Consider the following 144,179-nt stretch of genomic DNA (forward strand, 5'->3'; position numbering starts at 1 on the left):
CCGCTGTTGACACTGCCTTTTCCCTTTCGACTGCTGCTTTTGTGGCCTTCTCTGTAGCTCAATGAAAAACAGTTGTGCCTGTAGCTGCTGTGACTACAAACTTACTGCGCATGCGCTTGAATTTATTTCACCTGGTAGCTTTTACCTCCACATTTTCGGTGGAGGTAATAAGCACCATTTCTTGCAGTTATTTTAATAGGTTTCTGGCACTTTTCACAGTCATATTAAAGCGGCAAAGCCATTGGTACTTTTATGTTGCCAGTACCCGCCCTGCTTCTTCTGAAGGTATTAACGCATTTCCAGCTGCAGATTTCGGCCGGTAATTCCGCTATGTACTAGTAATTGGGCAGATTTAAAAGCAGAGGGTAATCCCATTCTATGTCAAGACGGAGGCGAGCATTATGCTTCATCTTCTTATTTATTTGCTCTCCAGCAGTTTCAACACATCAAACAAAATGTCCATCTTTCCGATGGCCCAAACATTTTTTTTTTTTTTCAAAAACCTCATTTCCCATCAGCCTAGGCCCTGAACCCAGTGTCCTGGTCATGTGACCTAGTCCTTCCTCTTCCTGTAAAACCTCCTCTTCTTTTCCTGCTCTCCAAGAGATAAGTACCCTTCACTTAGCTGCGCATTTCTGTCAGCTTTTTTTTATGGGGTTACCGGTTGTAGTGATAATTGATAGCGTTTCTCATGACCAGTCATTAGGACAGCGCGCAGGGATCGCGCAGCGTAGGGAGGATTTGACAATCCATTACTTTAATTTGTTTTTAGCCAGAGCCCCGTGCTGCAGTATCAGCACTTCAGGGGCCGACCCGAGGCCGGGGCACCGCACTCGCGTCGACAGCGAGGGAGCGAGATCCCCACCCTCGTGAAGGAGGAGCGAGAGACAGAGTTAGCGCGCAAACGCGATCGACGCTAGGGGGAGATACGTTCTTTTCCCAGCCCCCACCCTCGCGGGGGCGGGGCTTAGCCGAAGAACTCGGCGCATAGAGCGAGGGAGCGCGAAGCCCCCCTCCCTTGGGAAGGAGGGGCTAACCGCTGCGCGGGCATTGCGACCCGATCTCCCGGCAGAGTCAGATCAATATTCTTTACCGGAGACCGCTCATACGAGCGAATTGTGGACTCAGTGCCTACACTGAGGGATAAAGAAGCTGCTTGGCAGCCAGGTGCAGCCTCAAGAAGGAGGAGTGAGAAGTGGACGTGCCCTTACACCTGTTCAGGTACTATCAGGCACCTACCAGCACATATCATGGCCGATTTTGAGTGGAGTGAGGAGGAACAAGAAGCTGATGATCTGGCTCAGAGCTTCAAAGACGTGCTGGGTAACTCACTCATAGAGGCAGTGGCTCTAGGAGTCAGACCCCTGCAGGACCGCCTGCTAACAATTGAGACTTTCCTAAGCCAAAAGGACAGAAGCACCGTACCGGCGACAAGCACGTCCACCAGGGCCACGCCAGAGAGCCCTCAGGGGTGTATGAAGGCCCGGAAGAGCGCGAACTCTTCTGACCCCCCGGGCCAATTTGAAGGGGCGAATCCAAAGGCCCCAGAGGCATCCGACGCTTTCAATAGGCTCAGAGAAGCATTTATGGCCAAGTCGGAGGTGCCGAGCCTCATGACCCCCTACCCAGGGGAAGAGAATATGGGAGACACAGGAGAGGAGGTCCCTCAAGAGGAGGAACCCGTAGAATCTCCAACATCCTCGCAGGAGGATGAGGATAAGGACGAAGACGAAGGGAGTTTACCGCCTCCGAAAAAGAGACTGAGAAAACTGAACCATTTAGAGGAGGAAACCGCAGATATGTTCCAGCCCGAGGAGATTAGGAACCCAAGATCGTCAGAATGGGTGCCTTCCCCGAGAGTGGCACGATACATGACGCAGAGGCTGCGCAAGGCCTTAGAAAAGGAAGTGAGGCAAAGAATGAGGGCGGAATGCCCCAGGCCGGAACTCCCAGGAAAGGTAGCAGAAGCGCCAGAATTGGACCCTAAAATGTTGGCGTTCGTGGCGAAATCGAATAGAGACCCTAGGAAAGGGATCGATCGCTCCTGGAGGAGTTGCCAGGAGAAGGTCCTGGATCTGGCAGGTCCCCTGGCCAAGATCATGGACCTGGCAGAACGAGCGAAAGATACAGGAGAAGAAATTGACCCGGACGTGTTAGCGAACTGGGCCCAAAGAGCCGTATGCCTGTTAGGTAACGCGAACTGCGCCATATCCTCAGAGCGCAGAAGAGGACTGCTATTGAAGATAGATCAAAAGCTAGGAGACCTGTCCTCCTACGAAGCAGGAGAGGCCGCGCAAGGATTGCTGTTCGGCGAGACTTTCGGAAAGGAGATGGGGAGGTTCGTAGGGACCTACACCTCTTTGGAGAAAGCGCAAGCCTCCATTAGGAAAATCTTCCCCGGAAGGGTTTTTGGAGGGACCGGTCGCTTCAGAGGCCGATCGACCGGTCGCTATCAGACAGCCAGAAGTCCTCAATCGAACAGAGCGCAATACTGGGAGGATAAGCGAGGCAGAGGACAGGGAAGAGGACAATACGTTCCCACAGGTGAGACCATCTGCTTATCCTGCGGTAGGGGGGAGGATGGCGATGTACTGGGAGAACTGGCGCGTGCTTTCCTGCGACGCTTGGGTGCTTCAGTCAGTCAGGGGCCTACACATACAATTTACGCAGACCCCAATCCAGTACAAAACCCCCAGGTTGATAGTAACAGCGCGAGTAGAAGCAGACTTGTTGCGAACAGAGCTGCAGAGTTTAGCGGAGAAACGGGCCATCGAGCCTTGCGTAGCTCCAAAATTTATAAGCAATATGTTCCTGGTGCACAGGAAAGAGAAAGTGAGGCCAGTGATAAATCTGAAAGGCCTGAACGAGTGGGTAGTCTACAACCACTTCAAGATGGAAGGGACTCACCAACTGAGAGATACGCTCAGGCAGGGCGACTGGCTCACAAGAATAGACCTGAAGGACGCGTATCTTACGATCCCAGTAGATCAGGAATACCGACCCTTCCTGGCTTTCAACTGGGACGGGCGATTATGACAGTTTGCCACGATGCCGTTCGGACTAGCGTCCGCTCCCTGGGCATTCACGAAGATGATGAGACCAGTAGCAGCAGCAATCAGAGAGAAAGGTATTCGGATCATCATCTACCTAGACGATATCCTAATAATGGCGAGCAGCGAAGGGGCGCTGCGATATCAGACCAGATGGGTTGCGAACCTGCTGACCTCTCTGGGATTCCTAGTGAACAAAGAGAAATCGGAAACAGTCAGGAGGATAGAATTCCTAGGTTTCATTATAGATACCAGGTCTGCGACCCTGGAGCTGCCGAACAGGAAGATCCGGGATATTCGAAGGGAAATAAGGACCTGCCTCGCCAGTCCGACCGCATCGCTGCGAACAATCGCAAGAATTGTGGGTCTGCTCGCAGCGTCAATTCAAGCGATATTCCCAGGGCCCCTACATTACCGAGCGCTCCAGAGGTTGAAAATCAGACACCTTCAGCAAGGGCTCGGCTATCACCAGCTAGTGCAGCTAGACCAAGAAGCCCGAACGGAGATAGAGTGGTGGCTCCAGAACATGGAGGCATGGAACGGCAGAGCCATTTTCGGCGACCGCCCAGAAATGGTAATAGAATCGGACGCCAGCACAGTGGGCTGGGGTGCCCGATGCGGAGAACTCCAAACGGGAGGCAGATGGAGCTCGGAGGAGCTCAAGCTACATATAAACTGCCTGGAGCTCCTGGCCGGCTCTTTTGCTATCAAGGCCTTCACCAAGGACAAAGTGAACTCATGTATACTGCTGAAGATGGACAACATCTCAGCAGTCAAATACATAAATCATTTAGGTGGGACGAAGTCCAGATTGTTAGCGGAGATAGCCAAGGACTTCTGGCACTCTTGTCTGGAGTCGGGAACAGCAGTGACGGCAGAATATCTACCAGGCGCCCAGAACGTAGTGGCAGACTGGAACTCCAGACATCTCACAGACTCCAGCGACTGGAAGCTGCACAGAGCGACCTTTCAGCGGATAGAGAAGCTCTGGGGACCGTTTCACGCAGATCTTTTTGCGTCCAGACTGAACGCTCAAATGAGCAGGTTTTTCAGTTGGAGACTGGACCCAGCAGCAGCAGGGACAGATGCTTTTCTGCAAGATTGGAGAGGTCAGACGCTATATGCTTTTCCTCCTTTTATAATGATAAGCAGAGTGCTAACGAAAGTGCGCAAGGAAGCAGTGATTCTGATCATAGTAGTGCCGATATGGAAGTCCCAAGTCTGGTTTCCAGCATTGATGGAACTGATGGCGGACTATCCACGAGTGTTGCCGCAAGAGAAAGGCCTCCTCACGGACCCAGTTGGGTCGTATCACCCTCTGAGAGTGAAGGGGACGATGCCGCTAATGGCGTGCAAGATAGGAGACGTTGGAATCTCCCGGGAATTTCGCCACAAGCTGCGAGCCTCATCGCAGAATCATGGGCTCCGTCGACTAGAAGGAGCTACGATGCAGCTTGGAACAGATGGTCTAGATGGTGCAAGACAAGAGGTTTTCATCCCGTTTCTGCCCCTCTAGTAGAGATCGTGAACTTCCTAGCGGAACTTCTGCAGGACGGTAAAGCCTACCGCACGATAGGGGTATATAGATCCGCAATATCGACAGGCCATATGGCTATTGATGGAGTACCAGTAGGTGAGAACGTGGCAGTAATTAGACTCCTGGAAGGGATAAGATGCAGGAAGCCACCGCAGCCGAGGTATAAATCTCTATGGGACGTGACAGTCGTGCTTCGACTATTAGCCGACTGGCCCAGTAATAGGTACCTATTGCTAGGAAGACTGTCGGAGAAATTAGCAATGCTTCTATGCATGATCTCATGCAGGAGAGTAGCAGACGTCAGAGCATTGGAGGTAGACAGAATGATATACGGGCCAGACGGAGTGACTTTTCATCTGGCCAGGAGAACAAAGACAGACTCCTCATCAATAACGTATCCATATATGCAAGACCATCCAAAATGGTGCGTAGCCGCATGCATTAGAGAATATATAAATAAGACGGCTGAGCTGAGACCGTCGGGGATGACGCAATTGCTGATAGCGCGCAGGAAACCGCATAAGGGCGTAGCAACAGCCACTATAGCGAGATGGGTTAGAGAAGTCATGAGCCTAGCAGGGATTGACATGGCGAGGTTTGGAGCACACTCCGTGCGAGGAGCAGGGGCATTCAAGGCACTCCGCCAGGGGGCGACATTGCAAGATATTCTGAAAGCAGCCGATTGGGCGAGTGATAGCACGTTTAGAACGTTTTATTTTAAGCCAATTAATACACTGGCAGAAGCTATGGTAAGAAGCTTTGAACAAGCATAATGCTCGCCTCCGTCTTGACATAGAATGAAGATTCCACCTGCTAATAGCGCAGGGAGCTCTTGATTCTATTAAAGACAAGGAGGCGAGCATTAATTTCCCACCCGAGATACACGAGAAAATGATAAGAGATGACGTGATAATGTGCAGATATGTACGGAGTGAATAACAAGTTCGTTCTTTCCCAAGAATAGGGTGTGTATCCGCCGCCCTAACATGTACTGTTGTTTCCGTCTTAGGAGAAGATCAGAAGAATGGCTGAGTGAGCACGAGAGAGGATCTGAGAGCATTGATCGAGATCGCAAGTTTGGATGCGAGAGATCGTTCGCACAGTTCCACGGTGCAGAGACCTCCCGGATCGAGTTGTCAGTTCAGGAGATGTTTACGATAGCAGTTGTAATGCAGTCAAAGAAGAGGAGGTTTTACAGGAAGAGGAAGGACTAGGTCACATGACCAGGACACTGTGTTCAGGGCCTAGGCTGATGGGAAATGAAGTTTTTGAAAAAAAAAAAAAAAATGTTTGGGCCATCGGAAAGATGGACATTTTGTTTGATGTGTTGAAACTGCTGGAGAGCAAATAAATAAGAAGATGAAGCATAATGCTCGCCTCCTTGTCTTTAATAGAATCAAGAGCTCCCTGCGCTATTAGCAGGGGGAATCTTCATTATCATCTGTGTTTTCATTTCCTGCCAGTTTCATACGTAAGGGTAATTTGACAATGGTGAGTGGTGGTAGTTGTCGCCGTGCTCCACGTCAGAACAGGTGTGTCATCACTGTCAGCCATTTCCTGAACTGCATAAGATCCCTGTTGTTTCCTATGTCTTGAGGCAGTGTGTTCTATAGTGTGGGGGCGATTGCTAACAACCTTCGGTGCCCTCTTGTTTGGCATCTTGTTCTTGGCACTCTGACTAGGTTCTAGTTTGTAGATGATGCCTTCCGTGCCAAGAGGCATGTATGTACTAGGTCATGCAAATACTTGGCTGCTATGCCTTGTGGGCATTTAGAAACCAGGCACAGAGCCAGTAAATCTCGCTGCAGAAGGAACACTTTTTCTGAAGGCAATCAGGTTGAACTCACCGTTCCTGTTATTTTGCTAATGAACATTACGGTGTCAACTTACCTATAATTAATGTCACTAAATATACTTCCATTCTTTAAAGCAAATAAACTGAGCAAGTAAAACGATATTTCCCCTTATCGCTCATCGAGTGTTTTCATTGTACTTTGTGTCAATATAAATAGTCCTCTGTTAATACAAGCTGCGTCATTAAATCGTTGAGCTAATATGGTCTTAACAGGGCGCAGCATCAACATTTGCCACACCATGCGTCAAAGAAATATGCACTTGGTGGGCTGTGGGTTTATACGGTACTTTGTAAATATTAAAATCTAGCTGCCAATTACATTGAAACTTGTTAAAAGATTACTTGTTTGGCTTCTGTATCATCAAGGCAATGTATGTCTATGCAGGGTCCACTGTCTGAGGGTTTGTGAGCATCTTCCGAGTAATTGCGACACTTTAGACGCCACGAGATTTGTGTTCATATTTAAAAGCAATTATGACATCGGGGGCATGTTGGTGAGGGGCCCCCGAGCTTGTTGTTCCTGGCTGCCCCAGCTTTTCCATTCAGTTCCTGACAGTATTTTGCCCTCACTGGCGCGGGGATAGGTTATTTGATGAGTGGCAGTTCCTCACGGATTTCACTTGCTTGGAACGACCAAATCTCCTTTAATGACAAGAAGGGGTGGACTGGCCTACAGGGAACTCTGGAGATTTGCCGATAGGCCTCTGCACCCTGGGCCTCTCATGTGTGTTTACCTAGTTTATTTCTAAACGTTCCCGTAGGAAAAGGGTTGGGCTTGCTCAAAATGTGTAATGTTGGGCCACTTTGAAAAACATTTCTAGGGACTCTTTTGGTTCCCAGTCCACCTCTGGTGACAAGACTGGCTATGAGTTCCCATGCAGCAACACCCACAGCTGTGGCTCCTTCTAGCATCTTCTCAGGACCAGGCATGACTGACCTGGAAGTGGAAGTGGGAGACCTCAATAGGCTAAGGTTTCCTCAGGAAAAGAGTATGGCCCTTGAGTGTGGACATTGTTCAAAAGTCTTAGCGGTAAGAGACGTCAGAGAAGCTTTTATATTTATATACAATAATATACACTTTATTATAATTAACTGAGATCAAAGTTTACATGAGTGGATTAAAGGGACATTATTCACTGTTCAACTCCTCCCTGGTTTAATCATTGAGGCCTTGTTGGTAATTGAATAGGCTGCAGGTTAGATCTAGGGCACCTTACAAGAGATTCATTTACATTGAGATTAAACTGGGTATTCCAATTATTTTACTAATTCAGTGGGAAAGAACCCTATTCAGGACCACATTTCTGATTACTTCCTGGAAAATGGTCTCACTTTCAGGGCATATTTCAATTGTTTCCAGGTCAAGGGCCACTTTTAGGTGTTTTTTTAAGGAGATTTCTTTGGCCCTATGACAAACACTAACGAGGTTTGAAGGGCAAATACACAGTTGATAAGTGGGTTCAAACTGTTCTGCTTAGAAAGAAGGGCCATCACTTTCCTTCTTCACCGCCATAAAGGCCCTAAAATTGTCCCCAAGTTATTATCTAGCTACTACCTAAAATGAAGGTAATAGCTGTCTAATGTTTCCTCAGCTTTGTATAGCCGTTGTGACAGGGACCACTCTGGGATTCAGGGGTGACTAGCTGTGTGACCCTAAAACCTCTGGGTCACCACTGCGGCACCCTCGCCTCATAGCAGAGGACACACATGGCTTACAGAATAGCAACCACTACACATAAAAGGACTACACCCTCAATTAGCCAGGCCACTCATGCATGGTTTTCCCATAGAGCTTGAAGGGAAGACCACATCCTTCATAAACCCCTGGTTTCCTGGAGAAAATAAAACAGACCATGAAACCAAATCCATTGTCAAAGGCAAGGGAGAAATGGGGAGGGAGTTTCAGCCAACCCAGAGAGGTGTTTTCCCACCCACAGGGAAGAGATCACAAGGGAACCCATATTCATTGCCTACAAGAGGGGGTAACGTGCACCCTCTCCCCATCATTAATATTGAATGGGGGGGGGACAGAAATTACAGCCTCTCTGTCACTCCAAAGAAGCTTGCAATACTAGAACTGATTCGAGTGAAACAGAAAGCCAAAGGTAACTTTAGGAGAGTTTATCATGAGATTGAAGAAAACTTTTTGTGTCAATGAAAAAATCCTCATCAGTTCTTAGTATTAGCAAAGATCACAATAAAGACACTAATCTGAGGATGTTATGCAATATAATCATTTGACTAAGGACATTATACAAGGCAATAAGAAACTACTAACACTAAGAACTGCAGTTTTGTGAAAGAAAAAAAGCTTTCTTGTTTCTTTGTCTTTTTAGATTATCATTATATTTTGAAATAACTTATTAACACGATTGCTTTCATTGGTGTAAAACGTCTCTTTTTCAATCTCATAATAAACAATTCAAATTACACATTGAGCAGATGCAGTTTACTAAAAAGACAATACATATTTTTATGGAAGGGAAGCACTCTTAGGACAATATATCACTGCACCAGAAAAACTAACTTCAGTAGAGGGAACCTTCCAGAAGTAATAGCTGCAGACTGCAGGCAGAAGGGAAGAGTCCAGGCAAACTACTAAGAACTAAGATGGCCGCCCAACCTTTTATACAGTTTCTGTCCTAATGTATCCCAGAGCAGGATACTGGAGGAGCAGTGGAAGGATTGGGAGTGGTAAGGAGGAAAAGCAGAAAAGAGGTCTAGTGGACATGGCACTATAACCTTGGAAAGTGAGCACGGCATTCTATCTATATTAGTACCGGCAGGGGGGTGTGGCAGCCTCCCAGCCAATGAGGACACTCTGAATGCAGGAATTACCACATGTTAATCCCCCCGCTCCCAGCTTCCTCATGGCTGGGGGCTGCCATCTTCCCCCGCTGGTGATTCAGTTAATTGCTCCCCTCCTCCATCCCCTCCACATATTCCCCCCACCTTTCCTTCCTCTTACCTGCTTTTCTGCTCCTCTTCGGGAGCGGATGCACTGCAAACACTTCTGTCTCCAGCATGTCCGCTCCCGATCTGTGGCAGGCTGCCATGGAAAAGAAGAAGGGACTACACGTAATCCCTTCTTCCTTTCCATGGTGGCCATTTTTGTTGTTGACTTTTTTCCTATTTTTGGAATGGCCACCATGGAAAGGGAGAAGGGACTACGTGTGGTCCCTTCTCCCTTTCGATGGTGGCGATTTTGTTTGCTTTTTAAAACTATATTCAATGGCTGCCATGGAAAGGGAAAATGAACTTCGTTTTCCCTGCCTCAGTGGCTATTTATTTCTTTTTTTTTCTTCCTTTCCGAAACATCGGAGTGTTTCTCAAAGGATGAAACAAGCTTTTAGTACCCCAGTCCAATGGGCCAGGATACTAATAGCAATAATCCCTGAGCCAGGGGGGCATTACTGAGTCATGCTTGGGCCTGTAACTATGGGCCCCCAGTGCACTACCTGACTCAGTAAAGCACCCCGGCTCGGGGATTACTGCTTAGTAGGTGGCAGGCTACCATATCCCTACAGGTGGCTGGAGGAGAGGTATTAAAGGAGGGTTGTGGGGAGTCATCAGAGGAGTTCGGGAGATCCCCAGGTAAAAGGTCATGGAGTTGTAAGCATAAAGGAGAACAATTGTGATGTTTGCAGAGGTGAGGAACATCGAGAAATAGGTTGTGAAGTTGTTGAAAGAGGAGGTATGAGGAAATGGGACTGGGAGTGGAGTTAAGGAGTTGGAGAAACAGCAAAAGATGGAGGGAGGGGGCATTAAGAGCCAGATGGTGGATGAGGTATATGTAGATGAGGTAGGAATCAAGGAGATGATTGGAGAGAGGATGGAGGTTGAGAGGAAATAAATCAATGGAGGTGGTTCCTAGAGAGTATAAAGATGAGGTAGAGAATCAGAAGGCAGAAGAGATATTTGGAGAGAAGGGTGGGACACATCAGTTTGGAGAAGAGGTGGTTGAAAGATATTTGGATGCAGGGACGAAGGAAATTGTTAAGAAGTTAAGCTAGAGAGCTGAACACAGGCGTGAGGAACAAGGTAGTAAGAAGTAGAGCAAGGAGAAGGTCCGAGAAGATCAGAGAGACAGGAAAAGTGAACAAGAATATAGAAGGAGGGTGCCACGAATCAGAGAGAGAGGGAAAGGAGAAGTTTGGAAATGTGTGGTCATGCATGAGAACAGCAGATGGACAAGAAGTGCCTGAAGGAAAGGGTGACCATGAGCGATTAACATGGCCTTAAGCATTTAATGGGGACGTAAAATAACCAACAAACACCCATAGGCTGTGTGTGTCCTCATCCCACCCCATCCCGTCCCCTTTTTATCTGTACTTCAATGCAAAAATGTCATCCTTTGATGGCGATGAAGCAACATGTAATGAAGATGTCTGAGGTAATGGCTGAGTTATGGAAAGATGAATGAGGGTGAGATCCTGGGCAGAATTTATTTTCAGGTCTAGAAGTAATCTGCAAAATGAAATGGGTCAGCATACAGCACCACCTGTAAACGTAAGGTTACTAGCTGCCGCATAGAAAACAGGACTGAAAACGAAAACACAACACAAGAAATGTTTCTTATCCCCGAGAGGTAATCTCTATTTCTATTTCATTTGAACCTCCACACGTTTAAGCCAAACCATGTTTTTACTCTAATTATTTCACCAAACTTTAAACCCCTCAGCTGTGCACCTGTCCAGAATAGTTTGCCTTTCTCAGAGTTTTACACCAGACAAAATTGGAAGACCAAGAGCTCCACAACATATACATGAAAAATTATTGAAGAGAAATCTTTAATAATGCACACAATCTAGCAATTCATTAAATCTTTTCAATAAAAAATGTGTTTCAGTATTATCCCACATGACTTTTGTTTTTGCTTTAAAACTAAGCTTGCAGGCTAGAAAAATAAAACCAAACCTAAATTAGGCACCCCCAACAAATATAAAACCAAGTGCCTCTCTTGTGTCCATGGTGCAGGATATTTCAGTCTTCTTTTGGCTTTTTGCAGACTCTTTATTTCAACCCACTCTGCTCTGGGTGGCATGGACGGGGGAGTTCCTCATAGGCCCTCTTGATGGTGAGCGAAGAAGGGAAACTTCCTCAGGGAACACTTGCATAGATTACTGGAATTTATTTTTTCATCACCTTTCTTCACTTCTGCTGACAACTGCTTGCAGGGGGTGGCTTTCAGCTGACTTCCTCCCCGCGCAGGAGAACCAACCACAGGGTGTGGGCGCTATAGAAAGATGGCAGTAGGCATCTACCTTTGTCCCACAATGGAGGGAAGCACTGTGAGAACAAGTGGCAATCCTATATCTTCTTTTATGCTTTATGCTCAGGGATCACTGGGCAGACAGTCGTTATCCTCCCTGTTTCGGGAGGATAGCTCCGGGGCAACGCGCTCACCTTGGAAGAAAGACGACGCAGAGCAACACAGCTTCCATCCCCGTGTCCGCACTTAGAAACCTCTGGGTATTAAGCACGCTATAAATAGCCAATTACAATTACAATTACCGGATGCCCTCTATTGCATGAGTTGCCCTGCGCTGGGCCACAGGTGGGCGTCCTTTGTTTATATTCTTTTTTATGCACAGTGTGTGATTCATTTTGTTTTCAATGATATAATTTCTCAGATAAACAAAGCAGTCCATACAATGATTTAAGTATTTGTATTAACATGCAATTCTAGAAATACACCAGTGTTTTTAAAAAGTCGTCATTGCATATGAGTATGTAATAAAAAGATAAGATCATTTTTGTACCATCCTTTCAAGTGTCCAACCACGTTTCTGTGAATAATGAAGTCTAAAAAGAAAAAAAGTCTGTAGTGTGTTAGTGGAAGTGTCTCTGAATGAATACAAGTCATTTCAGATTTCAGATGTAAGTCATCGTGGCATGCTTTGCAGCATTTCAAAACGAGATCAGAATTAGGTTATCTGCAAACGAGAGGGACAAGAACACAGTTTTAGTCTTTAGTCGGACAACTCTGATGGCAGGGTGTGCTACAGTTTACATTTTTTGTTGCAGCTGTAGCACATTTGTGGGTGCAGCATGATCACTATGAGCAGTTGTCCATTAAGAAGGGCTGTCTCAGAAGGGCTCCTGAAGAAGCCCTCTATTGGAAGGGTAAGACCATGGCAGTGCCACAACTGCAGGCTTTATCTATGGAAGAAAACATGTTTTTAATAACAACAGTTTGCCCCTGGACCCTCCCCTTGTCCTTCCCCATTCAGAAATTATACAGATCACTGGTGTATTACAAATTGCTTTCTATCACATATTTCTAACCAATCTCTATTTTATAAAAGCCCTATGACCATGCAGTGAATTGCCATGCTACGCAAAACCTTTATCGGTTACATTTTTTGTTGTTTCTCTGCCTAGACGTATCAACAATGAAGCAAAACCAATATTTTTTCTTTTCTCATACAAATCAGTAGCCATATAAATATGGTACACACACTCCAGCATAGACACTGAAGTCTGAGATTAGAAGAGGGATACATTTTTCAAGTGGTGTTGCAATTAGTGAGCAAAGAAACAAATTACTTTGTGTTGTGCAGTATATCACCCGTCACTGTCATTGTATATGTAACAAAATTATAGGGTAATGTTTTTCTAAACAGCTTACTCTGGCAACCAATCGCTCTTAAGGGATGACTGTTCTGAAAGATTGGGGCACTGGCTGTTTTGACAGGTTGGGGACCAAGGGAATGAATGTGTTGCACAGGAACTCACTTTGGTTATCTATCTATCTATCTATCTATCTATCTATCTATCTATCTATCTATCTATCTATCTATCTATCTATCTATCTATCTGTCTGTCTGTCTGTCTGTCTGTCTGTCTGTCTGTCTGTCTGTCTGTCTGTCTGTCTATCTATCTATCTATCTATCTATCTATCTATCTATCTATCTATCTACTATAGGTTTCACAAATAAACTACAGTACAAAAGTACCTGAATAATATTTACTTTGAGTCAGAAATATCTCACCATGTGTTTCTACTGTATTGCAGGGTTTTAAATACACTAACACACCGACTTGATTGATGAAGTGTTGAAGAACATTTGAAAGTGTACAAAAAGCAACATTTGTTTTGTGTTAAATAAGCAGAACTGAAAAGAAGCCTGCCAAAGGCCTGTGACATTTGAATTGTTCTCTTCTAGCCCAAACCCCTTCTACACAAATGGCACTGTGTGAAAAGAAAGAACAGGAACTGAGCTTACACATTAAAACAAAATGTGAGTACCTGAACCTTCTTTACAGAAGACTGCACAGTACTAAGGAAAAGACGATTTCAACATGCAGAGCTGGGATATAGGCCACAACACATTTGTTCCATAGAGGTTTCAAAGGTTGTGGAGTTGTAGGTTTGGGTCTAGTGGCCCCCTGCACACCTTATGCTTGTGGTTGAGCTTATGCCTGCTGCCTGGTACATGGTTTGTCCTGGAACCAACTCCAAGGTTCCTGAGTAATTGATGCTTAGTGGGGTGACAAACCTTGGTTAGGTGTTGGCGCTGGCAGGATCAGTGTGTCCAAAAATAGCAGTAATGCTCTCTTTTGTCATCTAATAATGGTCCAGTCTTTAGGTTTGTAGACATAGTGTTTATTTGGTGTATGCTACCAAAACCAGTCATTATGGCATTGTGAGCCAAAATAGGTGAAACAAAACAGCTGACGCACATTTCAACCGAAGTCTTTCTCAATTACGTAATTCATTTCCAGCGTGACTGCGGCTGGATTTATTCGCCGATCCCGGCTCAAGATCCGGCTATTCAGCCATCTTTTTTGGCATCCCGACGCGGGTGACCACCAAACAGCTCCAACACGAGCCTCCCGATATACCACCACTGCCTTGAGAAATACTTCGGATGAAATGCGCGTCAGCTGTTTTGTTTCACCTATTTTGGCTCACAATGCCATATTGACTGGTTTTGGTAGCATACACCAAATAAACACTATGTCTACAAACGTAAAGGCTGGACCATTATTAGACGAAAAAAGATAGCATTATTGCTATTTTTGGACACACTGATCCTGCCAGCGCCCACATTTGTTCCATAGTCTCACATTTTACAGCCTAATCACCATCACAGAGAAACATTTTATGCTGTTCATTGGCAGTGGCTGGCATCGTTTATAACCCTAATTTGAAGGAGCAGAACTCTAGGCCTACACTATTCTGATGTTATGTTCTTTCTGTTGGGGTCTGTATCTCGTAGCATCATAGGAGTTACTATCACCAAAGTATAAATACACTCAATCGGCCTCAGTGAGAGGAAAGGCTGGCTCACCTTCGCCTGAAATTGCTACTGTGATCAGTCGCATGCACACAGACCTCTGCAAAAAGTGCGTAGCAGTCAGCCATCTTATCTACAAGAGTAGCACTCTATTTTATTAATATGAATTTCAACTTAGTTTTATTCACATGGTCAATACATTCACCACATGGAGGTGAATACACTGCAACCCTTGTTCTACAGTGTACAAACGTACTGTATCTAATACAGTGAACACAGAACACAACAGAGGCTAAATGGATCAGATCACAATGTCAACAACAGCTGGTTGCAGGTTCAGAGATGGGAGCCTCAGCAGTGCACTGTACAATATCATGACATGGGTTATTATGTTTATTTGTTAAAACATGTGGGGCATTCACTTCTTTGAAACAAGTAGCAACGTGGTGGCCCCTGCCATGGTGTGGGCCCTTGGCATGTGCCCTTTTGCCTTCACACACAGATGCCACTGCCTCATCCTCACTCCACAACTCTATTGGCTGCTGGCCCACCCTGTTAAGAAATGCAATGTGCAACAGTAGGCTTGCACATGAACACATATGTCCTCTCAAAGTGTACGCCCATAGAGCTATTTTCAAAGACATCTTTTAACTTCTTTATCATTAATATGCATTAAAGGTTGTCATACTACATGGGTAATATATTTACCCAATGATATGTAAAAAGGCTACAGAAGTTTGGTTAAGTAAATGCACAAACTTTATTTTGAGCAGTGTGCACAGAGGCATTGTTGAAATAGACCTTTAATTGTGACCATAACAAATTCACAAAGAACAGCACAAGAGATGGGCATTTAAATCGGCGAATAAGTTGGACTACATCAGCAGACTTTAGAGGACGTTCTTTGAGGGCAAGGCTTTTTGGCAATAGTTCAGCACGCTATCTAAATCCGGTTTCAATGCCACAGTTCTCTATTGCCATGTCAAATAATACAAGGTCGATCATGAAATCGAAATACATTTTTTCTAAAGATTGCTCTAAGTACTGTGATGAGTTCATAGAGGACGTCACTTCTCTCCTCGGGGGAGCCCCTTCCCATGAGGCCAGGGAGGTGAGTGCACAGCGGGAGGATCTCATGGGGAGAGATTCCCCCTTTGGGGACAGGGACAGACGTCTGTGGCCTTGACACATAACTCAGTCCAACCCACTACCTCACTACCCCATCTACGTGTGCAGGGCCATCAGCTCAGCAGACACTGAGATGAAGAAGAGTCCAGACTACTACAGTGGTAGGCGGTAAGGGTTAACGGTCACCGGTAATGGTACCGGTGACCGTTAACCCTTACCACCTTACTACGAGGTCCCTACGAGGTCCCTTAGCGGGTTGGTACTTTAACGCCTACTTTTAGCAGGCGTAGGAAACCAACCCGCTAAGGGACCTTGGTGCTAATTACGGCACCGCAAATTTGCAGTACCGTAATTAGCACCTTCCCCATTCCCATTATGCCCTATGGAATGGGGAAGGGCAATGGTGGAAGGGGGAATTACCGCCCGCCAACTTTGGAATAGGGCGGTAATTCCCCTTTCCACCAAGGCGGTGCCGGTATTTTACTGACATGGACCAAGGTGCTATTAGCACCTTGGTCCACGGCCTACCGTGTAATGAGGCCAAAAGACTGAGACTTGGAGGATGCACAGAATTATGAAGATTGATAACAGGAACTTATGTGAGCATTCTAGTTCTCCACTAGAAATCAATGAACATAATGGTATAAAAAGTGAAGAAGGACAACAGGAGTGGTCAAACCATCCCTGGAGAAGCCAAAGACTGAGCCGCGATCAGCCATGGGAAGAAGTGAAGGCTGCAAACCGAGACGGAAGAAGCAGGTGTCTCTATCAGGTTTGATGTAGAAGGAGCTGTCCGGTGTCAGCAGCATGACTGAAGAAAGCAGAAGGTCCACGTGGTCCAGAGTGGGTAAGAATGCTGGAGGAAGTCATCATCTGTGGAGCCGCCGAAAGAAGGAAGAAATACGCGTAGGCAGCGCAAAGCCCAAGAACGGGTCCGAGGCCAGACCGGAGCCCGGCAAGACGTTCCCTAAAGGTACGGATGGAAACGGGCTGGCTGCTGGGATCCAAAGGGAGGGTTTGCACTGAAGGGGAAGTGTCAGAGAAGCCCACCCTAAGAATAGCGGTAGTGAAAACACCAGGAAAAAGAGAGAAATATTGTGAATGGTTATGAGGAGGAACTCCCGAAGAGGGGACAGTGCATAACCCCACAACTTAAAAGAGAAAGTCAAAAGGACTTTGTAAATCATCTTTTTCATCACAGTACTTGGCATGTTAGTAAACCAAGTCTGTACAGTGAACTAAGAGTCAGAAAAGAGAACTTTGTAAATCGTTCTTGTCATGACAGTGCCTGGCAGGATAGTGAACCAGGAATGTCCAATGAGCTGAAGAGAGAAATATGGTTCTGGGACCCGCCTTCTAAAAAGGCAAGAGAGAGCGATCCTTTCCCTATTGGCTGTCCTTGGCAAGCCAGAAGACCAAGGTGGCTATACTGGGGAAACCCAGGTCCAGGATCATACCTGTACATGAACTGTTGAGAATGAAAGAAAACAGTGAAGCAAGGATCATCAGAGGAAGTGAGTCATCTCCCCTGATTATTGCTGAGTGTAAAGTGACTGTGAAACCAAGATACCAGGAGAATGGAATAATTCTGCTGGTAGTGCTACATACACAGGGAAAAGCCCAGAAGCCTGGGGAAGGAAGTAATTTCCCTAGGTTGAAGAATTGCCACAGTCAAGAGAAGGGAGTCATTCTTCTGACCATTAAGAGAACTGAATACGGAACCTTGAGGCAAGGGGATGGTAGTCATTCCCGTGGCAGGACAAGTACTGTGTTGGGAACAAGTGATCCAGGTGGAAGGCAGTCATTCCCCCTGGAGTAAAGAAACAGTAAACTTTCTGATACAGAGTCTTATAGGATTGGCAGTCCTTTGTTTGTGAAGTATTGAGACCAGGAGAAGCAAGTCATTACCCCTGATTAAGAACTTGCAACCAGAACTGCACCACCCAGTCCAGGAGAAGGGAATCATTCTCCTGGAACAAAAACATTGACACAACCTTCAAGTTTAGTTATAAGTCTAAGGGACAACATTTGAGATTTTGACACAGGATGGTGGCCTCTTTAAGTTACAAGAATATCATGACAGACCCATTAACACTTTAGTTGAGGCAGGGAAACCCCTCATAGAAGTAGGGAAAGTTAGATTTTCTCTTTATTTTCTAGGTGAATAAACGTTTATAGCAACCACTAGCGTCTATAGCAACCACTATGCCACCTGTGTCTTAGTCTCCTCCTTCTGCATCCTAACAGTACTGTGACAAATCACAGGAATATGTCATTTCTCCCCAAGGGGCAGCCTTTCACTGTGAGGCTAGGGAGGTGAGTCCGCTCTGCATCACCCTCCATAGGGGTAGAGTCAAGCGGGACCTCACCGGGAAAGAATGCCCCTTTGGGGACAAGGACTCCTGTTCTTACAAGGAACTCCTTATATACCTCCAAAAACATCCAGTGAAGAAAGGTATGAAGAACATACCAAAATATGTTATTGTTATCAAGAAACTCTGATTATTCCTTTGAAGGAAAAATTATGTTGTACTGAGACGACGAAAAAGGTCTCTGGAGGAACACAGAGTGTAGAACAAACAAAGAGAAAGGACTGTGACACTGTGCCAGGGAAGTCCCACAGCAATGTAATAAGGCAAAGAAGCAGAGACTGGGAGAGAGAGAGAACCCGCATGTTACAAACTTGCTCGCAGGTGTATGCTGAAGGAAAGCTGGACGTGTGGCGTCCTATGCCAAAGAGAAACCTGAGTGAAACTTTAGACACGCAGTGTCGGGAATGGCAAAAGAGGAGAGAAGCAGTGGTGGATGCAAGGCATCTTTATCCCGAGCAAGAGCTAAGTGGTCATGTGACTGCAATCAAGCAGAGGTTGACCATTGGGTCCGTGAACGACGCTGCTACCACGTCCTTTGATTCAATACTGAACGTACTGGCAATCAAAAGACTGGGGAGATCATATATAAAATTACAGGAATTATGAGAGGCCAACCTGACGAGGAGAAGGTCCCAACCATTTCAGAACCCCGGTGACGTTGTCCCTGAACATTATATTTTCTGAAAGGCACAGGGAACCCCCCACTCTGGATAGGGGTATTAATATAACAATTAATCACAGAAGGTCAACCAGAGTATAAAATTTGAAAGTAGGTATCAAGGAATTTTATTAAACCTGATATAATTTAAATATATGACTCAAATCATGATTTTAATCTGCACTTAATGGCAACAATTTATATAGCAGGAAAAAACTTTACGAACAGATCTATGTAGTAATAAAATACATCCTATTCAATCGTACAATCATTCATCCACAAGAAAACATCAACCATCCCACTATTCCTACAAAACTCCAAGCGATACAAAATATTTTTAAAAATCTATAAAAACCATGACATATGATTCATCAATGAAATTGTTTATAGACAGAATGTGAAGTCATTATGCTAGGCCACAATAGATAGTAAAGGTGGTCAAGCAGTTGAGATGGGTCACAAGAATCTTCAACCACAACCTCAGCTACTGCTACCAAGAGTGAGGATCTCTAAAGTAGGTTGTGGGTGTCAACCAGGTAAAGTGCAACCATCATGAATTGGTGTTCAAGAGTACAGTGGAATCAGGTCATCAACAGAGCAAACACCAACAGTTATATGGTAGGCAAATATGGAGCCCTGAATTGGCTCCTCAATCCCATTATCCATATTAGTGCCACAGACCACAGAGAAATGGGTATCCTGTGATTACTCATAATTCGGAAATAGTAGGTTATATGTTATACATTCCTGTATGTTAGGATTTGTTAAACTAGCACAAAATGATACTGCAGACAGAAAACAACTGACCTTAACTTCGAAAGAAAGGAAAAACCCTGACCAGTAAACCTGTATTTTAGGGCATGCCCTCCACATGGGATACCACAAGCACAGTTGACCATATTCCCTGGGGCAGAGGGGCGAGGCACCCTCATACATTTTGGGCAACCTCAAGGGCGGTAGGTTCCACCCGTGAAGTATTTTAGAGTTGTGTTCCATTGCTGAAGTACATAGGTTGCCACTAAACATGAGTTTAAATGTCCTATTCCAGGTGCCGTCTGCAATTCCCCCCATCTGTTCCACCCAGAAACCCCTGAAGTTCTGTCGCCCCCTCTATGTCTGTCATGACCATCACCTTATACAACTTATAAAGCACTTCCTTTCTGGTGGCAGCTCCATTAATCACTTGTTCAAAAGGAGTAAGGGGACGCAAGACTTTGGTGGGCCATTTTGGGCCTGACAAAACCCCCTTCAAACATAGGTACTCAAACACAATCAGAGTAACATGCACCAAGAATCTCAGTCAGGGGTTCATATTCTATGAATTGAACCTCTGTGAATAGTTGCCCTGCCCTTTCCAGCCCCCCGTCAGACCACGATTGTGAATGGCGGAAACCCCTACTAACAATGTCTAGCGGGGCCCTCCACAGCAAACTCACTGGGGAGGGCCATGAAGAGAGAAGGTCATTAAATAAGCCCTTCCTCACTAGCCTCCAAAGCACTGCACGATTTTGGTGTCTCTTAACATTGTCAGTGATGGCTTTACTTGGGAACCACAGCAAATCTCAGACTTTTCTTGGGTGGGCATATAAGTCTTCGATGTATGACCAATATGTACCTAGATCATCCCGCAGGTGTTTCATCGGGACCTGCATCTGGGCTGCCTTGTGCTATAACTGAAAGTCAGGGAGTCCGATGCCCCCAAACTCTCTGGGTGGGGTTAGGGTGGATCTTTTAATTCTGGTTTTCTTCCCTTTCCAGATAAATGTATTTATCATCACATTCAAATTTGGTGAAAAAAGGTTCTGGGAGAGCAGTAGGGAGAGCTGGTGGATAGGTTAAGTAACCGGGGCAAAATATTCGTTTTCACTGACACCATGAGGGTGTTAAGGAGGCCCATCTTAAGAGGTCTGCTCCCTCTCAGCCGATCTTCTGGTGGCCCTCAACGCCTGCGCTCGCGGCTGCTCGCAGTTGCTCCTGTGCCAGTCCGTCTCATGGAACCTGGTCGGGGGCACCAGGCAGTCTCCCAAGCTGTCTCCAAGGGTGGAGCGAAACCCACCCCCGACCAAGCTTCCACGCTTCTTCTGTGGAACTGCTTACATTTCCCACCCGCCGATATCACTGTCACTCCCTGAGGGGCAGCAAGTTGCTGCCTCGATCCCGCTGCCCTGGGCCAGCCTCCCGCCACACTGAGGCAGCGTGACGCCCCTCTCCTCTCTTGCTCCACTCGGGTCACCCAAAGACTGTTCCGGCTAGGAGGTAGATGTACTTTAATTATCTAACACATTGCCATAGACTTGTGGGGATGGGGGAGGGTCATGAGCTGAGAGCTGGTACCTCAGCTCAGGGAGCTTTTGCTGATGTTTGCTTTAGGGAGCAGGTGACTCCCTGCCTGACTAGAGTCCTTTGAGCCTCAGGGGTGTCAAGTTTGATTGAGAACTGGATATTGAATAACTATCTGGCGTTGAATAGGGCCAAGACTGAGCTAATGATTGTAGGTTCACCACACTCACTGAAGGTTTTAAATCATGCCTATAGCTCTTTCACGCTGGGGGACGATATTATATGCCCACTCCCAAAAACGAAAATTCTGGGCATTACCCTCGACCAGTCTCTTAATATGAAAGCACACGTAGCCTCGGTCGTGTCTTCATCCGTATACTATGTCAAACTATTGTCGACTTGAGGCCCCTTATTTCTCAAAAAAGCGCCGAAACTATAGCAAGAGCGATAATAGGGGCCAAACTGGACTATTGTTGCAGCCTATTACTAGGTATCGGCAAGTTGGCCCTACAGAAACTACAACAGGCTCAGAATTGGGTGGTGAGAGTGGTAGTGGGGCTTTCCAGGTGCAAACATGTCTCTGCTGCCAGGAGGGGGCTTCATTGGCTTCCAGTGGAGGCAATAATTACATTTCGAACACTGGTTATCACATTTAAATGTAGATCGCAAATGATGCCTCCATATCTTCAGTGCTATATCAATGATAAAGTAAACACCAGAGAGTTAAGATCCGGGGCTCAGAATCTTCTGGAGCAACTTAGACCTAAGACCTCTAAAGCGGAGAATAGGGCTTTTGCTTTTAAAGCTCCCATACTATGGAATTTACTTCCAGATTACCTGCGTGAACCTAAAATCCTGGCCGTCTTCAAGAAAGAATTTAAAACCTTTCTCTTCTCTTAGGCAGGACTGCGGGGTAGCACCTTCTAGGAATTACATTGCCAGTAGCTTGCCCATTGTGACCATCCTAGATAGGATTGATTTAGACTAGTATCTGTGCCCTCTTCTTTGTTTTTATGTCTTGTATCTTTTTGTCAGCGCCTTTATGCCTATGGGCCCATAGTTTGCGCTTTATAAATATAATGAAAGAAAGAAAAAGTGGACATACAGAATATTTGCATGTAGATTAATGTGTACCGAAGTTGGTACCCATTTATCTACCTCTGAAGGATGAAAGGCTGAGATCTTCGCGGGATGAGAACCTGCGACCTGCACACACAGAAGCAAGCGCTCAAACCACTGAGCTATTTTGCCAGCTATGCTACAGAATACAGTAGAAGACAGATGACCGCGCCTGCAGCCTCTCCACCTATGTTCCACCGCCAGGGCACTAGAAAGACAAGCACCTGGGGCAGGTTCAGTGCAATTGTGAGCAGGGGGCGTCCAGGCGACTAGCACTGTATGTTTTCCGTTGGGTGCGTGCATTTGCTTGTGAAGAGAAAGACGCCGAGGCCAGTAGAGTTGGGATCTCTTCCTGCACACGTTTCAATGTGTTGTACCCCATCCTAAAGCCCCCTCAATATCGCCCCTTCTTCGGCAGTCCTGTGAACGCAGAATTATTTTGCGCGTCACTGAAGATCAATGTGCAAAATGTGAAATGAAAATGTAAATTGATGAAAATAATTGGGCTGGGTGCATATCTTTGGACAACGTTTTTCGAATTCAAAACATCGGGTTGAACAACATGCTGCAAGAGGAGCGGGGGTGTTATTAATTTGACCAAATGGGAGTATTTTGGCTCTTAAAATCAGATGGCGCACAGGCGAAATGACTTTAATTAGTAGCATGCACATCTGGAACTGTTTCAAAGGCATGTTCAAATATTCAAAACTTAAATGACTTGTAAGATTTCATTTGGCAACGTGTTGTGTTACATTTCTTAACGTGTTGCTGTCTGTTGTCTTTTGGACACAACCGTAACTTTTGGCAGGATCGGATTCTACGCAGCTACCGGGTTACGCAATTTTTTGGCACTCGTTGTTGATGTTCTAAGAAGCATTAACTCGCTGACAAACTGTTTTAAACATATTTTGTGCCATGTTTTCCCGAGACTTATCTGTTTGTCTTCGAGCTGCAGAATATACACAAGTAATTCTGATGTACGTTTGGAAGTCTTATGCTGGCATGACGGCAGGCGTAAGGCACGCTCGTTTGACGGCCCATACGTGAAGACAAGTCACGCACCTTATCATCGCTTTAATAATGGCTCTCTTTCTTCGGTGGCTCCCTTTGCCAACTGCTGAAGGATATTTGGCTGAATCTGCTCAACCGCTGGTCAAAACCTTCACTTGCAGCTGGGTTATAGTCCGATCTGTGCAACAGTCACTCAACCCACCGAGCTATCTGCCTGATTTAGAAACTGGGATTATGACTTCCCCTCGGTCACACAGCGTGATTATGGGGTAGGTCACAGAAGCTCGTTGTTGCGGAAGGATGTCAATGTGACCGTATTCCCTATGTAAAAATAGCCAAGGGTGGAAAGCAGAGTTGTACTGTCGGCTATGAGAATGGAGCAAGTGGGCTACTGAACTGAGAAAGGAAATTAAAACATCCAAACTTCACAAACAATCTTGTAAAGTAGAAGATTTTTTAAAAAAAAATAAAGGTGTGTATAGATCCTCCCAGGTCTAATACTGAGCTTCAGTGCAAACACATCTGCAGCTCCCATTAACTCCTTGAAATAGATGTCTCATCTGTACGTGGTACTCCATACCCCATACTGTAACCTACACGCTTCTACTTTACCCTTCAGTAGCATATGCGCCACTGTAACCTGCCACATGATTCCTCAGCACCCCTTCCCTGCTACACTATAGAATAACGAGGGAGATCTTCTTATGATGCAAGAGACTGAGGTTTATTTGCATAGAACACTGCCACCACCAGTAGCCAGTTATTAGCACCAGGACAGCACATGCAGATGTCTCGCAGCAAGACTCGTTGGGCAATGGGTTTGCGTCAGCCTCTCTCAATCACGGGCAAAAGCACAACTACCTGCTGCAAGCAGTACCCATCTGACTGTGAGAGTGCATCCTTTGGCAGTGCCATGCAGTCTTGGGTTAAGTTCTGCTCTTGGTGGAGTGGTGCACACTCCCGTACACATCATTGTGCAGGGACTCTGTACAGAATGAAGCTGTGTGTCCCAGACATGTGCACCACTGAAGCTCTTTACACACAGTTACAATGGACGTGAGACAACATTGAATCATGTCAAGTGAGGAAGGACATATGCAGTTACACCTGGAAGAAGAAGAAGACAGTACGGTGGGATCACCCCGGCATCACCCCCTGCAAGGTGGAAGACTGTGGGACTGGTCTAAGGTATCTCCCCCGCGAGGGCCACAAGCTGCCACCATTGATACACCAAGGGTGACTCTGGGGCTGGGTGATGTTCAAGAAGGGATCATTTGGTTGGGTTGTGAGATAGGGGTTAATGTAAGACTCTAAAAAACACTGCAAATGGGGAAAAGGAGGCAACCTAGAAAGCAAGTTGCAAGCAAATGCACAGGGAAAATGGCGTATACGTATAAAGGACTTGAAAGGGGTCCAGGACGGGCACGCAGTGCTCAAGGTTTATTTTGGAATACATTATGAGATATTAGGAATCCTCCCACAGTTCTTACCTCAGGTTGTTACATGGACCGGAACCGGAGGGGCAGTTCCTGAGTGTATCATCAGATCTCTGGTCTGAGCCTGGGAGGTTATGCTTGGTGGGTATAAGGGCAAATGGAGAGGGTAACGTTTTTGGTAGGAGGGTGGGGCGTGGGGGGAGCTTGCCAGTTTTGAGTTCATGGGGGACCATGGGGGAAGGAGGGGGATGGGAGATGTGGGAGGAGGGAGGGAAGTGACAAGAGCAGAAGATATGCAACTGTAGATGGAAAATGTACTAAGGTGGGCATGATGAGATATTATGTTTTTAACAGTAACATTCAAGATCTTAACAAATAACATTAGGGGAATTAATACCCCTATTAAATGCAGGAAACATGAGGCTCACAATAAGAGGGGACATAATACCGTTTCAGGAAACGTATATACAGAAGAAAGGGAAAACTAATGTAAGAACTAAGCAATTCTCACAGGTTTATCAGGCTAAGGATCAAGGTAAGACATCAGGGATAATTATTGCATTCAAGGATTCTCTCAATGTTCATATCACACATCCTCAGGTTGATCTGGATGGTCGCTACCTATTTCTTTGGGCAATAATCGATCAACAATGAGTTACGTTGGCTACGATATATACACTTAACACAGGACAGTAGGGTTTCCTTCGTAGTATGGCAGCCATGCTGGAACTGTTTGCAGATGGAGAAATCATATTAACTGGGGATTTCAACCTGGCATGGGTCCCTCAAGTGGATAGGAGCTTGGAGATACAACGGGGACTACCGGTCCATTTGCGCTCCTTGCTAAATAGCTTTGAAAACATGTCCCTATGAGATGAATGGGGGGTCATGAGAGGTGAGGAGAGAGGGTATACCTGCTTCTCCCACATTCAGCACTCACTGTCAAGGATTGACTACGTGTGGGTATTGGCTAGGGGGATGGGCGAGCTTGCTGTGGGATCCATATCACTCTCTGGTCATGCCCCATGTATTGGTTGAAATTCACACTCCTATGACGTCTAGGGGACTGTGGTGATGGAAATTCCCAGCAGAAGTATTGAAAGATAATGTGTTAACTGAGGCAATAGGTGATAAAATAGATCAGTATTTTGATACCAATGATACCCCGGAGGTTATCCTAGACGTTTTGTGTATCGGTTAAGGTTGTGCTTAGGGGAGACTTGATTGGATTAAAGCTCCAGAGGGAGAAACAATGGGGGAAATTAGAGAGGGAGTTGGAGATTCATCTTGGTGAGGTCATGCTGGCCATAGCTGACAAAAAGACGAGGGCTCTACAAAAGACACTAAAACATATTTGAAGGCAATTACATCTACTGCCCACAAGTAAAGCTGAAATGTCCTTACTACATATAGGACAGAGATACTATGTTAGAGCAAACAAGGCAGACCGCCTGTTAGCGAGACAGTTAAAAGCATTCACTGCCGCTCAAATTATCCTTAGGCTCATTACTAAAGAAGGGAAGATAGTCACTGACATTGCACCATCACTGACACCTTTGCAGATTTTTACGAAAACTCACACTCCCATTCCAGCCCTGAACACAGTGCGGTAACAGCCTACATAAATTCGACACCCCAACCGAAATTAACCCCTACGGAAAGCGAAAAGTTACAAGCGAACACACGGAAGAGGAAGTTGAGCCAGCAATTAAATCCTTGCCCCTGAATAAGGCCCCGGGGCCCGACGGCTTTCCAGCCCTGTTCTATTGGAAATACAAAACGAAGTTGGTCTCGAGACTCATTAAATTATTCAATTCCATAGCATCAAATGAAATGATTATACAGTCAATGTCGGATGCTAAGGTGGTGGTTTTTCAAAAGACCAATAAAGACCAAACAAATTGTGAGTCTTATAGACCCATTGTGTTATTTACATGAAGATCTATACATAAATTTGATAATACTAGGCAGATATGCCATTCAATTGAAAAAGTATCGATTAGACAGATCCCATCTATTATGATTTCATTAGATGACAAAAGGCGTTTAATCAAGTCGAATGGCCCTTTCTTTTTTACACTCTAGAGTACATGGACTTCGGCACTAGATCTTTGCAGATGATAAGAGCAAACCTTAGGAACCCCATGATACAGTTATCAGTCAACACCTAACTATCCAGATGCATCACCATTCTTAGGGGGAACAAGGCAGGGGTGTCCATTATCCCCATTACTTCATGCCCTATACTTGGAGCCTCATCTCCCCAAAATCAGGCATAATACAGTTATAAATGGAATTCAATTTGGTAGAGAGGAGCATAAGATTGTTGCCTTCGCAGATGACATGTTAGTGTTAGTTAGTGCTAAATAACAGCCCTGATAATTAAGCTTCGACATATTGAATGTGTGGCCGGGCTCAAGATTAATATGCAAAAATCTGGAATTCTAGATTTGTCTCTCACCATGGACCAAACCAATAGTTCAGCCCAACACTTCCCCTTTAGCTGGGCCATCAAGGGCATGAAATATTTAGGGGTAATCATCGCCAAAAGTATACCTCAGATGTATGATCGAAACTACCCAGGAATCCTACAACAGGTTACGGCAGATCTGTGGAGGTGGAATCGGTTGTCAATATCTTGATTAGGATGAATAACGACGATTAAGACGATCACCCTTTAGCGACTTTTATATTATTTTCAGGCCTTACCCAGCCACGTCCCAAAATCCTTCTTTTCATCACTGAACAAAATACTGTCGGCTTTTAAATGGCAGGATAAACACCCCCGAATTGGGCTGAGGACTCTGATGGCTATCTACTAGAGACAGGGGAGGTCTCGTAATTCCAAACTTTTTCAAATATTATCAGGCGACACAATTGTGGGTAGTAAGGGAAGGTTCTCTGGAGATAGGTAAACACCATTGGTGAAAATAGGCAGGGCAGGATGAGAAGCCTCTATAGGGAATCCTATGCCTATGAAGATCTGATAGGCCCCCGAACTCTCGAATAAATCATATTATATCAATTGTTTGTGAGATCTGGGTTCAGGTCTAGGACCAGGAGGCACTTTCCTCAAACCCTTCCCCGTCACACCAATTTGTCAGAACCTGCAATTCTCTCCTGCTGAAGGGGGCCCCTAAGGGACCCTCGGATGTGGTAACAAGGCACAATCACCACACACAAACTGATACGCCAGACACAAGGTTGTATTATCAAAATCTAGGGTTAATTGCAAAAACAAATAGTCTCAGTTGGCCAAATGGTCCCACGCCCCACGACATGTGTCTAACAGACCTCGGGGGACGCAAGAGAGCAAAAATTGTACATCAGTTACATATATACAAAATGAGCATTTTACAATCAGTAATGACACATTTGACACATTCGATGCCGCCCCTAATTCATTCCCTTTGAAGTGGAGGCGAAGATTGACCATGGTGACGAATATGACACTTTATATCACCATATTTAGTAACAGTTTGCAATCTCGAATTTACAGACACTATTCTTTATTTGTGAGAACACATCACTTCTGTTTTCATGGACAAGCTGCGCGTAGGGGGACTGGCACATTCCAGGCCTTACTATCTCCTGGTTTCGATTCACGCTCTAGAGGTCAGCTTTCTCTACGGGGGCTCACAGCGCTCAGAAGGGGGGAACATAATTCAAACCCTTTAATATTAGTTTCGTACATTGCTATTCTTTTAAGGAGACTCACTGGCATCCGTGTACTGATAAGAATGCCTTACTCCCCGCATCCAAGGATATGTGAAGGAGGGAAACGGGCTTTTCTGTCTGGCACCCCCCGCAATGTTTCAACATGTCATTAATTACCTTGGACCATTGAACGAAATAATATCTACAGCAAATCAGTTTTACATGAGGCAAAAGTGGCGATGTTAAAGAGAAACATAGGGAAATTAAAATTGGCGATTACGGTTACCTTTTAATGGCTGCACTCTAGTTAAACTAATAGCTACATAATGAGTGATGAGCATATAGTCTTTATACTTTAAATGAGGCGGTTGGTTTTAGGCCAACTAATTATCCTGCATAAGCCTTCTGTTGGAGGGTTGTCTACTTTTCTAGACTGACACTGCGATGGACTTCGTGCCTTCACGCAATGGCAGAATGTCGGCAGTTTGAAAATTGAGTACATGATGCAGGGGACTGAACTAGTGTCCATTGACACATGCAAGCACCATATAGGGCTCACAGAGAGGAATACAATGAGAAATTACCAGCTGAGGCACTGGATGTCGGATGCTTCCATTAAGAAAGCTACATGTAGGGACTTGACATTGTTTGAGAAGTTTATAACCACACATACGGGATCTAAGAGTTTGGTTTCCATACTAGTTAAGATCTTACTAGACTCCATGGCGAGACAACACTGGTCATAGATGAAGAAGTGGGAAAATACGCAAGCTACTGACATCCCTGTGGAACATTGGGAAAATATGTGGAGGAACGTGCCAAAGCTGATACAGTCAATACAACTAAGGTAAACCTGGTACAAAATCATGATGCAATGACATTCCAAACAGACAACATTGCAAAACATGAACTCCAAAGTCTTGTCGGAGTGTTGGAGAGAATGCCAGGGAAAAGGGGAGTAGGCCCACTTATGGTGGGAATGCCCAGTAATAACACCATTTTGGGTGGATGTTACCTCCCAGATAAAAGCGATGTTAATTTTCTATACAGCCCTGAGTGTACAAGAGCGGATGTGTGGATTGTTTGATCCTGACGTTAGTTTATCCACAAAAGCTCACAAAGGATTTATGATGTTGCTGATAGCAGCCTGGCTGGTACTTGTTTGAAATGGAATGGGTCACATATAGAATTGAAGGGCATAGTGTGCGATTTAAGGAAGACTGAGGGATTGTTCTGACCTATCTCCAAAGTGACTATAAGAAACAATGATGTCTGAACAACCTGCAAATATTGGATATCATGTAAAAGGGGAAGGGAATATACTAATGGAATGAGTGACAGGAAAATAATGCAATATGCTGTTGTCACTGGGGGGAAGAGGAGTGAGATGTTCTGTTTGTTGCTTGTTTAATGTACAAAATGCAAATACAAATATTTTTAAAAAATATATTTATAACCGCTTGTTCCGGCAGCAAACCAAATTTAAACATTTTAAAATATGTATTTCAATAGATGATCCAGTTTTTAGGAAATAATCAGCAGTAAATTCATCCCCAATCAAGCCCCCTTAGCACGACCTGTTTTGCCGGGTACAGCTGGGGTAAAACAAAGTCTGGTAAACTGATATGTGTGGGGAAGTCAAGGAGCAGGCTTCTTAAAGTAACAATATAATATTGAGAAATTAATACCATTCAGGGCCATTTAGTTTAGAATCAAACACAGCAATATTCCAGGACATCAAAGATCATGACTTTGTACGGGAGTCAGACTGATAGTTCCCATTTGAATTACACAGATGAGCAACCGTGTCATTGCCATCCACTGTCTCCTGGTTATTTTTACCTTTGTCCATATAAAGAACTACTTCTTGTCCAATAGTTACTAGGTGATCATTATTATCATTACCATACTTCTTCTCCTCTCCCACATCCAATTTTTATCCTGTGCCCTAACCGATCCAGAACTATTATGTACCAAATAGGTATCCCAAATTAAGTAGGTGCCAACAAAGCACCAGAAGGTGTCCTATCCCCAATGCTAACATATTCACTGTACACTATTTTATAGTTGCAGTGGTCCCTGTCGAGATAAAGTGGAATTGGTGAGCAAATCAATCAAATCAAATAAGATTATTTCCATCAATGAAAATCGAAATTAGGTGTGCTTTTTAATCTGTGCATCCTCCATGTTGTGCTGTGTTTAGTGCTTTTTGGGAAATTCAAATGCAGGTGTGCTTTTTAAATCTGGGCATCCTCCATTTTGTGCTGTGTTTAGTGCTTTTTGGGAAATTCGAATTTAGGTGTGCTTTTAAATCTGTGCACTGATTGTCTTCCATTGCACACCTGCCTGGATGCTAGACCACTTGGCGAGTTCCCGTGCACTGTGTAGCTCCCCTATTTTATCTCTCTCTCTCTCTCTCTCTCTCTCTCTCCTCCGCTACTCCCATTGCACTCTCTATCCCTCCTATCTGTTCTAATCGCTATTCTATCACTGATCCTTCCTCTCTCACAAAGTCTGGAAGAAAAAGCTGAAAAAACCCTCTCCTGGACTCTAATTCAGGCCTACCTTTTGTTGACACGTACGTCAATGGCACTTCCTGGCAGACTTTTACAGACATCCTCTTCTCTGTCCCCTCTCGTGACTATTGGACCTCTCACTTGGTCTCCACTCTTTCCTCTTTCTCCTCCTCAATAAGTGCAAAGTATTCCTAGCATGCTTCTCATCTTCTAGGTGTCTATCCTTCATGAATGTCTATCACAAAGGCACTATCTTGGACCAAGATTCCCAACCTACTTGTTTTTCCTTCTCGACCGGTGCCTGCCCTCTCTTATAAACTTCCTGCCTTCTCCTGCCACTCCTTCTTCCACTCCTCTCACCTCTCCAACACCACCTTTGGGCGCACCACTCCCCTATGCCTCCACCCTCAGAAAAAAACTTCAAAGGTGGTAACCAGTTTCACTTAGCTACTCTGAATGCTTGCACTGCTGTCAAACAGTTCTCTGACATCTGTCTCCATCTTGAAGACTTTGACATTGACGTCCTCGCTCTTACTGAGACGTGGTTTAATGCCAGCTCTGTCACTGCTCTTGACACTCTCCTTCTTGAAGGCTACACCATTCTTTCCAAACCCAGACCCAATAGGCCTGCAGGTGGAGTGACCCTAATCAACCCTGAGTTGGTCCCAGCCTCCATCATATCTACTCACTCCTACTCCTCTTTTGAATGCCTTGTTTGCAAGCTTGGAGTCTCACCCACTCTCTCTCTCTCACCATTGCCACTATCTACAGCCCCCTGGCCCTACCTCTATCTTCCTCTCTGAATGGGCCGACCTCGCCTCCTGCCACTCAAACTCTTCTTCCAAACTCCTCCTCGTTGGTGACTTCAACATCCACCTTCATTCCCTTGAATCTTCCACTAGTTCCGTGTCCTCTGTGACTCCCTCTCTCTCTCTGTTCTCACTTCTGGCCTGACTCACCCTGCTGGTCACACCATCGATGCCATCATTTCTGGTGACATCCCTATCTCTAATCCGGTCACCACCCCCCTCTCTTGGTCTGACCGGTCTCTCCTCTCCTCCCACCTGGATCCCCTTGGCCCTCTATCAAAGCCACCCCCAGCACTGCCAGCCTCCTTTGCTGTCATCCGACCTGTGAAGCGGGTGTCAGTCCCTGCCTCCGCCACCACCTTCATCCCATCGCCACCACTGACTCTCCCTCTGACTCTGTTCTTGCTAAGCTGCTCCTCTTCATCTCTCACACCCTTGACATCCTTGCCCCTGTCATGAGGATCCACCTAAAACCTGCCTCCAAGGACAACAGCTGGTACGACTCCGTTCTAGCATCTCTGAAACGCAAGTGCAGAGTTGCTGAATGGAAGTGGCAGACCTTGGGTTTACTCTCTGACAAACTGGCCTGCTGCCTGCTCCAAAGGCAATATCGCCTCTCTATCCACACCAGGAAGCAGGCCCACATCCAAGACTGCATCTCTGGAGCCACTAATAACACAGCCGAACTTCTCAAAATCTGCAAGGAACTGGCCAATCCAGTTGCAGTCTCCACCTCTTTCGTCCATTCCCAGGCTCTCTGCACCACTCTGGCATCCCAGTTCACATAGAAAACGCAGGACATCTTGTCCTTACTCTGTTCCACTCCCATCTCCACTCCCATGCCTACTCCCCTGCCTCCCTTGGCTCCCCTCCCTTTATCTGCCTCACTCTCCTCCCTCCTGCCCATAGCACCAAATGAGGTTTCTAAAGTGGTCCATTCTCTGAAGGCCTCTGCCAAAGAGGTGCTTCCCTGCTCCTCCGGAACCATTAAGGACAACATCTTCTCTATCACCTAGACTCTTGCTGACTTATGTAACCACTCCTTCACCACTGGCTCTTTCCCACTTTCCCTCAGGTACTTTCTTGTGCACCATCTCTTAAAAAATCCATCTGCTGACCGCTCTTGGCCAGATATCTACCGCCCTATTTCCACTACCGCCTTCCTGGGTAAACTCTTGGAGAAGCTGGTCTTCCCCCAACTGACATTCCACACTAATCTTGTTGGTTGTCTTCATGATCATCAATTGGATTCCAGGCATTCAGAGGCATGGAAACTGCTCTCCTGAACACCTGTGAAACTATACTTGCAAATCTTGACTGCAACTCTCCTGCTGTTCTCATTCTCCTTGATCTCACCTCTGTCTTTGGTACGGTTAACCATTCCATCCTCATAAAACAACTCAGTTACACTCTCGGAATCACTCACCGGGCACTGGATTGGCTGACCACTTTTCTCACTAACTGTCCTTCCCAGTTGTAATTGGGCCCTTTTTCCTCCACCGCCTCACTCTCTACCTGTGGTGTCCCCCAGTGTTCTATCCTATCGCCATGGCTCTTCAATATCTATCTTGCCCCTCTTACTCATCTGATGTCCTCCTTCTCTCCACATTTCCATTGTTATGCCGATGGCACACAGCTTTCTGTCAAACTTCCCATGACTATCTCCTCCTCCTCTTTGATCCCTGACTGTCTGTCCGCCATTCAGGCATGGTCTGCAGCTAATGGTCTCTCCCTCAATTCCAGTAAGACAGAGATCCTTCTGATTGTAACACCTACGCCCACTTTTCCTCCTACCCTCTGGCCACCCTCTATGGGCCCTCTACCCCCACCATCATGTGAGGCAGAAAACCTTGTGGTCATCTTCGATTCTACCCCCTCCTTCATCCCTCACATCATGGGTCTTACTAAGACGTCCCATTTCCAGCTTCATCTCCTCAGAGGAACTCTTCCCTTCCCCCAGAATCTTAATGTCTCCAGAGCTATGGTCCTCTCCAGGCTGGACTACTGCAACAACCTCTTTCTCAACCTCCCTCTTTCCTCCCTATGCCCCCTCCAGCTAATCCACAATAGGGCTGCAAAACCTATCCTTGGCCTCAAGCGCAGGGACCGTATCTCTCCAGACCTAAAATCTCTGCACTGGCTCCCGGTGACCGCAAGGATCAAATTCAAGACCCTCTTCATCATCCTTCTGTGTTCTGAGACCACGCTACCTCCAACTTTCCCTCCCTAAATACTCTCCTGCTGAGCCCTTCACTTCTTTAACTCCAACTCCTTGATTGTCAAATGCTTCTCTAAGCAGCGAGTGGGGGGAAGCTCCCTCTCATCGGCTGGTGCCTCCCTTTGGAACAGCCTCCTTGCCCCTCTCAGGCTTGAGCCAGAACTCATCAAGTTCCAGAAACTGCTTAGAACGCTGCTGTTCTCTACTTCTTTCCCTCTTTCCCTACCCTGCTAAACACCACACTGCCACTGAAACTGGTAAATCAAAGGATTCCAGGCCCTTCTTCTCAGACGATACCAGCAGCCCCCCACTGCACTGCCCTTGTGGGCCCCTGCTTGGGGCTCTGCATCCCACCCTTGGAAACACTCTGCACTAGCACTTAGCCTGAGGTTCTCCTCCTTGGCTCCCCTTAGCACTTCCCTCTCTGGCCCTCCACCAGCACTTACCCACTCCTCTGATCCCCTCCCCCTATCTTCAGCACTTCTCCTCACTGCACTTGCATGGCCAAATGCCACAAGGCCTAGTAGGACCATGGCTGTATTGTACTGTTTTTTTGCTTTTGCTATTTCTTTCCCTGATCCCTTCCCATTTAGCCTTCAGCGCTTTGAAACACTATTCAGTAGTATACACACCTAACAAATGCTCAATACAAAAAATAAATAAATTAGTAACACATCGACTTTCAGAAGTATTTGCGTTGTCATTGCAAGGTATTTTAATGTTCACATGAAAGAGTTCCTCTGAGATTAAAGGATAGTTCCGGGACTTTTTTTTTATTGTCCCTACGGTTCGGCCATGTGTTTTTAAGCATAACTCGGTAGATCGTAGAAAACTTTCCTATGGACCTTACCCGACTTTTCGTCCATTAACGCACTCGAAATCAGCCGCCATTTTCTGATAATCCTATCATTTCCCCCCATCGCCCTGGCTCACCTGCTTTTGCGGCACTAAATCAAATCCCCCGCCCCTGAAACAGACTTTATCAAAACATTCATATTCCCCGCCTCTATCCGTGACGTGACTGTGCTGCGTGGGCAAACGCGCCCAGGCGTCTTCTACGCGACTCCACACAGAACCCGGAAACCAACACAGATCAGCTCACAACACAGCGCGCCACAATTCGCAATATGAAACTGTACTTTTAAATCAAACCGCAAGATTGTAAATTTGGTAAAGTACATTTATTTGACATCAAATGTTTAGAGAATATTCAGCGATTTGCATTTTTATTTGCTCAGGTTCAAAAAAGTTCGTTTTGAGGCACGCGATGTTCCTTTGCTGTACACAGGGTCTTAGATCATCTCACAATACAGCGCCACAATTCGGAATATGAAGCTGTGGTTTAAAAGCAAACTGCAAGATTGTACATTTGGCAAAGTACATTTATTGGACATCAAATGTTTAGAGAATATTCAGCGATTTTCATTTTTCTTTGCTCTCGATCCAAAATAGTTCGTCTTGAGGCAAGCGATGTTCGTGTGCAGTACACAGGGTGTTGGTTTACAATAACATAAGCTCTTCGGTCGCACTGATAATCGCATGGCTGTTCCAACAACGAGGCACTAGGCCACCACAGCGGTCTGTATGTTGCATCTAGCCGTTAGTACCGCGTAAGGGCATACTTGTACTTGGCGATCGTCCCATAAAATGGTCAGGGTGGTAACGTTGTTCACGCGGAGAAGCAACTGGCGGTTATAAAAGCCATCCGCCGGTGTCTGGTACTCGTGCCACAGACAATAATGGGTGAAGTACCTGTTTGAAAAACATAAAAAATGAAATTAGTCTCACCATCAGATCTTTATTAAAATTATTCATTTTATATATTCGGTCGGTAAATTATTTCATAGCTAGGACAGTGCAACTGGGTTTTAAACGTCAAGGGGGGTTCTCCGTCAAGGAGACGGTTCTCCCCAAGATAGTGCGCGGTACAAAACAATATGCCACATAGAACGAACAAGTCCAACTTAACCCGTCTTTAAAGCTACTGTATAGTAATTAAATTGCGGTATAAACTCATCTAAAGAGTTACTTACATTATATTTGCATTTTCCATTGTGTCTGTGCGTAGGGCAGCCCCGAAATACCACTCCTTCTATGCCGACGTTATTTCTTCTAATGAACGAACATGAAATGGCTTTCGTTCCTGAAATTATATTCATTATCGTTTCTCACGTGGTCCCGGCCTGTCAAGGTCAAATAACAATAGAACCTTATACTGAGTCGTGGGCCATTCTGGCACCCGAGAAAAAATCAAAGCAGCTGACCTTCACTTTGAACGAGCACACATTCCTAGTTAGCTACATTCAGTGTAAGGCCATCTCACAGGACTTGAAATTTACACTCCATCTTTGCATTTTGTCTGCGTGCTTTGCAGCCCCACAGAACCATAAATACGGAGACATTCTATATTTTTTGAAAAATGATTTATATTACTGTTTGGTTTAATTTAATGCACAAATGAACAAGGGTGGAGAGACACATTGCATGTACACTGAGCAATCACTTTTATTTACACAATACATAGCTACACATATTCAATGGGCCTGCGACATGAGGAGACTCCAGAGCAAAGTCACAGGTGACACCCGGGTGGTTCGCACTACTGCACGGTGAAGGGAGGGGCAAGGGTGGAGAGACACATTGCATGTACACTGAGCAATCACTTTTATTTACACAATACATAGCTACACATATTCAATGGGCCTGCGACATGAGGAGACTCGAGAGAACAGACAATCAAATTACAATCATTTAAACCGTGATGTGTATTTCTCAATGAGTTCTTCTTTAGGTGGACATGGAACAGAGGCAATGTTGGGTGGCAATGCAGTTGTCCCCTGCACAGGTTCGTTCACAACTCCATTTATGTGCCTATCTAGGACGTCAACAATAAGTTTCTCAATAAACTCATATTGCATATCCTCAAACACTGGTTTGATCACCCATTGTTTACTTCTTTTAGTGAAGGCCTTATTGTAGCGAAGCGTCCCTAAAGTTCCGGTCGTCCTACTTTGTTGACGGCCAACATTATGGTTATGTGCCAAGACCGCTAAAAGAGTCCGATTTATCATGCCCTCCATGCCAAAATGCAATCGTTTTGGCCTGTACTTTAGGCACATATTGTGGAACACCTCCAAATCTCCTGTGTGGCAGAATTCCGTGAGTCCCCTCAAAGCTTTTGTTATAGTTTTATCAAATACAATCTTTTCAATGGCTTTGTGAGTGGGTGATGAAGGAATCAACCACTTCTTCTTCCGTGCCTCCTCTGTGGACAAATGGCCATGTTCACAATTGTGGAAATGTTGGTTCGTGTTCCATCGGTGAACGTTCGTACAGTGTGGCATTACTGACCACCATTTTTCCAGTAGAATTTCCAACGACCCTCCACATGTTTTTGAGCTCCACCAAAGATGGTTGCTGATTGACTTGGACCACTGTGAAATACCTTGCAATTCTTTTTTTTTACCTGCAGCCGACAATTTTTTATTGATTGATTTTGCAAGATGCCAAACGTCAAATTGGTGATTTATATTTTTGTACTGTTCTCTCATTGTCTTGGCAATTGAAACGTGTCTGTCCGTGGCTATCAGGTCGATCACCATTCCCCGCGATTGTAGTTCTTGCAATGATGCTACAAAGCCAACTTTCTCCATGGCCACTGAGGATGTACTTTGTGACACCTGCACGACCACCAAACTCACAATTTTCTTACTTTCCATGTCCTGAAAGTGGTAGGTGCAGTACTTGGCTGAAAATCCTGGGCTGTCGCACTGTCCATCACCGGCTAGCCTGAACCGTTTGCCCGCGAATGTACAATCAATAGACATTTTTTCCATTCTCCAAGCTTCGCTAATGGCTGGAAATAGATAATCGGTTTGGTATTTGTAGAACTGAGTTTTCGCAATGAAATGGATTCCCACAAACTGAAAGAAAGACTCTAACTTTTTAAAACTTGAACCACTAAAAAGTGCAGCCGCTGCACAAAGTAGATTGCCTGCTGGCAGTTGCCCCAGCATGGGTTGTGCAGACCATGAGAAAGGATGATATTTTGTACAGGTGGCATGTATTTTAAGGTTAGTGCCTCGAATTGCACGAGTCACATTAATCAATGGCTCCCCACATACTTCCCCACCAACCGAATGCCCACATTTCATCCGAATAATAATATCAATCAAACAACTATCGAATACAATGAATTTGGCCTCTTTTCTTATACTGTCACTCTGCATCCCAGCTGGTTCGGCCTGTAACGTTGAGGACATGTCACTCACATGAAAGGTAGAATCTCTGATATCGTCTTCCGCTATGTTCAGTGATATTGATGGTGTTTCATTGTCGTCCACTTCATTCTCTTCCATTGCAACATCTGTTCCTTCTCCGGCGATGGGTGAATAAAACAATTTCTTCAACTTTCTCGCGGTCTTAGTTTTTGCGGGTGTGGATTCTGTGAATTGATCTCCGACTGCATCCGAACTACCAGGAGGACATTCACTATCAATGGCTGGATGTGGTATAGCTCCGTTGTCAATCACTTCATATTCTTCCCATTGGCACGATGCATCTCCAGTCTCAAGTCCCTGCCAAAAGGTTTGACAAGCAACATCTCTCGTTCGCTTCACTGTCTGTGTAGATCTAGTTCGTACACCCACTCGCAACTAGAGGACAGATTGGAAAAGGGATTTCAGTTTAAACACAACTTACAGTATTGAACTATTAACAGTGAAAAACAACATAATATAGTGACCAGGACACTAACATTCTTTTGCTTTCTTTTCTTTGAAACTTTCTTGCCTCGAACTTCAACATCAGGACGCTGTTGCTCCGACTCGTGTGTGCATGTCTCCACTTCCTCTTGCGCTGCAACGACTATATTTTCATGATAAGCACATCCATCACGCACTGACGCTCCATCGACTCCCTGAAACATAGAACTTTCATTAGTATGTATAATAATATCGAAAACACAAAATGTACTTGGGGACCAATACCCACGTACATCTCAATAGCAAAACACGAATGAACGCTTTGTGTAGAACATTCAAACGACAATTATTCACGCATTGTTGATCTAGTTAGATGGAACTGTCAAGATCCATACCTCGGGCTCCTCATAGACTTCCATTGATGATATTATTGAAGATGATGCTTCAGTAACTCCCTGAAACACAGAAATTGCATTAGTATGATTTTCTATTTTGTTAAAAAGAATATAAACTTTGTGCAGGCGTCAACGGCTCATCTAAATAGACCTGCACAAATGATCAGTTGTCTAAAATAAATAATGGATATGTAAATAGGATTCGATTTGATCGATCGTTGGAAGTGTCACAACCCAGAGATCTGCATCAACTACTAGGGGTGATGTTCTTGTAGAAGAAGCTCCGTCATCTCCCTGAAACATAGTACTTGCGTTAATAAAGAAGGAAGTATAGCGGATGTAATCACGTCATATGATTTCGCTTGATCGAACTGTCAGTATCCATACCTCGAAATGCATAAGAACATCAAGTGACGATGTAACTGCGGTGCACACTTCTGCAAGCTGTTGCGCCGACCCGTAACTGCATGCTCCCCCTTCTTCTTGGACTAATGCTCCATCGACTCCCTGAAACATAGGACTTTCATTAGTAATGAACACAATATTGAAAAAAGAAGACACATAGGAGGGCGACGACAGAAGGACATATCAATGGCTAAAAACGAAAGAAACATTGTGTGTAACAATCACGCTACAAGAATGCAAGATCTGATGATCTCCATCGATGGAACTGTCCGGAAACGTACCTCGAGCATCTGAGTGACATCAACGGTTGTCGTCAATACGTTGGACTCCTCAGCATCACCCTGAAAGACAGTACTTGCATTATTTTGGATAACAATAATTATAACTGAAAACAACGACTAGAGGATGAGTACAAGGGTGTACCATTAGGTAAAATAATTACACGATCAATTAAAACTATTGATTTACATGCCTAAAACAAGTCAGTGGCAGAATAGCCAAGTAAGATTACCCGATAGGCGCTTGAAGTGGCTGATGACTGCAATAACGACACGGATGGAGAATCTTCCGCCTTCATATTGAGTGGATACATAAATGGGGAAATTATTGTTAGCTAATGATACACACTTCCGCAAGGCCGAGAGATAAATACGTAAACTTGACTCACCAGTGGAGGGATGTGGACGAATAGAGTGGGAATAGCGGTTGAGAGCAATTTTCGCCTCGCTCGCGGTGTGTTCTTCTTTATTAGCATTGATGTGGAGTACATGTCTGAGCTAAAGTGCCTGCTGCAGATGCGGTATCGATCACCCCTCTTGTCCGCAAAGACTTCTAGGACTCTACTTTCAAGCTCAAACGGTGGATATCCGCAATATCGGACCCATTCTCTTATCTGATCTATTGTCTTAGGGAAAACATGCATTATAGTACCTTCAGATTTATTATGGGTCTTCGAAGGGCAACCGCCAATGGAACAGGCAGGCATTGTGGAAAGTTCTGAAAAGTAAAGATCAACAATTCTCTATGAATACCAATGTGTTAAAAAATTAAATGACACATAAAAGGTTCAATGCAAGGTTCGTTTTGGTTCTTGGAACTATACACGTTATTCACATGCGGATAAGTATTTGAATAACTTTAAAAAAAATAGAAAAATAATTTGACTAAACTCAGAACATGTAACTAGTTCCTTGCATGTACTGTCTTGAACGAAAAGAAATTGGACGCAAAATGAGTATGGTACATGGCCTTACCTTGACGAGCAAACAGTTAGATGCAGGGATCAGAGTAGTTTCTTGTCGTAGAACAGGGAGCAGTTCACAGGTTGCAAACTGACGAGTTTCCTCGAAGTGGTCACGGAAGTTCACAGAGACGAAGAGCAGATAACCAGCACCTTCACGGGTTGACTAGCAAAGCGCAAAGAAGTTCTCATTAGAAATATGAAGTGGGTTATAAAGAATTCGAAACAGGGGTGTGTTTGTGAATGAATGACGTGTATATGCCGTGGCATTATGCGGTTTGCAGGGGGCCGTCCAGCGTGAGGGGGGATGCTTGGCAGGAGACACGGGGTCTGGCGGTAGACATGGGAACAACAACCCATGCTCTATAGACCACTTTGAAGTGTACATGGTCTTTGGCACCTCTTGGCCTTTATCGCTCCCTGACAGCTCCACTTGGCAGTACAAGTACCCCGGTGCGAACTGCCTTTGATAGGGCGGGGGGTGGATTGGGGCGCTGGTCGTGCAGACAAGACACAGGAAGACTCGTGAATGGAGACACACTTATGTGGATTGCAGGGGGCCGTCCAGCGTGAGGGGGGATGCTTGGCAGGAGACACAGGGTCTGGCGGTAGACATGGGAACAACAACCCATGCTCTATAGACCACTTTGAAGTGTACATGGTCTTTGGCACCTCTTGGCCTTTATCGCTCCCTGACAGCTCCACTTGGCAGCACAAGTACCCGGTGCAAACTGCCTTTGATAGGGCGGGGGGGGTGTGGATTAGGGCGCTGGTCGTGCAGACAAGACTCGTTTGCCGCAGGGCCTCACCAAGGAGAGGCCATCTAACTGCATGTAAGAGGCAGGCTGCAGGATCTAGTACATGGAAGGCAGGGGGGTGAGTTTATAAATACCTCACCCTCCCAGGAGAATATATGGGTGCAGTTCACCCTGGAGACCCTGGATGCCTAGGCAGTTAGTCAGCAGCAGGCTGGCCTGTGGTGGCAAGGCGGCACGGGCCAGAGGGGGTCATCTCAGTACCCGGTGCCCAAAATGATTATTTATTATGATCAACCATATTGATTATTTACCTATAACCATGTTTTGTATCAATAAAATCCAACGGCCTTCCTTTTATTGCCAACGCTTGAACAAAGTGGTGTGGTAAGTATTTTTGGGGTCGGAGGCAAGGCCGGGAGGCTTGATGCCAACCCGCAAAATAACATATGTATGTCTGCTGCATATGGGTTCAACGGTTATGTGGATTGAAGGTGGGCGGCCAGCGTGAGGGAGGATGCTGGCCGGAGACATGTGGTGTGACAAGACAAGGCACAGGAAGACTATTCAATGGAGACACACTAGATTCATTTAAAAAATCAAAACAACCATTGTTAAAATATATGTTGGGTTTTATTTTAGATCTTAATTTCAATTGAACATAAATAATAAACATTACACATTGTAAAGTTGCGGTTGCAGCACATCCAGGGAAAATCCGCGGTATTGTCCACTGTCGCTGGGGAAATGTTGTCTAATGGCAAGTACCGCACAGGCAGGTATTACTCTCCGAACGCGGTGTCCGAGCCTCCCGTGAAGCCACCAAGTGAAGCAACGATAGGCCACCAGCCTGTACCACCTGTGAAAATGAAAGATGCAAACTGTATTAAAATGACAACTTTCTTATCACTGTCGATTCAGGTAAAAAATGTCATTCTGCTTTGAAAAAAAATATATCTAGAAAATGCACAACATGGAACCAATTTACATGCATTCGAATGATGAGAGGACCATGAAATAGTAGTGGCATCACTGACATCACAACCAGAGTATACTTACTCGTTACTCGGATTACGCGGACGAACAGTCCCGCAAAGTTCGTGCATAAGCACCATCATCATCCTCAACACGGTCCGTGAGAGGCAGGCTTCCCTGAACTCTGGCAGCTTGGTGATGCATTGCGGACTTGGCTCGCCTTCCGAAATGTAGGCCAAGCACCCGGAATTTTCACGGCAGCAGCAGTTCTCCTCCTCAGTTGGCATTAGCTCGCACCGATTGCACGTGCACCAGGTGGAGACGCCGTCCATGCGACATGGTCCAGGCCCTTCATCCGTTGACTGGTCCTCCCAACTGCCGTCCGAATCCCCATCGTTTTCGCGTGCTTGCCTTTCCAGTAGTTCTTCCTCGGTGTACTCGGGCTCGTACATATACGGCATTATTGTAGCCATTGTGTGGTAAAGAAAGTAAAATAATTTACAGAGATGGTACAGGTGTTCACAAGGCCTAGAAGCGGCGAAGGTAGCTGACCAGAGCACAGAAACGAGTCACAGAATACTCAAAGTAACACAGAGAGAGGAATGGAATCGAAAATCTGCTGCTGTGTGTTGTGAAACGGTGTGTTTATACTTATTGAGGAAAGAGGCGTCCTGCCATTTCCATGGCGACACGTCATTAGCTGAGGCGCAGCGATTGTTGACACGAAACGTGCTTTGGCGTTGGGAAATGGGCTGTACGCGTCTGCTGATGTCAGGCTCAGGGGCGGGGGATTTGATTTAGTGCCGCAAAAGCAGGTGAGCCAGGGCGATGGGGGGAAATGATAGGATTATCAGAAAATGGCGGCTGATTTCGAGTGCGTTAATGGACGAAAAGTCGGGTAAGGTCCATAGGAAAGTTTTCTACGATCTACCGAGTTATGCTTAAAAACACATGGCCGAACCGTAGGGACAATAAAAAAAAAGTCCCGGAACTATCCTTTAAATCAATGATTTCGATAATGGGAGAGTCCAGAATTCAATCGACAGAAGCATTTCCACCAACAAACACCTCTGCTTCAAGACAAACATATCTAAGAAAACTCAGACAGCTTGGTTTCAGTACTCCTTCCTCCGAAATGACAAGCCCTTCCTCCCTCCGGACAGCTTTAGATCCACCATTCAAGCACTGGTCATATCCCACCTGGATGGGGACAATGCACTCCTCGAAGGCCTCCTGTCATCCTACCATGCGCCCCTGAGAAGTGTCCTATACGCAGCGGCACACCTCATCAAGGGTCTACGCACATACAACCACATCACCCCGGCCATCATCGGCCTTCACTGGCTTCCACTGCACGCATACATCATCTTCAAATCTTGCTCTATCATCTGTAAGGCAGTCACGCTCAAGTCACCCAGCTACCTTGCAGAGAAACTCGGCATCGCTTGTGGACAGCAGTGGCATAACACAACATTTGGGGGCCCCATGTGAGCCATGCTGAAGGGGGCCCCCAAACTCAGCAACAAATCATGGGTCGCGCCACACTTTGGGCCAGCCTAAATTACCACACTTGCGCAATACGCATAAACGTGCTGCTGTTAGGGTATTCCGCGCACTGTACTAGGAGAAAGATATACATATGTGTTTTAATGCATTATAGAGCATACTTTCTGAGAAAAATTGGCTAAAAGACCAGAGTGTTTGCAGTTGTTTTGTAGGGTAGCACAAATCCAAAAATCCAATACATGCAAGTCACCAAAAGTGCACAGGAACATTCATGCTTTAATTAATGTAATGCTTTACCATTAAAATGCCATGCCACAATGAAAACATGTCCAACTGGCTGCACAATGTAGACCAGTCTAGACACGTAATAACATATTACAGTAAAGCATGGCAGGCCACATTTAGACATACCTAGACTGGTTGCACCAAAATGCCAGTCGAAGCAATAACACTTATCATGGTTATTTTATCACAGATGACCAGAAAAATATACAATGCTGAAGTAAGAAATGGCTAGACTGGCAGCACCCAAATGCCAATCTAGCCAGGTAATTACACTTAGCAGGACTGCTTTATCAGAGATGCCCAGTTAAAAAAAAAAGTCAACCCAAACTAAGAAATGACTAGACTGGCTGCATCAAAATGCCTCTCTAGCCACTAATACCACATATCATACCTGCTTATCCTGGACATGGATGACCATTATGATTTATCTCACAATCACTGTCCCACCACCCCCCCCACAAATCCCCTTTCTCTCCCACCCTCGCCCCAACGCCCAAAATCAGCTTCTCAGCCCAGAATTACCTCCACATCCCTTTTCCTTGTCCCATTGCTTACGTATGAGGCTCCTTACCCCATAAGTGTGCACCCTTTCACCATACACTCGACACGCACACCCAGGCAGCCACCCATACATTTAAGTGTGCATGCTTTCACCATACACTCACACACGTAAGCGTCATGGGGATGAGGGGAGCTCTATTACTTCAAAAAGTATGAAGGCAGAGTGTCTTGAAAAAGAAACACTTTCTTTTTGAAGTCCTAGAGCTCCCCCATCCCATGACATGGAGTCCTCCTACCTAGAGGCTTCCATGTGAAGGGGTAAGAGAAGCCCTCAGACTTCAAAAATAAATAGTTTGTTTTTGTAGTCACTCTGCCTTCATAAAGAAATTATTTCTGTTACACTGTAACAGAAATAATTTCTTATGATTGTACTAAAAAAACAAAAAACTTCCATTTATCAACCATCCATTATTTCTGTTATGCTGTGACAGAAATAATGTCTCTATGAAGGCAGAGTGACATAAAATAAAATAATAATATATATATTTTTTTTTAGTCCACGGTGGCCCCTTCCCAGAACATGTGGTGGCGGGGCCCCCGTTAGTCAAGTGGTGGACAGCGCACCACCAGAAGCCAGGGCACGTGCAGACTTAAAATCCGGCTCTGCAAAAAGGAAAGGACCAGAAAACAAGCCTTCTCTGCCAACGCCCCAAGGCTATGATACCTTCTCCCAGTCAGCATCAGACTCGCCCCCACACTCCTACAATTCAGAAAATAACTCAAAATCCACTTCTTCACCTCTTCAAGGAGTCTCTCCCCCTCAACACCTAGGCCATCACTTCGCCCCTCGCGCCACCAACCTCGTTAGACGCCGCACACCCCTCTCCTTCATGCCACCCAGTACAGCTGTACCCCTCCTTTTTCTCCCTCTGTGTCCTGCCCCCGCTGTATATCTGTTCTGTTAGCACTGAAAAGTGCTCTGTTATGCATCTGTAATGTTGTACACCTCTATAAAGTGCTCTGTTAAGTATTTGTATTGGTGTATACCTCTGTAAAGCACTGTGTTGCTTCTCGAAGCTAGGTCCACACTCAATAGATACCAGATTAATACTAATACCATAATAATAACTCTCTATCTGTTAGGACAATGTTTATGCAGCCTAATTAATCTATAGCCTTTGAGGACAATCTATGCCTTGAGACAATATCATTATATACCACCTCTACACAACCCTTGACATGCCTCTAACAATTAACTTCTTCATTCCTTAATGAATTCGTCATTTGTCAATCTTTGAACACTGCACATGAAAATTGATCTTAACCTTGTACAGCTTGGATGCAAGGCTTCTACTCTGTTTCACTTCCTAACATGTTACCAGGGTTACACGATTAGGTAATGTTATGTCTGGGAGGGACCACGTCTCCCAAAGGAAGCTGATATAAGCAGTTAGTATTGTGTCTAGGACGAGCCAGCTCAATGAAGGGGGTTCTTGCAGAGAAAGACCTAACTGAAGGGGTGGTTCACAAACATTACAAGAACCCTTAAGTAAATCATCCACATCCTCTGTTGTTTCTTCTGGTTGGCTCACTTTCTATTGGCTACGTCCTGTTCACCAGTAATTACTCCTTTGATTGCTCGCCTTGCTACCAATCATTTCAATCAGTAAATCACACAAATCCTTATATTTTGCATACAAAATCTCCTTAGCTAAATTGCGAAAGGCTGTATTACAGGATAGGCAACATTATTTAGCTACCATGGTATTAATCCCATTAATTGATGCACTCGAGTCACAGGGCATCTGCCCCTCAAGCGTATGGGATTTGCTGGTAATATTCACAGTGTTAACCAGAACTAATGCTTTAGGTGGCGCCAATTCCATTCCACCTCCTCAGACACTACAGGAGAAAATGTGGGCGTAGCATGTTAAACCTCTCCTAAATCTACTCCAGAATGAAGTGCAATAGAGATTATATAATTACGGCGTGCATACTACATCAAGCTTGGCTAAGGGGCCCTTTTCCTCGACATGATTTTTTATAGTCTCTAGTTTAAAACCAGTGTTGGGCTTGGCAGACATTTGGTCATCTCCAATCACCTTAACTGGTGAATTAATAATGGCATCAACTACACTAGAGTACATTGAGTTAGGCCGCTCTCTAGGTATCACTATAACCTGAGATCTATAAGCAGTGTTATGTTTATCAGTCAACAATGACAAGGACGCATTATCAGGGTGAGATAACCAAGACTCAGTTTCTCCTATCAAGTCATGGGCTTGCTTAGTTCAAGATCCCTTACATGAAGGTTTCTTAAGTTGGTGTATTGATGATAAGGAGAGTTTTGCCTAATGTTTAGCCATAGGAGCCCTAATCCCTTTGGCCCAGGACAAGGTCAAGCAGAGTTAGTTGGAAGTATACATGAAATAATAAACAGCACATAACATTCTTATGAATAGATTACCCTAGAGAATAAATATCTTAAAAGACTCAATATAAAAACCAACAATAAAAACATAAAAAATCAAATGCAGTAAAGACCAAGCACTTTAAAACTCAAGTACTATAAAAGCTCCTTCGTGCATACTGTAATGGGAATAATGGACTGGTTTACAGGGCACCCATAGTCTGACTCCCTGCCCCATAGAAGGTTGCAAAGAGTTAAAGTCCACACTGCCTCATAAGTAGTTAGTTAGTAATCCACCACACTGGGTCAGAATGTTGCTCTCTGGTTGGGATTCATTCAAAGTCAACACAAATGCAGCTGATAAACAATTGAAATCCATGTGTACTTGTAATTTCCAAAATACAGACTCCAAATTAACGTTAATATATTCTAGGCAGAATAATGCCCCCCATGGAGGTAACAAAAGATCTGCAAACACATGTATAAACCGAGGCCAATTTCCCTGCTTTCTAGTAAGAGGCCAAGTAGGTACCTTCTGACTTCTTATTTGTTGTTGACCAAAAGTCAGAAGCCAAGCAGCCTAAAGAGCACAGATAGGGGCAAGCTTTGGCACAGGTCCTAGTGTGCCATACTCCTTTAAACACTCGGGCAGCAGAGGTTAAGCAGGGATTCGTGTCCAGCATCCAGCTTCCAGCACTGAAGAACACAACATAAACAATGCGGCTTGGGCATGGGCTTTGACATGGGCCAAAAGAATAGGGCTCACTGCAGCGTTGAGGAGCAGAAGTTTGCAAGCTTCTTTAGGAATGCATCAAAATATATATATGATTACATATTTTACAAAATCTCTAAAAATCTTAACAATCAGCCACAAATGAGCACTACAAAACCAGTCTGTGACTTACAGTAGCCGCCGGGTAATTCGGTAGCTGGGTGAAGGTCAAATGTATCTGACTTGAGATGGCATTGCCCCTAACTAGGAGCAACCACCACTCACTACACTCACCAACCTCCAGGCTCTTGCTCCTCTAACCACGAGGTTCTCCTGCTCACCAAGCTCCAGGCTCTCCCAACTCACCCTGCTCACCCACAGTGGAGAGAGAAAAGGAAAGATTCATGGAACCATGGTTCCACAGTGCCAGCTTGCCAGCCCTGGGTACTCTGAGAGAGGCTTAGTGTATTTCGAGCATATGCAGCAACCACAACGGTGTGAGCCTTTGGATTCCAAAAAGAGAACTCAGCGCTGTCAAGCTGCACCATGCCAGAATGTACAGCCGCTTTCAACAAATGTATGTGCATAAGTAGTAGCAGAGCTGGAAGTTGCCAATAATATTAGACAGTATGCCTCATGACATATCACATCCATGCATATGACACCAGAATAGCTTCTCCTTTTGCAATTTAATGCTTGTACATATTGTTGACTCTACAGCAATCAGTTATCCATTCTTAATGGCCATTTTCCTAATTATGGTAATTGTCACACTTGCACTCACTTGTTTTGTGTTAAAACATATGGTATCATTCATATGCTTTGGATAAAGATTGTTATAACGGCCGTGCTATTTGATATTTTATATACGTGAGAATTGTTCAAAGTTAGAACAAACGACGCATGCAGGAATCACTGGATGCACTTTGGTTCCAAGTCTGCCATGAATCCACCAAGTAAATGCTTTGTACGTCGCAAAAACGGTACTGTCTGATGAGCAGCTATACTATGGGCCTCATTACGAGTTTGGAGGTCCAAACTCCAAACTCGGGTCCGGGTCCGTGGTCCCTGAATGGGGAAATACCGGGCCATTCCGACTTTGGAGGGCCCGGTATTTCCCCATTCAGGGAACCCGGACCCGGACCATCCCCATTCCCATTTGAGCCCCACAAAGAACGTCAGATCTTACCAGATGTCCAGAGCGGGTCCCCTGGGGGAACCTCGTAATGAGGCGGTACAGTGTTAACGGCCCCGACACCTTTACCGGCGCCGTTAACCCCTTACCGCCTCACTTGTAATGAGGCCCTATGTTTATTTGATTACAGAGATATAAAATGGAAAGAGCTCTATGCAATTTATTTTCTAAAGTCTCACTTGTAAAACATTTTTACTGTCCATGCCAGACATTCCCTCATTCTGCACTGTTAAAGCCTGACTGCAGATCACAAGGGGAGATTAGGCTGTTGCAGGCACCTAAGGCAATAACATCTATAACGTAAGAGCAGAGCCAACATGCTAGGTGAGTCTGTTTTGTTGGTCAAAGGGTGCCATTTTGATGAGTTACTTCACTGTGCAACCACAAACGCTGACCATTTTACATGAAGAAATAAATATAAATTGACATTGCATGAAGAATTTGTACCCAACACATCCGTATTGACCAGTAAAGAAAATGTTTCTTTCAAAAGGAATGAATGATGTTATATTTGTCAGTGTGTACGTGTGCCACTATTTCATTGTATTCTGAGCAGATTGGAACCTCACATTCAAATCTTCAAGGACAACCACAAACAAATAGACATTGACAGGTAGACTTGCTTAATACACATGCATTCATATTACAGATGAGGATGAATGGATGGGTGGATGAAAGGATGTCAAGTGCCCAATATGTATGATGCTATGAGTTATTAATATAAAACAAACATTCTCCCATGGAAAAGAATACAGGCAGCCAGGTTAGTGAAAGTACAATAATATTAATAAGATATTTGTATTAATGCAACACTATACTCACACATCAGTAGGGACCTGCGATGAACCGTGCTGTGTAGTTCATGCATCAACATCCTCAGCATGTGGCGAGTGAAATGGGTGAGACATGCTGCCAGAAATTCCTTCAGCAAAGTAATGTACCAATGTGGGGATCTTCTTCAGATAGGTAGACCCTACAAGTGGAATTCACCTATCAACAGGTGGTTTCTGGTAATGTGGGCATCAGTTCACACTACTGGCATTGACACTAAGTGTATATATCGTCTATATATATTGGCTCAGGTTAAAGACATTCATCTTCAGTGTCACTGCCTTGCACTGGTAGTGGTAGACTTTGGGCTTGATTATGAGTGTGGCGGTCCGGAAATAAGGGTGCAGGTAGCAAAGTACCAGCACCCTTTCCGGACCGCCACACTCCGACTCTGCGGGTCGGGGCCGTTACGCCCGGCAGGTCTGAGTTGTCACAAAAGCAAAAGTGTTGGTGCTTCTATGAACCCATTCCTGTGGTGACCTACGGGACTCCACGGGAATGGGGACTTACGAAATACCAATGGGAATGAGGATTTACCAATGCCCCGCCACCTGACTTCCCACTCTTGTAATGTCCCGGTGGCACCGGGCAGTCACCAGGAAGTCAGGTGGCAGATTCGGTGTTACGAGGATGGCGGCAACCCACTGCTAGCATCGGCGGATTACTGCAGTCCTCATAATGAGGCCCTTTTTCTCATCATTGCACTCAGGTTCGAACATAAATGAATGCAAACCATGCATGGTAAATTTTGAAGAAAATGGGTAAAATAAAAATATAACAGTATTGGTGATCAACCTATGAGGAAAAGTATAGACAAAACATCTATTAGCGACAATTATTATAAATGATGAAACAATGGTATTTACACTGTTTCTGAAAGATGCATTAGTAGAGAAAATGCTTAACATGATTATTTTGAAATACACTACACGTGCCAATAAACTTTGGGCAACAGCATATGTAAAAAACAAAACAATTTTTCAGAGAATGTTTAGTGAAATACAGACTCAACAGCGGCAGATCTTTTTTGCAGTTGAAAACATTTAAAATAGAAATCTATTGAAGGGTACACGCATTTATACGCAATTATATGCTGCATCAGTAGCATATATAAGGTTAAGCATTTATTTTGAATGATGTAGAGGATGGCTGAGTATCTTGCAGTTTCACCAAGATGTAGAAACTGATTTGGTAAAGCAAAAATGTAGTTTCAAACACTAAACAAAGAGACACATGTATGGCAGGCGAAATGATCTTCATCATTTCCATGGTGACACATGGTTATGTAACTGCATTGAGACTGCAGTGTGGTGTGGTGACCACAGGCATCACCAGAAGGGGTGTAGGCCGCAGTTTATGCCTCCAGCGCATTCAAACATATCTAGCCATGCGTGGCTCTACAATACTACAAGTTGGCTGTGGTGAACAAGGGTGTGTCGCAGTGACTAGTGCATCAAAATGTAAGTGCTGCGCCATAGAAAACCCATTTATAATACATTGCTATGATGTGCAGAGCGAGGTGGTGGAGCTGGAGAAAAGCAGTTTGAGCCAGAGGGTTTCATTAAGGAAACTCCAAGATGGATGCCAAGGCAGTGAAAAGAGTAAACTGGTCCAAGTTACCAGAGTTTGAAGCCTCGCATGACTTGGAGACAGCCATCCTGGGTGAAGGAATGCTGCCTCAAATAGGGAGACCTACTGTCACAAACTCAGTTGCTGAGCAGGGAGGAAGAGGGAGGTGGATTGGTACAAAACCTCTGAGAGATAGCGCAACAGAGGAGCTTAGTCCCTATCATCAGTGTAAAGCAAAAAACAGGCAAGCAGAAACCTCAGATAAATTCGCTGTCCCTTACATTGATAACAATGTAGAAAAAATAATATGAAAGAAAAGAGTGAGAGACACAGGATTACAGAAAACGAGAGCAAACTCTTCCTTCTTCAAGAACTGCTTACGGGTGAACACATCTCATAGAGAAAGACAGCAAAAGGAACACTGCAAAGCATTGAATACCTTCAAATTCTGTAGGGCAGGCAGTAACCTTTCACAAAGGGGAAGTGGTCCATAAACGACTGCCTCCGCTTTCATTTTTTTCTGTGGTTTCACACATGTAACGTGGTGCAATTCGACATTTGTGCCACAGGAGTGGGTAGCAGCATAATGCTGGATATTTGGGGATATTTGTATCTTTCCCACATCCCCATCACACCCCAAACCAATGTCTGAACAGAATAAAATGCGTATAATTACATTCGTTTTTATTATTTCATACAGTGCATCCTTACTGGGCACAGTAAGGGATAGGAAAAAGAACGTAACGCATGATCCGCTGACTGAGTCGTGCTTAGGAAATCTGTTGCAGTGCAGTGCAATGCAATCATTGAAATGAGTGCTGCTAGAACATGGCCATCCACATCTTCCGCGATTGCTAGGCCTTTCACTAGACATGGCCCGCCATGTCCTGAGCAGTTATTCAGTTGTTACACAGTTTCAAATTGGTGTTTTAGCATGAGTCATTAACAGAAGACTAATAACAACACAGCTCATTTGTTGAGTGTACGTGCATTTTATTTAGTTTTCTTATTTTTTCCTTTCTTTATTCAAGAATGCTACAGGCTGGAGAAGAACTTACATACTCTTAGTAATCCTTTATTTGTACAAAGAACACACTATATAAAAGGTATTCAGGATCCTGGGAGAAAGAATCCTTTTAGGTGCAGAAGGGATAGCCAGATGTCTGTTCAGATAGCCTTTTAGGTCGTTCTACAATTATGAGAGCTATAATCAGGATTTTGATTTAGCTCATCACTTCTTTGTTATACTTTATTTCAATTGAAATCATTAAAGCAAATGCAAAATTAACAACATGCATTCCATATAATATTAAACCACAAATTATTAATCAAATTAGAATCATATAGGAGGGCTGATGAGAGAGCAAAAAGGTAATCTTTCCTATACCAGTTAAACAAGAGTATATCTCATTTTGATAACTTCTGCCTATGCAACCAAACCTTAGATTTAAAAAAATCAGATACTGCAAAGGCAACCAAAGGTAAGTTAGTCAATTTATGAAAAAAACACTCTGCTTCAAAATGTTTTGAATATTATATTGCATTCAACAGAATCTTTTGTTCCTATGAAAAATCCTCTCATAATAAGGGAAGAGCAATACGAAGTGTTGCAATGTATACAACAATGTCAGTGATCACCTAATCATGGAATCCAAGACATTTTAGACACAGCTAATGGTAAACAAAGGCATAGCTCATTTTAATATTTAAACTGCACATTGATACTGGGTGAATGTCATCAAGATAGATATCTGTGACTAGACATGACAATCATACGTGTTCCAATTAAATGACTATGATGATTCTTTCTCAGGGCCCATTCAGTAAAGACTCTTTTTGGCCACTTCCATTGTGAAGAAAATGTGCACTTAGATGCATACTACAGATCTGGGAGAGCAATTTTATCAAACAAGTTTATGTAAACCATGGGAAGGTCCAACCACCAGTATTATTTGAAACACCCAGTAGGGCCTCTCTAAAATTCAAAAATTAAATGTGGTTAGGACCAGATATGTATCAATGTTTGTCAAGGTTGAAAATCAGCTCTCTGCTCTACTTTCAGCTCCAAATACAATGCAGAGTTTGGAGATTTTTTCGGGAGTCATTTCTGTGACAGTCAAACAATCCATACTTTCATGTCTGCAGATTTCAGAACCCTAAAGTTCTGATGAAGTTCCTGAGCATTGTAAATTTCAAGGGTTGATTTAATATCTCTGTTTCTGAATGAGCATGAAACTTTGTTGTTGTGGAGCTAGGCTGTGCTAATTTTAAATTACACTTAATGATTTGGTTTCCCATTTATCATTTTGTATTAATATGTATACCAAGATAACTGCAATCCAAACTTATTCTAACACTTCACCCTTTGCAACAGTACAAGCTTCCTTAAGATTATGTTAGCTGTAGTGCATATCATCCTCTTTGTCTTATTTACGAACATTTCCAACCCTTTTACATTGCAGATTTCTTTAAACGTATTCAATTGCTTTGTCAGGTGTCAGGGGGATTTTGACAGGAGAACTGCATGCTATTGCCACTGGGAAAGAAGCGGTCTTCTCACCCCCTGTACCTCATCTAATAACAGCCGAATTTCCATTGTATAAATCCCTGACTGCTCTTAGAGGTGAAGGCTGAATATCATAGACTAAAAGGGTTCGCCCTAATCGGACTTGAGGGACACCTTTGAAAGCTGCCTTCAAGTCAATGAAAAGTTAATAAATATGAATGGCTTTTTAACATAACATTTCTGGAGAAGAAAAAAAGCTGGTAAGCTCGGTCCACTTGTTTACTCCTCGGTGGAAACTCACTTGACAGTGACTCAAGATTGAAGTGTCCTACTTACACAGTTTCAATCTTTCCAACAGAATGAATGTTCCTGTATATTTTGCTAGTAGACGCTCATAGTGAGATCAATCAATAGCCGCATGGATCATTTCTGTTCCTCTTTTTATATATTTGTATGATCTTCAATCCACTCCTTGAAAGAAGGGCCTTCTGTAAAATATTGATGGTCGAATAGACATATAACACCCACATAAAAGACTCCTGTTTAAATACAAAAGCATAAATCATGCCTTTCTTTCTGTAAGTGAAGGCTAAAGTGGTTTCCATAAAAGTAATCTCATTATCCAAACCCAAGTGTATCAGCAGATTGTTACCTACTATATATTCTTCCTTATTTCCTTTATATGACATTGAAAAATTAGTATATCATTTGTTTCATGATATTGCAATCTCAAGCAAGTTTCTCATCAGCCCATTTGTACTGAAACTATACACTAAAATGTGTATGTATTTTTCTTTTGATAGCAGTATTTAATAAGGCTAATTTCTCTTCAGCATTTCTTTATCACCATTAAATATTTATCATAAAGGTAAGCTTGAGCTATGTTTTGCTGATTGTGCCGGTATCACTCCATTATTTCGAGGGCAAAAGTTTTGAACTGGGTATTTCAATGCATTTATATGTGTGGGGTGGGTTAGGGGAAAACATATTATAAGAGTAGTATGGGGAAGCTGCAGGGGTTTCCTCCGGCATATAAGTGCGTTGAAATGTGCAAACAAATCACATAGATCCATTGCAGCCTATTCTGCTTTTAACTAAGGTAAGGAGTCTGCAGTTGGCCTCCCTACACTCTGCAACAAAACAAGATGCCTCTTTGAAGTCTAATTGTCTCCAAATTTAGCTTGTATTAGTAGTCAAGAGCCAACAGTGTTATATAGTTTTCCATAGAAATGGTATATGGAAGCAGGAGCAAATGATGGAATATCAGGTTTTTGTTAAAAAATGGGCAAGACCTTAACGTAGATTCCTTGAGCAAATGTAATGCTTAACAATGTATCTTAGATAATTTGCTTAAGGGAATTTGATAGAGCTAGGTACAACATAACGTATTTGTAGTTTTGCACGAACTGTATCTAGATTCATATCAAGTTGGAAATGATCGCTCTCTGAATTTATAATAATGGTTAGTGTTCATACACAAGCTCCAGATTGCATGCACAAAAACCTGCTTTAACGAACACCTGGGCATTCTCGTAGGCAAAATTATACTGCTGTTTAGATTTCTTTGTTGATGCTTAAAAGCTACTCCAAGAATAACTTCTTTGTCAGTAAAGCCTTCCAACAAATGGAAGGGTTCAAGCTGAATGTTAAGGTCAGCAGCCAATATTTTAATTAGTCTAGGGATAGATTGAAGGTTTGATGAACACATTTCAAATACAAATTCCAACTTACTTAGGAATTATGGGGCCTTTTTGCCGTATGGTCAGCTATAAATATTGACCACCAGGATAGAGGTTGTGTTAAAGATTTCTAAAATCACAGCTTGGATGTCACTCTGACCTGTTTCAAGGGGAATGAATCTGGCATTTAGAGACACACTTATCCAGATTGCAAGTCGCTCACTAGCTCTCCCTTAAGAGCTTTAAAGGGCTGGAATAAAATAAATTATGTAACCTTCAACAACCACTTCCTCCAGGTTTCTTTAAAACATACTATAACATCAGTTCTAATAAATGATTGCCAATCTATACCGTCTGTGTATTTACTTAATCCTCAGATATGCCCTGTCAATACTTTTAAAGACACAAGGATACCCTCCCTGAGGTGGTTTTCCAAACATTGATTTTCTAAACAATAAGCAGGATGATTTGTCAGTCTATACTGTCCCTAACTATTAAATCATTAGCCACTGTCATAGACGTGGTCTCTGTCAGTGGTTTGAAATATTTTCTTATGATTGGTAGTTGAGGATTACTATGTGAAGTACTCTTAAACAAAGTGCTACTGTGCACCCAAAATGAGACTAGTGTGCACTAAAGGCAAGTTTGTTAATTATGAGGGACTTGTGGTGGACTTAGTGAATTGAGGACCAGAACCGCTTTCAATTGAATAGATGAATCTCTAGGAGGGAAACATCTTTATTTGATTGATAAAAGTCCATTCACTCAATGTTCATTATTTAACTTAATTCAAATGTTATTCCAAGCATATTCTGGACAATAGTTGAATCTGTTAACTGCCACTATGTATAACATGCCATAATGTAAAACGACAACACTTAAAAAACAAACACAATTAAACCAATGTGTGTGGGTCCTAATCATGTGATACAAACAAATCCTTCACGTGATTCTTCACACTGGGGACCTTTTTTCCTTTCCAATTAGGTTTGTTAGATTTTTCCTATTATACTATACAACCCTTATACAACCCTTGGGGTGTTGTCATTTTACATTATGTTTTATGTAATGTGATCATTTTATGATTGTTCAAGCAAATGTTTGATTAATAAAATGTATATTATTATGTATGAGGAGACTTTTCATATAATTACCCCCCCTTTTTTTGGATACCCATGATATAGGCACTATGATACAGTTATTAAGAACTGCGCCATGACAAATTCAATCCTGAACCGGCCAACGTAGTGCCGATTTATAAAAAGGGTCAAAAAGATAACCCAAAGAGTTATCGTCCAATTGGCCTGCTGGACGTCATCGGAAAACTCTTTGGGCCACTAGTACTGAAGAAATTTCAATCTTGGGCCTACACCGCAGCCTGCTCGTACCCTTATCAAACAGGTTTCATGAAGAACTCAGGAACAACGTTGAACACCATGTTCCTGAGAACGTTAAAAGCTAAAATAATTGAAGGAAGTTCAAGAGTGTTCCTGGCCTTTGTTGACCTGGTCCAGGTGTTTGACCAGGTCAACTGGGAAAAACTGTGGTGGAAATTGACCACATGGCAATGTCCCACCTCGATTATGGATCCTATAAAACAGATGTACTCTAACACAACAATGAGAGTAAGACTCAGCAGAGAAGGACAACTCTCAGATGGAATTGTGACCGCAAGAGGGGTGAAACACGGCTGCCCCTTGGGCCCCTGTATAATGCCTATATGGGTGATTTTAAGGATCAAGAAGGGACGACGAGATAATTTCCATCAACTATAGGCAACGAGAAAGTGAGCCGTATATTATATGCTGATGACATCATACAGCTGGATCAGATGGCTATCGGGCTCCAGGGCCAACTAAATGGCCTGCTTGCATATCTAAAAGAAAACGACTTGGAATTTAATACAGAAAAAACAAAGATCATAAATTTGAAAAAACCAAAAAAGAAACAAAAAGTTCCATTGGCAGGTGCACAGTTGGAGAAAGTAACATCTTTCAAATATCTAGGCATCACATTTAATGGAAGTCCATGGGAGACAGCTATGCAGACTGCACTTTACGCGAACATCAAGACCTTGGCTTCCCAAACAAAGGTCATGGACAAAAAATGGGGGCGTTTTTCTACGAAGCCAGCAATTGACTTTTATAAATCCAGAGCAACACCTGCCATCACTTATGGAGCAGAAGCGATGCCCTACATACCGGAAAATATCTGGCCAAAACTAGAAGATTTCTATTGGCGTGCGGTGCTCAATCTTCCAGCCTCTACACCAATAGCCTCGATTAGAAGGGAGCTAAGCTTAGTTCAAGGGAGGAAGGGTCATTTTGCCTCCTTGTACATTCAGCACGAAAGAGACCTAATGCTCCTGCAATAGTGGGGAGACGTCCTCCTTTCTCTGCCCTGCCAACAGTGGAAGAGGGGTGGGCTGCTGCTGGGCACATCTGTACTCCTTTTTGTGCACCTCCAGACTCCATTTTTGGACTAGGCCACATCCTGATAACTGAGAAGCCTCCTCTCCCCTTTGCAGTGCCGCGCACAGCGAACACTGACAGCCACCTTCTCCGCCCATGTCTGCGCCGCCCAAGCTCGATTCTCATGGATGTCTTGGCGCAAATTGTTACAAGTAAGAAATGTATTATTTTCCTTCCTCTGAGATCAATGCCCTGTGTGGTCCATCCGTCTCCACAAACCTGCTCCTGTGCCTCTCGCCCCCACCTTTGGAAGTTAGTGCCTGTACAACCTTTTACCCCTCCATTCTTCCTTTGATGTAACAGAAGTGTGAACGTGCCCAACTGACCACCCAAGAGTGCCCCCATATAACTAGCTTCATGTCATCATATAGCCCGCCTTAAATTAACACCTATGATTCCATTATCCCAAACTCTGGGCCACCATGGCAAATAAATTCTAGATCAAGCCCTTTGATAAAGCACCTGGAGGGCAAGACCCTCATACCCTTTAGTTATACAGAGGGCGGAGGCTGGAATGTGTAAATAAATGTCTACAATTTATAGGTTTCCTCAAATTCTAGTATATGGTTTATGTTGCGCATTATTCACTACGTGTCAGGAGATATGGTGCAGTTTAGTTTAGACAGAACATTCTCCTCTCCTGGACCCAGCCCAAGCTTCACCTTGCACGGATGAGCCCAGATGATCCACGTGATGCCTAATCAGACCTCCAAGCTGCCAGCCAATCCAGTGGAGTCGGTCCCTACACTACTATAATGTGTCCATGTCTTTCACCAATCCCAATGTAACTTGATATACCTATAGGGAGACGTCACTTGTGACGTTTCTTAAGCTTATAATGTACTGTTTCTGTACTGTTTGGCAGAGCGCTCTCAAGGCAGCAGAGTCCTCTGCATCCATAATTCTTTATAAACCTTTGTTTTACTCACAACCTTTCTCTTGGTCTCATTCCCTACTGCGGTGTGTCCTTATACTATGAGTATATACTTGTGTTTTTGGGGAATGACCGCCTTCATTTGGTGACCCCGGCTACGTGATTGCGGGAGCTCCGAGAAAGGCCGCCATGCTGTGCAGCAAGATTAAATGCGGCAGTAATAGCATTACTGCCACATTTAAGGATTACCACCAAACTCGTGATGAGGCAGTAAGTGCGCATGGGATTGTAGGAGTATTGACTAGTGTGCTTTTCTTCTTCTATTCTTCATATGGCCATTGGGTATTTTCAGAGGTAATTGAATAAAAGGAGGATACAGTAACCTAGCACAGAAAGGGGGTGGAAGGCGGAGACGGGTAGTACTGTCTTGACCAGTGCAGGAATATAAGTGGAAGTAAAAAAGGATATACGTAGGAGTGTTGTATATTGAATAGTCCCAGGAGATATTTGCAAATTCTTTTCCTTGTGTGAAGAACTCTTTTAGAGGTCGACCCAGAAGAGGCCCAGGGAGAGGTGACTGAGCAGAACAAATGCAGGGGAAGAGTCCAACAGTCTTATAAGGGGGAAGGGCGAAAATCAAAGTGGTACAAATATCTGTTTTATGTTCATTGTTGTTAGTGAAGTACGTCAGTTCGTCCCGGTATGTCCATTAAAGGGCTTTATGTTTCATTGGTTTGATTATGTTTATGAAAACGTTCAGGATCTGACAAGGTTGTTAAGTATTTCAATCAGGCGATACACCCTGGTCTCAGCCTAGTATGGAGCGCACAGGTGAAATGCTTATTTTATTATGTCTATAGGTTCAATATTCTGAGTGATATACCACTCATATCACACCCCTTCTCAAAATACTCCAGGTCACAATGGACCAGGAATCAGGCTGGTTGGTAAAGGTATTATTTATTTATTTATTTATTTAAAATTCAAATCAAACATATACTTTGTGATAGGGAGAAGCAATCACCAATGTGGTGACAATAACAAATAGAAAGGCATGTAAGGCACTTAAATTCACTCTTTAGCAACACCAGAGAAACAGAACACTTTTGGCTTCTTTAGAAAGATAGCACTTTTGTTAGGATCTCCCCCTGCAATATTCCTCAACCCACAAATAAGCAATTCTTAACGGATGTGAGTACTAAGCAGGTATTCAGGAATAAAACACAGGAAACAGAATTGAAATGCAACCTTCTCTCCCCAAACTAGAGAGAAAAACAGGTTGGAAATCTTACACTTTTAAAAATGACATTCAAAAATGGCTTAACAAAACAATGAAAAGTGTGTAAAAATCCTTAAATCAATAGAAATTTCTATGGGAGCAACATTGGAAAGATGCTAACAATCATGAGCGATAGTTTGAGCAAGATTAAACACTGTGAACCTTAATGGAAGTTTGAAAATAGTTTAAAACAAAAATCACACATGCAAAACTTTGCAGAAATGCAGATTCCCGCCTACATTTAACCAAACAGTCTTTAAGAAAAACGGGTGAAATACACTCATTTTGAGTTTAGGTTGGGATGTAGCTACAGGTTTTAGGTATAATCCAGAGTTGAAATGAAGTCTCTAGCTATTACATTGAGTGAGTTACGTAATGTTGAATGAGAGGCGTTTTTGGAAAATAATGGCGTGAACAAGAAAACAGAAATCAATTTTTACAAGGATAGTTATCTCTACACTAGGGCATTCAGGCTAGGTTACTAGATTGAAACACAGTAAGCTCTAGAGTTGATCTGCGGAACACCAACCCCAGCACCTCTGTGCCCGCCCTGGTGGACCCAATCCGATTACCTGAAGGAGGATTTAGGTTTTAGGATTTCACAAGACACAATTATTTAAAGAAGTTATCAGTAGCACAAAGAATCAAAGACAAGGTTTCAAAACTTCTTGTGACAATATAACCAGTTCTTAAGGTAAGGATAGGATGACTTAGAGATTGGGATGGAACAAAACAAGGCAAGGTATGCTGTGATTTTCTATGCTTCCTATTAATACTTACAGTCCACTTAATTTAGGATTTTGGACCGTCAAGGGTTCTTGTCATCACATGACTGGGTCTAACCAAGGACAGCAGGGCACATCTGGTGAGATAGGGTCAGCTGGGCGGCTCTGGTCACCTGGATGGCACTGGACTGCACTGGTTACTGGAGACTGGAGATCATTGGGATGGCGAGTCTGCAGCAGGCATGCATTTAGTAGTAGCAAGCCAGCTGGGTCAGGATGCTTCCCTGGGGTTTTGGGATTGCTTCAGAGTTTGGGGCCTAGCTGAAAAAGGAGTTCAGCAATGAGGAGGCCTTAGCTTTGTAAGGAAAATCAGTAATTAGGAACAAGGATGGAGAAATCAGGAACAGGGTGCCATGCAGAAAATCAGGAAGAAGTCAGGAATCAGTGTCCGTGTGCTGTGAGGTTCCCTTATTTATCATGCCAAATGACATCACTAAAGTATATGGCAGGGGCAGGCTTAATGTCCACACCCCTAATGCTAGGATTGGGCTAGGATTGGGCAAGAGCACAGTTTCCGCGTTGCTCTCCGCTGATTGGATGGCAGAAAAGGATGTCATGTTTATGGGATGATTTTATAATGTCTAGAAACCTCCCCTAGCTGTGGGGACCAAAATCTAACTTTACCACAAATACATATTTATGTAGTTATGACCTCTAAGAAAATCAGATGCAGAGGTTACATATTTTGTGGGTCACATTTCAATCCAAAGCCCAAGTCTGTGGGACCTGGTTTAGTCTTCCTGCTACATTTTGGCAATTTACCCATGAAAGATTTGGCCTAACATTTCCCAATTTTGTACATAGATGCACATTTACCCTAGTATATGTGTATAAAATGTTATATTCGCCACATTAATACTTTTCGCGCAATCGGTCATTCTTTAGAACTTCTGTTCCTTATGCAGTAGTAAGTCCTACTAAGTCTTCAAATGAATAGCATAAAATTAGATTTGGAATTATGCACTTTTCACATTGTTTTTCTCATTCTTGCTGCCAAGTTAAATGTCTTGAAAGTTCAGTTGCATTTCTTTTTTCTGTTTCCCAAGTGTAAGCACGTGTCAATCCCTTTGAAGTAGAATGAGGGGCCTCTCCCTTGAGAGTGAAGCTTCCTGCCCCTCCTACTGGAAGGGTGAGTGTCTTAGCCTGAGGCAAAGACGAATGTCTGATGCCGACTGGGAAGCCCCATTGTCCTGGGTATTCAAGGCCTCCAGCTAGCAATTAGCCTTTTCCTGTTCCTGTTTATGAGGTGTCACCCTTCCTCAGGGCTTGCACAGGCATAGCAGTTTTTTTTAATATAGTTTACTAACTCAGACTGGGTTTAGCTTTCAGTTTCACCTTTTAAATCTTTACTTTAAACCTATGGAATTAAAACAGTTCATAGGTGGATATTTAACAGAAGCAAATCATTTTACATTCTTAAATAATCAAGCCTTTACACAATAATATACTTTTAAAAATAGGCGATTTTGCCCTTCATTCAGGAAAAAGCACATTAAACGTATTTCTTTAAATTTGGTTTTCATCTGTAGCAAATACACATTTTAGTCAGCTCTAGTCCTTCCCTTGAGTGCTGGAATTGTTTGCAGCATGGATAAATGTATCAAGCATTTGTTTAGAGTCTTTCTCTGGACAGCTAATTCTTTAGATACTGTTGCAAAAAAATAGCTGTGTTTCCCATGGAAAATGAAAAACAAATTCCCTGGGTTGCTTTTTGAAAGATACTTTTGGTATGAGCTGTCATTCAAATGAGGCCCGGTTCCTCTGAGACTCAAGACTGATCATGGGCATTGCAGGGCCCTTTAATCACAGTGGTTCAGTAGAAATGATGGATTTAGCACCAAAACAGCACTTATTAAGGTTGAAAAGCTGACATTTTAAAGAGGCCTTTTGGGTTTACAGCAAAGTAATGCTGCTTCTTTCCTTTGCTCCATGTAAAATGTTGCAGAGCACACTGGCACATTCCTGCAGTGAGTACTTTGTTTTACCCCACCTGAAATGGGGTTGTTAGGGTAGTGCAGCCATTTTCTGGTTTTGACCAAACGCAGTTTCGAGATCTTGGTGCGCACAGGGGTCAGCATGGCCATTTTGTGCTGTTTCTGGCATCAAAGCAGCAAAGTGGTGTAACATAGCTCAGCTGAGTGGGTCAAAATATCCCACAAGGTGTAAGTGAAATGTTTTGAGAAGCGGTCATACAAGTTTTATGCTAAGTGATATAAGGTTGGCCAACATACTTTTGGTGTTATTACCACACGCATACACACCCGCACACAAGCTAGTAACAGAGTAGAATCATGGGAGGAGATACATGACCAGTCGCTCACTGAGATTAAGAGGGAGGGGTCGTCCCAGGTATGGCCAGAAGGGGGATCATTGGATAAAAGGATATTAGATCTTGTGACAACATATTTAATGGCCAAGTACAGGGGGAAACAACTCCAAAATAGATGGGAGGTCCTGGATCTCTGGAGGATGTTTGGCCATGTTTGAAGAAACACCTACTGCAAATAGTACGGAAAAAGAAGAGCCACCTGAGGCAGTACCAACCCCAGCAGTAGGGGGGGAGTGAAGGAGACGAGCCCAAAAACCTGTACCCACAATTAACCAGACCTGCTGAAGGATATAGTAACCCATCGTATTTGTCCCAGCCAAGCGGGCCCTCCACTCCCGCAGCAGCACCCCCACCCCCTTACGATCCCAGAGGTTTGTACAGTCCCACATGCGCACCACCATTATACATTGCACATCTAACAAGAGATTCTGAAGCACAATTGACCACCACACAAGCAGAATTAACACGGCTCAGAACATTATGTGATAAGAGCCAAATGTTGCCAGGGGGGTGGGCAGACACCATCGCTGTCTCCATCAAACAACCCCTCCACTTTAACAGAGGATGAGTGGAAGTCTGGAGAGTTTTTCTTCTACCTTAATAACACCCCAATAAAAGTATTACGAGTAGAGCAAGGGAGCGACCAAGCGAGTGATGAACAAGGCAGTGTAGCATCTGACAGGGAAATAGAAGAATGTTGGAGCGATTTGGATGAATATGAGGAAGGAGCGGCTGCAGCGGGGCTACTGCTGCCGCTGCGAAGGGAGCCAGAAGAAGGGGAGCCGAGGGAAAGATGACAGGGAAGACTCAGGAGTAGAGTAGGGAACATGGTACTGACAAAAAAAGAAAGGAGTAAAGTTAAGTAAGACAAAGGGAAAGCCAAAGTTACAGATGCCCCTCATTCACAAAGGAGCGGGAAAGTCTCACTATGTACCTTGGGTGCTGATGGACAAAACTAATTTGTTGAAGGCATTGCCTCCACTCTCGGGACGGGTAGGGAAGTGGATATATGCCTTTGAGAAGAACAATGTAGGGGTCCCACCAGCCATAGGGGATGTTAAAAGCATGCTGGTGTCTGCCGTGTGTGACCAAGCAGATGGGGTGTGGGTGAATGCAGGATTCCCGGGAGTGACAATTGATTGTGACCGCCATGATGGGTCACCATTTAATAACGTGAGGGCCCAGGTATGGGATGCACTGCAGAGGACCTTTCCGTACACCCCAGATTTACACTCCATGATGCAATGCACAATGGGGAACGAGGAAGATGCTGCTCAGTACATTCTTCAGGTGCAGGACATGTGGAGGGCAGAGACAGGCACCGCTTGGGATCAGTCAACCTCACTTTTTTACTTCATTATCAAAAGAGGCCTCCCGAAGGAGGTACAGAAGGCCCTAGATAAAATTGCCGGAATAGATGCCAAGGGCTGGCCCGAAATACAGAGTATCATAGTACACCACTGTAGGAGGATCAAAGAAAGGGAAAAATAAATTGCACAGAGAAGGTTGGCGGATGAAGCGAAGCTTCTGCAAAATAAGCTGGTGAAGGTCACAGTGGTAACAGCCGCCCTACCCTCTGAAAGGCAGGGGGCGGAGAGGAGGGGTCAGTAGCTTTACAGGCAGCAACATGGGCAGCAAACGGGCCAGAGCAATGGGCTGGAGAGGAACGGTACGAGGGTCCCCAAAGGCCGGGAAGGCCTGGAAGAGAAAGAGGTGGGTACAGGGGACAAAGAGGAGGATATGGAGGGCAAGGTCCTCGAGGAAGGGGACAAAACACCTGTTGGACCTGTGGGAGGTGGGGCCACTTCTCAAGGGAAAGTCCCACTCGACCCATGGGGTACTACCAAAATTCACAACGTATTAGCAATGAGTAGCAGTTCGGTCACCCACATCCAGGCAGGTATGGATTGCCAATGGGAGATTACGGACCGCAGGAGCAGTATGACAATAACTATCAACAAGGGCCTCAACCACCACAGCAAGGACCGCAGGCACTACAACCAGGTATGCAACAGCAGTTAAGACGCCAAAACATAATGGGGAATACACACACAAACCCTTTCACTACTGCAGCGAATGGCACACCTGCACTGTTTCACGGAACAGCCATGGTCGGGGAGAGTGTTTTCACCTTTCCAGGCACAAACACCCATTCAGATTAGGACAGCCCACAGAGAGTACTTGCATGTCCAGTCCTATCAACTACCCTACATCCAGACGAGGAACCACTGGTGGGGCGGAGATAGGAAACAAGCAGTTCATCTTTATGGTGGACTCAGGGGTGAAAAAATCGTGCCTCATGGAAGTACGGTTTCCGCTGTCAGGCAAAAGTTTGGAAATGCAGGGATTCTCTGGGGCAATTTTAAAGTATCCCTACACGAAAGATTTTGATGTAACAGTAGGAGGAAAAACAGTGTGAGCACCCCTACTATATCACGAAGACTCACCGATAAATCTGCTAGGGAGGGACCTCCTTAGTAAGCTCAATATGAGCATTTCTTTTACTGAAAGGGGCGTGGTATGCTCAACTCCAGGGGTATGCCCACTTAGGGCAATGCTAATGAGTAACATGATAACTAATGAAGCAGCGGTGAGGGGGTGCCCACGAATGCAGACATTTTTGTCTATGGAATACAGGTTTTAGCTAGAGTGGTGCCAGAGATAACACGGAAAGATTGGAGAATACCCTCTGATTTTGTTTTCCGCCCAGTTGCGGCCCCAGAGATTGTACCAGGTACTGTCCTCTCTTTAGCCCTACAGGGGTGCAAGCATCAGCTGAACGCATTGTGGTGATAGTACTGGACATGCATGGATGTGAATGGAGAACAGTGTTATGGCCGCCATCCTCCTCCTTGCCAAGAAGGCAACCACATGACATCCAGGAGAGCCCCCATTGGCCAACTGCAACTACAGAAGGCCAAACAGGCGCTAGCAGGCAAACGCCGGCCCCCTCATCCAAAGGATCCTTATCACAAGGAACTTTTCCTGTCTGGAGCCTGTCTGGAGGCACCTGAGGGCTGGGCTAAGGACTATGCCCATTTTCTGGTAAGCCTGCCCTGACCCTGCAGCTTGCCCACACCTCCCCAGAACCTAACCTTTCCACCTAATCCCTTCATGCAGTACACCTCATGGGTGCCTCTGCTTTTCACTGACTTTGGACAATTGCTTGCTATCACCTGGTCTATTGTTGATATATAATATCTCACTATACTATTTAGTGCCAGTATTGCTTATCCACTTGTACTGTATCCTCTTGTGCAGCCAACTGCTACCCATTATGCCCTGCCACCATTTATCCTCTGCCTGCCCCACTTAGAAAATAGAATTTAGGCATTGTATTTTGCTGAACTGCTACCTATTATGCCCTGCCACAATTTAGCCTCTGCCTGCCCCACTTAGAAAATCGAATTTAGGCATTGTATTTTGTTGAACTGCTACCTAATATGCCCTGCCACCATTTAGCCACTGCCTGCCCCACTTAGAAAATCGAATTTAGGCATTGTATTTTGTTGAACTGCTACCTATTATGCCCTGCCACCATTTAGCCTCTGCCTGCCCCACTTAGAAAATCGAATTTAGGCATTGTATTTTGATGAACTGCTACCTATTATGCCCTGCCTCTGAACTACCTAACACTAGTCGCACGTTCCCCCTGTCATTTCTGTCACATACCAGCAGCACACACCAGCTGCACACACACACATACACACAGCCACTCTCCACGATCATGATGTCCAAGAATGCACCTCCCAATCATAGCATAGTTTCACTCTCCCGCACACTCCCTGCCACACTCCGCTCAGCCAGCCTAACAGCCATCCTTATAGCCCTCACTAAAATGGCCTCTACTCTTCCCCACATATTCCCAGCACACCTCACCCAGCACCTGGCACTAAATGCACATGCCGCAGCACCAGACTACAACATCACACAGTCTCGCCCACCTAGCCTAGCCACCAGACTCCGCAATCTCAGAAATCGATCACTTCCTAGGTATTTACTCTGCTCACCCACACCCATCACGACTAGAAACACCAGATTAGGCACCCGCACTGCACCACTACCCCATACTAAGATGAGTTTAGGCACTGCCCCTCTCCCCCCACCACCCCAACATACCTCTACACTACTTCACATTAAGCTCCTCACTACCACACACCACAACAAGCACACTTCACCCCATACTAGTACAAACAAAAACATCAAAGGCACACAACACCCACCTCTTAAATGTGCACTACTGAACGTACGCTCCCTACCTGCACCTGCCCTAGAGATAAATGATCTACTATCCACACTTAATCTGGACTTACTTTGCATCACCAAATCCTGGCTCAATGATGCCTCCTGCCCAGCCATCGCTCTAGCCTTACCCACAGGCTACACCATCCTTAGGCAAGATAGATGTGATAAGATTGGAGGGGGAGTCGCCCTTATTCACAAAGACTCACTATCCATCAGATTAGCAGACAATAGTACATGGGGTGGTACTGCTGATATCCTATCAGCCAAGTTTCGGCTCTCCCCCAATAATCTAATCAACATCCACATCCTATACAGCCCTCCCGGACTTCCAGCTGACTTCCAAGAGCACCTCTCCCATCGACTCAGCAACAACATTAAAAAGTCCTCCAAAATCCTTCTATTAGGAGATTTAAATGTAGGATACAATGATCCTAAGGATAAATCCGCCGCAACCCTAGCTAAAGAACTCGCAGACTTAGGTTTCTCCCAAGGAGTCCTCATCCCCCACTCACTCCAAAGGCCGCACCCTTGACTGGGTCATGGATCACAACTGTGCATACAACATTACCTCAAACACCGCCCTGCCTTGGATGGACCGCACATGCATTGAATTGCTCATCCCCACCAACCGTAAACCTAAGACTCTCACCCACACACCACCTGCCACAATAAGAAGTTCTAAAAAAACTCAACGCAGACAACTGGCGTCCCCACCTTAAAAGCCCCTGCCTAGCACCACCTTTCTCTCAGGACCCAAATATACTATCAGCTATCTTCAATGATTCTCTCACCAATGCAATAGACTCTATAGCCCCACTTGAAAGCAAGAAGGAAAAAAAATTATTTCACTGCAACTCTTGGTTCTCGGGAAGAACTCCAAACCCTCCGAGCTCAAAAGTGCCAGTCGCTTAAAAACTGGCAAACGGGTCCGAGTGATCTAAATAAGAGCCTCTTCAAACAAATAGCCCTCCAATATAAAAAAGCCATTTTAGCAGCAAAATCCAACTCCTTAAATGATAGGATCTCAAAGGCCAACTCCCAAGCTAAAGAACTAGTCACAATCTTTAATGAATTAGTCACTCCTCCGACTACCGCTGACGAGATAACTAAAGACAAAACGTGGTGTGCCAGCATTCAGTCCGCCATGCTCAACAAAATAAAACTCCTCCAGAACAAAATCCAAACCCACTGCAAAGCCCTCCCAAACCAAAAAACCAACCGACATATACAAGACAAGCGTAGTAATCTCAATCACGCTCAATTCTCTTCAGAATTGTCACTGAACCTGAGGTCCTTAATCTCATCAAAAACCTCAAACCATCCCTCTGCAAAGCAGACATTTGCCCTCCCAAAATCATCAAGGAATGCGCCAATGACCTAGCACCCCTGATTACTGCCTTCATTAACGCATCTTTCCAAACAGGAACTGTCCCAAACAATCTCAAGGAAGCCTGGGTGCGTTCACTTCTAAAAAAGGCCACACTTGACCCAGCGCAACCCAACAACTACAGACCGATAACGACAGTCCCGTTCCTCCTAAAAATCCTGGACAGCTCACATCCATATCCAATCATACATAGAAACTAACTCCATACTAGGCAAAAGACAATCTAGCTTCCGTGTCGGGCATGGAACAGAATCCGCATTATTAGACCTAAAAAATCAAATCTCACAGATCATGGACAAAGGCAAACCTGCCTTGCTCCTCCTCCTCGATCTATCAGCTGCTTTTGACCTGGTAGATCACCAAACACTCACCACCCATCTCACCCATGCAGCCCATTTCTCTAATCAAGCAGCATCCTGGATCACTTCCTTCCTTGAAGGAAGAGCCATGAAGGTCTACTCTGACACAGCTAGTGCAGATCCTACCACTATAAACTGCGGTGTCCCCCAAGGATCTTGTACAGCCCCCACCCTCTATAACCTCTTCACAAAGCCCCTCTTCAACCTACTTGACTCCATGGGTGTTGCATATACAAACTATGCAGATGACACTCAAGTACTTTTACCCCTATCTGGACTCTATCACCAAGACGCCATGGCCCTTCACAACATCTATGCCACTATCCAAGCTTGGATGTCAATCAATGGCCTCTCGCTTAACGGGGAGAAGACTGAAATTCTCATTGTGGGCCAGACAAACACATTATCGAAACTAAGCCCCCAATACAACAACTTCAACATAGACAACTCAACCATCTCCGTATCATCCTCTGTCAAGACTCTAGGTGTTCACATTGATGCAAATCTATCGATGAACAAACAAGTAAGCGCCATAGCCTCTGCATCAGCGTTCAGCACCAAACTCATCAATGCCATTAAAACCTACTTATCCACCCCCAACCGCTTGGCCATAGCTAGAGCAACTATAGGAGCCAAACTCGATTATTGCAACGCCATTCTAGCTGGCACCTCCGCCATAAACATTCACAGATTGCAAACCACACAATACAATGCCCTCAGAGCCGCCATGAGCATTCCTAGAAGTGACCATATATCCCACGCCAGACGTGAAGCACGGTGGCTCCAGGTCAAAGACTGTATTACTCTGAAAATCCTCACCATCACTCACAGGTGCATCAACAAAACCGCTCCAGCATACCTATCTGAAGCAATATCAAGGACCACATCCACCCGCCCCACCAGAGCTCAGTACACCAACCAGCTACACATACCACGCATAAAGAGAACCACATCGGGAGGTCTAGGCTTCTCCTATATTTCACTGAAACTCTGGAACTCACTCCCTGCCACCCTTAGAGCTGAAACTTCCATCTCTGTCTTCCGCAACAACCTCAAGGCCACTCTCCTCAACTTGCAAGTGGAGGACTGCCTCCTCCACTTCTGCCATGTATATTGTAATATAACACAAATGTAATATAACTATATTGTAACCTGTATATATACTGCTAAGACTATGTAACTATATTGCAACCTGTATATATATTTCTAATGACCATGTAACTAAGTAACTAAGCTTTGTACTGTAACAAGTGCCACGATGTCCTCGGCTGTTGTGCGCTACATAAATATGAATAAAACAAACAAAACAAATAGACCCAAATATATCACTGCGCAATGTAACTGACGAGGAGCTGTTCACTGGCAATGACAATGATGGGGAACTAATAATGGAAATCTGTATAACATGTGACATAATGATTCAACACAGAGGCATGACTAACCCCCTCATGGCCATTGTCGGTGCACCACCATCAATTTTTGATGAGGATATGCAACAGGTACCCGTAAGCTTGTGGACCACAGGGCCCCACAATGTAGGGCTCTTGCAGGAAGTAATGCCAGTAAAGATAAAACTCAAGCCAGGTGCAGTACTGCCCCGGGTCAAATAATACCCCCTGTCAAGGGAAGCAGAGGAAGGAATAAAAGAAACTATACATGCACTACTGCAGCAAAGCATCATTGTACCATCAAACTCACCTTGTAATACAGCAATTTATCCCATTAAAACGTGAGGGGCGGGGCTTGGAGGATGATACAGGACTTGCGCCCACTTAATGATGTCATACAGCAGGAGTTCCCCCTCGTCCCAAACCCCACAACCATCTTGTGCAATATTCCAAACACAACAACATGCTTCACAGTAGTGGATTTGAAAAATGCTTATTTCTCGGTACCACTTGACCCCAGTTCACAATATCTGACAGCATTCACCCTAGTGGGGAAAAGATACAAACATTGCAATTTGCCCCAAGGATATTGTGAAAGCCCAAGTATTTTCAACAGGATCTTGCATGAAGATTTTGGCAACATCGCTGTCAAAAGCACAATACTTGAATATGTAGACGACTTTCTGATTTGTGGTGAAAGTGAAGAACAGTGTAGAACAGACTCTATAACACTGTTGAATTTACTGGCACAGAAAGGATACAAGGTGGACAAGGGAAAGTTGCAGTACTGCATAGCAGAAGTGCTGTACCTAAGGCAGTTAATATCTTGCAACAAAGATGCCCAAAACAGTAAAGGATATACAGAAATTCCTTGGCATATGTAGTTATTGTCGAGCATGGATACTCGATTAAGCGGCCTACACACGCCCCTACTTCAAGCACTCAAGGAAGCACAAAAGGAAAGCACAGCAATAATATGGACACAAGAGATGATCACAGCATTTTACAAAATAAAAGACATTATGTCAACAGCACCCGTCCTTGCAACCCCAAATTATGAATTTTACCTCTTTTCGAACTGTAATGGCACACTCATGACGGCGGTACCAACACAGAAAACATCATTAGGTCACAAGCCATTGGCCTATTACAGCGGCACCCTTGACTGTGTAATGCAAGGGCACTTTGGGCCTCATCACGAGTTGGGCGCAAACCCGGTGGAATTACCGCCGGGGCTATTAGCCCTACTGCCAAACCCCCTGGTGCTATTAGCGCTGGATCACTGGTTTGTTGGAACGGTAAGTCCCCATTCCCCATTGGGCCCATTCAGGAATTTCCCATTCCCCATTGGGCCCAATGGGGAATGTTCGGCGCTATTACCACCGCCGGTATTACCGCTGGCAGTAATAGTGCCGTAAATTGCCAAAATCATGGCGAATTTGCCCCAAGCTCAGATCTGGGGGTAAATCCCCCAAACCCGTGATTTGGTGGACCCTTAAATGCAGCGGTAATAGCGATACCGCTACATTTAAGGGTTACTGCCAAACTCGTGATGAGGCAGTTTGCGTGTGAATAGGCTCTTGCAGCAGCCGCCTTTGCAATTGAGAAAAGCACCACCATAGTGATGGGGTGCTCGGTGACACTATTTGTTGAACACTCTTTATTTGCAATACTCGAGTGATCCACACTGACTACACAGCGAGCTACTGCATATGAAATAATAATTTCAAGCCCAAACATACACGTAGTTTGTTGCAAGACTGTAAACCCAGCTACCTTTATCACCGAGCCATGCACAGTGGAAGACATGCAAACACACGATTGTGCCGCTTATGAGGGGGAAGGTGACGACATTCCCAAGGCAAGTGAGAACGCTTCAGGGGAAGGTGAGGTGTACTTTGTGGATGGGTCCGCATCCATTGACCCAGAGAAAGGTGAGAAGCATGTAGGTGCAGCTGTAGTGAGATTGGAAGGGGAACAGTATGAGATCTTAGTACAAACAAGACTCCCCTCGTATTATTCAGCCCAAGCAGCAGAATTTATAGCACTAATAGAAGCTTTGCACAAAGCAAAAGTATGTGCGGTAACAATATACTCAGACTCAGCGTACGTGATGACCACGGTCCATGCCGGGTTATCACGATGGCGGAGGAGAGGTTTCAGGAGGGTGGATGGATCCCCAGTACAACATGCCCAATTATTAAATGACCTGATAGAATCATTAGCTGAGCCCTCAGTGATTGCTTTGGTAAAATACCAGGCCCACACCCACAACAATGACATCATCTCATTAGGAAATGCAGCAGCTGATGCAGCCGCAAAACAGGCGGCATACTTTCACATGCCTCAAGCAGTAGAATGCATACTTAAAAATAACATGCAGGAAAACAAGGAGGAGGGATACAACTTAGTGCCCAGTGCACAAATAATTGAGCTACAAAAACGTGCACCAGATGAGGAGCAAGAAATATGGGCAAAAAGAAGTTGCAAACAATCACCAGCGGATCTCCTCTGGCGTCAAGAGATAACAGGGAAAGTAGTAATGCCTGTGGAATTATTACACATAGAATTCCAGCAACTCCATTTCCCGGCACACACTTCAAAACAACACATAGAAACAGATATTCAAGAGGAATGGTGTGTCCCAAACCTCCAGGAACACCTAACAAAAATGACAATAGAGTGTACCACTTGCCAAACATAAAACTCTGGGATGACGCTCAGAACCGTGCGAGGAACACACCCGCGCCCCGTCGGACCTTTTCGAGAACTACACATAGATTACGCAAACATGGGAGAAAGGTGAAACGGGGCAAGGTACCTCATAGTGATAGTTTGTTCATTTTCCTGCTGGGTGGAGGTAGGTCGTTGTGAACACCCAGATGCAAAATGTGCTGCAAAGGTTTTGGTGAGATAGGTGTTACCACGATGGGGCATTTGTGATGTCATGCGGTCGGATAATGGGACGCATTTTGTAAATTACCATTTCAAAGGAGTAACATTCCTGTTAGGAATAAAACACAAACTATGTTCAATTTACCACCTGCAAGCGAACGGAATGGGTCGAGAAAATAAACTGCCTCCTGAAAAGTAAACTGTCCAAACTATGTCACACCCTAAAAAAGAATTGAGTGTATTGCCTGCCACTAGCACTGTTCCAACTGAGGACACAGCCAAGCAAGGACCACCATTTGTCCCTGCATGAAATCATAACAGGGAGACATATGCAAACATCACTGTCTGCAATGAGGAGAGCATCTGATGCTCACAGAGCTGCCACAGTGCTGGGGGATGAGTTCAAGGAATATCTGACACAACTCACAAGAGCAGTGAGAATTATAGCTAAACAGATAGCCCCTCAATTCACACAGGAAGAGGAAACAGACACTAACACCCCAGCAAAAGACAGTCCCACTGCTCAGTTAATGCCCGGGGAATTTGTGTACGTGCGCAGCTTTGTGCAGAGATGGAACTCTCCAAGATTTCATAGCCCTTATGAAGTGATATACTGCACACCTTCGGCAGTAAAAGTGAAGGGCCTGAAATATTGGATACACCTTTCTGATGTCAGGAAAGCACACAGCAGCACAATGCCTGAAAATGAACAGCCACAAGAGCAAAACATGGCCGTACCATAATGAGAAAATGCAAACAGAATAAGCATATATGTAAATACACGTAATGGAGGAAAAACTGTAACTATGATTGCAATGTTAAATGATGGTCAGTCATAATTTCAAAAAAAAAAATTGAAAGACAATAATGTCGAAACAATAATATCGAGAAAAAAAATATCATTTTTTTTTAAAATTATATATTTATTTTAGGGTCCGGGAATAAAAAAAATGGGTAAAACAAAACATTTTTTGAAGAAGGGGGGTTGGGGGAGAAAGCCCCCCAGTTCAGATAAAAAACGTAATTTAAAAAAAATGCAACTTTTTTTTTCGATATTTTTTTCTCGATATTTTGACTTTCGAAATTTTTGTTTTCGAAATTATCACTATAAACCATGTTAAATACGTGAAGTTTCTCTCTCTCTCTCTCTCTCTCTCTCTCTCTCTCTCTCTCTCTCTCTTTCTCTCTCCCTATCTCTCTCCCTCTCTCTCTCTCTCTCTCTCTCCTCCTCTCTCAGGCCCAACTACTGTTAACTATGCAGCTTATAAAGAAAAGTATAAAGGTTTTTTATGATTGTATGTGTACTTAGCCCAATGTATTGCCCTCTTCAGGTTCAAATATGATGGAAAGGAGGGCCCTCAATGACAACGCCACAGACGTAGATAGTGATAGGGGAAATGTTAGTGCGACTAGAGCGTATTCTTATTACTGCAGGCTTTATTTTGTTGTACTAGTGTTTTCTATAACGTTTTTTTGTCTAGGCATGTACTGGAGCCTGCCTTTTATTGTGGGGGACATAAGAGAAGGAGGAATGGGGTAACACTGGTAGAGGAGGGAACTAGCCTCAACTGGAATGGGTTTAAAGCGATTCGGGCCCATAATGCCACCACATATTTTAATCTCACCTCTCTATACAAAAATCGTACTATCAAAGCCCCACTATTTACATATTCTGCAACGAATTATGATGACAATGTCTTGAATGATTACAATGCTGACTATTCAATTTTTGATGTATCAGTACCGCCATATTTGCACACGCAAGTAACCGACGAACCTACCTCAAATGGCGAGTACACACACTTTATGTCCCAAACCCCAACCCCACAAAGTATTCTGTTCCACGGCCATGGCAAAGCACAATTTAACATAATGACGGAACCTGGTAAGGCATTTTTCCAATACGATATCAAAGGTTAAAAAAGCTACACGATAATCTGGGGGGAAACAGAAGGCGTAAAAGGAGGGCGGGCCATAAACAATATGATGCTTATAATGGCCTGGGATTAGATGCAATAGAAGACCCCTGCCAACCTGATCAATCCAATAAATGGTACTCTGACATGAGTGCCATGGCTAAACAGGCAACAAACGAAAGTTGGTATGTCTGTTCGTTAATACCCCACGCATCTGGAACGCCCAAGGTCCTCATACCCAAGGAAACGCCTTTGGCGGACGCCGAGTATCTCGTTCATCTAGCACTTTGTAGAATTCAAAGTTCTTTCCAGGCACACACCGTATTGATTCAGTTGCTGCAGAATGAGATAACCTGTCATAGTAAGCCTCAAGGAGTACTCTGCATGAAGGTGCTATTTTTTGTTATAAAAGGGACACTGTTGGCAGAGAACCGGTGGCAAGAGGAAACAGTGAGGTGGAAAGCAGAACAACTGCAAGGACTGTCAGAGGAAAAATGTCAATGGGTCGAGAAAACAACCTGACTTCTTTAGGGGCTACTTTTTTGTATGTGGCATGCTCTTTTATTGCTCAGACCCTTACTTATCTTTTACGTTGTCTATGTCTCACCACGTTTGTACCAATGTGTGAATCACATATCTTTCATGCCTTTGTTTTTCCCCTTGTTGTTTCCTTGGAGTGTACTGCCCTTGCGGCGCTTTGCAACTGACTTTCCTGTTTTTCACAGGGCTCTGATCATTGCCTGGAGATTATGGCCCTGGGTGGTTGGAGTCTGTTTCTGTCTACCAACATTCGTCGTCCTCCTCGTCTTCTGATGTTGCATCACTGAGTTGTTTGTAACTGTCACTACGGTCCTGACTACCGGCGGTGGGTTTAGATTTTAGTTTAACAGGCATGTTTATGTGCATTACATCCATCACCGAGTCCAATGAGTAGGTAGAGAGATGTATTAACTCTTCAATCTCTTCTTCTTCTCTTCGTTGCTTAGTGGATCTAACATCTTTGTTGACCACAATGCCCTGGTGAGTTACACTTTTCATCGGATGGACCTCCTCCTCTCCCCTCACATAGACTCTTGGTCAACTTACTTTTTCTGTGGTTGGCAGGGTTCTTACTTTCCTCCCCCTCTCCTGCCATACTTTTCACAATTTCAATTTATCTTAAATCAGAAGCTTTTAGTTTCCTAGTAAGTGATTTAGACCCCCTCCTAGGGTCCATTAATTCCTTACTTGCTCCACAGGATTTTTCCAAAAATAATAATTTCAAAGCTTCCGTTTTGCTCAGTGGAGCCAAGCCCACATTACCAATTTCTTATCCTTTTTAGGTAATTTTTCAAATTGATCTTCTTCGGTTTTGAGGAGGTCAGCAGATTCGTGATCTGCACCACCTCTACAGAATTAGAAGGGTCACTACTTTCATTCCCACCTCCACGGAATTAGAAGGGTCACTACTTTAATTCCCCTTCTCGAGGGCATTTTCCGACCCCGTTACCAGATTTACCACAGGCATCATGTCATCCACAGGGACACTTAATGGGCTATTTGTAGTTAGTGGATTCGGCCCTTTGACTGTGCCTCTGATGTTTTTTTCCGGTAAGATTTGTTGGTCATTGGAGCTGTCATTACTTCCTTGGTCGTCCTCGTCCCTTACTTGGGCTATGTTGCCTGTCACCCCTTCATAGGACGATGCTTTCTGCTGACTTATTAGTACTGACCTTCTTCGATCTTTGTCCCTAATAATTGGATTGATAATACTTCTTAGAATATTGGTAATTTGCTCAACGTTTTTGTCCATATTCCCTTGTAAAGCTGAAACAAACCGCTCCACAAAAAACAATTTTGAATGGAGCATCGCGATGATGGTAGTTTGATGTTTTAATTGTTCAGCTATATTTTCATAAAGCTTCATTAATGGAGCCATGGTAATTGCTATCAAATTGGAGCCTAGCCCCAGATGGTACGGGCATCTAGTTTCCCTGATCTTCCATTCGAGAAGCTGCCAGGTATAATAATAAATCTTCATCTGACAGCGTTTTCTCACTATGGGTGTGTCAGTGGTCTGCTTCGGTTTCAAGTCTATGCCATTTCCGTACAGAGTCAGATTTAGTATAATTTCTTTGTGCCTCTAGATTTGAAGGGGGACATTCTGTCCCCTCAGCATCCTCTTCCAGAAACATAAGCCTTGGTGTTACCAGTTGTCTGACTATTGTAAGGTCTTGTCCACCAAAGATGTCAGCTGGGAGCTTTATTGTCCTGTGTACAGTGCCGCCTTTGGATAACCCGTCCTTACATGCGAGAGTTGATAAAACACCTAATTTTCTTCAGGGACAAAAGCTGGTAATAACTGTTTGTCCTTTGACGTATTTTCTTTAAGCGTATGATCCTGTCCAGCCTTATTGGGTTCCAAAGGGTTAGGTACATGATTGTAGAAGAAGCGTTGTTAAGCTTGCAGGGTAAGTGGTGTCAAGCCCCTGGGCTTCCACGCAGTTTGCTCTCTTATTTGTCCCTACTATTAAGATTAGTCCTTGTCCTTTGGTCCTTTAAGCCAAAAGTATAAATTTGAGGCTCCTCTCCGAGGGTCTCACCTTCCGGAGCCACCTCCTTCGTTAGCTCGTAGCGACTCTTGTTGTTTGCGTGTGGCAGACTTCCCCTGACACTAGTGACATCTCATCTCCAGGACCAATACACTGTTGATCCAAAGGCTCATTTGGAGTTTCTTCCGCAAGAAGCTTGTCACTCACCAGAGGCTTAACTCTGGTCTCCAAAATGTTACACAGTGAATTCGTTTTTGCTACGATTTCAACCAGTACGTCGATAGGGCTGTGTGCGGGCGCTGCCATGTCTGTAAGTGAGGTGTACATGTTTAATAGATTATACATAACCACTTATCCTTCTCTTTTTCCAAATGAAATGCAACAGGGGTACAACTTGTTGATGTCACAAGTGTGAATAGTAAAAGCAGCTCAGCTGTATTTGTGGATCAAAGGGCCTCCGCTTCGCCCTGCAGTCTCCATAGATAGTTCCCACTGATGCTTACTTAATATTGCCAGTACAATTGCAAATAGCGGGAGAGGCACTGCCGTCTTCGTGGATCAAAGGGCCCAACTCACCATGCCTTGCAGACTCCATGAATAATTCCGAGCTGAATGGTTTATTTGTATTGTTATACATTTCAACCCAGTAATAAGTATTGTTTTGAAAGAAGCGTTGACATTTTGTGGAATGATCGAACTCGCTCCCCCTACACGCTCTTCCAATGCTCCCTCAGTGATACTGTAATATAGCACTTACAAAATGAGTATGCGAATGGTCGCCCCATCCACTCTCCCCGCACAAAAAAAGGGGTCAGGCTGTCAGTACCAAGTTCCTGTGTCCCGAATGTAGGGTGTGAAATGCATTCGCTGCTAAGAATGGGACTATAGCCAAGCCAATCCAAGTCTACTCTGAAAAGGCTTGTGAGTTTCGAGTTACTGGGGGTTAGTGGGAGTGAATGCGGCCGCTCTGTTACCTGGACCACACAGCTGACAGCAGAGCTGGTTCTCTGGATATCAGGGCGGTGATCACGGTCAGTCTCTTGTGGGCCGCTCCTCTGATTCAGAAGTACAATAGCACGGCTCAGCAGTGTGAGCGTCCCAGTATGATTTCTCCTTGCTCCTGCTTTCAAAAACGCTAGAGGAAAGCACCTATTGCCGTCAAGCCGCACCACAAGAGCAGCCGCTTCCGACAGCACTTCTTTTTGCCCACTGGATGTGTCATTCTATTGAAGCATCTGTGACCAGAGGTATACTGGCTGCGAATAACTTATCCCTTGAAGAGTTCTATGAGGAGTAAGGATCTGTTCCTTTACTCCTCGCTCTCTGCTGATGACGTTACCTACTACTTCTCCTCCAAGATCTCCAAGATATGCATCACACAGAGTGTTGGAAACCAGTGTAGGCCCTACAATTGAGTTGTGACACTCCCCACACTTCTATGGATGCTATGGGCCTGCGTGTGGATGCATGTGTTTGTGTGTTGGGAGTGGATGGTGGGGGGAAGAGTAACACTGATTACTATCCATTTTCAAGCTATTACTGGCAAAGATAGGTTGTGTGAGCAGCCTTCAACCACGCAGGTGCTTTTACAGTGACCGTTGCTTGCAAACAGAGATTGTAGCAGCTTAATGAAAATTGTGTAAACTGTTTTTGTGTAGTGTACTGTTGGTGACTTGGCATTTTTTTGATTTTTTCATGTGTTACACGAAATAATCAACTGTAAATTGTATAGCTTTTTACTTCTTTCTTTCTCAAATTATGCAGCAAAATGCATTATTACAACAGATTATTTTAATGAAATGTTTCTCTGGGGTTAACCCTCCTCTCAAATCCTCCTTAATTATTATTCATTTCATTTTGCTTTCTCGTGCAAATTTGAGGATATATTTGGGGCCCTCCACTGAAAAGATTCACTGAATCATGAAATGTGTTTTCCTAGAAAACCAACTGTAAATTGTGCAGCTTTTCCACCCCATTTCACTCAAGCACTGCTGCAAAATACATCTTTTCAGCACATTATTAAAAAAGAATTTGCAAGGGGGAACCCCCAGAATTCCTTTCAATTATTTTAAGCTCCCTTGCTGCGCCTGATCACTCGTGCCACTTTGAAGAATTATAAAGGCTCCTCACTTGAAAACATTCACCACCCAGTGAGGACTCACCCACGAAAATCCTCATGCCCCCTGAGGAGATATTCACCCCCTCCCACTTGCACTAAAGGCTGCCTCTGCCACTGCCTTGAAGGGCACACACACACCTCACTGGGGATTCAGGGTGGATCAAGGTGTGTGTCCCTTGGAACCCTCGCCATGATATTGTTAATCTTCATCAAGAGTCCACAAACATGAGTAAATATTTAATCCTATCTCTAGTTTAGATTAAACACCTTCATTTCATCAGTCTTCAAACTTGAAACGATGCTTTAGTTTGTTTAAAACACCATATTTTCTTTATGTTTACATTCTATTTATCTTGGCAGGTGTCAAAGTTAAACTCAGTGATCGTCATCTCTGGTTTCCTGGCAGGAGTTTTTTAAATATAAGTACAGCAATTTGCAAATATTTGTCAAGATTAATGCCATGGCAATTGTGTCCAAACCTGAGGTTTGTGTGAAACAGAACTTCCGTTGTCCTTTCTCCCTCTCTCTGCCTCTCTCTCTCTCTCTCCCTCTCTCTCTCTCTCTCTCTTTTGCTGGTTTAGGCTGATCGGAGTTTGAGTCCAAAACATCTTGCAAATCGACGTTGCAAATCGATGTTGCAACACCAAGACATTACTGGTATTGAGCGTCGCAGGTGCCTCATATCCTGTGCATGGTCTCCCTCTTTTCTACTATGTAAGGCACTGCTATCAATCATGCTGGAATAAGCCAGGCCCCTTTTTCATGTATTGGCATGCCCATGCCCTGTTGGCAAGGGAGACTAGCTAATAGCTCTCATTTTCCCACCTGGGAAGATAAAAGATGCCAGAGTGGATCTCTGTAACAGTGCTCCCAAAGCAACTGGAGAGTATTTAGCTTTAGTCTTCTGCAAGAAATGGGAAATCAGACTTTTCGAAAGCATCAACACAACCCAATTAATTAAAGGTTTGGTCACACCGGAAAAGTTTCTACCGTGACGTGCATACTCAGCACCTGCCTTTACAAGAATCAGATTGAGGGCACACAGAGATTGGCTCCAAGACAAAGAAGTTGGCCTATGAGAGGCAAGGAGTTGGGGGGAGGCAAATACTGGAGAATAATTCTGAAACATTCAAGTTTATTTTCCGTTCACATGGAATTTCACTGAGTCTGGCCTTGTTAACCTTCATGTTTTTGACGTGGCCCAGATTGACAACATCATCACTGTGATCAAAATGTTAGTGTGGAGCACTGTGGGCAACATGCCTTCAGTCTGAAACTGGACTGCCAACATCAGGGTGGTACTGTGACCTGGGATGTGGGGTCAGAGTTTCAGATGGCATGGCAGAAGTTGACGTCTGAACGGCGACTTGATTCTAGGCATTCAAGCATGGAAATTTGTTTTTACTCTGACAGTCATTCAGTATTTAAGTACATAGCAATAATAATAATAATAAAATAAACATCACAATCAATTAAACATATAGGATCTACATTTTTAAAATGTATATATATTATAATAATGATGGTATTTTGCACCAAAATAGACCCCCCCCCCCTAAGTTGGGTGGTGGTCTAGAACGGAGTTTTCTTACCTCTCTGAATGCCTCCATAATTCCTCCTAAACACAAACTTCGCTTTGAACTTTGCTTGATTAGGCTTCAACCTTCCCCCCACTTGTCTGTTTATATTTTGCAGGTTTATCGCCGTTCCCTCTCATTTCTTGGTGAATTTTGCTACTGAATTTGCTCAACTTGCCGCAGATTTGATACTGACCTATCCGAAATCTTTTCGTATGGGAGACTTTAATGTGTCTCCTAATAATCCAGCAGATTTATACACCAAGAAGCTTTTGGCTCTTTTGGCTAACATCGCGCTCTGTCTGTGTAATTGCCTCCCAACTCATCATCTGGGAAATACACTAGATTTAATTTTTTTCTGAAATAGGCCTGGCAGTCACGGTTAAGCCTCTCACTGTCCTATTGTCTGACCACTATTTACTTCCGCTCACAATCTCTGTTGAAACACTGCCTCCTGTGAGGCAGCAATCTTCTCAACTGCAACATAACTGGAGCAGGATCAGCTCTGCCTCTATTGCTGACCAGTGCTGCTCCAAACACATCATGGGATTGTAGTTGATACATTTGACCCCTCTTCTGCACTGGTTAATGCAATGGTCAGCACTGCTGATGCCTTGGCTCCTGTTAAACTCTCAGTGTGTCGTTCAATCCCTTTGGCTCCCTGGTTTTCCCCTGAGCTCAGGGTTCGAAAACCAGGGTGTCATTGAGCTGAGCACAAATAGCATTTGGAGTATGCTCCAGACGGTAAGTTGATTTATAAACACGCTGCCTGGACTATCAGGCTGCCATTAAAGCAGCCAAAGCACAATTTTATGCTGATCGCATCACAACAGCTTCCTGCTCGGCTTGCAAATTATTCTGCGTAGCTAAGAAGCTCTCTGCTCCTACACGTCTGCTACTTGATGCACTACGTACCCAGTCTCATTGTAATGGCATCAGCTCTTTTTTTTGTTGATAAGATCTCTAAGATTCTCCTCTCTATTAGATCTGGAATTTGCTCCTCATCTACTCCTTTGCAATACTTGCCCAAGGGAAACGCTACAAGTTTGCTTCAATTTCAACCTCTTACCATTGAGATGACCCAGACTGCTCTTTTTGAACTTAGGTCTGCATCCCTGCTGACCCGGTTTCTTTGCAGGTCTTCGAGATGCTCCCTTTGCAAACCATTCCTTTTTGTCCGGGATGATCGCCCAGTCCTCCAAGCATGCATTGGTGTCTCCGCTGCTGAAGAAGGCCCATCTTCACCCCTCTATGGTGGAGAAATACCACCCCATCTCTCTTTTACCAGTTCTCATGAAGTTGATGGAGTCCATTGTTTCCCCCCAAATGTCACAATTTCTTGAATCTTACTGTCTCCTGCACCCATTCCAGAACGGCTTCAAAACTCTTCTGGGTACTAAGTCATTGTTAATTTCCATTCTTGATGACTTTGCCCTGCTTCAGGTCTGCAGGGAGGTCGGAGTGTTGCTTCTTCTGGACCTCTCTACAGCCTTTGATACTTATGATCATGGGATTCTGCTACAGCGGCTGGAAGGGGCAGGCATTTCAGTCTATGACATGCAGTGTCCCTAGGGGCTCTTCTCGCTCTCCTCTTTTGTTTCAATTATACCTGTGTCTGCTAGCAGATCTCATTGTTAGATATGAGGTGCAATTTTATATGTATGCAGACAACACACAGATGTTCTTCTGCCTTAATTCTGTGGTGTCACACCCCCTTCCAAAACTTCGAAATTGCTTGTCTATCGGGAATGGACGTCTTCCAATTTGTTAAAACTAAATGGAGAAAAAATTGAGGGTTTGGTGATTGGCTCTCCCTCCTTTTGTCTCTCTTGTGGTGTGGAGTATTTGCTACCCTCCCTTGGGCCCTGTGCATTGCCCGCCAGTTCAGTTCAAAACCTTGGTGTTCAACTTCTGTCCAGTGGCTCTAAAGAAGCCCAGATCTCCTCTGTCTGTCGGTCTGGTTTTGGCAAACTGAGAGTTTTGATGAAGATTTTAGCTTTCGTCCCCCTTGATTCTCATGCCAAGGTGGTGACCTCTTCCATCATGGGTTCAGTAGATTACTGCAATGGAAGATTACATGTGATTTTAAAGATTCAAAATAAACAAACCCCATTACAACTAATCCCATAATAATGAATTCCAAAATCACCAATTCATTTTTTTTTGTTTGTTTTTGGAGGGGTTCCACCCCCAAACCTCTAATACTTTTCCCCCACCCCCAAAACCACTATTCCCATTTCCTACCCAGGCACCGACAGGGGCACAGGCAATGGAGGGACAGCAGGTACCTATGAGCAGTGAAGGTGCCGTATGCCCCTGGGGATCGTCATCAGCTCGTAGGACGTACCAACGTGGCAGGCACTGGGGCAGCAGGTGGCAATGAGGAGGATGGTTCTCTTGCCAAAGGTGCTTTACATTATCCAATCTATTCCTTTGAAATTCACTAAGAAGATCATTGGTAGTATTGATAAAGTCTTTCAGGAGTTCCTTTGGGGGGTGGGCAACAGACCTAAGATTCCTAGGTACAGTTTGATGCGGTCTGTGAAGAAAGTGCTTTGGCTATCCACATTTAATGAATTATTGTGCTGGGTTTGTTCTAAAGAAGTCAGCGTTCTATTTTTCTGATGTGGGCAGTTATGTGCCCTATTGGCAAATTGTTGAGAATGCAAACTTTTCGCCTTATGCTTTACATGACATGTACTTGATGTCTAAGTTGCCGAATTCTACAGTGAAATTTCCTACTTTGGGTGCTGCTAGGAGGGCCTTAGAAACTTTTATGACTACTAGAGGGGAAAACATCTGGGTACATTACAATGCGTCCCTATGGCATAATGAGGGGTTACAAATAGCAAATAAGACTCTGTGTTGGCAAAGCTTGATCAATAAGAGCATTTTTAGAATATGTGATGTAGGGTGATCATATGATATCCTTTGAACGCCTTACAGAATCCTTCAGGCTTGGGGGTAGGGAACGTGCACGTTATAGAGACCTGACTTTCCTTTTAACTGAACGGCAGAGAATGTTAGGGAAACCAATGAGGGAGAGACCTGCGGTTTGTGATGTCATCTGTTCTCTTCAATGTACAGTGTCAACATACATGAAACTTATGCCGATGGATAACTTGCATGTAGAGTCATGGGAAAAATTGCGCCGGGTTTGGGTAGAGGAACTTGGAATGGATATTCCTACGGGGGAATGGGAAAGTCTGCTTGGTATAGGGGTGCAGTCAAAAATGGATTTAGGGTTGAGGTATATTAGACAGAACATTGTATGTAGATTATATTGGATCCCTGTTCGAATGGTCAAGCTAGGATTGTTGGATAATGATATCTGTTGGGGTTGTGGTCTTAATGGGGGCACCCTGCTTCATATGCTATGATCATTCTCAAGGGTATCTACCTTTTGGAGGGATGTCTTGAACAGTTTGGATATTTTGCTAGGGAACTCACTACCGCGAACACCTTACTCAACAATTTTATTATCGAGCAGAGAGAGAGGGGACATGGTTAGTGTGAGAACAGGATGGATAAACAGGGTATTAGTGGTAGCGGCTAAACAAAGATTTTTTTTTTTAAAACATTTTTTATTGAGTTTTACAACAAGCACCATGAACATAGGTAATCAACCAAAAGTTATGGCAGTGATGATAATAAGAGGCAGAAGGATCTTGGGGTACATTGGGTATATCCGGAGAGCACAGGGGCTGGCAGTTCTGAGTCTATCAGGGGAGGAGAAGAAGGGACGGGGAAGGGGTTAAACAAGGAGACATTTCTCAGTGTATATCTAGCCTTTTCCCCCAAATATTCTCAAATTTCGGGGGGCATCCTCTCGCATTGTAGATGCGTTGTTCCATAGATGCACATCTGCGTACTTCATTGATCCATCGGCTCAGGTGTGGTGGTTCCGTTGAACCCCACGTTGCGGCGATCAGCCATTTCCCTGCTCTCAGTGCCACTGTTAGGAACGATTTTTCATGTTTGGTGAGGTCCATCTCTCCTCGGATTCCCAAGAGTATCATTTTGGGGTCTTTCGGGATTGTTGCTCCCATTATGTTGGTGAGCTCATTAATGCACTCGTCCCAGAAGGACTGTAATACGTCGCAGTCCCAGATCATATGGAAGAAGGTGCCTATTCCATGTTTACATCAGAGACAAGTCCACTCCCCTGTCCCTGCCCATTTGGCCAGGGCTGTTCGAGGGTAGTAGGAGCAGTGAAGTATTCTAAGTTGTATCAGCCTCAGTTTAGCCTCAATCCCTATCTCTTGGGGGAACATCAATGCCTCTACCCAATCTTCCGGTTCCAGCTCCCCCAAGTCCCTTTCCCACTTATTCTTCAATTTGGTGAGTTCTTGGGTTCTGAAGGAGTTAAGGGCCTGGTAAAGTGTGGAGGTGAGTTTGAAAGCAATACGTTGCAGGAGAATGTTGGTCTCCAGGGGGGAGCACTGGGGTATAGTAGTTGTGTCAGGGAATTGAGTATGTTTGCCATGGGCCAGTTGTGCATGTCTAAACCGGTCCATAGGAGCCAAGCCAAATTTGTTGTTGAGGGGTTCGAACTCTAATAGGCGTCCTTCTTGGATCACATGTGCCAGGGTGGATATCCCTCACTTTTCCCAGTTCTCAAAGTAGCCCATTTTTAGTATTTCTGGGAGATGTGTGTTGTGCCATAAGGCTTGAGCTAGTGTCAGTTTTGCTCCCCATCCAATGTGTTTATATGTCTCTCTCCAGGTCCGCCGGATTTGCAGTGACATTCTTGGTATTTTTGCTACTTGTCCGTTATCCGCATATAGAACCTGGAGGGGAGATATGGGGTGCCTAGCTGCTGTCTCCATGCGGATGTGTGGTAGTGTAGCATCACCATGTACTTCATGTGTTCATTTACTACCCCTGTTTGTGCCGCTAGATAGTATGTGCGAATGCAAGGTAGCCCAATGCCACCCTTCCATACTGAGCGTTGCGGTGTTGTTAGAGTGATCCTGGATTGTTTCCCCCCCCAAAGCAGTGCACGTACGTTTATGTCTATTAGTGTAAAGGTTTCGAGGGGGATGGGTAGTGGGGCATTTTGTAAAACGTACAAGAGTCTCGGGAGTGTCATCATCTTAAACAGTGCTGCCCTGCCCATAGTGGGAGTGATTGCCATTGGGAGAAGTCCCTGCTCAATCTGTCTAGTACGGGCTGTAGGTTAAGATGGAGGAACCCGTCTAATGTTGGACCGATGCGAATACCTAGGTAAGTAAAGTCTTGTATGGAGACATGGTAGGGACATATTTCGGGGATTGCGGCGTCACCACCCTGAATCGGAAGTACATGGTTTTTTGATTGTTAACCCTTAGGCCGGCAAAGTTTTGGTACTCCCTAAGAGTGTGTGTCACAACTGGGCAGGAGTTCACAGGGTTGCTGAGCTATATAAGGAGGTTGTCTGCATATAATGAGAGTCGGTCCTCTTCTCTCCCCGGCCAGGTGACTCCAGACCAGTTTTTGTCTGTGCGAAGTTTAATTGCTAGTGGTTCGATAGCTAATAGGAATAGGAGGGGGAGAAAGGGCAGTCCTGCCTGGTTCCGCGGCCCAATGGGAACAGTCTGGACGACTTGCCGTTCATCCTCACAGATGCTTCCGGGGATGCATAGAGAAGCTTAACCCAGGAGATGAAGCCCTGCCCGAAGTTCATTCACCCCATGATTTCCCATAGAGCCTCCCAAGCAACCGAGTCGAATGCCTTCTCCAAATCGACCGCCAGCAAGGCTAGTGGGTGCGGTATCTCTTGGGCCCTGTCGAGGGCGAGATGGACTCTGCGTAGGTTCATGCAGGTGGACTTGTTGGGCATGAACCCACATTGGTCAGGGTGAACGAGGGATTCTATCACTCCGAGTAGCCTGTTGGTGAGTACCCGTGCTAGGATTTTAGCCTCCCCGTTGATCAGCGAAATGGGCCGATAAGAGGCACAGTCTTCTAGGGGCTTCCCGGGTTTAGGAATGACCACTATGCATGTTCTTCTAGGATCCAGTGGGAGTACGCCCTATTCTTTGCTTCGGAGAAACATGCGGTGGATGTGCCCTGTTAGTGCGTTGCCTAAGCGTTTCCAAGTCTCACTGGGAAGCCGTTGGGCCCCGGGGTCTTCCTGGTTTGGAGCTCTGCTAGTGCTTCTTGTACTTCATTTTCGGTGATCTCGATGTCCAGGAGCTCTGCCTGTTGAGTGGAGAGCCTCGGGATCTCTATTTGGTCAAGGAAGCTAGGTTGAGTGGATGAGGGATCCATCACGGGAGGGGAATAGAGTTTTTCATAGTAGGTGGCAAAGGCCTCCGCTATGTCAGAGTCTGATGTCAATGCTCCCCAGTGGGCGATCGGATGGCCCGTACCTGACCCTTACTTTGCTTGCGTCTTTCTAGCCAGGCTGGGGTCCTGCTTGCCTTATCCCATCTCTCGTAGATTTGGCTCGGTACCAGCCAGTGAGCAGTCCGGGCGTTGTCTAAGGCTATGTTGCAAAGGGCCTCTTGGGCTGTTATCAGGGCCTCTTGTGAGGCCTCGGTTCCATGCATCAGGATTTGTTCCTCCCTCTCAGTCACCAGTCTCTCCGCGTCTACAATCTTCTGAGTGTGTTGCTTACCGTGGGCTGAAACCAGGGAGATGGCTTCCCCGCGGAGAACTGTTTTATATGCCTCCCATATCGTGATCGGGCAGTCCACAGAGCCTTCGTTTGTTTCAAAGTATTCCGTGGTCTTGTCCTCTAGTCCCTCGGCAATCTCGGGCATCCGCACGTAGTAGGTATTTAGACGCTAGGTGGTGTCTGGTCGATGGTGTGGGCTTTTCAGGGTTATTAGTAGGGGAGAATGATCCGAAATACCCCTGGCAAAGAATTCAGCGGATTTGAGCCTATGGGTCATATTGCGGGGGATAAAAACATAATCAATTCTCGAGAATGTTTTATGTGCATTGGAGTAGAACGAGAACCCACTTTCGGTGTTGTGTAGTGTTCTCCAAGTGTCGGACAATCCTAGTGTTTTGGCAAAGGTGTATAGGGCTGTCGGGGCACGCCGAGTCTGGGTCCCCTGTACGATCTATTGACAGCCACCTCCATAACTTCATTAAAGTCCCCGCCCAGAGCCCATTGGTCTGCCTGTTCTTCTATTAATATATTTTGTAGTTCACCCAGGAGTTCCTTCGTGAGCGTGGGGGGGCATAGGCCGCAATAAGGCCCCATCGTTCAACCCATAGGTCACAGAGTACTACTGGGAATCGGCCACGGGCGTCGGCCTGCACTTTGTTAACCCGCAGCGGTACTCGTTTGTGGATAAGTATCATTGTACCCCTGGCGCCTCTTGAGAACCCAGCTTGGTATGTGTGTGGGTAATTGGATTTTTTGAAAAAACCATTGCCGGTTCCAATCAAATGGGTTTCTGTGAGGAGGGCAATATCAGGTGAGTATCTGTTTAGGTATTGGAGCACTAATCTATGTTTAATACTGGAACCAAGGCCATTGACGTTCCAGGTCAGTAAAGACAGTTTAGCAGTGTGCGTTCTATTTGCGTGTGCAGCGTATTAGGGTGTTAAGAAGGATCTTCTGCCTTGGTGGCCCCCCGCCCGTGTATGTGTCTCCTCCCCTCCTCTGTATCTGTGCTCCTTGCCCGTTGTTCCCGCCGTTGTCAAGCCAGTATGTGGGATGAACTCTGTGTATGCGAGTGTGACATTCCTGAAGGCCCTTTTAGGGGTTGTCATATAGATGTGTGATTTAACCCAGGATATTGTGGGTGCCTCAATCCCACCGGATGATGCATCTGCGCTACTTGCGCAAATTATAGCGAGTGTCTTGGCCGTTCTTTCTGTAAATCTTGGTAACCAACACCCATGAACTCCCCCCACCCTGTACTTCCCCCCCACCGGAAGCACCTGTCGCCCAAACATGTAACCATAAACAATAAGAACTTATTTGGGGAACTCCTGAGGGGCTAAGCGTACTGTAGTAAGAGTGCCTTACGAGTGCCCGGCGAGTTGTCTTCTGTGCTATCCATGCTTGGTATGGGTGTTTGCCCCCGGGTCGGGGTGCTGTGGCCATTCTCTTTCCCCGGTGTGTGAATTTTAGAACTTGGCGAGGATAAAAATTCAGTCTCGAGCCAATCCCATGCCTCTTTTGGGTTCTGAAACACTTGGACTGTGTTACTGTGATGCAGTTTCAGAATAGCAGGGAAGAAAAGTGCGTATTTGATGCTCAGGGATGCCAGCTTTCATTTGACGGAGTCATAGGACTGGCGGGCCTTTTGGACTTCCCGCGTGTAGTCAGGGAAGAACCCTATCCGGCTCTCGTTGTAGGTTATTGGGCCTTTTGATCGTGCCATATGGAGAATTGTATCCTGGTCTCGATAGTTCATGAGCTTGGCAATCACCGTGCATGGGGGGGCTCCGGGCACCGGTCTGCCCGTTGGGACCCTATGTGCCCTTTCGATGGAGAAAAACTTAGAAAGCTTTTGGGGAGCCATAAGGTCTGCAAGCCAGTCTTCTAAGAAGAGTTCCATGGATGGCCCTTCCTCCCGCTCCAGGAGCCCGAGTATGCAGAGGTTATTGCGGCGAGATCGGCCATCACTGTCATCAGCCCTGGCCTCTAGGGTAGTGAGTTTCTTCTCCACATTCGCTAGGCGTTCCTCCATTTTCTTGGTCGCATCTTCGGTATCAGAGGTTCTCTGTTATGTTTCCCCTACACGAGATGTCAGGTTCCGCAGGTCTTGGCGTAGGAAAGAAACTTCTGAGGTGAAGCAGTCGATTTTCGTCTCCACAGAGGTCCTGGAGTCACCGATGGCGGCCATTATATCCGTGAGGGACAGCGACTGCCCTATCTTGCTACATTGGGTATCTTTTCCTGTTTGGTCAGCGGTGTTGGGGGCCTTCACCGGGACAGACCTAGTGTATTTGTCTATTCTGTTTTGTGCGGGTGTCTTGCGGGGTATGTGTCGCCCCCATTGGGGTTGGTCCATGGGGGGGTGGTTGTGACTCGCTTGTCCGAGGTCTGGTGCACCGCATAGGCACTGGCACATGTCAGGGATCTCAGGTAGCGCGGGTGGGGTGAGCGGAGTCTTGGATCCCTTGCTGGCTGTTGCTCCTGTCAAGTTCTGACCCACTAGGGGGTGGGAGTAGTGCTGTATGCCCTGTGACCTCTGCATGGTTCTGGGTCTGGGTTTGAGTGTGCTTCAGTCAGTTCTGTGCAGCGCTTTCCATCCACCCAACAACCATGCCGGTGGTAAGCACCCTCATTCCTCGAGTGCGTTCCGTGTAGATATTGGTAGTGCGGCTCTCTTCACCCCCAATCTGGTGACCCGTGGGGCGGTTTGGGTGAGGCGTGGGTTTTAGTGCAGGGCCGTTGGTTGCGCAGGGTCTCTGGACAGTTATGCTACGTGGCCAAGATGGGTAGCACTGTTTCCTACCCCCAGAGCCGTGATTTGTCCAAGCCAATGTAGCCCCCCCTCTATCTCAGGAGCCCCCACTCACTTGAATGGGATGATCCAGGGGTCCGTAGTTTTCTTGGTGGTATACCCGCCAGGGGCCCGCGTGTCTCTGAAATGCACACAAAGTTTGTCCCGGAGAGGGTGTCTCCTCACAGCGCCTCCGTAGCTCCGGGTGGTCCACTGCTCCGTGTAAGGCCATTTATGCACCTTGAGGCAAGTTCGGGGCCCACACTGCGGGGTTGGCCTAGTTGGGCGCAGTCTACACTCTGGCCGTGCTCCGCCCCCATGGAGACAGCCCGGCAGGGAGATGATGCCCAGGGGAGGTCGTGGCGGCCCAGATCGGTGGACCCCGGGTCTGATGTGGGACGTTGGGGTCTGGCTACACTGAGGTCGCGGCAGGCACCCACGCAGGGGCGGAGTGCCTCTCGTGGCTGCCCGGTCTCCCTCGTTTCGTGGTTCCCTGGGTCTGATGTGGGCCGTTGGGGTCCGGCTACACTGAGGTCGCGGCAGGCACCCACGCAGGGGCGGAGTGCCTCTCATGGCTGCCCGGTCTCCCTCGTTTCGTGATTCCCTCCCTCTGGGGCCGCCTTCTTCTCAGCCGCGCCTCACTCCGCTGAGGTAGCTTGGCAGGCTCCGGGGGATGGTGCTTGGGGTGGGGGTCTTTTCAGCCTGGATTGGCAGCCCAGGATCTGGTGGTGGTTATTGGGGCTTCACCTGGGTCTGCCTGGATCTGCCCAGTCCTCCCCTATGTCGCGCCTCAGTCGCGCAGAGTCACCCAGGCAGTCCCCAGCAGGAAGATGATGCCTGGGGTGGGGGGGGTCGTGGCAGCCCGGTTCGTCAGCCCCAGGGTCTATTGTGGGCAGTTGGGATTCAGCCACGCAGAGGCCGCGGCAGGCTCCTGCGCAGGGCGAAGTGTGGCACCTGGCCTCCCTCTTTTTGCGGTTCCCGTCTTCCTCTCGGCTGCTCCTACCTCCGCTGAGGTGGCCTGGTAGGTTTAGAGGGGGATGGTGCTTGGGGAGTGTCTTTTCAGCCCGGATCGGCTGCCCGGGATCTGGTGGTGGTTATTGGGGCTCCACCTGGGTCTGCCTGGATCTGCCCAGTCCTCCCCTGTGGCACGCCTCAGTCCCGCAGAGCCACCTAGGCATTTCCCGGTGTGTTGGTGGGGGGGGGCTTGGGTCGGAACGCTGGACCATTCAAGTAAGTCACTTTCAGGATCCTGCGTAGGACCGAGTGTCTCTTGTGGCCGCCCAGTCTCCTCCGTATCACGCCTCTCTCCCCCTGAGGTCTCAGCCGCTTGGCTGCCCCGTGCTTGGTCCGCTGAGGTCCGGGGAGGGAGGGGGAGTTCTTCACTGTTTCTCCACAGCTTGGTAGAGGGTGGCGATGCTGCTCCACTGGGGAGCCCCTTTCTGCCCAGACGGCTGAGTTTTCTTCGGCGGTGGTGTCTGGCCTCCTTCCCGCGCTGTGCCGTTGCGGCCGTTGGTTGGTGTTTCTGCTGCAGGGCAGCTCCGATTTTTGCACAGATTTCGGCCGTATGTTGTCAAATCTCACGGCTCCCGGAAAATGGTATCTTTCAAAGTTAATATTGGATTAAAGTCAGGATATTCGCAGGATTACGTGCAGCCCAGACGGAGCAGCAGGGAACTACGTCTGCATCCATCGGCTGCTCACCCCGGATAAACAAATATTGAAAGTTTGGAAGTCAAGAAAAAAGCTGGTTGTGGATGAATGGCTGAGTGATGTCCGTACTTTGATTACGAGAAAATAATGCTAACGAAGCAAAAGAGCGAGGAGCATTACCTTAGAACTTGCGGTTCTTTCAATGAATTATATAGTTGATGTTCATTGACTGCGTGCATTATTTTTTATGGGATTGATGGGGGGTTGTTTTAATCATATTTGATGTTGTGTGTCGTGTTTGTTGGTGTTGTATTGTCTGTTGTTTTGGGATGTTTGATTTTCTACTGTAGAATAGGGATTTGTGTTAAGGTTTTGAATTTGTAAATTCAAGTTTTGTTAGATTTGGTTATTTAGTTATTATATGTATTACACAATATGAATGCATATCTCTGGTGTAATGGAAATGTACATGTTACCTTTTTCTTGTATGTTTTACTTTCAAAATGATAAATAAAGTGATTTAAAAAAAATCCAAAATAACTAATCCCATTACAACTAATACCATAATAATGAATTCCAAAATCACAAATTCATTTTTTGTTGTTTTTGGAGGGGTTCCACCCCCAAACCCCTAATACTTTTCCCCCACCCCCAAAACCACTAATCCCACTGCCTACCCAGGCACCGAAAGGGGCACAGGCAATGGAGGGACAGCAGGTACATATGAGCGGTGATAGTGCCATATGCTATCCTTTAGACCACTTGCAGGGGGGCGCGAGTGAAAGCGACAGAGGCCTGCGTGAGGGGGGATGTGGCATTGGACCCAGCCCTGGTGGAAAGAATGTGGGAGATCGGAGAGGAGGACTTACCTGTTGCCTTTGTACATAGTTATTTAGGTGTAGTTTCCTTTTTTATTTATTATTTTCACCGGACTTTGCAGAATTTCCTTCCCAGTTTTTCATGGATATAGTTATTTAGGCGTAAGGTTTTAATTTAATTTCTTATTTTCCCCTGCACTGCTTTGACCTTCATTCCCTGTTTTAATTGAACATATTTATATTCAATACATCTTTCATTTTGTTGCATTACATGCTTCATGCAGTTCATTTGTGTATCAGCAACTTTGATAGTTCACTTTTCTGCAAGTGCATCTCTCCATTGCAAGTCATGTGTCTTCTGGCATGTATGCATGTGTGTTGTTGTTGCTGTGATGGTTGCGGCTGGAAGAATGCACATGTGCTTGCCATGTGGGGGTGGGTCCATCAGATGACTGGGTCTGCACTGTATGTTTTCATTTGCATTTAGCTGTGCAGCATCACTGTGTGTTTGCCATCAGTGTGGTTGCTGTGAAGGGAGATGGGCTTACTGTGGAGGTGTTCCATGGTCCCGTTAATGGCACTTTTGTTTGTCATTGCTGTGTTAAACCCATGTCATGCCGACACGCCTACCAGCATGTGCAGTCACACACTGCCTTCTCTCATGTGTTGCTCCACATCAGACACTGGAATGCAGTAGTGAGCCATGTTTGCTCTTTCAGAGTGGCAGCACAATTCTCCGGTCTATGTGACTCATGCACTCTCTAACTGCCCTCCCATCATCCATGCATGGCCCTGTCATGTTATTTTTCCCTGACAGGTTATTTGACAACCCTTCCACCCAAATCACTGATGCTCAGGTGGTGACGCACTTAGTCATTGTTTGTGGATATTTGAAATTGATCATGTTTGCAGAGGACATATTGGTGTTCCACTTCATTGTGCTGGCAGACCACGAAGGTTTACGTGAGCTAGAGACATGCATTGCACTGGTATTGTGGGTGACTGTCAGGGGGCTGCCTGGGGGGGTCACAGGTGAGGGGGCTGGAGGTGGTGTCCAGACTGGAGGGGGCTGAGGGTGGTGTCCAGACTGGAGGGGGCTGCCTAGGGTTGTGTGTCACCGGTGAGGGGGTTGGGGCTGGTGTCCAGACTGGAGGGGCGGTCTGGGGGGGTGTCACAGGTGAGGGGGGCTGAGAGGCGGTGTCCAGACTGGAGGGGCTGCCTGGGGGGTGTCACAGGTGAGGGGAACTGGGGGTGGTGTCCAGACTGGAGGGGGCTATCTGGGGATCACATGTGAGAGGGACTGGGGGTGGTTTCCAGACTAGAAGGGGCTGCCTGGGGTGGGTGTCACAGGTGAGGGAGGCTGGTGGGTGGTGTCCAGACTGGAGGGGACTGCCTGAGAGGGTGTCACAGGTGAGGGGAACTGGGGGTGGTGTCCAGACTGGAGGGGGATATCTGGGGGGTCACATGTGAGAGGGACTGGGGGTGGTTTTCAGACTAGAACGGGCTGCCTGGGGTGGGTGTCACAGGTGAGGGAGGCTGGTGGGTGGTGTCCAGACTGGAGGGGGCTGCCTGGGAGGGTGTCACAGGCAGGGGGCTCGGGGTGGTGTCCAGACTGGAGGGGGCTGCCTGGGGGGGGAGTCACAGGTGAGGGGGTTAAGGGGGTGGTGTCCAGACTGGAGGGTGCTGCCTCAGGGGGTATCACAGGTGAGGGGGGCTGGTGTACAGACAGGAGGGGGCTGCCTGGGGGATGTCACGGGTGAGGGAGCTAGTGGGTGGTGTCCAGACTCGAGGGGGCTCCCTGGGGGGTGTCACATGTGAGGGGTTTGGGGGTGGTGTCCAGACTGGAGGGGGCTGCCTCTGGGGATATCACAGGCAAGGGGGTTGAGGGATGGTGTCCAGATGATTGGGCTGGGGGGCGGTGTCCAGACTGGAGGATGCTGCCTCAGGGGGTGTCACAGGTGAGAGGGCAGGCGGTGGTGTTCAGACTGGGGGGCTGCCTGGGGGGGGGGCTTCACAGGTGAGGGGAACTGGGGGTGGTGTCCAGACTGGAGGGGGCTATCTGGTAGGTCACATGTGAGAGGGACTGGGGGTGGTTTCCAGACTAGAAGGGGCTGCCTGGGGTGGGTGTCACAGGTGAGGGAGGCTGGTGAGTGGTGTCCAGACTGGAGGGGGCTGCCTGGTAGGGTGTCACAGACAGGGGCGTTGGGGGTGGTGTCCAGACTGGAGGGGGCTGCCTGGGGGGGAGTCACAGGTGAGGGGGTTTGGGGGTGGTGTCCAGACTGGAGGGTGCTGCCTCAGGGGGTATCACAGGTGAGGGGGGCTGGTGGTGGTGTACAGACAGGAGGGGGCTGCCTGGGGGATGTCACAGGTGAGGGAGCTAGTGGGTGGTGTCCAGACTCGAGGGGGCTGCCTGGGGGGTGTCACATGTGAGGGGGTTGGGGGTGGTGTCCAGACTGGAGGGGGCTGCCTCTGGGGATAGCACAGGCAAGGGGGTTGGGGGATGGTGTCCAGATGAGGGGGCTGGGGGTGGTGTTCAGACTGGAGGGGGGCTGGGGATGATGTCAAGACTGGAGGGAGCTGCATCGGGGGTGTCACAGGTGAGGGGGGCTGCGGTATGGTGTCCAGACTGGAGGGGGCTGGGGTTGGGTCCAGACTGGAGGGGGCTGCTGCTTGGGGGCTGTCACAGGTGAAGGGGGCTTGGGGTGGTATCCTAACTGGAGGGGGCTGCTTGAGGGGGTGTTACACGTGAGGGGGGCTGGGGATGGCGTCCAGACTGGAGCAGGCTTCCTGCGGTGGTGTCACAGGTGAGGGGGGATGGGAGTGGTGTCCAGACTGGGGGGCTGGGAGTGGTGTCCAGACTGGAGGGGGCTTCCTGGGGGTGTCACAGGTGAGGGGGGCTGAGGGGTGTGGTGTCCAGACTGGAGGGCGATGCATGGGGGATGGTGTCCAGACTGGAGGGGGATGCCTGGGGGGGGGGGTGTCACAGGTGACGTAGGCTGGGGGGTTGAGTCCAGACTGGAGGGAGCTGCCTAAGGATTGTCACAGGTGCGGGGAGACTGGTGGGTGGTGTCCAGACTGGAGGGGGCTGCCTGGGGGTGGTGTCACAGGTGAGGGGGTTGAGAGGTGTTGTCCAGCCTGGGCTTGCAAGGGAGGGCTTGCATTTTCGTAGGGGTGCAGCCTGGGCTTGTGAGGTGGGGTGTGCGATTTTGCTGGGGTGCAGTCGGCCTTTGTGAGGGAGGGCTCGCGTTTATGTAGCGGTGGACCGTGGGCTTGCAAGGTGAGGCGTGCGATTTCGCAGGTGTGCAGCCTGGGCTTGCGAGGTGAGGCCCATGGTTACGCAGTGGTGCAGCCTAGGCTTGCGAGGTGAGGCACGCGATTTCGCCGGGGTGCAGTCTGGCTTTGCAAGAGAGGGCCTGCGTTTTCGCAGGGGTGCAGCCTGGGCTTGTGAGGTGAGGCACTCGATTTCACAGGGGTGCAGCCTGGGCTTGCGAGGTGAAGCGTGCGATTTCGCTGGGGTGCAGTCTCGCTTTGCGAGGGAGGGCCCGCATTTTCTCAGGGGTGCAGCCTGGTCTTGCGAGGTGAGGCACGCGATTTAGCTGGGGTCCAGCCTGGGCTTGTGGAGGAGGGTGCGCCTTCTCACAGGGGTACTGGATGGTGGATCAGTGGTGGACGTGGAGGCTTGCGCTTGGTTTGGACCTTAGCTTGCTTTTTGGTGTGCCTGGGAGCGTTTTGTGGGCGTTCCTAACGCAGCTTGTTTTTACTTGCTCATAGGCTAGTAATGCTCCTTTGAATCCATGAATACGGAGGGAAGGCAAATTAGTTGTTTGCACCACGGATCGCACAGCGTCCTTCTCGGCGCGTGGTACTTGCGCCATTTCTGCACCCGATTACATGAATCAGGCCCTAAATGTTCGAAGGAAATGTCATTTTGTACTTGATTTGGGATGTTTTTCATATGCTGCTCAAGAAATAATGAGTAGAGTTGAGCATAATCCTTCACCTGTGTGTTTTTAATAGAATCATGACTTTCTATCATGTTAGTATTGAAAATCTGTATTGCTTCTGGGCCAAGATGCCGGTTTGGACTCAGGCATTTCTCTACTGAGGAAATGCTCCTGGCTGGGTACGTTCAACAGTGTCATTTTGTTTGTAAACAAATGTATTCAAATGCACAGCTGTGACTGACGGGTCCTTAACTGTTGTCACTTGTCTGCATTTAGGAAAAACAAAAGCAGCGCAAAGAGCAACGAAAGTGGGGAACTTTTACTTTTTTTCCTAACGAGAAGCAGAGACCTGTGTTTTAGCCAGACATGCAACACAGGGGTGAATAACATGTCTATTTAGCCAAATAAGACGCTAATAGACACATATTAGAACTTCTCTTGTAGAACCAATCGGGTTTCTGAATTAATAGTACTGCTAACTGGGAATATAGAATAAGGGAAGGTATTTTCCTACTAACTTTATATCTATTAATTGAAAATATGCAGTAGAATATTGATTTTCGTGTTTGTGCTTTTACCGTAGAATGTTGGATGAAGTTTCGCAGCAGATTTCCAGAGCGGAATCATGTATTTTGTTAACACATGGGTGCTACACTAATCATCGAACAATTAACTCTGTCCTAATGAAGCCTGCCACATTGAGCAATGCACGAATAAGCTCAAAAGAATTCTGACACATAGGGTTGATTCTTCTTTGTTTTCTTTGAATGCAGTAAACCACTCTGTGCACACAATAGATTGTGTTTGTGAATTTAGAACAAAAATACGTTTGTGAACATAGAATGATTGGACAAAAAAATACATTTGCGGGTAAGCCCCAATATACATAATGCCCTTCTGTGTCAATGGACAATAGTAAACAAGCAGTTCATCAATTGGCAATGTGTAATCTTATAATATTTAATTGTCATCCAATGGTTACGAAATGCATATTATCTGTAATGGTTGTACTGAAATTTGTATGAATATGTACGGGTATCAAAATGTACATTAGTTGCAATTGTTGTAATGTAATGGTAATGAAATTGTTTGGTCTTGGTAGCCCTGAAGAGGACCCAGGAGTAGGGTCGAAACACGTGTTGGCCCATGACCATTTGGTGACAATTAAATATTAAAAGATTACAAATTGGCAATTGATGAACTGCTTGTTTACTATTGTCCATTGACACAGAAGGGTATTATGTATATTGGGGCTTACGTGCAGGCGGCAGGAGGACACCAACGTACTTTTTTGTGTATTCGTGCCTGAGGGCTACGGTCACGTTCCTTTGACTGTTGCAGATGCTCTACAGGTTTAGGTGTCAGCTTGGTGGGGGTGAGCCCAGTTTATATAACAAGCAAATATAGAATGATTAGACCACAGGAGTGATTGAGGTACCACTGTGATGAAAATGGTATTCTGTTACTAAGACCTTTTGATGTATTTAGATCATTCCCATGTGTGCTTTTTTTGGTAAAATGGCTTTTAGAATTTTGTATATGAATAAAGACCTTGTTATATAGGTGAAATTATATATACCCTAATGAATTATTTAATCTATGAAATCATTTTGTGGTTAACTCACTGTAAATGTTTTGAAGGTAATTTTGTTCTCTATTGAAATGATCCAGCCTGTGACAAACACTGTTTCTTTTGATTTGTATTTATGGTCCCTGTTAAGTCAAGGGTGAGTACCCGGTCACTCATTTAGATATTATTCTTTCTGGTCATCCCCGTGTCTGTGTCATCCAAAGGCCTTCAAATAGACCAGGAGTGTGTCACATCAAAGTTCCCAGGGTACACCTGGCTGCCCTCGAGTGGGAAGAAAATGGGTTGTATGTTCTGCATGACACTACCAGCAGTGGTCGAAATGAGCGGGAGCTGTCGAGAGCAGAGTACCACTACTTTTATTTCTTACTGTTAAAAGTTCCACTCGTTTTTAGAACCATGTTGACCTTTCTGAATTGGTTACTTTTTTAAGTTAAAACAATCTTCTTCATTTTACCACCCTAGAGCAGTTACAGCGGAACTGGAATCGGTTTCTTCGCATATTTGCAAAGCCTGAATGACATCTCAGCCTGGATGAACTCTATCTGGCTTCATTTTAACTAATGGAAGCTGGGGGAGGTTCTGCTATCACTAAGAAATTATCTCTCACAATGCACCTTCTCCTCCTGATTTTTTGAAAACTTGTCATGTTGCTATTTCAGGTTAAATGTGTACAGTTGATAAAGGAGCAGGCCATTTGCACGGGATGTTATTTTAACATTAGGTGGCTACACAGGATTTTCCCATCCATGCCACTGGACAAATGTGCAGTTATAGAAGGAGCATTAGCTAGTCCCTTGGACTACTGTAATGTGCTCTTGTTGGATACTTCAGGACCACAGAATATTCATCCCTCAGACGCTTATCAGCAGATAAGAGATAACATATTTTCAGTCTTGTGATCCATGATTTGTAATAAATTAGCACATTCTGTTCATGACAGCACACATTTGTCTAGTGGCAGGCCCCAGTTGAAGCAGCTGCATTTCAGGTTTGTGTTAAATGAGGGTTCCAGCAGAGCTAAGATCAACAAGTAGAGGCGACTGATTTCACTGATTTTGCAAGCACAGACCGGCCCACCCCATCCCCCACCAGGATCACAGTTCCCCTACTTCATTTGGCACACTACCTGTGACTACCAGCCACGGGATATTTGCCACGTACTGAATGGGTCACTTCTGTCAGCAATGGGTGTGGAGGAATTATCTGTGGTTGTGCATCACAGTTTGCAATTATAGCATCCCTTTGCCATTTTAGATGGAGGTACTTGACACAATCTATGTATAGCCTGTCAGCTGGCGAACATGCAGAGAATAGTCACAGGTGGAATCAGAGTTGACAGAAAGTGTTAGAAATAGCACAACAGGGTCAATGTAGCACAAGAAAACAATAAAGCACAAAAGACACTGCATGCAGAATTATGTGTTGAGCTCCTTGCCAATAACTCCTGCTACACTCTTGCATGATTTTTGCCAGCTTGGGTCCCGTATGCTCCACCTTCCTGAGAAATATGTCTGTTTGCTTATATGCATAGGTAGTGTTACCAAGCAATGGCAGCAGCACACAACAGTCTACTGTACAGTAGACATGTGCAGGCACGCACATCACTCTGTACATCCACTGGATAAAGTATTCTAATGGCCTGAATCGCTGGCACCGATGCCTTGGGGATGATGATGCAGAAGACTACTCTGTTGGATGTGACGCAATACGCAGTGACTGATCCAATGTGTCTGGTGCCTCCACTATGGCCATTTCCAGTAGGCTCTGTTCGGTGTGCACTAGGTATGATATTTTATTATGATATGATATGGCATTTATAAAGCGCCTTTACACAAGTGTTGCAAGGTGCGACGAGGCAAGGGGGGAACAGAGGGAGGACAAAGGCAATGTTCTTACTAGACCTAGTGACACTGAGATCGCACAAGTGCAGGGGAGAGGAGAGGGGAAAAGTGCCGGGTGAAGGGGAGGATGGGCACGTGCCAGACATGGGATCAAAAACAAGTAGTGCGGCCAGCAGGTGGCAAGTGCGAGTGTTAAAAGTTCAGACAATATATGTCTAATAAGTGCAGGTAAGGGGACTGTAGGGTTGCAGATACAGACCACAAGTGCAAGAGTTTCCAGGAGACAGTGCAGGTGTGAAACTGAGCGAGCAGGGACCTGGGCCAGAGTTCAGATGGTATCCAGGTGACCAGTTCAGTATCAGACAGGAGATCAACAGGGGAGAGGAAGGGAGAAGGCAGAACCAAAGAGGAAGGTCTTGAGGTGCTTCCGGAAACTGAGATGGTGCTGCTCAAGTTTCAGAGAGGCAGGGAGGCTGTTCCAGAGGGTGGCACCAGCCGAAGAAAGAGACCTGCCTCCAACTCGTTGCTTGGAGAAGCGACTGACCCTCAAGGAGTTGAGGTGGTGGAGCAAAGAGCTTGAGTAGGAAGATATTTTTTCGAAGAGAGAGTTGGAGGTATTTCGGTCCTAGACCCCAGAAGGCCTTATGGACAATGCAGAGGGTCTTGAACTTGATCCTTGCAGCTACTGGGAGCCAATGGAAAGGTTTCAGGGCAGGAGAGATACGATCCCTGTGCTTGAGGTCAAGGACAAGTCTTGCAGTCCTGTTCTGGATGAGTTGTAAAGGACAGAGAGTAGAGGGCATGCAGATTTAAAAAGATACTGTTGCAGTAGTCCAGCCTAGAGAGAACCAGAGCGAGCTCTGGAGACTGCGAGCTTCTGGGGGAAGGTGAGGGAAGGAAGAATACCTCTGAGGAGGTGCAGCTGGTAGTATGACCTCTTAGAGACGTCAGAGATGTAAGGAGAGAAGGAGAGTGCGGAGTCGAACATGACCCTGAGGTTCTTAGCCTCACAGGTGGGAGCAGGAAGAGGGCCAAGAGTGGCCGGCCAGAGAGAGACAGGAAAGGAAGGTGCAGGTGTTCTGATGAGGAGGATCTCCATCTTACTGGCATTAAGGCAGAGATCATTGGCAGCACACCATTCCTGGATTGCAGACAGACAATGCGGGATGAGAGAGGGAGAAGAGGCGGCAGGGGGAAGCGTGAAAGTGAACTGAGTGGTGTCCACATAGCACTGAAAGTGGGAGCAGCAATGCGTTGGGCAAGAGGTGCCAGGCATTGGCTGAGCAGCCAGGGAGAAAGGTTAGACCCCTGTGGAACACCACAGGTAGAGCGTGAGATTGAGGAGAGGAAAGACCCACGTTGGACCTGGGAGGGTCGGCCTGAGAGGAAAGAGGTCAGCCAGACAAGGGCCTGATCTGTGATTCCCAGGTTATCACAGAGCCAATTGAGCAGGATGGCATGGTTGACTGTGTCAAAAGCAGAAGACAGATCGAGTAAGATGAGGACAGAGGGGTGATTAGCATCAAGGTTAGAGAACAGGTCTTCACGGATGGTCAGAAGAGCAGTTTTCGTGCTTCTGGCTGCTCTGAACCCAGACTGATGGTCATGGAGAAAACCAACAGATTTAGTGTGAAGATTAAGCTGGGAGATGGCCAGATTTTCCAAGCGTTTGCCCAGGAAAGGAATAATGGAGACCGGTGATAGTTAGTCGGACAGGAGCGGTCGGTTGAGGATTTCTTGAGAAGGGGGTGCACAAGAGTGTGCTTCAGGGGGTAAGGAAGGTTCCAGTGGTGAAAGAGGGATTTCAGAAGTCAGCCAAGGCTGGAGTGAGGGTGTCAACGTGGTCCTTGATGGTTTTGGAAGAACAGGGAAGAACCTGTTTGGACGAGACTTTCATAAATCGGCCCTGTCTAGAAAGCTTGTCAGAGGTGAACAGAGAAAAGGCAGAGAAGGGCAGAGGAGAGGTGGGCACAGGGAGGCCGGAGATAGAGGAGAAGGTAGAGGGAGAAGGAGGAGAGGGTGGACACGATGTCCTAGGTTTTAGAGATGAAATGAGAGGCCAGGGCTGTGCAGAGTGCCTGGGAGGAGACAGGAGAGGTAGAGACTGCTGCATCAGAGATAGAAGTGTGGAGCTTGGAAAGGGCTGTGTCAGGATGCGAGTCAACAAGGATATAAACAAAGGTGAGACTGATTAGCCCTCTTTACGCCACCTAACCATTAGAAAGATGCTTGCACATTCAACACAAGTGGATATAGTAACCCATATTCCACACAAGAAATGTGGTAGAGTACACACTATACTTATATGAAAAACATGGTTTATTCAATTCTCATCACATTACATATAAAGACTTCATTAGGATGTTAGTCAACCAGAGGTGCAGGAGGGGGGGTGAAAGTGGCGTCGAAATCCTCAACTGACACAGGCTTCATGGGTCGGATCACCGAGAAGGTGGGTGGCAGCGTGGGGGTTGGCTTCGGCCAGAGGGGTAGAGAGAAAGAGAGGGAGAGGGAGAGAGAGAGAGAGACAGAGAGAGAGAGAGGAGAAGAGAGGAGAAGAGAGGAAAGGAGAGGAGAGGAGAAAGTGGTCATTCCAGCAGAGAGGAGTGGTGAGAGGTTTAGAGAGGGGGAGGTCTAAGGAAATCAGATCATCCAGAGAGTGCCCTGCAGAGTGAGTTGGGCCAGAGGGAAGAACAGAGAGAGAGAGAGAGAGAGAAAGAGAGAGAGAGAGAGAGAGAGAGAGAGAGAGAGAGATAGAGAGAGAGAGAGAGTCACAGAGGTCGCAAATGAGTCCAGAGGAGGGACAGGAAGCATCCAGGTGGGTGTTTAGGTCTCCAAGGAGGAGGAGTTGAGTGGAGGTTGTCTGACCAGATGGCTGGTAGATAGTAGTCACAGTGAGAGAGCGGCTAGGAGAGAGAAAGCCTGCAGACAAGGCATTCAAAGGAGGAGTAGGCCTGCATAAGAATGAAAGAGGCAGCAATCCACTCCGGGAAGATCAAGGCTACACCCCCTGTGGAACGGTTGGATCTGGGCACAGAGAGCATCTTGTAGCCATCAAGGAGGAGAGTGTCAAAACTTGTGACAGAACTGGCCATGAACCATGTCTCTGTGAGACAGAAAACATCTAGGTCGAATTCTTCCAGGAGACGGCAGATGTCAGAGGAGTGTTTGACAGCTGAGGGAGAGTTGAGAGTGGCAATGTGGAGAAGGTTGCCACCCTTGAAAGACTTTCGGGGAGGGGTACAAATTAGAGGTATTCCCTGCTGAAGTGTAGAAGGAGACCGAGGGAAGTTAGAAGAGAAAGGAGGAGAGGGCAAGGTAGCCAAGGAGGAGGATGAGGGTGCCAAAGAGGTGGCAGAGGAAGGAGGCAAGGAAGCCAAATAAGGGGGAGAAGGGACAGCAGGAGAGGAAAGGAAATTGATAAGGCGCAGGAATACTGCAGCACTTGTACTCTGTTGTGCTCAGCAGGAGAAACGCTTTCGCTTCTTGCGTGAGAACTCAGCATTGCGAGCCGTGAGGAGGCTCTTGCTGGTGCCTGTGCTTCCTGGAGGAGGCGGGCTTCTGCAAGTCACGTGACGTATCACGTGACCTCTTCGCCTACAAAACGCTGAGCCATCCGCCCGAGGGGCGAATACTGCAGCACTTGTACTCTGTTGTGCTCAGCAGGAGAAACGCTTTCGCTTCTTGCGTGAGAACTCAGCATTGCGAGCCGTGAGGAGGCTCTTGCTGGTGCCTGTGCTTCCTGGAGGAGGCGGGCTTCTGCAAGTCACGTGACGTATCACGTGACCTCTTCGCCTACAAAACGCCGAGCCATCCGCCCGAGGGGCGAATACTGCAGCACTTGTACTCTGTTGTGCTCAGCAGGAGAAACGCTTTCGCTTCTTGCGTGAGAACTCAGCATTGCGAGCCGTGAGGAGGCTCTTGCTGGTGCCTGTGCTTCCTGGAGGAGGCGGGCTTCTGCAAGTCACGTGACGTATCACGTGACCTCTTCGCCTACAAAACGCCGAGCCATCCGCCCGAGGGGCGAATACTGCAGCACTTGTACTCTGTTGTGCTCAGCAGGAGAAACGCTTTCGCTTCTTGCGTGAGAACTCAGCATTGCGAGCCGTGAGGAGGCTCTTGCTGGTGCCTGTGCTTCCTGGAGGAGGCGGGCTTCTGCAAGTCACGTGACGTATCACGTGACCTCTTCGCCTACAAAACGCCGAGCCATCCGCCCGAGGGGCGAATACTGCAGCACTTGTACTCTGTTGTGCTCAGCAGGAGAAACGCTTTCGCTTCTTGCGTGAGAACTCAGCATTGCGAGCCGTGAGGAGGCTCTTGCTGGTGCCTGTGCTTCCTGGAGGAGGCGGGCTTCTGCAAGCCACGTGACGTATCACGTGACCTCTTCGCCTACAAAACGCCGAGCCATCCACCCTCGCGGCGTTAAGCCCGTAGGAGACAAGCCCTTTGGCTGTTGTGCGGCTGTTTGGCGGTCTGAGGTGCACCCAAACAGGTATTTAACTAGCGCGCTTCCCACGCACCTATACCAGCAAGCAACAAGTATAACAACCGTAATGAGACTGCGCAGCTCGCCTCTCGAAGAAGACATGGAAGTACAAGAGGGGTCCTATATAGAAGCAGAGTGCGCGCCAGGGAGGGGGGTATCCACAGTCCCTGAAGTAGACTCAGTAGACACACAGGAGACGCAAACCCTTACTGATGCACAACAAACTCCAGCGGAAAGGTTCCCAAATCTCAACATTCAAAAAATATGGAAAAGAGGGTTAGAGTACACTCTGACAACTGAAAAAATCCAGACAAGAATTAATGATCACTTCCCTAGGAAAAGGAACAAGAGCACCAATGACCTAGAGGGCTTTACTGACACTACCTGGCATCTACCATCACATAAATCCAATACCCAGGCCACAAGCACACCAATGGAGGTCTCAGAAGCAAATACCACCCCAACAAACAAAACTCAAGGTTCCAGGGCAATCTTACTGAGAAACCGCAGCCAAAAAGAAGAGCCTTTGGCCATCTCACCGGAAGGCCCTCCATTGGCACCAGAAAACACATTGGCAGCCCTGAGCTATGTTTTAAACTCTCTGGTCTCAGTGTTCGAACTATTGAAAACAGAGGTGCAAATACAAGCAGGACATCTCTTGGAAATGTCGCAAGAAATTGCGAAAAATGAATCATCTATGGTCGCTTTAAACAATATCTTGAATAGTATCCTGATTCCAACTCTAAAGGAAACACAAACAGAGGGCATCAAACAGGGGCTAGACATCGCCCAAATTCAAAGCTTACTGAAGGAGGGGGCAAAAAATAACTCAACCACTCATAATCTCATAAAGGCAATCCCCTCGGAAATTCAAAAACTGCAAATACAGAACAAGACTCTAAACGAAGAAGGGTCAAAAGATCCCTTCGATGATACACCACTCTCAAATTCAATCTTGGAAGAATTTAGAAGGTTGGCAAATGTGGATATTGACTATATAGAAGTTCTTAACAACAGCCCTCATAAAACCCAAGAGGAGGAAGGAAAGAAAACCGATAGTACAAATCAAAATATCGAGGCCCCACAGATAACGAGAAGGAGGAAATGTCACAAAAGGGGAAAACAAAGAGAGACCACCTCTTCCCAACCTTCAGGGGAAACAAGGAAGAAACCCAAAAACCAGAAAAATAAGGCAAAAAAGAAAGCAGGGGTAAATTTATTCCTGAAAAACCTCTCTACTCCCACAGCTGAAAAGACAACTGATCCCATTGTCACTGCATCTCCAGCTACTAACCTTTTACAATCATCAAAAACACAGGAGGCCCTCGCAAGCAAGAGCGCCCCTGAGACAACCCAGGGCAAAAAGACGTGCTCAACGGGCAGAGAGAGTCCTAGCAAAACCAAGGTCCAAACATCAAACGCTGGGATGCAAACGGATCTCATATTTCCATTATCTGTAGCTCCCGTTAACCAAAAAAGCATACTGGCTTCTACAAACATCAAGATGGCTCCAATATTTCTAAAACAAAATTTAAATAAAGAACCAAGAAAGGAACCCGGTGGGGAGCCCAAACAAGCATTGAGAAAAATGGCCCCTATTTTTCTGAAGCCGTCAGATAAAAAAGCTCCTGCATTACAAGAAAGAAACACACTTCCCGGGCCAGCCAGCAAAGAAGTGACATCACCAAGCCCCTTACTCAACGAAGGAATTTGCTGGAACGGGTCCGGGAAATTTATAAACCTGGAAAGGTATCCTCAAAACGGAGAAAGAGAGGGAAACGAACAAAAACAACAAATCCCCATAGCAAGAAACGAGGAATTAGCGGCATCGAACTTTACAATCCCAAGGTTGTGGCTTAGACTAGAGAATCAGAGTACAAGGATATCACTATGCAGATCCGTCCTACTGTCAGAAATCCAAAAGAACTATAATCTCTATCTTTTTGATTCAGAGGACATTGAATACTTAGCCTTCCCATTCAGGGAGGATAAATTCTTTGTGGAGATAGCTCTCACCTCAAGAAAGGCACAACAGGCGCTCATTAATAATAAAGACGACCTGGCTAAAGAAGGGCTTTGGGTATATGAATCAGAGGAAGAAGGAATGTATGGAAGTTACCGGTGGCATAACCAGACCGCAGAAGAACCTGCATCCACTGCTGAGGGCACTGCCGGAACTTATGGAGAGCCCCAAAGCAGTGCAACAAGCAGCCGCAGTTTAAAAGAAGACCTGATAACTAAACTCCCAGAAATCATCTCGCAAATCCTCCAGAAACTGGGCGAGGAACAGAACAGTCTTTAGTCAGAGAGGCCTTAGATTAGTCTCATGGAACACCAGAGGCCCAAGCTTTTTGAAGAAAAAGCAACTCAAAAACGACCTCTTAGAACGTAATGACATTTTATTATTTCAGGAAACATGGTTAGCTAATCCTATCGAGATAGAGGGCTTCACAGTGCAAAACCTCAGGGCCTCTCAAAAAGCCAAAGGTAGACCAGCAGGAGGAATGCTAATAGCAACTAAAAATTCCGCCATTAAAAACGTGGTCACGCTATGCAATAATCCAGTGGGCATTCAGGCCACTAAAGCAGAGATAAGACAGAATGACTGTCAGGCAAATCTCATTTTGGTAAATATCTACTGGAACCCAGCCATTTCCAAACTCCGAGACTTCATAGGAACTCTAAATGAGCTCTTCTCTAGGGTTAAGATGATCCACAAAGGAGCACAGATCATTGTAGCAGGAGACCTAAACACAGATCTCATCAGTGTGGGGAACAGGAAAAATAGCTCACCTAAATACAGTACTACACAGAAAGGCAAACAATGGCGGGACTTCTTCCAATCATGGGATCTGGACATGCTACCTATAGACGGCAGCAGTAAGGACAAAATCGGACCAACATGGCGGCAAGGAAGTTTGCAATCAACAATAGACTATATCTTCACCTCTTCTTCACTTTCCCTGCACCAACATCATCTCAACTTAGATTGGGAAGGGGGAAGTGACCATGCGAGGATGGAACTCTACTTTCCTGAAATTCAGAGTCCAGCAAACCCACGCTTTAGACAGGAACTGGAGGGCTTTAAAGGGAAATTGAAAGCACTCAAGTACAAACATGGGGGGGTAAACTTGAATGATCAGCTAGCAACCATTCATCCCTCAATAGTGGCCGAAAAGTGTCATCCAGAAAAATTCGGAAAATTCATATGGTCCACCTGCCGACCAAGCGAAGTACAAACAGTGGGGAAACAGACACATCTCCACCACTTCGACGAGGAAACCTTCAAAAGGAAAAGATGCCTGCGACAAACACTGCGAAGTATAAAACAGACCAGAGCAGAAGATCCCGTTGGCTGCATTCAAAAACTCAAAAAAACCAAACAAATCTATAGAAACTGGTCTAAGAATCACAAACATTTAAAAATACAAGAGGATGGGGAGAGAATGCTTTCGCTTCTTAGCACAAATAACTGCAGAAATTTTTGGGCAGTCCTAAATCAACTTGAAACTGGCCAAAACAGTGCTCTTTGCAACTTAGTGTCGGAATGCAAGTGGGTTGAACACCTGGCCAAGAACTTCGGAGCAACAGGCTCAAGAGACATTAATATCAGCAACATCACCTGGTCTCTGGATTTTACCGTAGAAGACATTGAAGAATTAATTACATCATCCTCTACCTCGAAAGCCGCAGGGCCGAATGGCCTCACATACCAGGTGTTAAAAAATCAGCCAAAACTTTGGTCAAAACTGCTATACTATCTCTTTCAAGGAATAATGAGGGAAAAAACTTTTCCTCCATCGTGGAAGAATGCAGTGATGATCCCATTCTTCAAAGGGGGTGACAGGCTAAGTCCAAAATGCTATAGACCCATAGCTCTCTTGGATATAGACAGCAAAATATTCATGAGAATATTGATGAGGGAACTTTCCCTTTGGGTAGAATCAAACGAAATTCTCCCCCCGCACCAAACAGGTTTCAGGAAGGGTCTTTCTACCAGCCTTAATGGCCTTACACTGAACCTGTTAAGCGAAAGCTCGAATGAGAAAGAAGGCTCGCCGTTGTATGGGGCATGGGTAGATCTGTCCAGGGCATTTGACATGGTGGACAGATCACTCCTATGGCAGAAAATGAGCAAACGGGGAATTCCAGCTCCCCTGCTGGCTATGCTCGTTGAACTACATAAAAACACTACGATCAGAGTGAGGCTGGATGACGCCGGCAACCTCTCAGAAGCAATCCAGGTTCTAAAAGGGGTACGACAAGGTTGCTTGGGTGCACCTTTGCTTTTCAATCTTTTCCTCTCAGACATAGGAGACTTCTTGGCCTCGGCGTCGCTGATCTGTCCCAGGATCAACAGCAGAAGAATTCACTGGCTGGCCTATGCGGACGATCTCGTTCTCTTGGATGGATCACCATTAGGACTGCAACATCTCTTATCTAAACTCAATGAATACACCAAGTTAAATGGCCTTAAAATAAACCCACTAAAATCTAAGGTCCTGGTTTTCAAACATCCAAGGAAAAAGGTAACATCAAGGATCTGGGTTTTGGATAATGAGGAAATTCCCAGAGTAGATGAGCTAACATACCTGGGATACGAAGTCTTAGCCCATCCAACTGTAAACAAGGCGAATTCATCCATTCACAACAAGACCTCGAAAATCATTGCGCAAATGAAAAACCTAAATGGAAAATTTTGTAAATTTTCACTGTTACCACTCAAGAAATTCTATGTAGGCAAAGTAGTTCCTGTCCTCCTCTACGGATTGGAGGCAAAACCTCTGCTGTGGAACTATGATTGGTACAAAATTGAGGGCCTTATTTGGAAATCCTCCATCAGGCTTCCAATGTGTACAGCGTCAGCTAGTCTGAGGTTCGAATTAGGCTTGACCTCACTGAGCTGCTACGCAGAGTGGAAACTCCTCTCACTATACCGTAATATAATCACAGCCAGTGAGGCCACCCTCTTTTTCGACATAAATCAACATCTAAAGAAAGCAAAATCAAAACAGCTATCGAGCCTAGAAAAGAAGATCGGACAGATTCTGCATAAGCTTGATTTAACAACAGAAACCCTGCTACAAAACCCTTTGAAAGTAAAAAAAAACCTAAAAATGGCTGACTGGATCGACACAATCACAAGAGTCAGAAACTTAAAACCACTGAACTATTTCCTGATAGTAGACAGGAAACTGGGAACCATGCCACGCTATCTGGAAAAATTCCCAGATCGTGAAACAAGAAACAGTTTTCTCAGACTACGTCTGAATTTAGCCCACACAGGAGAAATACTGGCTCAAAGAAACCAGGGAGAGAAGGCAATAAAATTCTGTGAAATCTGCAAAACTCCGAACCTCCAAACCTTGAAACACTTGCTATTGGAATGCGAAGGCACATGGGCCATAAGAGTGACTTTCCTGAGGAGATTCGTCAGCAGAGAAGAGAGCTTAATCCAAGATGCATTCTGGAACAGACTGATCTCCGGCCAGGAAATTATGCTCACTGCCGCGATAGTAAAAGTATCAGAGGAACTCACCATTTTAACAAAGCATCAAAAGATGACACAGTCTAATGAGCTGCCTGGTGGTCACTCATTGGCCCATCAGGATTTTTTAGCTACTCCCTGGCTTCCGAGAACCGTTAGTAATTTTATCTAAGGAAATGCACTATGCTTTTGTAAAGGTTTTCTTGTAAAACCAAAAACAAATAAATAAAAAAAAAAAAAAGATAAGGCGCAGGAAGCGTCTATCAAAGAGAATGAGGTTGGCCTGAGGGCCTTGGACCAAGGCAGCGCCATTCAGGTAAACATTAATGATGATCTTAGAGGAGTGGAATGGGGCCAGGAGGGCCTCCCATCGGGTGCTACCATTAATGGAGAGAGGAAGAGAAAGGAGAGAGCACAGAGACCATATGAGGAGTTCATAGGTCTGACAGAGAAACAACAAACAGGATGTCGGTGAGGGTCTGTCTGGAGGTAATGCTGGTATCGGTGTCAGCGATAGGGAGGCCTGGGTTGGAGACAAGGATATCCTTTTTGAACTTCTTCCTACCAGACCTAGTGAGAAGAGCAGGATAGTCAATAGAGAAGCATTTAGAGAAGATAAGAGAGACAGAAAGCACCATAGAGGATGCAGACTTGGGGGGGGAGAGAGGAAGAGGGGGAAGGTGAGGAGTGGGAGAAAGGTAAGTGGGGAGACACTGGGGGCAGACACAAGAGGGGGTGGGTGGTGCAAGCAGACGAGACCTAACAAGACAAGAACAGGTTAGTAAATAAATGAACTAATTTAACGAAGGGCTCGAAGGGACAAAGAGAAGAGTAATCAAGTAGAGGTGAAACAAAACCAGTTAACAGAGTAAGACTGAGGAGACCTGAAAGGAAAAGGACACTGTAGGGGAACAACCAGGCAGAGCAGGGGCTGGAAAAGAACAAAGGCCAAGGGAACCTAAGGAGAAGCATGAAACAACGTACATAAGTAGACAAAACTGTATATGGCAAGAACAAGGGAACCTGAAAGAAAATGACATACCAGGGAAACAACCAGGCAGAGCTAGGACTAGATAATGAGCAGTGATCAAAGGGAACCTACGGAGAAGAATGAGAAAAACAAATGGAGGTAGGCAGTACACATAACAATAGTCAAGAAAGCAAAAACAAAAACACGAACAGGGAAATAAGTGAAGGGGCCCAGAAGAAGAAACACAGAGCAACACAGCGTAGCAACAGGGTCTAGGAGGGAAAAGGTCGGTGGAGAAGGCTTGCAGGAGGGCAAGGAAGTGCAGAGGGCGCGTGGGTGCTAGCGAGCCAAAAATAGAAGGGCACAAAGCACACGCGATCAAGGATTGCGAGGGAGCCACACGGGCGAGGGCTGTGAATGCGCGAGCGTAGCCACAGATAGAAGGGGCGCGGAAGCACATGAGATCAAGGATTGCGAGGGACCACGTGGCCTGAGGACACACAGGAGCGAGCATAGCAAGGATAGAAGGGGTGTGGAAGCACATGCAATCAAGGATTGCGAGGTATCACGCGGACTAAGGATGCACGGGCGCGAGCTAGCCAAGGATGGAAGGGCACGGAAGCGCACGCAATCAAGGAATGCGAAGGACCATACGGGCCTAGGACGCGCAGGTGCAAGCTTAGCCAAGGATGAAGGGACGCAGAAGCACACGCGATCAAGGAATGCAAGGGACCATGTGGCGTAGTGCACGCAACGCGAACAGGCAAGGATGGAAGCGGCGCAGCGCGCCCGCAATCAGGGATTGCGGGGTAGCATGCAGGCTGAGGAGCTCAGGCGCGAACGTATCCAAGGATGAAAGGGCGCAGAAACACATGCGATCAAGGATTGCGATGGACCATGCAGGCTGAGGATGCGCAGGCGCGAGCGCAGCCAAGAATGGAAGGGCACAGAAGCACAAGCGATCAAGGATTGTGAAGGACCACATGGGCTGAGGTGAGCTCAAGGAGGGGTAGGAGAGGACAAAGTAGGTAGGAAACAAAGGGAAGAGGCGCACCAGGCCAAGGGGCAAGGGCGGATGGGCAGGTCGCAGGGGTAGGGAGGTAGCCTGACTTATACACCAGCGGCCTGCACCCACTTGCACCCAACTCTAATTGCCTGCTGACAGCCTCCAGAGCAAAGCTGATGTTTGCCCAAATGGACCATGACTGTGCCAGCTCTTGTCCTTCATCTGTGCTGTCACACATGCTGCACAGTGATGCCGTAGGCAATTCCACAGCGTACTAATCCACATTGGAGGCTCCTACCTTCTATGCTGAAACCTCAGGTTAGCTCCTGCCTAATAAAACCTGCCACGGATGTGTTTTCCCACTCACCATGTTGCCATTGTCACATTATTCATGGGAATTAGGAATTGGACTGGGGCGAGGGAGGTTGGTTGGGCGTGACCAGGGTATGGTTGTTGTTGGCTGGCAGGGTCGGACTGGGACATACAATCAGTCCGGGCACCAATGAAAAAAATGGCCCACAATCACACATTACAATTAATTGCTTTTCAGAACAGACTGAATTCTGCCCATGGGGCTGGTTTTGGTCAAATATGTTGCGAATAACGCATCTGAAAGAATATTTGCTTAGTAACATTCGTTTAAAACTGGTGTCCTAACCTATGAAACTGGCCCACTCTGGCAAAAAATGTATGCCATTCTGGCCAAAAGAACTGGCCGATACTAGAATCATGGGCTAGCACTTCAGGGATTGACCTATAGGCCCGTCCGAGCCTGTTGACTCGGGTTCGGTCGAAGGCAGTAGGTGTTTTGTTTGTATGGTTTTGACTTGCAGAAGGCTAGTGTGGGCTGTCGCTGTTAAAGACAACTGTTTTTATTTGTGCCAACACTGCAGAGTCTACATATTAACTGACACTTGTGGAGCTCGTTTAGGCAACAGATTTTCAGTTCTAGAATTAGAAAGTTAGACTAGACAGATAAAGGTAAAATGGGGGAAGGAGATGATGTGCCCTGAGTCCTAACACCTCTCACCTGCCTTATGCTCCGAAATGGGTTCTTCTTCTTCTTCTTAATTATCGGGCGCGTGGGCGGACCCACGCGTAACTGAATGGTCGTGTTTCAAACTACCCAATGAATATTTAAAATATATAACTAGCATAACATTTCCAACGAACTGTATGTGCCACAAAAGCCTGCCTTTTCTATCTTTTCTTCGCAGCTTTTCTGTCGCACGTCCTAATCTCCTCCTATCATCATCTCCCCACCGTGTGCACCCCATCAAGTTCTGCCTTTCAGTAAACTCTGCTGTAATCCGTTCTCTAAACATCAGCTGGTTTGAAAAACAGGGGTGTAACGCCAAGAAATGATTGTCATAATTCATTTGCGAGATTACTACGTGACGCACGTCATGCCAATTTCACAGAGGTCACACACAATGCTGTGTTGTAATCACGGATGACCTCATTTGACTCTTCTGTTTTGACAACAAATATGAAAAGAATGATCTGCCACTTTACCTTCGCTCACAGTCGGTGTAACACCAGCAACACAAAACACACTCACTATTAAAAATCATGAACGCAAAACACACTGTTTACAAACGCAAGATTATAGAATTGTGAAAGGAGAACAGATATATGCGAGAGTTTCCATTTGTCAGAAGGTACATAAGCAAGCCGCTGCGTAGTTTTTCCATAGGGATCAGATTTCCAGAACGAAAATCTATGACAGTTTTGGTGAGTAATAATCACCGGAAAAAAAGCCAACAGCCTGAGCAGGGATAGAACACCCCTATCAATAGACTCATGCGAACTGTTGATCGGGGATTTTCTTTTTTAATGTCACCTCGATTTGGAGTAGCTCCATTTGAAGTGCCTTTGAACATTTTAACATTTTCTCTGCTTCTTTGATTTTTTGCAACCATTTGAGGTGTAATTTATGTAGCTTCCATTTAGTTATGGAGTTTTCAGATTTTTTCCCAGGATTTGACCGGGTTAGTAGTCCTTCACAATCCCAATGTGCAATATGGGCCTCGAAACACAACTATGTGACTCGAAACACAATGGTTGCTGCATAGTGCCCATTACAAATGAACAATAAATAAATAAATATGTGGAAGAACTCATTAAGTTTTTTTATTATTTTTTTAAAAAGGGATTCCCCGTACCAGGGTTTACCCTGACAATCGCTCCATCTATCCCCTTGCACCCCATACTGACCTAATGCTTGCCCCTGTGCCCCCTGTTGTATGGGAGCACTGTTGTGATTTTTGGATGAATGTTCATTTACGTGATTCTATTATGAATATGCAGATTTACGATTCTGCATGGCAACGAACACTCCAAATCTCTTTTCTCCACAGGCTATTCGGGTGCACTTAAACCTTGCCTGTGCCTTCTATGTGGATGATTTGCAGATCTTCTTCTCCTTTTTCTCCTTTTCTGACTCGCTCCATTCTACAGTCTCCTCTTGTCTGCAGTCTATCCAAGCAGGCATATCCTCTCATTTCCTTCACTTGAACCCCACTAGTAGTAAGGTGGGATCCTTTTCATCAAGCGTTTCAGTTGACAAGTGGTCCAGCCCCTTTCCCACGCTACTGAACCCCTATAAATTTGACTGAACCCCAAAAAATGTAATTGACCCCACATTCTTTTATGTACATTTGATATAAAATTGATAAGAACCCCGATGTAGGGAATTCATAAAGATGTATTTGAACCCCAATCCATTTAATAGAACCGCTATGAATTTGATTGCTCCCCAACAAATGTTTTTTTAATTTCATATTAATTTTAAGTAAACTTGATAAGAATATCAATGCGTTTGATATAAATAGGTATACACCTACGGACTTTTGTAAGTCTATGACGCTGTAGGGGAGGCCCTCACATCACGGATATATAGCTGTTATTGTAGGTCTTGAAAGCATGTGTGCTCTTCAGACTTTTTGGGGCTCTTCAGCGTGGTGTCAAGGACACTGTAATTATGAACAGCTACAGTTATGACAAGGAGAAAACAGCCCCGGCAGCTCTGGCGATTCCATTGATAGTTATACACCTTGCTATCATATGGGAGGATGCAGCAGTCTTGATGCAATGGAGGACTCTCAGTATTTGATGGCGGACTGCGAAGCTGGGGAGCTCAGTGAGAACATGGCTACATTTTCTGGTACTGGGACCCATCGCCACTGTCATAGGTCAGACCGTTGGAGATTGTATTCAAAACAATCTGATGGATACACCTATAGCCATGGTTAATTTGGCAAAGGCTACCTGGGGTGACATTGTGGTACTCAAGCAGCCCCTGTAGGTAGAGCCAGTTCGATCATGTTAATGCAAAATGGAGCCTGACAACAGCGGATACAAGTCCATGGTTATGTGACAGAGAGTGACCCCGACCCCCTGTGCCTAAGAGAAAAATGAGGGTTCATTGAGCCTGGATATCGGACGGCGTGTCAACCGGTGGGTATATTTTTAAAGCAAACATTTTTATTTTGTAGGAGTTTGAGAACTAGTCGGAGTTGTGAGAAACACAAGGGCGTTCTTATATCTACTCCCCTTGGATCCTCTATACAGGTGGCCAGGGAAAGGCCATTGCTTTTGGATCCTGCCCCTGCGGGTGGATAAGCGATGGAGGACCACCTGGATGGAGGGTCCTTGGGGATTGCAAGTGGGATGCCGTTATGTAAGATATGGTATTCCACACCCTCCTTTCAGGGGAGAAACCCTATCCCAGAAGTGGTTATGGGGTATTGTTCACCATGTTCCCTTGTCTCTCAGAAGAACAGGAGATATTATCACTCCAGACCTGCTAGAAAGAGGAGGAGAAGGATTGGAGATGAGGTACCTTGGGACAAAACACAGTATCCCCTTTATCCTTGTGACAACCAGCCTAACTCCCCCGACCTTTATGGGTCATTGTAGAGCAGTTACCCTTTATTCCCTACTTGGGGTACTTGACAGTACTGAGATGAGGAAGAACCAACGGAGAGTAATACGCATGATATACTTTCCCCACTCTAGTACTGAGACAAGGAAGAAGCAACTGTGAGTAATGCACACCACTTACTCTCACTGCTCTGGTACTGGGACGAAAAGGATGCATGAAGGTCAGGCATGTCCTTTTAATCAGAGTCAGGCAGCATTAATTGATGGAATACACCTGCAGCCCATTGAAGGACCACCAGGGTATAAAAGGTGGAATGCAAAAGTACATAAAAGCAGCAGCAGGGGATGAGGCAACAGTAGAGGAAGGAGGAGAGAACTGAGAAACTGTAATACCCAGGGCCGTGCAGGAGAGGGAGGAGGCGAGACACAGGGACGCAGACAAAGATCCCAGGAGTCCTGCCAGTGGGACTTTGCAGGACAGGGAACCCTCGTAAAGGTAGGTAGGCAGCAAGCGCTGCCGTGGAGTTGAGGCAGAGCTGAGCACGGAGGCCGGCGTGTGTTGAACGGAGCGCCCGGCATGCAGGCTTTCCCACTTGGGAAGAAGCCGTTAAGAGGAGCTGCCGATTGCTGGAAAGTATCAGGAACACTGGAACCACCTGTAAGCAAAGTTGCATTTATTGAAAACCAAACTGAATGAAACACGCAAAGTTGCATTTATTGAATACTGAATTGAATGAAACAAGCAAAGTTGCATTTATTGAATACCAAATTGAATGAAACAAAGCGGTATTTATTTGAATACTGAATTGAATGAAACAAGCAAAGCTGCATTTATTGAATATTGAACAAGGTGAAACAAGCAAGGTTGCATTTATTGAATAACGAACTGAAGGAAATAAGCTAAACTGCATTTATTGAATACCAAATTGAAAGAAAAGGCAAGACTATTTTTTTTTAAATTGCGTGATCTAGCACAACTGTTAACCTTGAATACCAAGTTGAATGCAAATAACAAACCTGCTAATATTGAACTTTGAACTGAAACAAAATAGGAAACTAAGTTGGATGAAGCACTCTGAGTTCAGAATTGAAGTCAATGTTGAGAAAGTGCTTGTTGTGGAGCTGCATTTGAGAGACCACTTGTTTGGCTGAGTATTGAACTATTCAAAGAGAACTGGAAGTTTCTGGTTGCGTGACCTGTAATGGGTGAATCGTGCAATCCAACAACTGCCACCAGACCAGAGAACTACTACCTGTTGAATAAAGAACTGTTGGAAACGAATGCAAGGTTCCTGGTTGCGTGACCTGTAATGGGTGGACCGTTTGGTCTAACAACTCCGTCAAGACTAGAGAACTACTATATGCTAATAAGGAAGCTTGTTATTGTGTCAAATAGGAGAACTGCCATTGATGCTTATAAGACTTGGGGAAGGGAACCCAGAGCTGTAAAGGATTGTTGAAACACAGTTTAAAGACAAAGCTTCAATATACTTCTTTTTTTTAAACATATTTTGATATTGAACTTGGGGAAGGCAACCCTGAGACATGCTGCCCTGGAACTATATTGAACTTATGAAAGGGCATCCTGATATTTACAAAAGTGTGGAACTTTATTACTTGAAGTCCAAATGAAAAAGGTCAATTGAACATTTTGGTGAACTTGTTGACATTTGCCTCATCTGCAAAGCTATCTGGGGCCTGGGTTTAATCTACATCCAGCTTTATCTCTCTAAATACCTCCCTACTAGAGTTATTTGCTCCTCTTGCTCCAACTCTCTGCAGGTCTGATGCTTCTCCAAGCAGACAGCGGGAGGTAGATCCCTTTCCTCGGCAAGAGCCTCTCTTTGGAATGGCCTGCCTGCCCCCCTGAGACTTGTGCAGGATTTTCCTAAGTTCCGGAAACTTCTCAAGACTTTCCTTTTCTCCTCCTGTTTCCTTCTCTCCCTCCCATGCCAATGTCCCTCTGCTTCTGCAACTGGTGCCTGGTCCCTTATGAGTCTTACAGGGGTAAGGCCCTCTTTGACTAGTCCCCCCACCAGCATCTCTACTAGCAGTTGTCCTCGGGCACGCTTCCTGAACTAGACTGATTCTGGTCCAGCCCATCCATCGCACTTTTCCCTTTCCCACTTGCCTTGTACTTGTCCTTCATGGCTCCCCTCAGCACTTCCTAAGCCCCCCACTCCTGCACTTCACCCCCACCAACCCCCACGTTCCCTCCACAGCCCTGAACCCTACTTCCACACTCCCTTGCACTTTTCGTCTCTGCACTTACACAGTAAGAATGTCACAAGGCCTAGTACAAATGTTACTGTTGGTTTTTCCCTATGTCCTTCCTCCACCCTTTTTTGCCTTGTGGTGCCTGGAAACACTTGTGTTTAGGCACCATACCAATGACCAATAAATAAATAAATAAACAAATAAACAAACAAATCGAGAAAATAAGCTGAACAGTAAGCCCGAGCTGGAACATAGCTTAGAATTTTAGTTTTGGAAACTGTTTAGTTTATGGCTGACATCCATACACCACATTGTTTTGTTTTAGTTGTGAGGGCAAGCATAGACTTTGGACACAGGCAGACTTTTCTGTTGAACGTACTGACACAGCCTATCCTTAGTTTCTTTAGCTAGGGAAATCCCACCCTAGCATAGGGCAAGTTAGGGCTTACACCATGCTGACATTTTCTTTAATAAAAAACCTTTTGTTAAACATTGAATCTGTTGTCTGTGTCTCCTTCCATGATGCCAAACTCACAAAGTTAAAACCATGCATTTCTGTTTTTGTCTACAGCATCTAACTGATGAAAACGACAGCAAGCTATAGCAGACACGGTCAATATTTATGGTGTTTGCTGTTCAAATCACATTGCAAAACCAGGGAATCGTGATAATAGCCTACGTAAGGAATGTATTTCACTAATGGACACAGATAGTGTTAATTACGATGCAGATGGGCTTCTCTATATGGTTTTCAATTAACGATCTGCAGCAGGAGGCTCATGAATATTTGGTAAAATCCTACTGATAAATCATTACGTAAAATATGTTACATGTTGAGCCCCGAACCTCTTATAAAAATTATACATCTAATGCAGCTGTCTAACACAGCTAATGGTGGGGAAAGGGCAGAACAATGTGTGTCTAAATCAGTGTGGGCTATACAAGTGTCGGATAAGTCCCAAGTGAAAACTAAGCAGTTTAGATGGGGGTGCCCGATGTGTGTTAAAAGTATATTTGAAAAAATGGTTCGGAAGTGGAGGGATAAAGTATATCTAAGCCAGTACAGGAGAGCAATTTGCCTGGTGCCCCATAAATTGACCTATGACGATTGAGAATGTTGATAATTGACATGTATTTACACTTATTTGCAGGAAATTAAAAAATGAACACCTGTTGGAGAGCTTTCATTTTATTGTTAAACCCGCCAGTGGATGTGTACAGCGATTATTGTTGGCTTTACTTAAAGAGCATCTAGGTCTGTATATCTCCAAGGATGTTGTGTTATCTGGAAATACTGCTGCAGGTTTACAGACATGAATGTAACAATGCTCTATATATTGCAAACATATGTTCCTCCAGATGCTACCCTACAATCAACCTCTACTGGGAAAATTGCTACAAAGGGGGTTTTAATGATTTAAGGCCACCTGCGGGACATTCATTGAGACTGAAGGTGTACGACATGCAACATCATTTCCTAGTAGTTAAAGGACAATGGTTGTTTGATAGGGAGCTTTATGAATTGCTAATAGCCACTTCTATTCTGTGCATGTTTGCCTATCGATGTAGTGACCAACATCAAGTAATTGCCCATACTCCAGAATTTGTAGCCTGATTCATAACTGTATAGCAGCTGATAACCCTAGCTATTCAATGTGAATACAAATCTGATGGTGTAAATGTTAATACAAATCTGATGTTATAAATATTAAAATCAAATCTGTTGTTTGTAAAACATAATTGTGTCTTTATGTCTAACGGCTATGGGGTGAACATGTTCTGCATAAAGCTGCCCAAAATATATTACGATGAAGGGGGTGTTGGTAGTTATGAAAGTGTTAAAGGCTTGTATCGTAAGCTGAGAGCTGATTGTGAGACTGTGTCAAGGAGCACTGTCAAGACGTGGCTTTCGGATTATGAGTCCTATGCACTACACAAGCCAGTGCAAAAACATTTTAAACAACGAATGACCGTGGGATCTGATATCGATCAACAATTGCAGGCAGGTCTTATGGATATAAGTCAAATTTAGTGGATCGTGACATACAAAGGGGTATGAGCTAAACTAAAACGATGAGATCTTTATCATAGATGGAGTGGCTCTCTGGGAAGGTCTTTATGTATACAGATTAATCGATTACTTAGGGGAAGTTATTACAGGTGTTTTTTATAGAGAGGAGATCCAGAAAGTCAGCAAAGATCAACACAGACTTTATAGAATAGAAAAGTTATAACTAGTAAAGGTTGTAGAGCAAAGCAGCAATATCTAGTGAAATTGTTTGGGTGGTCTGTGAAAGTGAACAGTGAGTTGATGGCAGTTCTCTAGAGGCTACAGGTGTATAGCGGGAATGTCATGCAGTCTACACATGTTTACATTATGCTGCCCAGCAACGCCTCCGTAGATACATTTCCATAGAACAAAATATCCAACTTCACTGTGAAGCTCGCAAAACCCATACATTTGGAAGGACAGCAGACTGTGGCGTTCACAGAAGTTCAGTATGTCAGTTTGTGGGATACTTTAGGCAGCAGAGAAGCCATGTACAAATCCACTGAAGCTTTCACCGGAATAGTTCGCTTAGGGATATGACCCAAATATACAGGATTTTGTCAGAGTCCTGAACAAAAGGATATCAACCATACCAGATTATGGTGATACAGTGCTACATCTAGACCCGCACCAGCGGAAAGGTTTTCTCCAGGGACCGGATGCAACTGTCAGGTTTTCAACAACAGGGAGACTGCGTAACATATTGTGAATCGTGCAACAAGTTGGAGGTGTAGAACCGAGGGACAATACCTGAGCTGATATTAAAGGGTAACTTTGCGCATGTGGCAATTTTGATAAACTGTCACAGTGTTTTATTGACCAGTTGATGCTGGGACATTACACATTTTCAATTGTATTTGTACATCAAAAAGGATGCAGTTGACAGCTATTAAAAGGAATTAGGTGCATTTGAGAACAAAACAGCCAACACGTGTTTTGACCAAAGGAAGGATCTTTATAAATGCTGTGATCATGAAAGAGGCCAGTTTAAAACAAATGGGTATTGCCAATAACACTAAAGATGTATCCCAGTGGGCAGGCATAGAATACCAGTGATGCAAGTGCATTAATCAGACTACCAACTCACCTGTATATGTCTTCTGGGGGGCCTAGGTACTTCAGAGGTGTACATGGGAGCAGGGACATCATTTCCCCAAAATGCCAAGGGTAGCGTAAGTAGCATCACATGACCTTTTACCTCTGATGACATTACAGGAAGTGATGTCATTTGCCCCACCCTGAAGTGACATCACGGATGCGATGGAACACAACCTTTCACCCCTTGAAAAAACCAGAAGTCACATCACATAGCATTGTTCCTAAATACACTACAGAAAATATGGTTACGATATCACTGTAATGTGATAGACATTTCATACAAGAATGGATCACCATATGTATTGTTAATATCAGTGTGTATAGGGCCATATTACCAAATTACTGTGAACGCAAGCAGACGTCCAAGGCCAAATGATAATGTGATTTTATATAGCACTTATGCTGAAGCGCTTTATTTAGAACAAATATGCATACAATATCACCAAATCTGTGTTGGTACTCATTTATCAACGTCAGAAGGGTGAAAGGCAGGATTCAAACCTGCAACCTGAATATCACACACACATCTCAGCAGTGAGCGCTCAACCCACTAAGCTATTTTACCGGTTATAGCTATCTTACCGGCTGTAGTAAAATAAGCAATTACAAGTCTGAATGTTCTCAAAGTCAGAAAGCAAATTACTCTGTAGGGGATACCATTAAACTGCTAACAGCAGGCCAGTTCATCTGCAGGTCTGATGTAAAGTTGGCCACATGTCAAGCCTGTGTGGATCTTCTTTTCAGGTTTTAGAGGTTGGCAAAATACATACCATTGGGTATCATAAATGTGTATTAAAGAATTTAGAGTAGCGCAGGGAAAGCAGCGCACTCACTCGGCATCCCGTACTCTGGGCACTCATTACCTCATACATCAAACAAACATCAGCATGCCATGGAGATAGGAAATATGGAACAAAGCATTAATTGTGGCACAATGAAATCAAGGGCCACTTTATGTGCTATGGTCAAACATGTCTACACTGTACACAAGCTTTTAGGACACTGAGATGAAATGTCTTGTGAAGACTGTAACAGCGACAACAGCAGAAAAAAACATGGTATAACTGCAACTTGCGAAAAGCAAAATACATAGGGCCTCATTGCGAACCTGGAGGTAACCATGCCGCTTTTTGCGGCATGGCTACCCCCATTCCGGGTACCGGGTCCAGGTTCCCTGAATGGGGAAATACCGGGCCATTTCGACCTTGGAGGGCCCGGTATTTCCACATTCAGGGGACCTGGTACATCCCATTCCCATTTCAGCCCCCATAAGGGTCAATGGGAATGGGGATGATGCTAACAACGGGCCCGTTAATGATGGGCCCTGTGTTAGAATCCTGGTCTGCTCGCGGGACCCGCTAAGGACGCCTCGTAATGAGGCGGTAGGGGGTTAACGGGGCCGGCAGCTCTACCGGCCCCGTTAACCCCCTACCGCCTGGGTCGTAAAGAGGTCCATAGTCTGATATGGATGCTTATTCTACTCTAAATGCTTTTTAGAAGTTTTTGTCTGCATTGTGCATTTGAGGGGCTTAAGAACAGACCAAATCAGTAACTCACCCCCTGATGTGTGCCTAAAATAAACCTTTAATAAGTCTAGCAATTATTTTATAGAATTCCAGAAAGACAAATGATTTGTTATTCCTATTCTTTCTTATTTACGGTCACTGCTCAAAGTGTTACACTTGTGGAACCCCTTGTTTTTTTAAGAGGCCTGCACAAGAAAGCCAGCCACTCCAGAAACAAAAATCCACATGGTGCTGGCCACAGCCCAGGAGCTTCAATGTCACCCCTGGATGGGAGGGTCATCATAGTAGCGTGATGCAGTGGGTAAAGAGTCTTTGAAGCCCCAGGTAGTCTATCTTGCTTCAGGACTGGGCGATCAGGATCTATTTATAGGAATGGCTGCCCTGAGTGTATTTATAGGACTGTTGGTGTTGTGAGGTAGCAGGGTCAACAGTTTTTAGCCTCTGGAGAAGGCATTGTTGGGTAACATTACCTACAACGGCGGCCTGGATATTGAAATTGGCAACCGCCTGTATAAACTCATTCCTGCCGCTGGGGGTATTTATTTTATAGAAGTTGGCTGTTGACTTGTAATATCCCGCACTAGATTGTTTAGGTTCGAGCCCCTTCTGACCCAACCTCTATGTATGAATTCTCCCCTATCGGTCCATGTCCTCAGACCCTTTCAAGCTCCATTTTATGTAGTAATAGTTCTGCATTAGGTTTATAGGGCTGGCTAAGTGTATGCATGACGTCCGCCACAACATGGTCTACTGCTTGTGCAACCTTCACAAGGTGGCACGTCTAATGTTAGTTTGTTCTTTTCTGCATCGCCATGCTTAGCGTGATTTAACTATTTATGCAGAATATCTGCGTATAAGGCCGTTTTATCATGAGCCATTAAATCAGACCTGTTTAAAATGTCCTTCATTTCCGAGTCAAGCCACATGGTGCCAACCTTCCGTACATACCAATCATCTGGGGCTGTGGATGCCAGGCTTGCTAACTGATGCCTGTCCATCAAATACATATTGTGAGCATGCTCCATCTATGACCCCAGAGGAATCTGGTGATTAATGGCAGGGCTATGCCTATGAGAGATCTTATGAATCCCCCAACCTGCAAGACCACTTTTCTTTTAGCCAATATCGTTATCTGCTTATTAACCAGTTTCTTGATAACGCCCTTCTTCTTTTACAACATACTTACTTGATGTTGTGCTACGAGGACGTTCCCTTTAAAGTGTTGGCCAATCTTCAAACTAGCGGCCACCAGATAATCAGAGGCCGTAGCTAGAATGGCCTTGCGCTGGGGGGTGGTGGTGTACACAAGCTTTTTGGGCAGCGCAGAGTTTCTCTAGATGCGTGCCAACATGTTGAAAGCTCCAACAGCTACTGATGCGATACTGTGGTTCAGGGTGTTTTCTAGATGTTTTAGATGCCTTTTTAGGGATGTAGACAGAGGGTAGACTGGGTGGGAATATATCGGTGCACAATCTATAATGCTCTAGAGTGGTTGTTTTTAAATCAACCAACAGATATCTGTAGGGTTTATTGGTCGTATCTTCAAAGGCCTCAATGAAGAATTGTAATTTGGATGGATACATCTATCGAGCTATGGTTGCTACTCATTTATCAACGTCAGAAGGGCAGGATTCAAACCTGCAACCTGAACATCACACACACATCGCAGCAGTGAACGCTCAACCCACTAAGCTATCTTACCGGTTATAGCTATCTTAAAGGCTACAGTAAAATAAGCAATTACAAGTCTGAATGTTCTCAAAGTCAGAAAGCAAATTACTCTGTAGGGGATACCATTAAACTGCTAACAGCAGGCCAGTTCATCTGCAGGTCTGATGCAAAGTTGGCCACATGTCAAGCCTGTGTGGATCTTCTTTTCAGGTTTTAGAGGTTGGCAAAATACATACCATTGGGTATTATAAATGTGTATTAAAGAATTTAGAGTAGCGCAGGGAAAGCAGCGCACTCACTCGGCATCCCGTACTCTGGGCACTCATCACCAAATACATCAAACAAACATCAGCATGCCATGGAGATAGGAAAGATGGAACAAAGCATTAATTGTGGCACAATGAAATCAAGGGCCACTTTATGTGCTATGGTCAAACATGTCTACACTGTACACAAGCTTTTAGAACACTGAGATGAAATGTCTTGTGAAGACTGTAACAGCGACAACAGCAGAAAAAAACATGGTATAACTGCAACTTGCGAAAAGCAAAATACATAGGGCCTCATTGCGAACCTGGAGGTAACCATGCCGCTTTTTGCGGCATGGCTACCCCCATTCCGGGAACCAGGTCCAGGTTCCCTGAATGGGGAAATACCGGGCCATTTCGACCTTGGAGGGCCCCGTATTTCCACATTCAGGGGACCTGGTACATCCCCATTCCCATTTCAGCCCCCATAGGGCTCAATGGGAATGGGGATAATGCTAACAACGGGCCCGTTAATGATGGGCCCTGTGTTAGAATCCTGGTCTGCTCGCGGGACCTGCTAAGCACGCCTCGTAATGAGGCGGTAGGGGGTTAATGGGGCCGGCAGCTCTACCGGCCCCGTTAACCCCCTACCGCCTGGGTCGTAATGAGGTCCATAGTCTGATATGGATGCTTATTCTACTCTAAATGCTTTTTAGAAGTTTTTGTCTGCATTGTGCATTTGAGGGGCTTAAGAACAGACCAAATCAGTAACTCACCCCCTGATGTGTGCCTAAAATAAACCTTTAATAAGTCTAGCAATTATTTTATAGAATTCCAGAAAGACAAATGATTTGTTATTCCTATTCTTTCTTATTTACGGTCACTGCTCAAAGTGTTACACTTGTGGAACCCCTTGTTTTTTTAAGAGGCCTGCACAAGAAAGCCAGCCACTCCAGAAACAAAAATCCACATGGTGCTGGCCACAGCCCAGGAGCTTCAATGTCACCCCTGGATGGGAGGGTCATCATAGTAGCGTGATGCAGTGGGTAAAGAGTCTTTGAAGCCCCAGGTAGTCTATCTTGCTTCAGGACTGGGCGATCAGGATCTATTCATAGGAATGGCTGGCCTGAGTGCATTTATAGGACTGTTGTTGTTGTGAGGTAGCAGGGTCAACAGTTTTTAGCCTCTGGAGAAGGCATTGTTGGGTAACATTACCTACAACGGCTGCCTGGATATTGAAATTGGCAACCGCCTGTTTAAACTCATTCCTGCCGCTGGGGGCATTTATTTTATAGAAGTTGGCTGTTGACTTGTAATATCCCACACTAGATTGTTTAGGTTCGAGCCCCTTCTGACCCAACCTCTATGTATGAATTCTCCCCTATCGGTCCATGTCCTCAGACCCTTTCAAGCTCCATTTTATGTAGTTATAGTTCTGCATTAGGTTTATAGGGCTGGCTAAGTGTATGCATGACGTCCGCCACAACATGGTCTACTGCTTGTGCAACCTTCACACGGTGGCACGTCTAATGTTAGTTTGTTCTTTTCTGCATCGCCATGCTTAGCGTGATTTAACTATTTATGCAGAATATCTGCGTATAGGGGCGCATTATCATGAGCCATTAAATCAGACCTGTTTAAAACGTCCTTCATTTCCGAGTCAAGCCACATGGTGCCAACCTTCCGTATATACCAATCATCTGGGGCTGTGAGTGCCAGGCTTGCTAACTGATGCCTGTCCATCAAATACATATTGTGAGCATGCTCCATCTATGACCCCAGAGGAATCTGGTGATTAATGGCAGGGCTATGCCTATGAGAGATCTTATGAATCCCCCAACCTGCGAGACCACTTTTCTTTTAGCCAATATCGTTATCCGCTTATTAATCAGTTTCTTGATAACGCCCTTCTTCTTTTACAACATACTTACTTGATGTTGGGCTACGAGGACGTTCCTTTTAAAGTGTTGGCCAATCTCCAAAATAGCAGCCACCAGATAATCAGAGGCCGTAGCTAGAATGGCCTTGCGCTGGGGGGTGGTGGTGTACACAAGCATTTTGGGCAGCGTAGAGTTTCTCTAGATGCGTGCCAACATGTTGAAAGCTCCAACAGCTACTGATGCGATACTGTGGTTCAGGGTGTTTTCTAGATGTTTTAGATGCCTTTTTAGGGATGTAGACAGAGGGTAGACTGGGTGGGAATATATCGGTGCACAATCTATAATGCTTTAGAGTGGTTGTTTTTAAATCAACCAACAGATATATGTAGGGTTTACTGGTCGTATCTTCAAAGGCCTCAATGAAGAATTGTATTTTGGATGGATACATCTATCGAGCTATGGTTGCTACTCATTTATCAACGTCAGAAGGGTGAAAGGCAGGATTCAAACCTGCAACCTGAACATCACACTCACATCGCAGCAGTGACCGCTCAACCCACTAAGCTATCTTACCGGTTATAGCTATCTTACCGGCTATAGTAAAATAAGCAATTACAAGTCTGAATGTTCTCAAAGTCAGAAAGCAAATTACTCTGTAGGGGATACCATTAAACTGCTAACAGCAGGCCAGTTCATCTGCAGGTCTGATGCAAAGTTGGCCACATGTCAAGCCTGTGTGGATCTTCTTTTCAGGTTTTAGAGGTTGTCAAAATACATACCATTGGGTATCATAAATGTGTATTAAGGAATTTAGAGTAGCGCAGGGAAAGCAGCGCACTCACTCGGCATCCCATACTCTGGGCACTCATTACCTCATACATCAAACAAACATCAGCATGCCATGGAGATAGGAAAGATGGAACAAAGCATTAATTGTGGCACAATGAAATCAAGGGCCACTTTGTGTGCTATGGTCAAACATGTCTACACTGTACACAAGCTTTTAGGACACTGAGATGAAATGTCTTGTGAAGACTGTAACAGCGACAACAGCAGAAACAAACATGGTATAACTGCAACTTGCGAAAAGCAAAATACATAGGGCCTCATTGCGAACCTGGAGGTAACCATGCCGCTTTTTGCGGGATGGCTACCCCCATTCCAGGTATCGGGTCCAGGTTCCCTGAATGGGGAAATACCGGGCCATTTCGACCTTGGAGGGTCTGGTATTTCCACATTCAGGGGACCTGGTACATCCCCATTCCCATTTCAACCCCCGTAGGGCTCAATGGGAATGGGGATGATGCTAACAATGGGCCCGTTAATGATGGGCCCTGTGTTAGAATCCTGGTCTGCTCGCGGGACCCGCTAAGGACGCCTCGTAATGAGGCGGTAGGAGGTTAACGGGGCCGGCAGCTCTACCGGCCCCGTTAACCCCCTACCGCCTGGGTCGTAATGAGGTCCATAGTCTGATATGGATGCTTATTCTACTCTAAATGCTTTTTCGAAGTTTTTGTCTGCATTGTGCATTTGAGGGGCTTAAGAACAGACCAAATCAGTAACTCACCCCCTGATGTGTGCCTAAAATAAACCTTTAATAAGTCTAGCAATTATTTTATAGAATTCCAGAAAGACAAATGATTTGTTATTCCTATTCTTTCTTATTTACGGTCACTGCTCAAAGTGTTACACTTGTGGAACTCCTTGTTTTTTTAAGAGGCCTGCACAGGAAAGCCAGCCACTCCAGAAACAAAAATCCACATGGTGCTGGCCACAGCCCAGGAGCTTCAATGACACCCCTGGATGGGAGGGTCATCATCGTAGCGTGATGCAGTGGGTAAAGAGTCTTTGAAGCCCCCGGTAGTCTATCTTGCTTCAGGACTGGGCGATCAGGATCTATTTATAGGAATGGCTGCCCTGAGTGTATTTATAGGACTGTTGGTGTTGTGAGGTAGCAGGGTCAACAGTTTTTAGCCTCTGGAGAAGGCATTGTTGGGTAACATTACCTACAACGGCTGCCTGGATATTGCAATTGGCAACCGCCTGTATAAACTCATTCCTGCCGCTGGGGGCATTTATTTTATAGACGTTGGCTGTTGACTTGTAATATCCCGCACTAGATTGTTTAGGTTCGAGCCCCTTCTGACCCAACCTCTATGTATGAATTCTCCCCTATCGGTCCATGTTCTCAGACCCTTTCAAGCTCCATTTTATGTAGTAATAGTTCTGCATTAGGTTTATAGGGCTGGCTAAGTGTATGCATGACGTCCGCCACAACATGGTCTACTGCTTGTGCAACCTTCACAAGGTGGCACGTCTAATGTTAGTTTGTTCTTTTCTGCATCGCCATGCTTAGCGTGATTTAACTATTTATGCAGAATATCTGCGTATAGGGCCGTTTTATCATGAGCCATTAAATCAGACCTGTTTAAAACGTCCTTCATTTCCGAGTCAAGCCACATGGTGCCAACCTTCCGTATATACCAATCATCTGGGGCTGTGGGTGCCAGGCTTGCTAACTGATGCCTGTCCATCAAATACATATTGTGAGCATGCTCCATCTATGACCCCAGAGGAATCTGGTGATTAATGGCAGGGCTATGCCTATGAGAGATCTTATGAATCCCCCAACCTGCAAGACCACTTTTCTTTTAGCCAATATCGTTATCCGCTTATTAACCAGTTTCTTGATAACGCCCTTCTTCTTTTACAACATACTTACTTGATGTTGTGCTACGAGGACGTTCCCTGTAAAGTGTTGGCCAATCTTCAAAATAGCGGCCACCAGATAATCAGAGGCCGTAGCTATAATGACCTTGCGCTGGGGGGTGGTGGTGTACACAAGCATTTTGGGCAGCGCAGAGTTTCTCTAGATGTGTGCCAACATGGTGAAAGCTCCAACAGCTACTGATGCGATACTGTGGTTCAGGGTGTTTTCTAGATGTTTTAGATGCCTTTTTAGGGATGTAGACAGAGGGTAGACTGGCTGGGAATATATCGGTGCACAATCTACAATGCTCTAGAGTGGTTGTTTTTAAATCAACCAACAGATATATGTAGGGTTTACTGGTCGTATCTTCAAAGGCCTTAATGAAGAATTGTATTTTGGATGGATACATCTATCGAGCTATCATGGCTAGTTGTTGCTTATCACTGGGTTTTTTAAATAACACTATATAACTAGCGTTTAGTGTTATAGATCTGTTGCTCCTACCCTTGTTGAACAAGTTCTACATGATGTAGCACATGCTTAGATGGCAGTGTTGCAAATAATGAATAAAGACTGTTTCTAGTTCGGCGCTCTGACCACCCTCTGTCATTAAATCATCGATGATGACCATATTCACCATGCTCGTTGGTAGTAAGTGATAATCGTTGAGACTGTCCGGCATACCTTCTACAAATTGGAGGTGTTTAAACTGGTTCTGTAAAGTTGTACAGAGAGGCTGCCACAGCTGTTTAGACAAACACTATTCGTGGGTACATGAGTAAGCACTTTGTGTGCATTTTCTATAGGTTTTCTGACAAAATAACTCTTGCCACAGCAGGAGGGCCCAGCTAGCACACACGCAAACAACTAATTTATGCCTCCAGACGTTTTCTCTCCACTGACAGCTGCCTCACCATTGCCAGAGCACTTAGAGGCTCCAGGCTGGACTATTGCAATGCCTTATTTGCAGCCACCACTGTCCAAATATTAATAAATTGCAGGTCAGACAGAATAATGCACTAAGGGCCTCTCTATACATTGCAAAAAAATACCATATCTCCTAAGCAAGAAGAAACGCGCATTGACTACCAATTTGGGAGCGCATTTTATTCAAAAGTGTATCTCGAATGCTATCACAAGATACCTTGCGCTTAAGTTCAACAAAGCACTGTCTACCAGACTCACCCAGTCCTCTCACACGCACCGTGTTACCACCCCAAGATTTAGGATATACAGATCAGGTGGTGTGAGCTTCCTGATTATTGCCCCAAGAATTGGAATGCCCTCCCATTGAACCGAAGATCGGAGCAATCCTACTGGGCTTTCCGCAAGCATCTCAAAACGCTTCTATTCTCCCATGAGTTGTAGAGGAGGTGCATCCTTCAAGAATGTTTCATACAGACATGCAACTTGCATTTTTATGCCTGGGTCTCTTTGTGTTGAATGTAATGTCGTAACTGGTGTGTTGTCATTAAGAACTTATCACAGTGACACATAACCTGTATTTAGTTTTCCCCTTGACAACCCAATGTTTGTAATGTCTGTAACCAGTGCGTTGATGCTCCAGAGTTTAGTGCACTTTATAAATGATAAAATAAATAAATTAATAACTGTTGTAGTATGGTATCCAAAACACCTGATATTCTATAGCCATAGGGATGTGTCAAACCCCCTGGTGCTGGTGTTGAGGTGGTTGAGGAGGGTCCCTTTTATTGTGAGGGATTCATGTTGTGCACACCATACTGATGGCAGGAGGGGATGAATGCAAAACTGGGATAGTGTTGCAAATCCATATGAATCACGTAGGAAGATGCAATATTAAAACTGCAAATGCAACACAAGCACAGACTCATACAGGGGGGTGCTTTTTTACACAGGCATTTTAAGTGGTAAAGACATTCTTGATGGGAAAGAGAATTATTTACTTAGTAATAAGGTCGTACAAACAGGGCAAGGTTCCCAGTCCTTGCAACGGAACAGATGTTATCTGGCCCTTTGTATTAAAATATTTAGATGGTTTAGTCATTTGGTCATTTGGTCGGTGGTAGTAAACCTGATGCCCAAGGGCAGGGTCTGACGGTGAAGTATTTTCCAGGTCATCGGAGGGTGCATGTGGCCGCATAAATTAGATTAAGGCCCCAGGAGACTGTGGAATGGAAATGGTTATCTGTGGTGCAAATAAAAATCCTGTTTAAGCAGACCTGTCTATATTTGCCAAAATACTTCAGTAGACCGATGTGCAATCATACTTAAAGTTATAGATCTTAGGCCAGTTATTGATATCAATGAATTATGTTTTCAATACTAATGTTTTACCATGTACTGATGTCAGGACCTACTACAATGAATCAGAAGAAGAGGTGTGTTTTGAATATGATCTGAAGATAATAATGAAGATAAGCCTGAGCAATGCACATGGAAGTATTGGGGAAAGATGGGATTTCTTTGAAGAGGTTTTGTCCAATCATATTTGGGGGTGGAGGGTAGTACATGTATCTGGGAGTGTTTTGCATTGTTGCAAAAAGTATATAAAGTGCCAACTGATGTTTGTTGAGACCTGGGTTAATTTGGTCCTGCAACACCATCTAACCGCTCCCCAGAGCTTTTCTACAATAAACTTGTTTTATGTACAATTGTGTACTGGCTTCTTAAGTGGTAGGCCTGTTTTGGGTTAAGGTGATTAAAGGTCCACCCCTACAATTTGATGGGCCAGGTAGGAACTCAGGCGTTCAAAGACATTAGGGGTCTTCTGTCCACACCTCTCAGCTACGGCACCTCACGACAGGAACCATTCTTCTGTGCACAGTGAAAAAATGTTCTGCGGATGACATATTTTTTAAAGGTCTGACTGCTCCTCGGATACGTGGTGCCACGGCTTAGTTGTGCGGAATGGTTTGATGAAGCACCACATCGGAGCACCTCGGTTTCACGTGAGTAGACAGTTTGGAGTATAAAGCAAGAGGGGAAATTGGGGTAGAAAAGGGGTTCATCCTAGATTTATGGGGTTGGTTTTGCTTTTGTTTTTTTGGTGGTAAGGGTTGACTTGGAGTGTGTTAGTGAAGTTAGTTGAGGTTGCAGGGTTTGGGAAAGTGAATGTTTTTATAGTGATTAAACTGTTTTGTGTTGTAAGTCCTTTGTATATATTTTTTACCAAGTTTGTTATTTTAGAGGTTTTAGGGGGTTTCTTACCCTGCACGCTCAGTGTGAAGCCTGTCCTGATATCCTTAGTTTGCTTGTCTGGTTGGCTGGAGCCCTCATTTGAAGGTGGGGTGGTATCCTAGTGTAAATCCACCGATAGATACCTTTCTGAAGAAGGCCTTGACATTCTTTTGTATTTGCTGTGCAGGCTGAGCCTGTGGCCTCGATTTTCTTAGTTAGTCGAAGTAGTGAAGAGAAACTCCCTGTAGTCAGGAAAAGACGGTCTTGTAGTGTAGAAGGACATATTAATGAAAGAAGAGAGAGCGTGAGCAGTGGTGCTGTAGTGAAAAGCATTGTGCCCCTCCTATGCTCAAGTGGTGGGGATATCTCTGAAATATTGGCTGGCGAGTTGTTTTGATAAGATGCTGTCTTCTGTGTATGAGTGAAAAGTAGAATTGAATTAAATAGTGAAGTGTGGTCATTGTGGTATATGCGAATATGGCGAATGAATGTGAAGTATGACTAGGAATTGAGTAAGGCTAAAAAGGGTGTTCTTGGGTGAACATATTTTTCGTGCCCCAGGTTCGGCTTAGTATCAGAGTTTTTGTGAAACTATTTTTTTTATAAATTGGATTGGAGTATGGAGACTTTGTTGAATCATTCGTGCCATGTGCTGCCCATCTATAAGGCGAACATTTTAAAATATCTTAGGGAATGATGGCGAGAGAGACAGGGGAAAATGATACATTCTTGGCCTACTGAGGGATCTTACGATGCAGGGTTATTGGAGAACCTGCATACCTTTTTAACTACAAAGCACAAAGGTTCGAATTTAGAAAAGTGGGTAAACATCTTCAATTATAGAGGATGTATGAAAAAAGCGGGAAGTACCATAAAGTTGAAATTGTGGGGGAAGGGCCGAAAAAGATGGGTGCAAGAATTTCTTCAACACTCCCTCGCCCCCCCATATAGGGTACACAGACCCTGAGTTTGAACCACAATTTCCCCAGCAGGTACTCCAGTGGTTGCAAGATGGACACAGGTAACGCCTCAATCAGCTACGATTTGTAAGAGCCGGGATTCTGAGGAAAGTGGAAGGGTAACTCCTTCAATGCTTAGGGCTGCAGAGAAGTTAAAAACAGAGAGCGGGAAGGGGATATCTCCTCCAACTGATAGGTTAGTGGATAGATTAAGGTTGGAGGAGCAAGAAAGAGTAAGACCCATAGTTAGAAGAGCAGAGGAAGGTTTGGAAATGAGAGAGAAAGAGGAGGTGAGGCCTCTTCCGATGTGCAAGAACGGGAAAAAGATGAACGAAGCACTACAGTTAGCAGAGGAAGAGGTAATGCTGTTACAATGGCAGGCTTCGGAATGAGGTAGGTACCACCCACTGGTCATATACAGATATGGATCTCCATATCAACAAACCGTCTTGGATTCTGAACATTTTGGAAAACTTCATCAACACCAAGAGATCCTCTTTCCTGATAAAATTGGATTCTCTCACAGGAAAATTCACGGGATCCTCAATATCTTGATAAAATTTCCCAACAATTGGGTCCTCTTTTTGTGCAGTAATCAGATCTGCATTTGGGGTTGTTTTACTCCACTGGGCACTTGAAAGATCATTATTGGCATGGGTTTAGGAGCTTGGGACAGCAGTGATCTGGATTTCCCCCAACAGGGATTCAGTTTCTATGAGATCCCCGTGAATGTCTCGAGTTTTCACCAACTGGTCAGCTAAGTCAGTTCCAGTTTTGTCTGGTCCCTCTATTTTGGAGTGACCGCTGATCTTTTTCCAATAGATGGTCATCTCATTAGAGGTCACTAGATCATCAATTGATTGGATTAATTTCCCATGCTGGAGCAGTTTGTTATTTGCACACAGCATGCCTCCATTTTTCCAATTAATCGAGTGTTCCACAAACCCAATCCTGACATAATGTGAATCAGTGATTATGACCAGTTCTTTGAGTTAGTGTTGTACGACAGTGAGGATGGCTCGATAAACAGCCATCAACTCCACCCCCTTTCTGTTAAGCGACTTCAATTCAGCACTCCAACTAAGTCAATGCCGAGTCTGGGATACCCAAGGGAAGCCCTTATTTATATATTTTTATGACACGTTCATAGATCTGGATGATAAACCCTTGTATAACGCCCCTCTCTTGGAATCCCCCTGACTTTACTGAGCCAAGAAGTAGGTTTGTTTTGCAAATTAAAAGATTTATTGGAAAAATTACACAAGATATATATATCACACTTTTATAACTAAATTCATATTTGATAGCACACCTATGAATATGACAGTGATCAACAATGGATAGTATTACACTAGCACACTTTTTTAATTACTTAGGAGTTGGTATAGAGAGGATAAAGTAGCTGAGAATGCTTTTATGGGTTCAAGGAAATGCAATGATGGAAAAGAATGCAGCACAGAAATAACTGAGATGGTTTCCACAAGAGATAATATGATCAATTTTTCTTTTGACAATTCACTCCCCCCTATGCAATATAAGGAGATGTAAGGGAAGCACACAATTTTCAGGAATACAATCAAATGCAATACCAATTCAGTTCCCCCCTAGCAAGCTTAGAGCAACAGGGATGATTTTAAAACACAGGCAAAAATACTTTAAATGCGATTTGCAAAGAAGTGAAAATATACTAAAAATGATTTTAATTCCTTATAGGAGATTCAGGGTAGGTGATAGCTACTTAAGATTGGTTCAGGTCAACCCTATCAGTGATTCATGAGGGATTATCAGGTTGAAAACGGATTTCAGCAATGGAAGCAAAAGACAGCTATATTTGAGAGGTGAGGAAGTTTGAGTCAAATTTGCAATTCGCGGCACTTTTTCCGAGTGCGTAAAGCGCGATTACGGAAAAACTATAAGGAGTAGAAAGTTAAATCTCGTTCCTAGCATGTATGGTTCAAAAGATACGGACGATTTTGTGGAGGTAGATTTTCAGAAATGAAATAATGATTCAGAATGGCAAATAACACTTTCACAGCTTTAAAGTCACAGAATGAACACACGATTTCTAATGCAGTTCTAGGCAGGTTGAATTGGATGGCATAATCTTATTTTAAACTAATAGATGACTATGCACAGTTCTGACTGGGTACTCACACTATAAATCTGAAATAGGCCGTCAAGATCCGGTCAGGTTGGCTGCAGTTCTCTCGCCACAGGATGTTCTCTGGCACTCGTTCTGCTCACAGCGATCTGGTCTGGTCTCGGTTCTGGATCTCTGGTTCCGGTCTCGGCACTGCACAGCGGTCTGGTCTGGTCTGATCTCGGTTCTGCATACAGCTCTGCTTTCTGGGTGTTTCTGGCACAGGGTTCTAGGCCAGAATCAAACAGCTCGCCCGGCTGTTGAATAGTTTGGTTAGGTTGCTGGATTCTGAGGCCTCTGAAGGATTCAGCAAGTGGACTAGGCCTCTCTGCTTCAAGTTCTAGCTTGGTTCTGGATCTGGAGTCGTCCGTCAAAGTGCTTCGCAAGAAATCAGTTTGAAGTGGAAAGTGAATGCCCTTACCTGGGTCTCAATGACTCCTTTTATGTCTTTAGAAAGTGGGTAGGAAGGCTAAATTTCTATGCCCAACCCTCTGAGGATCCTGATAGGCTATGGGATTTTATGTGCTCTCACTGGAGAACAGAGTTGTGAGTCATCCAGTGCTACCATTTTACAATCTATTGAAGAAACGCCCCATTGCTTTTACTGAGAAAATCAATTTTACCCAAACACATATTTCCCAGATACACGAGTTGTTGAAAATACATGTACACATGATGGATGAATTAAGACAGGTCTCTGATCAAGCCCCATGTTCCTGCGAGCTTGGGTTCAGAAATGACAACATTTTGTGCTTTTTTAGTCGCTTTTGCAACATTGGTTTTTCCTCAAAATTTACACAGAGGTACACCCCCTCCCTGAGCACATTACAATAAGTTTTCAATTCTCTAGTGTAAGCACAGTGTCTGCGATATTAATAAATAGCGGGGTTCGGTCTTAGAGCGTCACACAGAGTGGAGTTTAGTCTCAAATTGTAGGTACATTTTTCATATTACGAATCTCTAAATTGTACATTTCTATCAGCTTAATACAATATTTTATAAGCAATTTGATAAAACATACATTTGGTGCAATATGAAATCCACAACCCAGTCTGGCCCGCCTCTAGCTGGCTGAGTCAGATGTCACATGCTTTCCTACCAGAGCAACTGTTAACAATTACACCTCAAATCAGCATCTCCTGTTGAATTGAAAGAGGCTATTGTTCCTTTCTTCCAGGCTGCATGAAGCTCTCCTCCCCTCCTAATTTACATGTCAAGGCGATATCCTGTACTGTTGGTGGTAAGAGCAGGTGTGAAGACTTCCCATGAACAGAGGCCTCTTGAACTGTTAATTGAATCAGACTGCCTTCTAGTATAGGGCCTGGGAATAGTAGGTGTTGAGAATTCTCATTAATCACCAAGCCTTTGAAGTTCCAGCTAGCTCAGGATGCTGTTTAGCTTCTGAAATACAGTCCCCAGTCAGAGTTTAGACCGCTAGCGCCAGTTAGTGTCGAGCGCCGGTACTGCACCCATTTTTGGGAGCTGTCTTGAATTAATCCATTTCAAAAAGGGGATTTTACTTGATAGTATATGATCCTTGCTTAACATGACATTGATGTGTATTTGCAGTACAGTAAAGTAGAACACTCAACCAGAGTTGGATTTTTGTTTGGTGGTTTCGTGCCCATGATCTTAGCAATTTTTGACATTAATAATAACAGATTTTGAACAGAACCATCTCTCGATGGCAAAGTTCAGCATCTTTTCCTCCATCAGGGTTGATCGATCAGTTCTCCTTGCCGGTCCTGAAGGGAGTATTGGGCGACCCCAGGCCCCTCGGATTTTTGCTCTCGGTCCCCGGGTCGTCCTCCTTGGTCAGTCTCCATGGTTTCATCTCTCCTAGGATGACAAAGCAAAGCGGCAGCAACATATTTGTAGACATTTCCCCACCACTATTAATGGTGGGGCGAACATATACATTTTATAAATCAAGAGACATTTACATTCAAGAATCATGGAATTTTATAGGCTATATGTGGGATATTTTAGGGTTGGACTTGTCTTTAATCTGGAGCCGCCCCCTCTGGGATTGCAGAGGACTCCTCCAATTGCTGCAGAGTGTGCCTTAGATGGCAACTTTTTAGCTGATTTATATGGACCCACTTGTCTTCCCCTTCCGCCAAACTACCCTTGGGGATGCGCAACTGAGGAGATCTTGTCTACAATTTCAAAAGGTCCCTTCAATGTAGGCAGACATTTTCGCTGTTTGGCCTGGTTCCTTTGGAAATTCTATAGATAGACCCGGTCTCCCACATTATACTCTTTGCTAGTAGTCTTCAAATCATAGTGAGTCTTCATACTCTCGGCTGATCTTTCTAGGTTTCGCTGAGCATAGGCAAAAGCATGTTTAAGGTGTTTCCTCAAATTCTCCACATACTCATGAGTTGTGGAGGCATTGATTAATGTCTGCTCTTGGGTCCTGTAGAGCAAATGCTGGGGAAGCACCATCTTGCATCCAGTCATCAGCTCAAATGGTGACATTCTAGTTGCAGATGAAGGGGTGGATCTGATGGCCATTAGGACAAGAGGTAATCGGATATCCCAATTTGGCCCAGAATCTGCCACAAACTTTTTTAAGAGGCTCACAATGGTTCTGTTGTATCTCTCCACTGCACTAGAAGAGGCTGGCCGGTAAGCAATATGTAGCTTCCTTTTAACCCCCAGTATCTCCCACATCTTTGTCATTACTTCGCTGATGAAATGGCTACCTCTGTCTGACTCAATCCTTTGGGGTAGACCAAAACGTGGAAAGATGTGGTGGATCATCAGGGCAGCTACTGTTTCTGCCTTGCAGTTTGGGGCCGGGAGACATTCCACCCATTTAGTAAATAAGCATGTCACCGTCAACATGTACTTATTCCCCCTAGAGGAGCGAATCACGGGCCCCATGTAGTCGACTTGCAAATCTGACCATGGGAGTGTCACCCCCTTCTTTTGGAGAGGCGCACGGTGTGTGAGGGATGTTGGCTGAAATTGTGCACACACAAGACACCCCTTTAAGTATTGGTCGAGGTCCTGCCCCATGTGTGGCCAGTATGCAACCTCTCTTAAGATCTCAAGTGTTGCATGAAACCCCCTATGACCGGCGGTGGCCGCATCATGGGCGTGACTTAACATCAGGCTTCGGAATGAGGTAGGGACCACACACTGATCATGGCCAGCTTGGGATTTCCTTACCAACAAACCGTCTTGGATTCGGAACATTTTTGGACATTTCATCAACACTCTAAGGTCCTCTTTCCCAATGTAATCGGTATCCGTCGGGGGAAAGTTCTCAGGGTCCTCAATGTGTTGCTAAAACTTACCAATTATTGGATCCCCCTTCTGAGCCATGATCAAATCAGCATCTGGGGTCTCCTTACTCTATTGTGCAGTTGAAGGATCATTGTGAGCATTTGTCTGGGACCTAGTGAGAGCAGTGACCTGGATTTTCCCCAACAGGGACTCAATCTCTATTAGATCCCCTTGGATGGCCCCGGTTTTGGCCAGCTGATCAGCTAAGTCATTTCCAGTTTTGTCTGGTCCGTCTACTTTGGAATGACCCTTGATCTTCTTCCAGTCGATGGTCATCCCATTCACGGTGACCAGATCATCAATGTTTTGAATTAACTTCCCATGTTTCAAGGGTTTGTTATTAGCACATAACATGCCTCTGGTTTTCCAATGAACCAGGTGCTCCACGAACCCGTTCCGTACATAATCCGAGTCTGTGATTATGACCAGTTCATGGAGTTGATGTTGGGCAGCAGTGAGGATGGTCTGATGCACAGCCATCAACTCTGCCACCTGACTACTTCGGGGACCAATTTTGTACCCAGCGGAGGGTTCTGGGGACTCATTCACCCATGCATTCCCTACGCCGGCCACAAGTTCTTTTTCCCCGTTGTTGTTAATATGGTAAGAGCATCCATCCACATAGACAGTGGGCATTCCCTCACACTTGTCTTCTTCAAAGACTTTGTGTGGGGAATTAAGGTATGCCTCCATGTTGTCCTTGATTTTTAGACTTTCGTCCTCGAGACAGTTTTCTCTGGCACAATCATGCAAGTCAGCCAGACTTTGCGCGAGGGGACTCTTCTTGTTTTGGCCATATCTGACCTCCACAGGAAAGCCTTGCTTTGACAGAATCCAGGAAGTAATTCGGGAATTACTCACATTTCCGGCCCGGATTCTGTCACTTTGGAGATATTGCAGAGGCTGGTGTGGAATCTCCACTATGATGTGTTCCTCCGGGATAAACGGGTGGTAATTCTTCAATGCCCACAGCGTTGCCAGGCGTGCCTTCTCACAATCGTTGAATTTTTCCTCCACAGAGGATAAAGTTTTGCTCGCATAGGAGATCACTTTAATGACCTTGTCATGCTTTTGATATAATACTGCAGTCAAGAATGTATTAGAGAACCCTGTCTCCAAGAAAAACTCCTTGTTTCTGGCAGGGTAAGCTAGGCAGGGCGCTTGTGAGAGGCTTCTTTTGAGCTGTCTTACTGCCTCGGATTGTTCTGGACCCCATTCCCACTTGACCCCCCTTCAAGAGATGAATCAGGGGTCTGGTGATCTCTGCGTAGCCCTCAATGATCTTTCTGCTGTAATTATTCAGTCCAAGGAGGCTCCTTAGTTACCACAGAGTTGTGGGGTCTTTCAGTTTCTGAAGTGCTTCCACTTTCTTTTCCTGGGGACAGAGACCCTGAGGAGTAATCTCATGCCCCAAGAAATTAACACAGGTTCTACACCACTGTGCTTTCTGAAAGGAAAGTTTTGCTCCAGCGGCCCTCAATTTTGTCAGAACATAACAGATCTCCGCTATGTTTTCCTCCACAGATTAACTTTTGATGAGGACATCATCTACATAAGCCAGGTTACCCCTTGCACCCAGGTCGGGCAGGGCCTTGTGTAGGAAAATGTTGAATTAATTGCCAGAGTTGAGGTATCCGAAGGGAGTCCGGGTCCATGTGTACTGCTGGCCCCCAAAGGTAAAAGCCAGCTTGTATTGGTCCTCCCTACTGACAGACACGGTCCAGTATCCATTGGTTAGGTCTATTACAGTGAATACCTCTGATCCCTGGATCTGGGCCAGCCCTTAGTCAATGTAGGAAAGAGGCCATCGGGAAGTATGGACCCGTTTGTTGAGCTCCCTAAGGTCGGCGCAGAGTCTCCACTGGCCGTTTGGCTTCAATATTCCCAGCACTGGATTATTGAAGGTGCTGTGAACTGAACGGATTATCCCCCGGGACTCAAGGTTATTAATTATTTCAGTAAGGGACTCCATGGATGCGAGATGCAAGCGATATTGCTTCACAACACTGGAGTCATGCCAGGGTCCATGGGAATTGTTGTTGTGTGGATGTCGGTGCGACCACAGTCATATGAGTCCACTGCAAAGAGATATTGGAAATCCAAGAAAACTTGTTTCAACTTTTGCTTCTGTTCCAGAGTCACACAGGCATCAGCTAGGTTGTCTCTCTCTTCCACCATCTGCCTGAAGCCTGGAAAGACTTCTGGTTTTGCTATAAAAGCAGCCTCCTCCAGCTGGGTGGAGAAGTCCCTGGTCAGAGTGTTGATTTGGACTGGGGGCTTCAGGTGGGAAAGGCAGCCCTCATGGACCTGGAAAATCACCTCATCCCTCCTGAAGTCACAAGTCACATCTTCCTTACCATAAGGGCGAAGTGTACACCAAGAAGTTCCCCCCATGCCGGGTAAAGATCCTGTCTGGTGTTGTATTGCCATCACTGTCACTGTCAAAACAGTCCTTAGGGATTGGTCTTAACAGTTCATTTCCTAAATCAATGGAAAAATGTCTGTCATCAACCGCCATTCCAATAATGGGGCCTGCGGCTAGAGTAATACTCTTTAAGTCGCTATTATCCACCTCTATTGGAATGGTGTCATGTTCTATCTTGACTAATGGTGTTGGGTTTTCCCCCAACCCTTGCTGTTGGAGAGAAGCATTTAGATGAATATAAGCATCAGGATTTTTCAATTTTTGTCCTCTTTTAACTTTCACTTCCAGGGAGAATTGTCGGGTCCTTTCTGGGATGGTGACTTCCTCTTTAATCTGAATTTCAACTGCATAAGGTAGCAATTGAGCTGACCTAAATGCTTTTTCTGGATCATCAAAGCCCATGGGATTATCCGCTAATCAGGACCAAGCTTTGAAGTTTATTAGGTCCAAACTAATGGCAAAGCGATCGAGAATGTCACTGCCTAAGTAAAAGGCGGCAGTGAAGTCTCGCACGACCCAACAATTATGGACTATGCTCTAGTTGCCAATAGTGATTTTGAGCATACACCTGCTTGGCAGGAGATGGTTGGCATTGGGTGTTTCCATATCCATTTCCCATTTGTTTATCAGTTTGAATGTGGGAATGGCTGGATCTTTTGGGAGTTGGCGGAACATGGCTTCGCTGATGAAGCTCTTACCGTTGTTCACACACACTCGGGTGAGAACAGAGTCCTTCCCATAATTTAACTGAACAGGAAGGAACAACTGCTCTCCAATTTGCTGAATATCAGCCAGGCTCTGAGCAGATTCCACATCTTTCTAGACTATTGGAGTGGGAATGTCGGCTTGTGGATTAGTAAAGAATTTCAGAGTGTTTCCTTCCAGAGTGGAATACCACCTTAAACTGGAAGGAAAGTTGATTTTTAGAAATAGAGAGGAACCCCCATCACCGGTCTGTTGTCCTACTGCTATTACTGTCACATCTGGAAATTGGTTGTTCTGGAAGTGAAATTCTACTTGGTCAGATTTTTGTTCAACCATGTGGCAGGTGCCGTTTAAACTAACATGGTTGACGCTCTGTTTTAATTTTATTGGTCGGCTAGTCTGGGCCCAGAGGACCTTGTTTATGCAATCTATTAGGGGTGACAACCTTCTCAGGAGGTCATTCTCTAGTAAACAAGGGGTGCCCTCTCGAGTCACTACTATGACCAGGTGTTTCACCTTGTGTCGCCCAATTTTGATGTCCAAATCTGCAGTCCCCTCGGCGGGAATTTCCTTCCCATCAGTGTTCTGAAGTTGTCCAGGAAGAGAGGTGAGAGGAATACGGTAATTCTCCCCCCTTCCTGCATTTAGTTCATCAAAGGCCCTTTTGGACAGAAGGGTAGCTTGGGATCCAGTGTACACCAGTGCCAACATTTTACCCTGCCCCTGCACTTGTACCGGGGCATAGTATCTTCCCTCCTTCTCCTCAAAGGGGCACAGATAATGCACATTTTTGGAAAACTGGTGGGCCAATTTTTTAGTTTTGGACATTGCGATAGAAGAGACCTGGGCAGAATTCTGTGGAGAGTCATGGGAATCTACAAGAAAAAGTTGGCAACTGGAAATCAGAGCCATTGTGGGTTCCCCCGGTTCCGGTTCTGGGCCGCCCCCCCCTTTTTGGAGGCAGTCACAAGGATGGGTTTGAACCAGGAGATTTTGATGCTGTTGGTTCTGGGATGAGATGATGGGCGGCGCTAGATCAGTCCCCACATATACCCAGTCTGGATTTGGATCCCTTGGGACCCATTTTTCTTTGGGAGGAGTTCCCCCATCTCTGAAGGAGAAGATCCTTTTCCCAGGATCCTCTGAGGATCCCTCTCCCTCAAATTGGAAGATCTGTACCTCCTCCACAAACTGGGTCTGTTTGGGTCCTTTGTTTCTCCTACCTCCTCTCTGCTCCTTGGGTGGCAGACTTTCAGGGGTAGGAGATTTTGTTTCCGGTTCCTGGGTTTCCAGGGGCTGTTTACAAGTGGGG

This window comes from Ambystoma mexicanum, chromosome 12 (genome assembly GCF_040938575.1).
Source record: "Ambystoma mexicanum isolate Mex_15411 chromosome 12, UKY_AmexF1_1, whole genome shotgun sequence".
Lineage (NCBI taxonomy): Eukaryota > Metazoa > Chordata > Amphibia > Caudata > Ambystomatidae > Ambystoma > Ambystoma mexicanum.